Genomic DNA, 144,179 nt, shown 5'->3' with positions numbered 1-144,179 from the left:
TCGCTGCTGCCGCCGCCGCTGCTGCTATCGACGGGGGTGTTAGAAGGAAGGGCGGCGCGGAGCGCTGCGCACACCGCAAGCCCCACGAGCCTGCTCTCTACCTGAGGCGGACCGCGATCCGGGCGCTCGTGGTTCTCGGGCATTTCAATAAACTGCTTAGGCATCCGTGCTGCTGTGGATTTTTTTTTTAATCCTCCTGCTAGAGGCGGTCGAGTGCCTCCCCTTCTCCCGCAGAAGGAGGATTGGCTTGGTGCTGCCGCTGCCTCTGCTACTACCTCCTTCTTATCCGCCTCCTCCTGCCAGGGAGCTGGAGCTCTCCCTGGACCCCTTCGTGCAGGGGGCTCGCTGAAGAAAACGGGCTCTGGGAGGCTATGGGGAGGCTCTCTTCATGTTGATGCCCTAGGTCGATTCTTCTCCTCCTCCCCCTCGAAAGGGTTGCGATTTCCCCCCTCCCCCAAAAATTCCCTTCTACATTCCCAAATGCCTGTAGACTTTTGTGTTTAAAATCCGGCCGAAGAAGGCACGTAAGATCACCTGGAAAGGCAGAAAATTGGCTGGAGAGACCTGTCAGGATTAATACTGTAACTGGCCGGGGTGCGCTGGCAGCGTAGGAAACGGGGAAAAATCCTTTTAAGAATTGATCTGCTAAGCAACGCTCACGGCACGTCTTCATTGGTCATCATGGGGTAAGGATTTCATACTAAATTGTGGAGTTGTAACAAGGAAAATCGAGTATTCGGTTTCTAGGGCTTTTTATCTTTAAGGGGCAGAGCAAAGCATTGTCTGGGAGAGTGCTAGAATTAAAAGCTCAACTTCTGAATGGCAGCTAGATAGCTTGCTTGGTCAGCAGCCCTGAGGCTCGTCTATTCAACAATCTATTCAGATCTGAAGTAGGGAACTCAACATTTTACTGGGTCTTTTAGCCAGGAACCAAAAAACATGTTCCTCAGATTTTTGTCATGAAGGTATGACACACTGTTGATTGGAGAGAGTACTTGTTCTAGGTATAGGAGTTCAAAGGGGTGTCCCTACATACATTGTCTGATGCGGAAAAAGCATCTTTGGTACAACTATGACCTGGATGATTGAGAATGTTCATAGACTCTTAGAGGAGTACTTATCAGAGATGTTGAAGTGTAGAGAACCAGCAGATTGAACTTCCCTGCTTACAAGTTCTTTCTTGACAAATATAACTTACACTTTGTTCCTTGGATTTAGGCTGAGTGCTAGGGAGAAATAGGTAGTATTTTGAAGACATGAACCTTCAGTAAGATTAATGATTTGTCTTCTTTTGTACTTAAGAACTTGCATGCTACAACTCCTAAAGCTGATTGTAGCTAATGACAACTATCGTATGTATCATTTGTTGGCTACTGAACAATTTACACATTGTTTATAATGTTTCAGCAATTGTATTGGTTTGCAGGTTGCCCAGGATGAGGTAGGCCTCATTAGAGAACTGGACACAAAGGAGATAAATGTGTTTCATCTGCTTCTTCTGGGATTCAAATTCTAATGTGTTATTGGATACCTTCTTCTACCAACCAGAAAAGGAATCCAAGGACTGTAGAAGAAAAAAAAATGCAAGAGGTCAACCCTAATTTTTCAACCACGTATAGAGGGAAATGGAGGTGATAATACAGGATAGTCAAGGATCCAACAAAAACTGCTCAGAGAGTGGATGGTAATTTGGTGTAATGATTAAGGCAAGAGGCTAGAAGTCAGGAGACACTGAATTCTAGTTCCGCTTTATGCATGAAAGGCAGCTGGTGACTAGAGACAGTCCATCTCTCTCAACTCAGCCATAGGATTGTTGTGGGGTAAAATAAGAGGAGGAAGGAGTATTATGTATGCTTGCCGCCTTGAGTTACTTATAAAATAATAAAGGTGGGATTAAAATCTAATAAACTACTAAGGAGCTAGAACATAGAAATAAATTTCAGAATTATTATGGGCAGCAGGACTAGCATTTAAAACATCTAATTTTATAGATCTTGGAATTTTCAGCGATAATTCCATTTTTGATGTAATACTCCTGTTCTTCTATCCTACCTGTTTGGTACTTGTTTCAATTCCAAGCGTATGAGCTTATGATTATTGTGACAATGAACATTATTACTAATGATTGCAAGATGTTTCATGGCTCAGTTAAATTATACTTTATGCAAGTGTAGAACTCTCATTTTTTCATCAAATACTGAAGTTGAATGAAAATAGTTTTTGGGCAGTTGCTGCTTATTAACAAGAGATTTATCTCTTCATAATTTTTAATGTGCATTTTTTTTAGCTTGAAAATTCAAGAAATTCTATACTTCAAACATGAAACTGCTATAACCGTATTTCAGGGCCATGATAGTTCACTTAGAACTTAACAACCTTGATTTCAAACACACCAATGTGGTTAGAATAATGCTATTTCACAACATTTGGGATTCAAATGATTCAAAATTACACATTTTGCATACTTCAAATATAAAACAGTTTTTGATATATACAGTGCTGTCCAATATTTCCTACACAGTAAAAGCTCTACAGGTGATCATCTTAGTGCTGGGAGTCTAACTTCAAACATAACCTTTCGCTGGCATTCCATAAAATCTATAACAATGAAGACATTGTTGGGCTGTGCTTAAATCTTGGCTATATCTCTTCCCTAGTTATTTCTCAGCTGAATATCAAAGCTGAAAGAAAAATATTGAGGAGGGACAGAAAAATGAGGGCTTGGCAGGTTCCTTGAATCATCCTTTTTCTCTTAAATCCTTCCCCCCTTTATTGTACACACTACTCTGCTTATACATGAGGAAGGAGCCTCCTCACACTTCTCCTGTCTATTACTTATTTTCATAAGTTGAGGCCCAGGCTTTTAAAACATTAGATGTATCCCCAAGGACCTCTTCAAAATTGTGACAGAATTGAAATTTTAACTAAAGTTTAAAATATATGGGAGTGTATTTAGTGAACTTTAAATCAGACTTCATGCAGTGTTTGCTCTGATATCACCCCCTTCTTTGTTTCAGCCCAATTGATCTGAGTGTTTCTCAACTTTAACTATTTTAAGATGTGTGGACTTCTACTCCTAGAATACCCGGTAAGCATTCTGGGTGTTTATGTCCATACAAGAGGTGGGTTGCAAATCCTGGTGCTACTGGTTTGCTCATGCTCTTGCACACGCTCAGTTCTGTGTGCAACACTTCTGTGCATGCGCAGATGCGTCTAGGCTGGTGGGCGAAACCTCCCGCCACCGCCACTACCAGTTTGCCTGATCCAGGCTGATTCAGGAGTAACCCACCTCTGGTCCATACATCTTAAAATGAATAAGAATAAGAAACACTATTTTATAGAGTGGTTCCTGATATGTCACTCAAAGCTAATTTTGACCTTCCTCTTCAGAAAATTTGCCCACATTGTTAGAAATATACATTTAGAATTATAGGGCTGGAAGGGACTTTGGAGTTCTAGGGAACAGTCCTTATATCATCCTGGTAAAATGTCCAATATTTTCTTGAAAAGCTGTAGTGATCCGAATACCCAAAACTTCAGGAGGCAAGCTATTCCTGTGGGTAATTGTTCTCACTGTCAGGAAATTTCTCCTTAGTTCCAGGTAGGATCTCTCTTTAAAGAGCTTCCATGCATTGCTTTTTGCCCTGCTCTCAGGTGCTTTGGAGAATAAGTCAACTCTATCATCTCTGTGACTCCCCTCAAGTACTGGAAGATGGCTATCATATACTCTCTAATCCTTCTCTTCATTAGGCTACATACTTATTTCCCTTAACTTTCATCTTATAGTTTAGCTCCAGATCTCTTATCATCTTTGTTCTTCTCTACACTCTTCTAGAACCTCAGCACCATTTTTGTATCGTGATGATAATAACTGGGTGCAGTATTCCAAATGTAGCCTCACTAATGCAATATAGAAGGTTACTATCACTTCCTGTGATTTGTTGTGATGCCTCTGTTGATGTAGCCTAGGGCTGCATTGGGTTTTTTTTTTTGGCAACTGCAGCACACTCATACTTAAGTGATGGTCCACCAAGACAACTAGATCCTTCTTGCAGTTATTAATGTTGAGATAGGTACTGTTTATTCTATACTTGTGCATTTAGTTTTTCCTGCCTAAGTGCAGGACCTTACTTTTCTCACCCCTGAACTGCATCTCATTTCTCTAGGCTGTCAAGATCCTTCTGACACTTGAGTCTTTTTCCCAAAGTGTTAGCAATTCCCCACAGCTTGGTGTGGCCTACAAACTTGATGAGCTCCCTTTCTGTCCACTCATCTAGATCATTTATGAAGATGTTGAAGAGCGCTGGACCCAAGATAGAACCTTGAGGTTCCCCAGTGCATGTATATGTAGTTCTATAGAGGGCTACATGTTGAGTGTGCTTGGTCAGCCAATTGCGAAGCCATTTGGTGGTGGTACTGTCTATCCTACTTTATTCCAATAGAATGTGATCTATTTTGTCAAATGCCTTACTGAAACCCACATATTACCATATCCAGAGTATTTCCTTGAACCATTAATTTAGTCACTTTATCAAAGAAGACAGTAAGATTTGTTTTCAATTAATTGTCGTGTTCATTTCTAGGTGTTCACAAATCCCCTGCTTGATAATCTTTTCTAGGATTTTTCAAATATTAATATCAAGCTGATTGTCTTTTAGTTTCCTGGTTCCACTTTTCCCCCCTTTTTTGAAAATTGGAACCATATCAACTCTTTTCCAGTTGCCTGGCACTTCCCCTGTGCTCCAGGAGTTCTGAAACGTTTTGTTCAGTGGTTTTGAGATCACATCTGCCAGCTCTTTCAGTACCCTGGGAAGTAAACCATCTGGTCCTGGCAATTTTAACTCATCTAAAATGGAAAGGAGTTTTCTTACTATCTTTTTGCTTATTTTGGCCTGCTTTCCTGTTTCCCACAGTGCTGTTTTTGATAGGTTGGACTATTTTTTCTTTTTGTGTGAAAATAGATGCAAAGAAGAAATTAAGCAGTTCTGCTTTTTCCTGCTGCCCATCACTACCTTGCCATCTTCTTCCATTAGGAGACTATAAATGTCCTTGATTTTATCCTTATTCCTTATATATTGAAACTTTTTTCCTAAGTTTTGGCATTTGTTGCATGTCTTAGTTCATCCTAAGCCTTAACTTTTCTCATTCCATCCTTGGCAGCTTCGAGCTATTTGCTGATATTCTGTTCTAGTTATGAACCCCTCTTTCCATCTTTTATACTTGTCTTTTTTGTCCCTCAATTTGTCATAGAGCTCTTTATGCAACCATACTGGCTTTGTTTAGGCCAGGATCCCTTTTCTTTCTTTCACTGTGGTATTGTGTTTGATTTTTAATAATTTTGTTTTTCAGAGTTTCTCAAGCATCTTGAGTGATTTGGGGAACTTTCCTAATGTGATTCAGGAAATGTTGAAAAATCCTGAATATCATTTTTTAAAATACTCCCATTCACATTACATTAAGAACAGATTCAGTGCCATTTTAACAACATAATATTGTATTGCAAATTTTAATGAGCCATCTTCTGTTCAACCAGATGACCAGTCTCAGATTTTTATCATAACCCTTTATAAAATGCTCACATTTTAAATTATTTGATTAGCATACTACAAAATAATTTGTTGGCAAGCAATTTTACTCCTTTTACTGAAAAAGAAAATGGACAAGTTTAATCATCATGCTTTCTAGAGAACCCTTTACAGAGTTTCATGTAAGTGTGCTAGACACACATACACTTTCTAATGTTCTTTTTGCAACAAATTATGGTTTACGTTTTGGTTGATTTTCTTTGTATACATGTGTGTCATCTGGCTGGATTCCCATCTGTCATTGGGTTGCTCTAATTTTGACTCAGGTACACATGATAGTCAGCTGCTTCTGACCTCGCTTGTAGCTAAAGTTTCATGTTGTACAGAATACATAGATCAAACATATTATCAAACAGGGAAAAATATACATGATGAATATTTTTTACAGTTAAAATAGAAGATAATAATATGGTCAAATAGAGATAAGGTAGTTTATAATTGGCTAGCTTTTAAAACTAATAATAAAATAAGATTGTGATTATTTGATGAACGTATACAAATGAAGTGAGATCTTCATGTGCTCCCTATTTATCTTCTTGCAGTAGCCCTTCTCCAATTACAACAGTTGGAAATGGCACACTAGTAAACAAAAATATTTTATCATGAGCATCTTGCTTAGATGGTTCTGTTTTATATTAAAATTCTTTGTGCATCTGTAGCAGTTCTTTTTTTTTAAAGAAAGGCAAGTGTCCCTATCATAACTAGCTTAGCCTCTTGCAATAAAAGGACAAAAATATACCTAAAATAATTACATTTCTTTGTGGTAAAATTGTTTTCTTTCCTCCATTCATCGCTGAGAAGTTAATTGGTAAGTTAAATGACAGTGAAATTATAGTTTACATATGTATTCCCAATCTTTATGTAATTTATGCAGAAATAAATCACTTAAAATATTTTTCCTGACATACGGATATCACAAAGAATATAACTATTTTTCTTGTAGATATTTTCAATGATCTGTACATTTATTTACCTTCAATACCATTTCAAAGTAAAGAAATGTAGCATCATGTAGCAAATTTTGTAATTTTATAGAAACTTGAAAAATAAAAAATCATGCATTGCGAAGGTAGAATGTTTTTTTAAAGCAAATATGACACTCCCCCCCTCTTTTGCAACATGTTTCGTATTCTAAATAGGGGAATATAGTTTGTTCCTATTTGTTCCCTTAAAATTCCATAAACATTCTTCCCCCAACTATACTGTGAGATTTTGGCAATTTTGTTGGTGCTATTTCATGGGTAACTTCAGAGTTTTTTCAGGGCTTAGTGGAAAAGATTAAAAATGGAGGGAGGAATATGTTGTCACCCAGCAATCTTTTCCCATTTGTCCTTGAAAAACTCACATAATGGGGTAAAATTAGCTACTGCCATATTTCTAGAAAGCCTCATGCAGCTTTGCAGAGTTCCCAACCCATCAGAACTCTTCTGCCATAAATCTATATCTTTTTCTTCATTTGTCAGAAGCTTCCTCTTTTTATTATTCTGATTGTCTTTATGCTATCAGTTATCCAGCTGGCACACCATGTATGCAGAAGCCTTTGCCAGTAGTATTTTCTTTTACCTGGCTCTCACTTTCAAATTTATTTATTTTCCCATCTCACATACATGTCTCTGGACAACTTCCCACGAGAGGTGGGAAGGTGTTAGGCATGGATCTAACAAACAAATGCACTAGGTGGGCAGAGAGGAAACAACCACAGCCGTGAGAAGGTTGAAAAGATTATCAAATGTAGTGGCAGAAACCTGAGTCTTTCTTGAACCTTAGAGCAGTGATGGTAAACCTATGACATGTGTGTCAAAGCTGACCTGCCACAACATCTTGAGTGACACACCAGTGTTTACGAAGGCTGCGGAAGCCGAGTGGGAATGAGGTATGCTCTCGTACAACCCCTGGAGTTTGTGAAAATTGCCCCCCAAAAGATGTGTTTTTGTATGGCTTGCAAAAGCTATGGAAGAGCATTTTCCAAAGCCTCTTCCACAACAAAGGTCTCAGATGACCTGGAATAGCAGGTGCCTGTTAACAGAAAAAACACCACCTTAAGTGGTGCATGGGAGATCCTGAGAAGCATTGTGCCTCTGGGGCAATTGCGCCATTCCCCAAAGCTTGTGTATGTTGGGAATGACCCAAGGTGACCTTTTTGAGTAATAGTGGTGGCCCTAAGGCTGAAATTAAAACCGGGCCTCTACTTTAGGCCTAGCCTCACTGCTGCCCCCTAATGCCACAGTTCAGTGTGGCCTAAAAGGGGAATTAAATAATTCTCTTTTATTTGATATGTGTGTGTCAGAGAGACAGACAGATAGAAATGGCAGCAGCATCAGGATAGGCATTTTCAGAATTTTTGACACATCAAGGCCTAAAAATGTTCACCATCACTGATCTAGAGTAAGCGTTGGCTTCATGGACCATGTGGCTTGAAGGATGCAGCACAAATGTCCATGAATGGAATTCTGGACATGAGGAAACAGCTACAAGAGCGCTGGAGTTTCTTGAGAAGATTCTTTTTCAAATTCCTGCTCAGCTCTAAAGCTCATTTGGCAATATTGGGACAGTCTTGGCCTGCAGTTAACAGAACTCATAAATTTCTGTGAAGATTAAGTGGGATAAGTCCAGTATACATGATTCTGAAATCATTGAGCAGAGGGAATAATACCCACTCGTTAACCAACAATAATAGGAGAATAGATGTTTGTGAGAGCAGAAAAGCATAATCCAATTTAAGGTGAAAGATACTTTATTTAACAACAAAGTTTAAACAATGATTTTAAATCAGATTTCATTTGCTTCATATAGCAAGCATTTTGGTTCGGAAATAATTGACCGATATAACACTGAAATATAATGAAAATTAGTACCTTTTCTTACTTTGTTTTATTGTGCCTTTGAGTCATTTTGACTGCCTGGACATGTCCCTGCAGTTTTGATTTCAGATTTCAGAAGTGATTTGCCTTTGTCTGTTTCCTAAGGCTGAGAGATAGTAACTAGCCAAAGTTACAAAGATGCCTTTGTACTTAGGATGGCACTAGAATTTACAATCTCCCTGTTTCTAGCCTGATGCCTTAATTACTACGCTACACTGGCTTCTACAGTCCTTATATTATATTTCAAATAAGTATAGTAAACTGCTTTGATTGATACCAAACTCTGATGATGAATTGCTTGTTATCCATTGTTGTGTCCAGTTACATTAGAACAGTGTTTCTTAATCTCTGTATGCTGATTTGGAAATTTTGTGAGTTATCGTATTTTTCAGAGTATAAGATGCACTGGAGTATAAAACACACCAAAATTTTGAAGAGGCAAATTAAAAAAAAAAGTTTTTGCATTCTGTAGCCCTCCCCAAAATGGCCCAATTTTTGCAAAAATGGGCCTGTTTTTTGTCAAAAAAAAAAGGGCATGCTTAGCCTTTAGGAGGCTTATAGAGTGCTCTCCCGAGGCTGGGGGGCAAAAACGAGCAAAAATCGGCTATTTTTTTGCTCATTTTTTCCCTCCCCAACCCCCAGGAGGACCCTGGAAACCTCCTAAAGGCTATGCACGGCCATTTTTGCAAAAGAGGCAGGGTTTCGAGAGGCCCAAAATGCTGTATTCAGTGTATAAGACGCACCCAGATTTTCACCCTCTTTTTTGAAGGAAAAAGGTGCGTCTTATACTCCGAAAAATATGGTAAGTCCATATATTTTAAAGTTGCCAAGTTTGAAAAATAATGACTTAACTTATGCCTTCCCTTCCTGAAATGATTGAATTCATTCCTTAGCTTAAGGAAGAATATCCTAAATCCACATATTTAGCTTTTTCGGAAAGGAAATGTTTCCCAATTCCTTGATTACTTGGTCATTTTTTTTCTTCAACCATATTTATTGATATGCTTCTTTGATATAAAAGGGTCAGAGCTGTACATAACCGTATGCATTGGCCTATAATATAGGTTCATTTATTTGTCCATTTATCTTACCATTCTTAAAGACTGCTAACTTCAATAAGTTTTCTAGCAGTTCACAACATTTTTGTTGAAACAATAAACCAGTGTATAGATCCAAAGTGAATGAAATCCATTAATCTAAATCTTGCTCTGTTCTTTTTTCTTTTAAATAACCACTAGCATTTGCATATTTTCATAGTGGCTGCACATTGAGGTGGTATTTTAAGGGAGTTTTTTTATCACAGTACCTTTTTATTTCATTTCTGACTGTTCCTCTAAAATTTTGCCCCAGTGTTGGACACTTTATAGTTACTCTATTTTAATTGTGGCTATACCCAATAATTAGAGGTATCATCCATTAATATGACTAGCTTACTGCTGATACCTGACTGGGTATTTATGACAAATGAAACAAGGGCAAGTCAATAATGTCTTGCTTCCCTAAACTGGGGCGAAATGCTAATTTATTTCCACCAGTTGCTGCTTGATTGTTAACCAGTGATTGCTAATTTTATGAAGGAAAACTTTTTGATCTGTTTTCTCATGGGCTTTTAAAAATCTGCTGCATGACTGTTGAAAGCTGTTTTAGAATGGATGTTCAGCAGCATTTGGAAAGACTTTATTTATTTATCCTGTTAAAGAACTTCAAAAGTTAGTAAGGAAGAAGACCTTTTGATACAGTAGAAGCCATATACATAAAAATCACTTTCCTTCCACCCTACTATTATATTAAACTGGAAACATATAAAAAATATGTAGAACAAAATGACACTGTGGCACGGGTTGTCTCAGTCTCTTTTTTGTTTGCCACTTGGCAAGGTGGAAGGAAGAGGAAGAAAGGGATTATAATAGAAAATATGGATTGGTGGGATCAAAGAGATTACAGGAACACTTTCGGAAGAATTATCAGTAATTTTTGATGGAACAAACCAAGGCATTTGCATTGCAGTTGTCAAGTATCAAACTTAACTCTGTGATAACAAACAACCTGCCTTAGTTAAAAGTTATTTCACTGGAAATTAAACTGGAAGAAAGAAGCAAAAGATAATTTTAGATAAAACTTCTGTTACGGTGCTTTGTTTTAATTACATTTTAGAAGAAGTGTATTTTATCGCCCATATTTTCTCATCATGGGTAGAGTTTTTCTTACCAAATGAAATATTAGTTTCCCAGTGTCTCCAAATGGTTAGTGTAGGAGTACCTGTTTTGTGCTAACTATAGGAATTCACATACTGTAGAGCATTGTTTCTTAGCCTCAGCAACTTTAAGATGTGTGGAATTCAGCTCCCAGAGTTCCCGAGCTAGAATGCTGGCAGTTGGAGTCCACGCATCTTGAGGTTGCTGCCATTGAGAAATAATAATATAGAGTAAGGTTGTCACACTGGTTTAATTCAGGGAGGCAAAGCATGTAATGTTATTACCATTGCCACCACGAACTAATTTAGTTTGGATGTTTAGTAAATTTGACACTCTTCATTACATAGTATTATAGGTGCCAAGAAAGGCCATGTGCTGATAAAATATATCAGATCGTCTCTGCATGAGAATGATGATTTGCAGACAGAGAAAACAGGATAATTAAAAAAAAGTGTTGTTGAAGCAAGGAGAACATTTTCAATCATATCAAGATTCTATTGTACAACTTACCTGAAATAAACATTTGCATGCACCCTGGCCACAAAGTGGAATGGCTTCTCATTTACTCAAATTTGTTGTGCAACCCAGCCAAGATATCTAGTTGGCAATGGCAATTGCTGGACATTATCACAGTGTTAGTTGCCAGATTCCATGACACTTCACTCCTGATTTAAAATGTATTAGTTCTATTAAGGGCTTCCTTCTTCCCATAATAAATATAGTTCAATTATTAAATGCAACAATGGTGTATTTAGAAGAAGAAAGTTTCTGTCAGGCATCCTTAAAGATACATCTACGCTAGAGTAGCTAATGGTTTATATATGAGGGAATTCTCTCTATATAGGATTCTATCTTATGCTCTCAAATAACAGAGATTTCACTTTTTTTCCTTTATGGAGAGTTCCTGAATATTGAATTCATGGAATTGTGAACAATTAGATAAATGAGCAGGATATGTGTTCCATCTACATATTTGCAATTTAGAAATAAAATGAGGATACGTAGATCAATGTTATGATTCATTGCTTGGACTTGGACTGCTTCGATCTTTATTGGCAATTCAGACAAGTATTTTTCTACCTGTTATTTTCCACAGCTACTTCTAGATTTCTTTTTCTTTCTGGGAAAAGTAGATCAAGAGAGAAATACCATATCCCAAAATTTGGGTTCTCTTATCTATGGAATTAAATCTTTATTTGATTTACTGTATAAGTTTCAAGGTTGATCTAATGTATTGTTTACTATATTGTTTTGCTACTCTTTTATAATTACTAATGCTACTACTATTGTTTAATAAAATGATTTGTACAAGACTGTATTAATCTAGTATGTTCAATTTAAAATTGTGTGAGGATCATTATCTGTATGAGAGCCAGTTTGGTCTAGTGATTGAAATAACAGACTAAAAGCCAAGACACCATGATTTCTAATCCCACTTTAGGCACTAAATCTGCTATGGGCCAATCACTCTGTCAGCCTAGTGAAGAAGTCAGTGACAAACTACTTCTGAAAATCTGGCCCCCAAGCTGCAAGGTGTAGAATAATTCAGGCACTCACCAGGAAGCAACAGTGATTCAAAGACACAAAATATATAGGTGTAATTATCTATACATTAGTTTATAGTTTTTATATCTTATATGTTTAACATTTTTCTTTCTTATACCAATTTCATTTATATGCTTAAAAAATTAAAATTACTATTTTAAAGAGAATGAAGAAAATAGATGCCTTCTATCTATTGGTAGTGCTAAGAACCACCATCTGAAAATACCATGAGTTCATTTAATACATTTTTCCTGCAGTTTGGTTGCAGGGCTTATGTGTGGACAAAGAAATTCAGTACTACTACAGAAACTCCTAGTCTTTGTACTTGGTAAATTAAACATATTGAAAGGTCTCAGTATCTAGCTGCTGGTTTCCTAACAAAGTGTTAATCTTTGGCTTTTAGACCACTTCAAATGAATTGAAGTAGGAATCTAGGACCTTTATTTTGATTCTTAGCTCAAATATTTTCAGCATCAGGAATTGACAATAGTCTATGTTGTGGCTTCAACTTGTACTCTGCTGACAAACAGTATTGAACAATCTTCCCAGCGTATCTAGAATGTTTTGTCTTTGTGCAGACTTAGACAACAATTCCTGATCACAATGAGTACAAAATAATAGTGTATCGTAATATCACATTGGATAATATCACAAGTGGATATTATCCTTGTATCACATGATTGCATGCAACTACACAAACAAATGAATTTGCATTGTGACATATTTTTTGCCACTTCTTTCCTCATCCACCCTGCAGATACTTAAGTATGCCAAGTTAATCTATTTGACTTCCTTTAGCCAAGAGCATAGTGGCTGTGGCGCTATTCCTCTATGGTCTGGATAGACCTCTGCTTTATCAGGAATACAATGGATCTGAAACTTTTATATAGTGCAGGTATATCATTTACCACTTAGCCAGAGACATACAATGCTTTTATCAAATAATTACTATTAAAGCTGTGCATTCTTCCTTTTGGCTCCAAATTATCCCATAAAATAAACTAAGTAATTCTCAAGATTGGTACGCATATCCAAATAGGTTCTGAAATTTTATTGGCTGGTAATCTGTGAATAGGCTAACTTCATTAATTTATTTAGCAGTCCTAAAGGAATAGAAGAAGAGAGAGATATGGCTTTGTTAACAGTAACTGTGAAACTTATCAGAGTAAAAGACTGGTGTAAAATTGAATGAATGAAATTACATAGCTTCCCCCATGACTTCAATTATAGTAATATCTTTTCCTTAACTTAGAATAAAATATTAGTCCAACAGTGTATCTTGCCCCATGTTTGAATCGAGATTCATAATGGTACTAAAGATCTTTTAATTACAAGCCAATTCTGAAGACATGGCCTACTTGAATTAACTCCCTAACTCCAAAGCTCATTTAGATTGACACGATAATCATCTATCCAAAATCATCACAAGTTTCTGTGAATGAAATTCCCAACAGATTAATAAAACCCTGGAGAACTTTAGAACTCTGATGTGATTAATACTGCGTCTCTGTCTTTCAATATGATGTACTAGCATGTAAATATAAAAACATAATTTTTCCTAGTTATAAGACTGTTAGTTTATAATACTGTAATGAATTTACAAAATCTTTTCCAAACTTGCAGTGATATTCTTTGAAAGTGGAGTCCCAAAGGTGCTTTTTTAAGGAGGCAACTGGACTTTCTTGTTTTTCTTTGAAGACATTTCGCTTCTCACCCAAGAAGCTTCTTCAGCTCTGACAGGATAGTGGAGAATGGAAGGATTTATATTCCTTGCAGACAGCTGATCATTTGCATCCTTTTAGACGGTTGTTGAAGCACTTGGAGATTTATCTGTGTCCTCAGAGTGACTTGAGTAGTGCTACTGGTTTCTGTAGTTTGCAACTTTTCTCTGGAAATCCATTCATACTCGCACACCATTCAAAGGATGTTTACCAAATTATACAGTTAAAAGTCTGTAGAGATTCTCAGTCGTCCAGGTCATGGTTGTTGCAAAGGTGCTTTTTCAGGAGGCAACTGAATTTTCTTGTTTTTCTTTTCAAAGAAAGAATTACAACTTCATACATCATGCCAATTCATGATTTGATGAAGAACCACAGTTAATAGGGTTCATAGTGCATTAACTAGTCATTCACAGAAGGGTCCAAAAATATACTTTTGATATTTGAAATGAATTAGGGTGAAAAAATTGAAGGGTTCTTTATCAGACGTCTGTCAGCGGCTTTTAAAAATTCTGCAACTCTCTGGGTGACCCCAAATCTTTAGAACAGGGTTAGGGAGCATAGCAAAGAGAATGTGTTGTATTAACAGATGGGGGAAAAGAATCTTATAATACCAATTCCCCACTATCAACATGATCACTTTTTGTAACCATATTTCACCAATAAAATTGATACTTATCAGAGATACCATTATATTATGTTTAATAATAAAAAGTTAAATAAACCTGTAAATAAGTCATATAATTAGGTGACCTTTAATTTAAAAAACTTGCAATATTGACAGCCCATGTTTAAAGAGGCTGACAGATGTAGGAGGGGAGAGGAGGAGGTGGTATATCAGTAATGCTTCTATATTTAGATACGTCTCCTTTATTTGACTGTACAGCTGGCCACTCAATTTATTTTAATGGACTTGCAGTTCTCTTTCCTCTGAATACTTTTCATGTGCTACACTGAAATCTCAGTCTATACATATAAGTCTTAGGAAGGCAAGTTTATTACTGATGCAAAGTGAAGTCATTAGTAGGATCCAATGGATGAACTATCCCAATGACCCGTGTACAATCATATTACGTCCAAACCAGATCCATCACTTTTACTTTCTGCCCTACAGGGAGCAACCCATCTACAGCACCCGAGCTCATGTCTTCCAAATTGACCCAAATACAAAGAAGAACTGGGTTCCCACCAGCAAGCATGCTGTTACTGTGTCCTATTTCTATGACAGCACAAGAAACGTTTATAGGATCATCAGCTTGGATGGCTCAAAGGTAAGATCCTTGATTGTTTAAGTCAAAATAAACTAGAACTGCATTAACTCTGAAGCATAGATGCCTTCCTTTTAACATAGTTCAAGGTATTTCATTGATATGTGATCCAGAATGATACAACAATTGTTTTAAGTTGGCTTACAAAACCGTACTTTATTAAAAATGCTTTGAACTGTTCTGATAAACCATTGATAGATGTTCAAAAAAGGCATGCCTTGCTTGTTTTTGTATGAGTGGGAATTCAGCATGAAAAGAGAAGAAGCTAAAAACTGCTGTTTGAAATGAGTGTATATCTGCATCCAGTAGTCATATTTTTGTTCACTTAATCCTTAACATAAAATAATTTTCAACAATAGCCAAATGTTTCTGATAGGAACTTGGAAATGTCTTCCAAAAGTGATGTTACACCATATGAAGAGATATAGTTTGTAGCTTCATTGTACAAATATGTTTAAATGTTTAGTTGTAAGAGGTGTTGGCCTCTTACAGGAAAAGAAGGCTTTTATGAAAAAAAAGGCATTTATGAAAAAAATAGCAATTTCCCTGAGCATTTGGGATAGCAAGTACAGTGAACAATGACATTATATTCTACCCATTCATTTCTCCCCATTCAGTGTTCTTGCCTTGTAATATATATAAATAGATTGTACCTATGTAGGTGCACATACAGCTCTCCAAAATTCATCCTTTTTCACTTATGGAATGTAATAAGAACAAATTCAATTTTTCTATCAATTTGAATATTTAAAAATGTTAGCCATGGCTATGATGTACAATTATAATTTTAAAATGGAATCTCTCGTTTCAAATATTTTACAATTATAACAATTTAAAATTTAAAATAACACAAGATAATAGTAATAAAACAAAAAAAACATGTTATATCTGTCAGTAGCCATAAGGGGCGAGTGTAAAGGATATTAACATATCAGTGATTGTTGTTTAACATCCATATTTAGGTTATTTGCCTGTAGTAGAGAATTGGCTTTGGACATGAGCTTCTTAAAAATGAGGATGCTTTTTTTGACTTGCCTAGAAAATTAAGTTGCTGGACTCCCAGCATTGTGTCCTTACAATATACCAGTTCAATGAACAAAATTTTCACTGATGCTTGTTAGTATGGGAAAAACAGTATTTTAAAAATATTGATACTAATATCCAATTTCATTGCTATATATGAGAACTTAAATAATTGGACAAAAATGCAGTATTTCATGCAAGAATTAGTTTGTGCAATTATTATAGCACCACCAACTGGATGACACAAATGTAAAAAGCAAAAAGTATTCCTTCCTTCATTTTCCCAATGAAGCTCCTCATTTGGACAAAAAAAGCTACTTTCATTGTGAAAAATATAAATATCTGACCTACACAAGTTCATTAAGGTTTCAGGGTGTCAGTGATATTTATCCCACTTTAAAAGTCATTCCTTGAAATAAGCTGCATTTTTGAGTTAGAAAGCACTGAAAATCTCCATTTCTGCTGCATAGCCAAGTATGTTTCTAATATTATGGAAGGTGACCTTCGGATTAAGAAACTGATCTGCCTATAGGTGTCAATGTCCCACAACTCTGATCTAATGTCTGACTCATTATTGCCTTAAAATTAGCCTTCTTTAATTGCTGAGTTTTATTTACAGTACATTTTGGACCATTAAATAGATCTTTTATATATATATAAAACCTTCAAACATTTTTCACTTGGAAACAACTGCAGAAAATCTCCACATTTAATGGTTCTGGGTGAAGGCTTTTTAGTCATAAACCTCTTCCCTAAACTGTTGTTAGCCTTGTTAAAGAAAAAAATTGCAACTTCTCCCCTATGGGATAAAAGCCATATAAAGCCAGAGCCTATTAGATATACAAACAGATATACAAAATAAAGCTGTTTTGGGGGGTCAGCATTTGTGGATTTAGATGAAAAAGGCTTAGACCTAATGGTCAAGGGTTATGCAAATAAAGTATCCTTAGTGCCATAATTGTGCTATGTGTTTCTTTTTGTCCCTGGGCAAAAATATGGCCAGAGTTCTCTTAACAACTCATTTGGGTTACTACAGCGCCTTTAAAACTATCTAGAAGCTGTAGATGGAACAACATATTGAATTCAAACTGGCAGCTTAGACAAAATAGTCAGTATATCTGGTTCTGAAAAAAAAAGTCATAAGTTGTTTCTGTCTCATTACACTAATCAAAATGTTGTTCAAGGACAGTTGCTTCCATATGCATGTCTGGTTCTTACCAGAATCATGGCGCTCTGTGTGTGTGTGTGTGTGTGTGTGTGTGTGTGTATTAATCCAGAATATTTTACAGTTAATTCACCTTCGAGGTTAACATTCCTCCCCATCAGAACATGCTATCATCTTACTTATTTTTGAACTATGCTCCAGAAACTTATACTGTATAATAATGAATAAATCAAAATCTGGAATAACAAAATATCGTATCCAGAATTATAAGTGAGTAAGAATTAATCAAGCATCTGCACAGCCCAATTTTCACTTACTGTCCTTTTCCATGCAGTAGCTTTTACCATGGAATTAATCTATTTTCATACAATATCCATTATGTAGGGTAAAAAAATACACTGGAAATCTTTTTCATAGGAGAAGTACAATTCTTCAATTCCAATGCAAACACTATATTTACAGTTTGCAAACATATTTTAGTAAGTTTTTTTTTAATGTTAACATGAAATACTAAATATAGTACACTTTAGAATGATGTTATTATACTGGCAGAAAGATGAAGCCTCTATTGGTATACCTATTTGTTATGTTGGCATTGGATATGCAAGCCTGTCAAACTGGCGACCCGTGGGCCACACCCACCTTGGTTCCATAAAGCCAAAAAACATCCAGCCAGTGATGTGATTGAGTTTGACACCTGTGGAATACAGCAATGTCCTGAAAAAAAATACAAATGAGCATAAGAAGCAGATCAGACCAAAAGTGCAGTACTCAATTATTTTTCACACAGTAGTCAATCATATGTTTTAAATAAAAAGAACTCTCCTCTCTGAAGTATTCAGCTGTTCTTCATGTAGTTATAAATATGTGAAGAAAATAATACCTATCTCTTTATCTTTGTAGTCATCCACTCCCCTACTGTTCACATTTTGAAAGTATTTATAATAGACAAGTCTGTTCTACCAGCATTCTTAGTAGGATCACATGTTTTAAACATTTGGTTCACTTCCTGGATAATGAAAAGGATAAGATGCAACCTCAGACTCTTCTTGTAATAACAACATAATGACAATTGAAAAGAGCTTAGACAATATAGAATCAATTATCTTTGCTGACTGCAGTTGATCCATGTTTCAGCTTGCTAATGGAGCAGAGTATATCTGTGAATATGATCAGTTTTGAATAGGCTTTTTGAATATATTTGTAAAAGATGATTCTTTGGTTGGCAGCAGCCAATTAACATTCCCAAATGGCATTATGATTGTGTTTAATTTATATATATTTTTCTGTGCACAGGCAATAATAAATAGTACCATCACTCCCAACATGACATTCACAAAAACATCACAAAAGTTTGGTCAATGGGCAGATAGCAGAGCAAATACTGTTTATGGCTTGGGATTTTCCTCTGAGCATCATCTCTCAAAGGTAAGTATTTCCACCAGGTATGTGAATGCTTGGAGCTAGGCAGTAACAGGCAGACTTATGCAAAAAGATAAATTTGTATAACACTCTTAGAAAGTTAATGCAATTTACTTTTGAAAATATATTCTCTGCTAAGCAAAGACCTCTTAAGTAAACCTTGAAGTTGCATGATGTCTTCCTCAATTCACATAAACAAAATTTAATTATTGGTTTGGGAATAATAATTCCGAACATTTCTGATATGTGCTTCTTGACTTTTTTTAAAAAAAATATTCTTTCTTGATTGTGTTCCAAAACTGAATTTGATTGCTAAAACAACCATATATAAAATGATCATTGGCTATTAACATCCCAGATTAAATTTAGAATTCTTAAAAGCCTCTGAGCTTTGTGTTTGGATCTAGGCTGTTTTCCTGCATATGTATGTTTTTATGCTTGACATTTCAGAGTTTTGGATAGCCATTTATGATGTTTGTGTAGATGAAAGCACCGTCACATCTTATTAGCATGATGATATTAATTTGGAAAAACTGCCCTTGTGTGTGTGGAATGGATCTTTTTACAAATTTTTGTAAAACCAGTGCCTCGTTTGTTTGTATTACTGTATTCATGGGGTCTGAACCTAATTATTTTAGTTATGTATACCTGCTTTAAGAACTTGCTATATGCAGTTTTCTGCCATGGTTGAAAAGAATGTAAAACTCAAAACTCAATGAAGAGATGAGATTGACTTAATGTTACCCTTCTTCAATTTTCCATGTAAACTTGTTCAGAAACTCTGTAGGCTCTTTTAAGTATGTATCAGATATGGACAGGTATAAATTTATTCCTGAGAAAGAGTACTTAAATATCCAAATAAATATTTGCTTAGTTTCGTTTCAGAAACTCCCATGTACAGAGCAAAATAATGCTAGGGAGAAGATTTTAGCTGTATTTACAAGAGAGATTTTACAGGAAGCACTTACTCAGTTAGAATTCAAACTCATAGCTTACAATTGTAGTATGTTGTACAATTGTAATCCAAGATGTAGAATTCATGGTAGATCAAACTGCTTGTACATTATAAAAGCATTATTAGACTGGCATCTATTTTCCCTAATGAATTTATTTTGTTTCAACTGTTTTTCAGTTAGCTTTTTTATACAGTAATGATCATTTACTGCTGTTTCAGATTCTAACAGCATTTACAGCATTGTACTATATATGAATTTAGGGGAGGCAGTTGCCCTGTTTTTCATTTTATGCTTGTTTATATTTAACTCAATTTGCCACTTTATAGATGTCCTTATAGCTTTGAGAAACCCTTTCAGGATGCTTTGCTGCTTCACATCCTAATTATTTATGAACAACTTAAAAAGCATTAGTCCCAATATTGATTCTAAGTGGATCCAATTATTTCCACACCTCCATTGTGAAAACTAATTCCTTTTACTGATTATTTTAAAATATTTAATCAGATAATGTTGTTGATCCATAAAACCTATAGCCATTTAATGATCTACTCTGATCTCTTTATCCCCTAAATTGGCCCAGGAGCATTTGATGAGAAATTTGGTTGAAAGCTTTTATAAAGCTGACTATAAAGTACTCTCGTTCATATTTTCAAAAAACACTAAAAGATTAGTGATATAGAATTTAAATTTGAACAAGCCAGATTGATTCTTCTTTTGTTTTTTTTAAATAATATTATTCAACAAGTTATTAAGAGCTAATGTTGAACAAGTTGGTCTATGTAATTTAAGCAAAACAGACAAAATTAATTGATTCAACTTTTCTTGTAATCAACTAATTAAAACTTTAGTATTCCCTATTTTCCTGTGTTATTCAGTTGACTGACTATATCTCTCTATTGTTTCCCTCTTTTAAACTATTTAAAGAGTTTTGATTGTTGCTCTTACTATAAATAGAAAGATGTCCCTCCATTCTTTTGACACTCCTTCTCTGTTTTGGTTTTGTACAAATATGTTTTTGAAGTTTTGTGTTCTTTGAAATGAGTAAACATTTTCCTTAATAATATTTGTTATAATCTCTTTGACTAAAATTTATCTTTCTTAACTTTTAATATATAAGAGTTTTAATAGTAATTTGAATGACTGTCAAACATTTTCAGAAGATTGATATGATGCAGGGGTACTCTTGTCTTCCAAGGTCATTACAAAAGTTGATCTTTCTTATATTTTCTTTCAACGATAAATTTTGAAAAAGAGTTGAAATTGAATATGCTTCTTTAAAATTCTTTTTTCTCTTAATTAGTAAATACAATAAATTTATTACAGTGGTGGTCTAAATGTTACTGTATTCAATAAGACCCCATTTTGTATTAGATCCTAAGAGTATTATAAAAATGCATTCACCTTTGGCTCCCTGATTTTATTCTCCATCTCAAACTATTTTGAGAAGTTTATTATTAGCATTTTTGATGAAAACTTACTAATGGGATCCATTATTATTTATTCACATTAATTATGTAGAGGAGTTTGTCTTTTTGAAATTTCTAATTAGTTTGATCTTTATGTCCTCTTTAATTATCCTGCATTTAGGATGGTTTACTATTATTCTAGAGGTTGCATTCAGATTATCAGGTTTCCATTGTATATACTGGAGTACTCAGGATCTCCAAGTTTGGCTTAGTAGCTACTAACATTAGCAGAGAAACCATATGTGACCATAGTGAGCCGAGGTGGCGCAGTGGTTAAATGCAGCACTGCAAGCTACTTCAGCTGACTGCAGTTCTGCAGTTCGGCTGTTCAAATCTCACCGGCTCAGGGTTGACTCAGCCTTCCATCCTTCCGAGGTGGGTAAAATGAGGACCCGGATTGTTGTTGGGGGCAATATGCTGACTCTGTAAACCGCTTAGAGAGGGCTGAAAGCCCTATGAAGCGGTATATAAGTCGAACTGCTATTGCTATTGCTATTGCTATATGCAATGATCTTATTTTTTTCCACATCTTGTTATTTTTTTAAAATCACATCTTGCTGTATTCTTGTGACTTAATTCCATCATGCTGCTTGTTAGAACGGTCAATAATATTTTCATTCTACTAGGGATAATTTTTTTTCTGAACCAGTTATTCCATAGTTCTCTGCTTTCTCCTAGGTATCTGTATAAAACTTTTGTTAGTATCTTGGAGAAGTAGCAGGACAAATCTTAGTTGTGAAATGTTTAGAATCCTCTGTGTGTGTGTGTGTGTGTGTGTGTGTGTGTGTGTGTGTGTGTGTGTAGAGAGAGAGATCAGAGTTGAACAAGAGTCAGTGCTAGCACAGATGATATTCCCTAATTGGGTAATGAAACATCTGAAGTAAACAACCAAGCCTTTACAGAGAATTAAATCAGACAGCACCAAGGACTCCACAACTGTTTATAATGCCTGTTTAAGTGGTCTTTTGGTTCAGCATTCGGTGACAAGTTATAAACATTCAATTTCTATCTCAGTTGCAGAACTCACAATTTAACCAACCTAGGTGCTTTTCAGGCTTTAAATCAAAGCCAGTCTGGAAACGCTAGGAGTCCTTGATAAGAATTCTAGGAGCCATTCAAATTAGAGAACGCTGAATTACCTTTACTAGCAATGTATAGTTTTTATTTGGAAGAAAATTAAATATTTTTGCATATTTTAAAATATGATTGGAAGTAAATTTGGGAACAAATTAATTTAAAAGAGTATATTGATTACGAATAAAGGTAGTCCAAGCTTAGCAACCATTCAAACTTATGATGGACCTTCCCAGAGCTTACAGCCTGTTTTCAAAGTCCATGTGATTGCATTTTGGGCACTTGGCAACAACTAGTTCACAACTATGTTTGTTTTCAGCATCCCCATATGACCATAATTTTGGTGGGTTTTTTTTTTTTTTTTTTTGGCTTGTTTCTGCCTTTTAGTTTGCTTCAAGCAAAAAATTCCTGTTGGGAAAAACGGATTTTCCTAAGGACCACATTGTTCACTTAACAATTGTGGCATATGTTTAACAACCACTGCAAAGAGGTCCTAAAACCAGGCACCAGGATGACCTTGTTGACAACCACTGTGAATTATGAGACTAATTCTGGGTTCAATTATAACCATAAGTTGTGGATTACCTGTAAAAATCTTGTGGCATCTTAAAAAATAATTGATCAGGCATAGCTTAACTGTTATGCTTCTTATGCATGTACTATTAAGGTATCACAAAATGCTACGGCTTACATATACTTTATATTTACTAATTAGGTATTCCCTTCACTACTAAAATATGTTGTAATTTAGTGCACAAATTACTCTGATTGCGCTCACCACAAATTCTTATGGATCCATTTCTGAATGTTGGAAGAATAGCTGCTATACTTTCTGAACATGTCTTGAAATGGTGAAGACATCTAGATTTTCCAGAGAGAGATATGGATGTTAGAGTTGTGATTTGAGGTTAAGCTTTCAATTCCAAAGAAAGTATTATACTTGGGGTTTATTTACATATTTATCTGACTTGCCATGATAAATAGTTCCATAGTTTCATGTAATTCCAAATCATTTAATAGTGCCATAAAGGCAGTCCTTGTTTAACAACTACTCGTTCAGTAACCATTCAGAGTTAGCAATGGTTCTACAAAACAAGATTGACAACTGGTCCTAGTGGTTGCAGTTGTTGCCACATATCCCAGACACATGATTGTGATTAGGCACATGGCAGCTGGCTTGCAATTACAACAATCACAGCATACTGAGTCACATAGTTGCCATTTGCAACCTTCACTGCCGACTTCTGCAGGCAAAGAGAAGAGATTGCAATGGATTGTATGACCCTGAGATTTGCTTAACAAGGGCAAATGGAACTGCTGCAACTCCCATCGTAAATTGATGTGGTCAGGTGGTCTGCTGTGTAACTGCAAGGCTTAGCAATGGAATTGCTGGCCCAAATTTAAGCAAAAACTACGTATAGTTCTAAATAGTTCCACACAGGCCCCTGTAAAGAGTATTTCCTAAAAGTGTAAGGATGATGATAACTGTGTATCCTTTGTTGTGCTGAGCTCTCCTTTCCTCTGGTCCCCCATCTCCAAGTGTAAATAATATATAAGAATTAACAGCCAGAAGTACCTAATTAGGAGTACTGATAGGCATATATTAAACCATGAATTCTGAAAAAATATCTTCGCACCATCCATAATGATTAGAAACAAAGATTCTTTTTCTCCTAAGGAGCCTTTCTCCAAAATAGAAAGGGAAGCCTTGGATTCAACACAAAGGATTGTGATTTATATCCTCTGAGTCCAAAATATACTGTGTACAGAAATGTCAACAACATTCAGAGTGCTGTGCTCAAAATAAATGATCAGAAAGCTGAGTGTTTGAAAATGAATGGTTAATATTGTAAAGATGAAGAAAAATCTTGAACAAGAAAGTGTTCTTATTAATTTCTGGGTCCTGCAGAAATTGCTGAATTAAGACCAACTTAGCTAGTGTGAGATATGTGGAAAGAGGCCCAATGTAGTGGTAGCTTAATCAAATAGGTAATTTTTGGCTACAGAGCAGATTCCAAAATAAATAGAAGTAGTCCTCAATTTATAGCCATTCTTTTAGTGACCATTTGAAGTTACCACAGCACTGAAAGTTTGCACACTTACGATGGTCACATGATCAAAATTTGAGCCACATGATCAAAATGTGACCGCTTGGCAACTGGCATGTATTTATTTATTTTATTTAATTTGTTTGTCAAACATGTACAAGATAGCAGATATAGGTATAAATATAAGCAAAAACAAAGAAAGTTAAGTACAGATCAGTGGGGACAATAAGACAGGGACGGTAGGCATGCTGGTGCGCTTATGCATGCCTCCTTTACGGACATCTTAGGAATGGGGTGAGGTCCACAGTAGACAGATTGAGGCTGAAGCCGTGAGAGTTTGAGGCTGTAACAATGGAGTCGGGTAGAGCATTCCAGGCGCTGGCCACTCTGTTACTGAAGTTGTATTTTCTGCAATTGAATTTGGAGCGGTTTACTTTGTGTTTTTATTGATTGATCACCATGTGATCACCATTTGCAACCTTTCCAACAAGCAAAGTCAAGGGGGGGGGGGGGGCTAATGTGCTTAATGACTACATCATTCATTTAAGGACTGCAGTGATTCATTTAACATCATGTCAAAAAAGGTCATAAAATGGGGCATAACTCACTTAACAACTGCCTTGCTTAACAACAAAAATTTGGTGCTCAACTTAGCAAATTTGGTTGTAACTAGAGGACTACCTGTGTATGTTTGACTCACTTCAGTCTGGTATATCAATCTAAATAAAAACATAAAGCTTTATCATATACATACTGATGACCGAATGGCAACATTTAGTTGAAACCTCTACCTACACATCTTTGTCATCTGAAATGGCCTCTATATTTGCATCAAACAATCAGCACATAAGGGGAGAATTTGTTTTATTCTCTGAGGCCAAAGTATTATACTAAGGATGTTTTACTCAGAAAAAGGGTTACACAATGCATTATGTGTTAGCATAGGGGTGTCAAACTCGCGGCCTGTAGGCTGGATGTGTCACTGGCCACGCCTACCCACATTTTAGCGAAGGGGGAAAAAGTTGCAATACATAACGACAACATGACGTTGCAAGTTTTACACCTCTGTGTTAGCAAATGGTACTTCCTCCCATACATATGTGAGGTGCATTCACTAGCAAACCTATGAGGTGCCCATCTATACATGTGAACTCCTTAAAGTGCCCTTGTAAGAAAACATTCATAGCAAACTGAATTGACTTAAGTGAGAACAAGTGGGAAAGAATCAACTAGGAACCTTTTGCCCCAGTAAATTGTTTCTAGTCACTGACTAGATCTCAAAAATAGTCACCTGTTCTGTCCCCCCTTCTCCGCTCGTTAAACAGACGACAGGCAAACAACTTAAAAGGAACTCTCTTTATCAGTTCTCGGCTCAAACTGGCTGCGAGCCCAAAAATAACATAAATACAGTCTCTGACCAGATAACAGAATACCAAACAAAAACTCTTACAACGCAATGCACTTCTCCAAGTGTATCCTTGAATCAGGGTTACAGAAAACAAAGCACTTCTCCAAGTGTATCTTACATAAACCACGACTGCTGATCAATCAATGTTGAACAAACCAAAGGAACGTTGACTCCTGCAACTAGGGCGTGGCACCATCCGTCCTTTTATCCCCAGAATATGCCCCTAACGAGCCCCAGCTGCATAATTAATCTTGCATCCTGAAAAGACTCACAGAAGACTGCTGCTGAGTCACAACACTGACCTAAGAAGAAGGGATACGTAATAAGATCACCCAGATGGTTTTATCGAAACTATTCCAACCTCCTGCTGAAATTTACACTGCATCTGCCCTTTTCTTTGTCTCTGAAATGCGGTGGGCCAAAATTATATGAGTTGTAGTTTTGCTTTTGATCAAGGCTGCTCAGCAAGCTCCCTTTGCTGGGAGTGCCAGTATACAGTTTTGTTGTTTGCATCCCTCATAAAATTATGTGTATCTTCAAAGCAATTTGGTTGCTTTAGATTTTGGCCCCAACAATATTTATTCAAACGGCTTGATCTGCTCTGGCTAATTTCACAAAAGAACAAAAAGCAGAAGGGAGAAGTGCAAAATATAAACAAAAATGATCTTACTGGATCCAAACATGTTTCGTAAATGAGTTCCTTTCTCAAAAAAAAAAATGCAGAAGAAAATACTAATATCTAAAATGGCTCACTACATACATATAACAGGTTACTGTGAACTGCCCAGAACTCTTTGAAGTCATGTGACACTAAATTAATCAAAATTAAAAATATTACTAAAATGTGTTATTCTTCTTAGGTTTACCCTAACTGATTCTCATTCCTAAAAGATTCTGTCCCAAAGAGAAAATGAAACACAGAAATTATTTTATCTAAGATGTTGGTCTCTTGGAATAGTGGCTAAGAGGAGCTATTGTGATTTATTACTGCCAAAGGGTATTGGTGACTGCTAAGGAAAAACTCGCAAAGGGAAAGATATGTTCCATATCAAAGATAGTTGCTAAATGTCTCCATTTTAGCCTGTTAAAAGTGAGACTATTCAACAGTAAAATCTACTTCGTTTATATATATTTTTTAGTAGAGCTGTCTTATTTTTTCCCCATAGTATTTTATGGCCATAAATCTGAGATGGAATATTTCTTAATCTGGAAAATGTTTCAATGCAGGATATTCCTGTTCTGTTTTCTTATATTGTCTAAATGTTTTCCATTTCTGAAGAGCCCAAATACATTTTAGGATAGGGTACTATATGGCAACTTTTCAGGAAATGTCTCTTAATTGTCTATAGATTTGGTGAAAATAGAAGTTTTGTTTGTGTTTTTCACAATTAGTGCAGTGATCAAGAGGGAGATGACCCTGTGATGGTCTTGCAATGATTATATCTTGTAGGTAACTAACCCTATCACTTTAAATTACTTTAGCAAGCATATCCTTGAGATTTCTAGTCCTCCTATCCCTGTGTTGGCGAACCTATGGCACACATAGTGATACGCAACACCCTCTCTATGGGCACGCAAACTGTCACCTCACTGCTGACACGCATGCATGCATGCCTCCCAGCGGCCAGCTGGTCTTTGGGTCTCTGCCGTGCATGTGCGGGGGGGCGGGGGGTATGGGTGGGACACATGTAGGCTGCGCACGCTTGCATTTTGGGCACTTGGTCTGGAAAAGGTGACCCATCACTGTCCTATACTGTCTATGAAGCAAGGGATTATGTGATAATGTAGAATATTCTTGAGTAATTCTCAATTTATTTTTATTGTAGCCCAAGCTACAATAGACAGCAGGTGACATTTGTGGAGTGATCAATAAACAGTTTTATTTCAGTATAGCTCAAATCAATCAGTCGGCAGAGATGGGTGACTGTCCCCCCTTCCTACCATTCCTGACCACCTTATAGTTTTCTAATTCAAAAGTTTGGGCCAATGAGAATTGTAAGGCAATGGCCAATCACATGTCATCCCCACCTATTTACGCTTTCTAAGCACATACCCTCCCTGTGCAGTTTCTCTCCCCTCTTATCTGTGACTAGCTACAATGGCTACGGAGTTCCAAAGGTGTTTTTTGAAAAAGCAACTGAACTTCGTATTTTCTAATCCAGTTGAAAAAGCACCTTTGGGACAACCATGACCTGGATGACTGAGAATCTCCATAGACAATGGCTATTGAGGCAATGTCTTTCATCTTTCTTTCATTCAACCCTTGCAGCATCACATTTACCCATAACCTTCCCCTGTCATGAACACTGCTGTTTATTACAACCTTTTAGCTCCTTTTAGCTTTTTCTTCTTCTTTGCTTTTTCAAAATTTAGCAACTATCACTGATCTTAGACACCTTATTGTAATAAATATTTTTAAATTTTGGGGTGCAATAAGAAAACCGATTCCAACAAGCAGTTGCATTTAATGTTTGAAAAGTGATCTAGAACATTATTTCTGAATTGTTTATAGATGAGAGGTGTCTTTCTTAAGGAGTGGGTTTTTATCATTTGTGGACAGTGGTCCTTGTTGGGAAGCTAGGATTAAGTAGTCTTTAAATGGTTATTGTTTAACAATCATGATAGTTATTCATAGTCTTATATTGAAATGGGTGATCTGGTTATTATCATATTGGATCACAAATGTTATATTTTGCTGTCCCATTTTTTTCAGCTAATTGAGAAATCTTTGTTATACTACAGTATAGGTCTTATTCCCAAAGAGCAATTATGTATTGATATACCTCCAGCCAATGGTTTTATTATATTGGTTATCATCATTACTGACTTTTTTCATATTTTTGCTAATTTCGGGGGATGATTTTATTGAGAGCCTATATGTTGGAAATTTGATAAATAAATAAATGTAATTATCCAATCTTTGCTTTCAGTTTGCAGAAAAATTTCAGGAATTTAAAGAAGCTGCACGATTAGCTAAGGAAAAATCCCAAGAAAAGATGGAATTAACAAGTACACCATCACAGGTATATTTGTCCTTGTTTTTGATTAAAATGGATATAATTTATTTGGAATGTAGTTTTGATTTACCCATTTGGGACATTCATTTGCATAGTTTCATGCAGGCTGCTTCAGTTCTGTGCCTGTTGCACCAGATACTGTAGATCGGATAAAGAGTTTATAGCTTTTCAAGTTGATATTGCAAAAGTTGAAGCAATTTATACATTGTAGCAAGCCATTCTTTCTAAACATTATGGAAATTAAAAGGATCCTTGAGTGAAAATAGGATGCATATAGAAAAATATTTACTTCATCCTGGATATATATACCCAATATGGGATGCAAAGCCTTCTTTTCTTAGTTTGCTTCCATATCGTGTCCATTGTGTGTATGCATGGGGTGGGGAGAATTTGCTAGAAGACAGACACTAGACAATTCCACTTGTGTGCACATGCTATTAATATATAACATATTAATTTAATGTATTTTGCTGTTCGGGCTTTTTTCCCCAGTTTTGTATGCTGCTCAGAGTCCACTGGAGTTGGGTAGTAAATAAATTCAAATAATCCAATTATAATAATATAAAATACATGGGGATTATATTGTGATTCTGCACCTGCCATCTTCCTGATTTTGACATCCTCCTGTGCTATTTACTTTATACAAATAGTTTCTTCCTGCCTCACCACCTCTTTGTCTGATGTTTATGTTATAGTGGTTTGCCTTCTTCATCTCTTTTTGTCTTCCTTATGACCTTATAAACTAGCAGCTTCTTCTTTCTCCTCTTGTAATTCTTCCTTTTTCAGTATCCTTGTAACCTCTTACCTCTGATTGCTGTCTTCATGTGGATCTTGTTTGGATCATGTGCAAATTGATATTCACATTTCAACATCCTTTGCTGATCTTGAAAAGCCAGGACAGATCAATCTTATGGCTGTTGGCTACATTGGGAACTTGTGGAAAAAATATTATAGAAGAAGGCAACCACTTCCATATACTGTTAAGTGGAGCTGAATTTGGTTCCTTCCATTTAATAAAAAGTGAGAAATAATCACTGGGTTCTAAAGGATTCGAAAGAGGGTGCTTTGCAAAGCAGGCTATTGGAAATAAAGCATTTGCATTGAAGGAATGAAGGAGCTACATTGTCTGCACACCTCATGCAGCTGCTTTGAAAGCTGCCCCTTGTTCTCTATATTTATATCTACATGCTGAGATAACCTTTCCGTTAGGATCTCCTGCAAAATGGCTGAGCACGTTTAGCCTGAGAGAAAGCTGGGGCTGCTTTATTACTTTGTGGAAGAGAGGTTTTGTATAGTCACACTAATCACTTTATTGAGATATTTGCTTGAGTAATCACTGTCTTTCTAAGAACTATAACCCCAAAGATAGGTAAATTAATGCATTAGTCTAGGCAATATGTAAACTGTAAGTGCCCTGAGCTTTAAAGAGTAGCAAATGCCTCAGGCTATTCCTCTTGCTAAAGATCTAAAAATGACCTGACTGAGAAGAACACAGTATGCCAATTGATTGTAATGGTTGGTTGGTTCTATCTATCTATCTATCTATCTATCTATCTATCTATCTATCTATCTATCTATCTATCTATCTATCTATCTATCTATCTATCATCTATCCATCCACCCACCCACCCACCCACCCATCTCGCGCTTACTGTAAAAGGTGTTATCAAGTACTGTTTTTAAATGTCATTATAATCTAACTGTTTATACTTATAGTCTAGCAAGCAATCAGCAATCAGCAATAGTTAGACTTATATACCGCTTCATAGGGCTTTCAGCCCCCTCTAAGCGGTTTACAGAGTCAGCATATCGCCCCCAACAACAATCTGGGTCCTCATTTTACCCACCTCGGAAGGATGGAAGGCTGAGTCAACCTTGAGCCTAGTGGGATTTGAACAGCCAAACTGCTGAACTGCAGTCAGCTGAAGTAGCCTGCAGTGCTGCATTTAACCACTGCGCCACCTCGGCTCTTAATCCCTAATACGTCTCATATAATAGCAGGGATATAGATAGGTAACTGTTGGCTGAGTATGTGGATGCCGTAAATATTTCCATTCCTGTGTATCATATGGATTTTGAGCTGATGAGCTTTTTCACGCAAAAGTCAGTACTGTTTGATTTAAACATTGTCTTGATTGGCCAAATAGTATGTTATGGCCCAGTGGTTAAATGCAGCACTGCAGGCTACTTCAGCTGACTGCAGTTCTGCAGTTCAGCTGTTCAAATCTCACTGGCTCAAGGTTGACTCAGCCTTCCATCCTTCCGAGGTGGGTAAAATGAGGACCCGGATTGTTGGGGGCAATATGCTGACTCTGTAAACCGCTTAGAGAGGGCTGAAAGCCCTATGAAGCGGTATATAAGTCTAACTGCTATTGCTATTGCTACTGTAATTAGACATTTTTCAGCTATTTTTATATTTATCCATACAATAGATATTTTATCACTTTTGACTAAAACAAGAGTAGATTTAAAAAGCATTAAGTTAGTGAAGCACACTTAACGCACACTTAAGTAGATTGTATAAATGGGTCAAACTTTGTATATTCTGAATATCAATAACTCTGTTGGAAAAGGATGAACAATTGGGTATTGGTAGAATTTTCTCTATAAGAGAAATGTTAATTTATACCCAGATATTTGAGATACGTTCATGCTATCCCAAAGTTGAAATTTGGAATATTTATGGCCCAAGTACATTGCTAATTATAAAAATCTGAATGCTGGGTATTTATGTTTTCTTCAGGAAGAAGAAATAAAGGTCCACCCACCCCCCATTATTTAAAGGTTGAAATTCAGTGCATACAGTATGTACTGTAAAGTCAACTGATAATTAGTAAAGTCTGAAATATTGTATATTTTCATTTGAACTCATAATATAAAATGTGTCATTTTCTGATCATGAAAATTATCATTCTAACACAAAGATAGATGAGAGTGTCATTAAATTGAAATAGAAATTTATTTATATTTTAATTAGTTAATTTTAAATTAAGTATAAGAGCTCCTTTAGGGCGGGCTGTCCACTAAAAATCTGCTTCTTCAGATTGAATTTAAAAAGATGCTTCCAAATATTGTAGAATGCAATGTAAGTTCCATCTTGCAGTTCTTCTCCCAGTATTGCAATTTTCCTTTCTGTCCACCATGTGAGCATCCATTCAACTGCTTTAAAAATGAAAAGAACTACTATGCTATATTTACAGACTTCCGAGTACAGTACCGTTTTGGATTCTAATATGAAGACCACTGTGTAGCTTTAAATTCTATACATTAGGAAGAAAAGTAGAAAGTTAGTATAACCTCTAGGCCAACATTTCTCAACCTTGTCCGAGTTGAAGTCCCCCCCCCCCATTTTCAAGTGGCCAAGGTTGAGAAAAACTGTTCTAGCCCAATTCATGAGGACATAAAAATCTATCTATCAATCTAGAACAGGGGTGTCAAATTCAATTTCATTGAGGGCTGCATCAGGATTGTGTTTGACCTTGCGGGGGGAGCGGAGTGGAGATAGCCAGGGTGGGCATGATCAGCTTAATATCACTTGTGTCGGGGGCGCCTGTGGTGGCCCGAGCACTCTGCCAGAGAAAACTGGTAATGAGCTTCATTTTTTTTTTATAGCAATAGCAGTAGACTTATATACCGCTTCATAGGCCTTTCAGGCCTCTCTAAGCGGTTTACAGAGAATCAGCATATTGCCCCCAACAATCTGGGTCCTCATTTTACCCACCTCGGAAGGATGGAAGGCTGAGTCAACCCTGAGCCGGTGAGATTTGAACCGCTGACCTGCTGATCTAGCAGTAGCCTGCAGTGCTGCATTTAACCACTGCGCCACCTTGGCTCTTTTTAGCTGCAATGACTTCCTGCTACCCTCTGCCAGTGAAAACAGAGCTGTGTGCGGCCCTCTCAAGCTCCATTTTCACTGGTAGAGGCACTGCGGGGTAGTCCTTTGCTGTTTCCAGGGCAGCCCATGGGCCGGATCTAGCCCCCAAGCCTTTAGTTTGACACCCCTGATCTAGAACTATTTTGAAAGCACACCATGGAAACAGCAAATGAAAAATTCTAGAAAAGGAAAAGCCCGACACAGCTCCTACTTTTAGCTGAAAATGAAGGTGAATGGATTCATTCATCTCTGAGTTTTAGTTGGGATTTATTTATTAGGTAATTCCATATGCAATAATTCATTTGAACATGAATGCAGGTAGAATGTTGGTAGATTATGCTCTTTTATTTAACATTGTGAGATTTTTCTATTTCTGGGGCAGAAAGATACCTAGAAAACTGTGGCACCTTCAAATTCTTAGGCCCTCAGAATGAGGCACTTGTGCTATGCCAGAAATTCTGCCCTTTTGGGAATATAATATCCGCAACATCACAATACACATAGAAAGAGCATCACAACACTGTCGAAATTTCTGTGACCCTCAGATGCTGCTACATGAAGCAGAACATCTTTTGATATAGTTGATTGAAACAATAGATGAGAGATGATTTGATGTACACACAGACTGCAGCTCTCTAGCTTCCTTTTTTTCTGCTTTAAAGGTTCAATAGGATACTGAACGCTGGTATTTTCTAAGACCTACAATATATTTAATAACTGTAGCATTTTATTTGATATATTGACACTATATTGTATAGACATGAAATATGTAACCATTCCTTTTTTTTAAAGGAATCTGCGGGTGATATTCAATCTCCTCTTACACCGGAGAGCATTAATGGGACAGATGATGAAAGGACAATGCCAGAAGTGACACAAAATTCAGAACCAAGGGCTGAAGCAACCCAGAATGCATTGCCATTTGCGCATAGGTACAGATTCCATTCCCAAATCCTTATTAAGTAATATGTTTGTGTGCTTTTTTGTTGTTGTTGTTCAAATGGCTTCTTTTTTATTTGGTGAATTTAAAGTTCTTGCATGACTGGTGGGCTTACAGCCATGGATACAACTTGTTTCATTTGCTGTTTTTCTACTAAAATGACATGATTTGGTATAGAAAAGAAGTTGATCTCTTCAATGATGAGAACTACAGCAGAAAGAAGAATCATAGCTCTGCCAGTGGGGGTATTTTCCCCTCCTGTCTGCATTTCTTCTCCTCTATGCATCTTGGCCATGGACTAGATTTAAATTAAGGTTCAAATGATTTTGGGGGGAGGGGTATGGGTGTGTGTGAAATACATGAGTAAAAGCACTTTATTTCTACTCTTCACATAGGAAGCAATAATTGAATGCCGGGAATTTTAATATTGTAACGTTAAAAGGGCTTCCTCCGATATTTTATTCAATATCAGGTTCTTAGAATCCAAATAATACTTGCAACACATCATTGCAGTGTGTGGTGTTCTTAGTCCAAGTACCATGCTCTTTTCAAGCATGACCCATTTCTCTTTCTCTGGCTCCAATTCTGGTGCTCCATGAATGTGCACTGACCTTTTAGGTACTTGAGAAAGCTGCTAAACTCTCTTTAAAAATGTACATTTCTTCAAATCTTAAGATGCTTCCAAACAGTTATATCTCTCTTATATATTGATGGTATCAATACCATCCACACTGGGTATGTCAATACATTGCATGCACCTCCTGTTTGGTGGGATGTGGAGAGCAATATGTTGCCTTGGAATGCAGTTTTTAGATATTCTGGTTTGCATAGACTAGTCTGAGAATGCTTGGTGTGAAATTAGTTTTTGGTTGTGCTTTTGGCAGATTGACCAAAATGTGTCTCAGAACTGACAAATGCTGTCCTTATTATTAGAGAAGGTTGCAAGTGGAAAAGATATGATTAAGTTTGGCAACCTAGTCTATACCTTTTCTGTCACACTAAAGAACTCTATGGGTAGTTCTCAAAGTGCAACCATTTGTTTAGCAACTGTTTGAAGTTAGAGTGGCACTTATCACCAGTCCTTGCATTTATTACTATCACAACATCCCCATGGTCATATGCTCAGAATCTGGATGCTTGGCAACTGGTATGTATTTACAATGACTGCAGTGTCCTGTGATGTGTTGGTCATGTGATCTCTCCATTTACAACTTTCCCAGTCAGTTTCCAACAAGCAAAATCAATAAGGGAGGCGAGATTCATTTGCTGGCTGTGTGATTCACTTAACTGCAATGAGTCACTTAACAGCCATGGCAAAAAAGGTCATAAAATTCAAGCAACTCACACTTGAAAGCTGAGCAACAGAAATTTTGGTCCCAATTGTGATTGTAAACTGAGGACAACCTGTATATGGGACCTTGAGTGACCAAGTCGTGACTGAAATCACTATAGGAGCATGCATTGATGACAAAGTGACTAGAAAACAATGCAGGCCAAGTATATGAAGGATATGCAAATCAAATGAAAAGGGAGATTTTATATATAAAATCTGGATATACATGTACTGTATGTGTGTGTGTGTGTTTGTGTGTGTGTGTGTGTATATACAGGTGAAACTTGAAAAATTAGAATATCGTGCAAAAGTTCATTTATTTCAGTAATGCAATTTAAAAGGTGAAACTAATATATGAGATAAGGCTCATTACATGCAAAGCAAGATAGTTCAAGCCGTGATTTGTCATAATTGTGATGATATTATTTCACCTTTTAAGTTGCATTACTGAAATAAATGAACTTTTGCACGATATTCTAATTTTTTGAGTTTCACCTGTATATATAATTTTATTCAATATAAATATAAATATACTAACTGAAAACTAAAATTTGCAATATATATTGCACATTTTAGTTTTAAGTTAGTGCATGGCATAAATATTCTATAGCTTTTTCATGTATGGAATATTGGAAGGAAGTAGGAACATTCATCAGATATAATGTTTCTGGCTATGATGGTGCAGTGGTTAGGGTGCAGTACTGAAGGCCACTACAGCTGACTGTTATCTGCAGTTCAGCGGTTCTAATCTCACCGGCTCAAGGTTAACTCAGCCTTCCATCCTTCCGAGGTAGGTGAAATGAGGACCCAGACTGTGGGGGCGATATGCTGACTCTGTAAACCGCTTAGAGAGGGCTGAAAGCCCTATGAAGCAGTATATAAGTCTAACTGCTATTGCTATTGCTATTCTTCTTTCCCATTTTTTAAAAACAAACTTCAACAATTAATCAGACATTTGAAACATGGTTTTTCAACAATGAGAAATGCAGATAATTTTTATTATAATATTGTATCTTGTTATAATGTTATAATTACGAGTTTAAAATTGCAAATTTTGGAGAAAACAAATGTCTTTTTTATAGAAAACCTGGACATTGTCAGCCATTGTCTTGAAATATTTAATATTTTTGTAAAGAGATTGAGCATAAACTTTGAAAAATATTTTTATAATATATAACACAGCACTAAAACATATTTTAAGTGAATCTAATTGGTTAAATTGCTATGTGCTGCTCTGGTTCCAAAATAGTAAATTTATTCTAAATGGAAAGAAATGTTAAGATTCTATAAATATTTACTATCTTTAAAGTTATGTCCATGCCTGAATACATGCTTTTGTAATGATTACCAGTCCACTGCTGAAATAGACATATACTTTTTTCTGAATATCACCTGAATGAATTTTTCATGGGAGAAAATTGAGAGGGATTTTAAAATTTTGAGGGTTTTTTTTTATTTAAAAAATATCCCTTTCAATTAAAGTCAAAAGTTATTTTCTGTTGTGTATTTTTGTAAGAGTATTACCCTCTAATTGGAAACTGAAGTCTGAGAAGGTTGTCTTCATATCCTTATCAAATAGGTTTAAGTAAGAACTATGTGTCTTATTCTATTCCTTTCTGCATTTTTTCTCTTTTAAAGGCATATATAGCATAAAGGCAGGTTATACATTTTACATATAAAAATAAAAACTATTTAGTGCATACATAACTTGCAAAAAACATTGAACTTAACTGCTTGGAACAGGGTGAGACCACATGTATATTACCCAACCTATCCCTCTTGCTTAAATACATTCTCTTTGATTTCTTGACTCTTGGTTTGAGTTTGAGTTCCATTTGGGAAAAAGCCAGATTGCAGAACCTGTAGTGGAAGTCCTGTTATAATCCCTTACATCTCACCATGATGGCTGAGCTCCTGGGAGGATATTAATGAAATGTCTGCAAAATATCCTGAATTAAAACAGCTACTTTGAGTCTGAAATAACTCTTGCAATATTACTAGGAGTGGCACTGTTGCTTGGAACATGTCTGATAAGGTCACCACTGTTACAAAATTCAAACTTTTGGCACACTACTAGTTTTAATCCAACAACATCGGGAGACCATCAAAGTCTCCATCCCTGTCTAAAAACACAGCATTAGGTATAAGAATTGAGCTGAAGGAAGAAAACTATTGAAGGCCAGTTGTGATTGCAGCTGACATGGCAAATTGCACATGTTGCTTATTACCTTTCATCTAGTTTCTGTGAAAAGCAGAAGCTAAGCTATCTGATGTGGCTTTTTGAAGCTTATAGAGACAGTAGGGATATTGTTTTAAAGAATGTAGCAACCTGAATTGTGCCAACTTTCTGTCCCTTCTAAAGCAATTTTCTTGGGTTTAAGCTGCATGTTACTTTTTAATTTTAAATGGGCATGAGGTATAAACATGAAAAGTTAGTTGGAAGTGTTTTTATAATCATTTATCTCTAGGGTGTAATCCTAATAGATATTTTCCTGACGTTGCTCTTTACATCCCAAAAATTAACAGCACTTTTTAATGGATAAAGTTTGATTACAAAGGTGTGGTTTACAATAAATGCATCCCAGGCTTTGTTCCCTATTCTATTAATAGCTTTTATTTTATTTTTTTCTTCTTATTTGTTTTTTAAAAAAATCTTGCAATATCAAATGATATATTTAGCTTAACATCTAAGAATGGCTTTATATTCTGAGGAAGTGATTAGGTTATCATCATACATGTGACTAACATGTGAATTAGAACCATGTAAAATAACTTGCATGAAAGTAAAGGCTTATTATACCCCTTAAAGATTTAGCCAGTTTATTGTGGCACAACTTTTCTATAGGGTACAATTTGTTTTTTTTTAACAAATGCTTTTGTTTAAATCATCCAACAATGCAAAATTCCAAAATGTTTTGTTATTATTGGTAAAATATGGGTGATAATCAGAATATTTTTGTGGGAAAATACACCAAGCATTATATGAGTGTACATAGTAACTCATCTCTAACAATTTATAAATTTTAAATACATATTTTAAATGTTTAAATAGTGAATTTCCAGTAATACAGTGTTCTTGATTTAAAACTTTGGCAAAAGTTTTAATACAGAGTCCTGGTTTTGAAAAATACCACATACAGACACACGTGCTGTTTGCCTCTGCTTGTAAATTTAGCACACTTTCTTGTACAGAGATGTGTAAAGATTTTGTTTGAATGCCAACCAAGGATTTATACTTCTAAAATATTTTAAATGTATTATTCTTACTGCAAGAAAACTACATCCAGTCAACATTCTGACTGAAAAGTCATTTCTATCCTCGGAATTAATGAGTACATGAAAAGTAGCTTCTTGGAGTTTCTGGAAGTCCTTCGGAAGTTGTTGATGAATTGAAGATGTTGCTGAATGCGTTTTAGTATCACAAATGCATCTGTACATATAAAGATTTTAAAATTATAGCAGTGTACTCTGGATTGGATGTAGCAGAAAACAGCTACAGAAGGAAAGATTCCTTTTATCATCAGGAGGCTTTGATCTATATTTTTTCTATTGGCTGAGCAGGGAAAAGATCATCTTTACTCATTCCCCCTGCATTGTACTTTTCGGTAATTTTCTGACAAGGGATATTTCAGGATCCTGCTGTCAACAAAATAAATCTTCGGACAAAATTGGATGTATTTAGAAAATATATGAAATACAACTAAATTTATAGTGATATAATTATTTGCTTCTTTTTTGTACTCAGTTTTAGTATAATGCCTAGAAAGAAGGCTATTTCAAACAAATAGTTCTGTTTTCAATTCTCTGTACAGCAATCTTTTAATAATGTTCCATATGTATCTGTTACTGTAAGAACAAATTTGCTGCTCTCATTAAAGGCTTTACATAGAATATACCTTTTGTGTAGATTGATTTGCATTTTATCTTTTATTAGTGTATTAAGTTGTAGATCCCTACAGTGGAACAAGACTCCTTTTAATGAAAGATTTAATATTTGGGCTATTAAATTGGGCTGCCGGAATATAGCTTGAATTTATATACAAATATATTTTGCTTAGATTTTTGTGAATATAGTTTAACTTCCCAAACCTTTTGGCAACTGAAGGATTCCTAAATATCATATGCAAAGCTAAAAACCTTCTACATAGGAATTCATGGAATTTTAGTTCAATATATCTGCAACACTGTACTTTACAAAGTTTGGTGGAGTTTAATTTTACCAGCTGCTTTGGCTGAGTGCCAAAGAATTGAGTCCTTTGAACTAAGGTGCTGGAAAAGACTCCTGCGAGTCCCTTGGACTGCAAGGCGATCAAACCAGTCATTCCTAGAGGAGATCAGCCCTGACTGCTCCTTAGAAGGCCAGATCCTGAAGATGAAACTCAAATTCTTTGGCCACCAAATGAGAAGGAAGGACTCACTGGAGAAGAGCCTAATGCTGGGAAAGATTGAGGGCAAAAGAAGGGGACAACAGTGAATGAGGTGGCTGGATGGAGTCACCAAAGCAGTAGGTGTGAGCTTAAATGGACTCCAGAGGATGATAGAAGACAGGAGGGCCTGGAGAAACATTGTCCATGGTGTTGTGATGGGTCAGACAAAGTTTTGCAACTAGCAACAACAACAACAACAGTGTTTAAAAGCGAGAGCTTTGCTATAAAATCTTTTTGGTATCTTCTGTTTCATTTCTCCATCCAACTATATTCCTTTACTTGCGTCCCTTCAAACTCTCTACTCTTGTTTCACTATTGCTTCATTAGCTATGTGGACTTCCAGACAGCATTCATTTTTTGCTTGACCTTTTGTCCCTTTTTCATAACACTATGCAATTTACGCCATATACTTTTCTGTAAACAGATGCAGACACGTTCTCCAAAGTATGAAGTTTCAATCTTTTCATTGCTGTCCTTCAAACTATCTTTTCTCAGAGGAGAGCCAAAAAGTTGGTGGCAACTATGATCTGCAATCAAAGCCATGCTGCTTTTTACAAATTTGACAAATTGTGAAAGATAAAATTCTTTCCCCTGGAATACACCTGTGTCCAGATATTCCATATTTTCTGTCCCCATTCTTAATTCTTCAAATGCAGCTTTTCTAAGGCAAGAATGTGCAATCCAAAACTCTAGGGCCATTCAGAATCCTCACGGGCCTTTTATGGAGCCATTGGAAGTATCTGTAACCATGACTGGTAAAAATTAACAGTACAAGTTCCCCCACTTGGAAATGAAAAATGCATAACAACTGGGGTAAGTCCTGAATAAACTCAAAGAATTCCCCAGAGCCCCATCTGACCAAATGTGTGATGAGGCAACTACCACTTTGGAGCCCTCAGCTTGCTACCCCCAATGTTATGCTATCCTTACTTGTCAAAAGATTCCCCACCCCCTATTTTGGGGCAATATAATTTTTAGTTTCATTACCCTTATCATTACTGGGATAAAAATACTTTTGTGCATTATTTCTTGTAGCCAGATAAATAAGAACTAGATGTAAATAAGCTAAATAGTAAAATAGGAGTACCATAATTTTACTTCTATTAAATTTAAACTATTAAATTAATCAAACTTTAATAATTACTTCATGGAATGTTTAATTCATAAATCAAAGTGACATCTGAAAAACTTAGCTTAACCATAATATAGCTATAAACAGGCCTTGACAGTCTGAAGGAGATGACTGCCTACTTCAAACCCTTCATGCTCATTTTCTACACCTCCTTCTGCGTGGAAATGCCTTGACCTTTTTTTCACACTCTCTTGAACTATTTGTTGAGGTGACGTTCAACAAAGCTCATTACATTCCCTGCATTTCTCTTCTCTGAATCTTCCTGAGAATCCCTGGCTCTTAACTGAGCCCAACCCCTCTGCCTGAACCAGAAAGATGAGACTCTGACAGCAAGAACACTTTTAAGATAGCATCTCTTGCCAGTCTTAACAACTGGATAGTTTTGTAACAGGAGAACCAGTTCCTTAGATAACCAGATCACTAAGCCATTTAGGCTTAAATTGTGCTTGATAAGCAGTTGGCAACCAGTACAGATATTTTAATACAGGCATCTTATGATCTCTGTATAGTTATACTTGTTAGCAATCTAGCTGCATATTTGTACCTATTCCACCTTCCAGATAGTTTTCAAGGGTAGTCCCATGTAGAAGACATTGCAGTAATCAAGACTGGATGATATTCTGTTGTGGATCAACACTACCAAATCAAGAAAGGAATGAAGCACACGTTGCAGAACCATTCCTTGTCAAAGCTAGCACCTGCAAATACAGTGACAACTGAGGGTCAAGGAACAAAGTCACATTATGACCCTGTACTCCCGAAGAGAATGCAGTCTATCCCAAACAAGCTGAGTTCCAATATTCAAATCCACATTCTTCATTATTAGTAGAACTTTTATCCTGAAATCTAGATAACATTATTTCTCATTCACCCTACAATTGACTTAGACAAAGTTCATGTTTTCTGAAATGGGATGAGATACTATCAGCATGTGGATGACACTCCATGAGCCGAGATGGCCTCTTCCATCAGTTTCATGCAATTGTTGAGCATCATGGAGGGACAGGACTGAACCATGTGGTGGATTGTAAATCAATAGCCTAGATATCAGACAATAATTCCATAGCTCCATGTATATCCACATATGCATTTGGCTCCTCTGCATAACACATTTAGAATTAGGTCTATATTACTAATTCTATTAATTCCATATTAATAGTTCTATCAATTTATAATTAGTTCTATGGTTCTTGAATCATCTGGTTGTGACTCATAGCAGAATTAAAAGATAAATAAATACAAATTTTGTTTGTCTTCTAATAAAGCACAAATGCCATTATCACAATATTTTAATATCACTTGTCTGATAAAATATATAGCACCACAGCAACAATATCCTGTTCTATCTATTCACACACTGCTCTTTCATATCAAAATTCCATACATTAAGGAGAGCCATCTTGACATGCTTGTACTATGCTTCAATACATAGGCAAACTTAAGTATTTCTCACTCATTTCTGCATATATACAGGTGAAACTCAAAAAATTAGAATATCGTGCAAAAGTTCATTTATTTCAGTAATGCAACTTAAAAGGTGAAACTAATATATGAGATAAGGCTCATTACATGCAAAGCAAGATAGTTCAAGCCGTGATTTGTCATAATTGTGATGATTATGGCGTACAGTTCATGAAAACCCCAAATCCACCATCAGAAAATTAGAATATTACATGCAATCAATAAAACAAAGATTGTACATAGAACAATATCGGACCTCTGAAAAGTATAAGCATGCATATGTACTCAGTACTTGGTTTGGGCTCATTTTGCAGCAATTATTGCATCAATGCGGTGTGGCATGGAAGCTATCAGCCTATGGCACCGCTGAGATGTTATGGAAGACCAGGATGCTTCAATAGCGGCCTTCAGCTCTTCTGCATTGTTCGGTCTCATGTCTCTCATCTTTCTCTTGGCAATGCCCCATAGATTCTCTATGGGGTTCAGGTCAGGCGAGTTTGCTGGCCAATCAAGCACAGTAATCCAATAGTCATTGAACCAGGTTTTGGTGCTTTTGGCAGTGTGGTCAGCTGCAAAATGAAGTCAGCATCCCCATAAATCTCGTCTGCAGAAGGAAGCATGAAGTGCTCCAAAATCTCCTGGTAGATGGCTGGGTTGACCCTGGTCTTAATGAAGCACAGTGGTCCAAAGTCCTGTTGCTCAGTGGTCCAAAGTCCTCTTTTCTGACGAGAGCAACTTTTGCATCTCATTTGGAAACCAAGGACCCAGAGTATGGAGGAAGAATGGAGAGGCCAATCAAGCACAGTAATCCCACGGTCATTGAACCAGTTTTTGGTGCTTTTGGCAAAAGTTGCTCTCATCAGAAAAGAGGACTTTGGACCACTGTGCTTCATTAAGACCAGGATCAACGCAGAATTCTACCAGTTTCAGCTGTACATGCATTAGGCCTCAATGATCTTCATTATCAAGTAAAATCTGTTTATAAACAGTTGTTAAGATTAGACATTTGTTCACTCAAAATATGCTCTAAATACATTGTGAAAGATATCTTTCTTAGACTTGCTGGCTCTCTATCATAAATAATATAAATCTCCATTCTGTGGTCCATTAAAATATTAGGACCAACTTTAAGATTCCCCAAGACTATCCCAGCAAAATAGATCTAGTAGACTGTAGATATTGGCTTCTTTTAATTTGTTAGACATTTTCTGAGTTATAAAATATGGAAATTTTAGCAAACATTTTTAAAATTTAAATATAAACTTAGTAAGAGAACATGCAAGCATTCCACTTTCTGCAAGAAGAAAGAAAAGTCCCTTTATTATCAAGAGGGAATCATTCAGAATCGGACTTTAAAGAAAATAGAGAACTAGAAAATTGTAAGTAGTAAGAAGTTATGCTTTCAGATAGAGGAGTCTTGGGATTACTGTCCAAAGTTAGGAGTCTGTTGTTACATCTTTTTTTTTTTTTTTTTTATTAATATTTGTAGGCCGCCCTTTTCCCTGAGGGGACTCAGGGCGGCTCACATAAAATCAGGGAGGGGGAATACAGACATTGACATAGTGACATATAATAAAATAGTAAGCAACATACACTCATCATTCGGGAGGGGCGGCTATCCTTATCCCCAGGCCTGACGGGCTAGCCAGTTCTTAAGGGCTGTGTGGAAGGCCTGGACGGTGGAGAGGGTACGAATCTCCACGGGGAGCTCATTCCAAAGGGTCGGGGCTACTACTTAGAAGGCCCTCCTCCTTGTAGTTGCCAGCCGGCACTGGCTGGCCGATGGAATACGGAGGAGGCCTAATCTATGTGATCTTATTGGTCGCAGGGAGGTAATTGGCAGGAGGCGGTCTCTCAAGTATCCGGATCCACTACCATGTAGGGCTTTATGGGTGACTAATAACACCTTGAAGCGCATCCGGAGACCGACAGGCAGCCAGCGCAGCTCGCGGAGGATAGGTGTTATGTGGGTGAACCGAGGTGCACCCACAATCACTCGCGCGGCCGCGTTCTGTACTAGCTGAAGTCGCCGGATGCTCTTCAAGGGCAGCCCCATGTAGAGCACATTGCAGTATTCCAGCCTAGAGGTCACAAGGGCCCGGGTGACTGTTGTGAGAGCCTCCCGATTCAGGTAGGGCCGCAACTGGCGCACCAGGCGAACCTGGGCGAATGCCCCCCTGGTCACAGCCGTCAAGTGGTGGTCAAACGATAGCTGTGGGTCCAGGAGGACTCCCAAGTTGCGAACCCTCTCTGAGGGGTATAGAATTTGACCCCCCAGCCTGAGAGATGGAATATTGGTGGAATCTTTGGGAGGGAAACACAACAGCCACTCGGTCTTTTCTGGGTTGAGCACAAGCTTGTTAACCCTCATCCAGTCCATAACGGCTTCAAGGCCTCGGTTCATCACGTCTGCCGCTTCATTGAGTTGGCACGGGGCGGACAGATACAGTTGAGTATCGTCCGCATATTGATGGTATCTGATCCCGTGCCTGCGGATGATCTCTCCCAGCGGTTTCATGTAGATGTTGAATAGTAGGGGGGATAAGACCGAGCCCTGAGGCACCCCATAAGTTAGGGGCCTAGGGGACGATCTCTGCCCCCCCACTAACACCGACTGCGACCTGTCCGAGAGGTAGGAGGAGAACCACCGCAACACGGTGCCTCCCACTCCCACCTCCCGCAGTCGTCGCAGAAGGATACCATGGTCGATGGTATCGAAAGCCGCTGAGAGGTCAAGGAGGACCAGGATGGAGGAATGTCCTCCATCTCTGGCCCTCCAGAGATCATCGGTCAATGCGACCAAAGCGGTTTCAGTGCTGTAACCGGGTCTGAAGCCTGACTGGAAGGGGTCGAGATAGTTTGCTTCCTCCAAGGACCGTTGGAGCTGGAAGGCCACCACCTTCTCAACAACCTTCCCAAGGAAGGGAAGGTTGGAGACTGGGCGATAGTTATTAAGAACAGCTGGATCCAGAGATGGCTTCTTTAGGAGGGGTCTCACCACCGCCGCTTTCAGAGCGGCGGGGAAGTTCCCCTCCCGAAGAGAGGCGGTCACAACCGCCTGGATCCAGCCTCGTGTCACCTCACTGCTGTTAGTAACCAGCCATGAGGGACACGGGTCCAGTACGCAGGTGGAGGCACTTACAGCCCTCATGGCCTTGTCCACATCCCCGGGGGTAACATCCTGAAACTCAACCCAGAGATGTTCCACCTGATCCTCTTGTGCCTCGGCTGGAACTGCGGGGATGGAGTCCAAGTCCGACCGAAACCGAGCAATTTTGTCCGCTAAGAATTGGGCATAATCCTCAGCTCTGCCCTGCAAGGGTTCCCCCGCTTCCCTTTTATTTAATAGGGAGCGGGTTATCCTAAACAGGGCGGCTGGGCGGGACTCAGCGGACGCAACCAAGGTGGCTATGTGAGATCTTTTCGCTGCCCTAAGTGCCCTGGTGTATTCCTTGGTGCAGGTGGTTACCATTGCTCGGTTCGATTCGGACTTATCGGACCTCCATCGGTGCTCTAGGCATCTCCTCCGGCGCTTCATCTCCCGGAGTTCCTCGGTGAACCAAGGAGGTCTCCGGGATCCGCCGCCTCGGAGGGGCCGTAGTGGCGCAATCCGGTCGAGGGCCTATGATGCCGCCGAATGCCAAGCGGCAACCAGAGTCTCTACCGGACTGTGGGTGAAAGTATCAGGAATGACCCCAAGCTCTGTCTGGAACCTTAACGGTTCCATAAGTCGCCTGGGGCGGAACCACCTGGTCGGTTCCTCCTCCCTACAGTGGGGGTTTGGTCTCCGGAAGTCGAGCCTCAGTAGGCAGTGGTCTGACCACGACAGGGGTATGATGTCGTTACCCCTCAGACCAAGGTCACAAATCCACTGCTCCGAGAGGAATACGAGGTCAAGCGTGTGACCTGCCGAATGGGTTGGGCCCCGAATTACTTGGGTCAAGCCCATGGCTGTCATGGAAGCCATGAACTCCTGCGCCCCATCAGAGTTTTCACCGAGCGAAGGCAAATTAAAGTCCCCCAGGACCATCAACCTAGGGAACTCAATTGCCAGCTCGGCTACCGACTCGAGGAGCGAGGGGAGGGCTGCTGCAACGCTGTTGGGAGGCAGGTACGTTAACAGCAGACCCACTTGACCCTTGAGGTCCAACTTTATCAGCAGAGACTCACACCCGACAAGCTCCGGAGCAGGGACCCTACGAGGAGCTAACGACTCCCGGATAACAACGGCCACACCCCCACCCCTTCCCTGGGCTCTCGGCTGGTGCAGCACCTGAAATCCTTCTGGGCACAGTTCTACAAGGGGGACTCCTCCCTCTGGGCCCAGCCAGGTTTCAGTAATACATGCCAGGTCTGCCCTCTCGTCTAAAATTAAGTCCCGGACGAGAGGAGCTTTATGTACCACAGACCTGGCATTTAGCGACAGCAGCCTGAGTCCAGGGTCCTGACTACTTCCGCCATCTGGTCTCGGAGTGGGACTCATAGGGCCGGAAGGAGGGATCTCTGTGATGTAGCGAACCCTCCTTCCCTGGTAATGGCCTGCCCTAAAGTCCCCGCCATATCTGCCCCTCCCTGTTACGACCGTAATACCCCGACCCTCTCCCGTGTCTCTAGTCCCCTCAACCACCCCCATGGCCCCCGCTTCTCCCGGCAGGTCCTCCGAATCAGGCATACTCATTCACTCACCCAAACAGTCCCCACAGAAAAGTTAAAACACATAAAATACAATGATAATGAATAATAAAAGTGGGATCATTCACTCAACCACATACAATCCCATACACTCATCATACCAGATAAAAATTGCGCGGATGAGCAGTTGTGCGAATTGGTGAAGGCAAGATCTTAAAAATTGGCCTTCTCGTTAACAAGTCTAGTGGGAGTCCAATAAGAAGCTGTATAAGGTCCAGAAAAGTATATGGCCAGAAAGAAGTACCAATAGTGGCCACTGGAGGGAGTCCAAGTTCTTGGCACACTGCCTCTCTGATGTAATAGTGCTTGATGATAATAAGGGTATTTGATGGTCCAAGAAAAAAATAAAAAATACCCGTAATGGCCACTAGAGGGAGTCCAAGTTCCCAGCCAACACAGCACTCCTGAGGCAGTGATGATTGCAATGGTGGCAGCTGATGGTAATGGCTGCCGCAGGGAGCCCGTAATTGAGTTCTTACAGCTTTGCTTTTGAGCCAAGCAGGCAGATGGTCAAGCCGTTCAAAGTCCTGCAGGAACAGCGGCGAGATCGCAGTAAAACGCCGCTTCAAAGTGCAGGGGGGGAAATCAGCGAAGCTATAGTGGAGACAGGAAACCAGTTCCTCTGCCTCCCGGTCCCAGTCCCAGTCCAGTCCAAACATCTCTCCTGGACCTCCCACCCCCTCTTCGGGGCATAAACCAGCCCCACGATATTGTTCAGTCAGTGAGGGGGTTCGGCACCCCTCCAAACAGCGGGGCCAAAGCCTCCGCCTCTCGCACAGAGCCGTCGCCGCCGCTTCCCAGCTGTTTAAAAAGGCCGATGTAGAAAGCCACGCCAGGGGGGATATCGTTGTTCCGGAGCTGTTTCTGGAGCCGCTCAAAGGCGGCCCCCTCCCCAAACAACCACCACCCTGGGAAGGCTGAAGGCTTTTATAACATTGGGAAAGAAAGGAGATGAAGAACTAATGGGAAGCATCTGGAAGGATTATAGATGGACCTTTCAAGAAAAAAAAAGTGTGAATGTGGTAGATTGACTCTCTGGAACCTAAAATAGTTTAGAATAAGAATAAGAAGCTGGGACCAAAAATGGTGCTCTAGAGAAGAAACAGCAGTTGTAAAATAGAACAAAGGAAAACCTATTCATTCCCTGATTAGGTATCTGTAAATTAACTTAAAGCAATTATCACTATTTAGTAATAGTAGGGGATGCAGTGGCTCAGTGGCTAAGACGTCGATCAGAAAGGTCGGCAGTCCGGCGGTTCAAATCCCTAATGCCGCATAATGGAGTGAGCTCCCATTACCTGTCCCAGCTTCTGCCAACCTAGCAGTTCAAAAGCACGTAAAAATGCAAGTAGAAAAAAAGGGACCACTTTGGTGGGAAGGTAACAGTGTTCCATGTGCCTTTGGTGTTTAGTCATGCCAGCCACATGACCACGGAGATGTCTTTGAACAGCGCTGGCTCTTCAGCTTTGAAATGGAGCTGAGCACCACCCCCTAGAATCAGGAAGGACATATGTGCGAGGGGAACCTTTACCTTTACCTAAGTAATAGTTTAGTTTGAGAAAAAGAGTTTTAACCTAGATACAGTTCAGGTACGATATAATGTACTTACTTACAGACTAGTTCAATGGGCAAAATCAAGGTCCATAGGTTTGAAGCTTCAAAAAATAAACTAATCAGAACCTTTACACTTTAATTACATACCTAATGTGACAGACCCCTTTTTTTCCTAGCATCCTTCTTCCAAATTGTAATACAGGTGAAGCAATCTTACAAGATTATAAGCTTTGCTGTACAAATAGTGCAAAGAAATGAATGAGCAGAATATAAGGATCTACAGGCCAAATTAATTTTTCCATACACCATTTCTGTCACAGGATTGACCCATAGAAATTGACTTCTTCTTGTTATAGTTTTGGTCAATAAAGGATTTCATCTAACCCTTTTAGTAAAAGAGAGAAAGTATAGACTTAAGAGTTCTGCCACACATCAGAAACATTAAGTTCCTTGACTCCTGAACTGGAACCGGCTGGAAATGAAACTAACTTAAGAAGTTACTGTCTGAATTTCAATCTATTTCTTACTCTGGCAATGATGCCAGCAGATATTCTGCCTAAATGATGGTTTACCACATTCCTTGATTGGTGGTTTTTTTTTTTACCCATTCTTCCTGCCTGAGAAAGCAAGAGTGTGATTTCCATAGATAGATTTTCTGTTTGGTCCTGCTATATTGGCTGTCCTTAACTGGAATGGGATAACTCGTCACACTGGCTCACCATGGCCAGCTTGCCGTAGAAAAATTTGCCGCAGGCAACTCACCACGGGCCAGCTCATTGCGGGAGGTGAGGGAAAACTCCTCCTCCTCCTCATGTTCCTCCCTCCCTCCCTTTGTGAAGCAGCTTATTCCTCCCCCACACTTCTTGAACTTTGTGGAAGAAACTTCCTGTGCACCTAAAAATGTGTGATTCTCTCCCAAGTGATATTTTTTCTTGTCGGGGGGAAGTCCTTCTTCCCCTCCCCAATTTGTCATCCCCAATTTTTGTCTGAGCTGAGAGGAGGAAGTTGTTCACCTTGCCTTCATTACATTACATAAGACTCAGAGGTGGTATTCAACAGGTTCTGACCAGTTCTGGAGAATGAGTAGAGGAAATTTTGAGTAGTTTGGAGAACCAGTATAAATACCACCTCTGACTGGCCCCGCCCCCATCTATTCTCTGCAGTAGAATAGATTGATTTTGCAGTAACCTTCCCCTGGAGTGGGGTGGGAATAGAGATTTTACAGTATCCTTCCCCTGCCACGCCCACCAAGCCATGCCACCCCTCACCAAGCCAACCCCACAGAACCGGTAGTAAAAAAATCTGAATCCCACCACTGATTAGACTGATGTAAATAATAAAATGAATTGTTCCAGGGCGAGTTCTCCCATAGTGAGGCAGCTGGGTGAGGTGGTGGCAGCAAACCAGTAGCAGAAAGTTCTTCTAGACCAATCCTTAACACCTTTTGGCACATGTACCATACGACAGATGGGAAATATAATAAATTATATATATACTTTCTTTCCATCAGTTGGACTTGTCAGGCAGTCTCCGAGAATTGGAGATGTTTAAATGGATGGCAAAAAATATATATTCATATATGTTGCTCACATTCCACCATCTAGGCCAGGGGTCCCCAACCAATGTTTCCTCTAATTTTTTTTCAGTGTGGGCAGAAAAGTATAGTGTTTTGAGTAGCACATTTTCATGCCTGAGCACCTGAATTTTTTTCACAGATGTCACCCAAGACAACAATGAAATCAGTGTTATATCAAATCAAACTAATAAAATTTTAAAATGAATAAAATTGTAAACGGATAAATTTAGAAATATTTGTTCAAAAGCAAACTCACCATAATTATCTTTTCAAATTCATTTTGGATTAAATAAAAAAGAGCTTTGAAATGAATATATAAATGGCACTTAATACTGGTAATATTAAAATAGTAAATGTTGATATATTTCATTTTAATGAATTTCACTTGATATACTTCATTTTAATGTATTATATGCAATTTGCTATTTTAAATGAGTAAAATGATTAAAATCCCCATGCATAAAGTCTCATTCACATCTAACAGTTTTCTTCCCTCATTAATTTGAAAACTCAAGGATTTATTGCCTGTCTGTTCAACAATGCTTGCTGATTGTTTAAAAAATTGTGGCAATTTGTTCCTCTCTATACAGGTGGTTTCAGTAACCTACTACTATTGAACTCTGGGAGACAATTCTGCATATAACTAGTGATAATAACTAGTGACCCAAAATATCCAACAAAATTGCACAGATAACTGACAGATAGGAAGTTTAATTAGCTTAAAAGCAAAAATATTCTCAATGGCTTTGAAAATCCCAATGAGTTATCAAATATCACGTGATGTCACTTGACCGGCTGGAGACTCAAAGATAGCTGAGATTGCAGCCAGGAGAGGTAGAACAAGGAAGATTTTCTTTGAAAGAGAGAGATGCATGAGGAAACAGACTCTGCTTTAGGTGGGAGTTTAGGATCGTTGCTGCTTCACCCTGGATTTGCCAATGCGAGCCTCAGGTGGGTAGCCTCGAGAGAAACGGTGGCAGTGAGCCTCCTGCCTTCGCTTTCTACCTCATTGCGGAGAGGTAGAAAGTAAAGGCAGGAGGCTCACTGCTGCCGTTTCTCTCGAGCGTGGGTTGCTCTCTGCGGGGCAACCCATGCTCAGCTTAGTTGGTTCGTTCTTGGTTCGCGATCAGCCCCCACCCTCACCCCTTGTGGGCTTTTATGTGTTAATCGAGGCACGGATGCTGGAGAGGAAGGGAAGCCAACTGCTTTCACACAATATGTTTATCTCAGAGGCTCAATTAATCACGTGGGCCAGAAAGACATGGGACTTTCTTTCAGTGAATTTCGGCCAATCACTCCCTCTTCCCCACCCAATGAGGCCAATTTAGCCTTCTTAAACTTGTGCGAAGGCAGCTGTGGGCAATGTTCCCTCTAAATAGTTGCTCTAGGAAGCCTGAGCCACCTCAAGTCCTCAACCCAGTCACTTTGCTGCCCTGCTGCACCTCAAGACTCCTGTTTAGCTGGAGGAGGTTTCAATTGCGATTGTGCGGCCGCTCTGCAGACTGCAGTCGTCTGGCAAACGACACTGTGCGGCAGTTGGAAACTGCTGCGTGGTGTTTACTTTCCACGTGCGCGGCCACACACCTGCGCAGCTTAGAGGGAACATTGCCCCCAACCCCTAGACCACGGCCCACTCAAAATTGGCCGCAGAAGCAGTGGATGAGTGCACACGGGCAGCTCCACTTGTGCAAGTAGTGAGTGAGTATATGCGTGCACCACATGCACAGAACCAGCTCCCTTACCCCACACTTCTCCACAAAACCAAAAAGGTAGAGAGCCGCTGATCTAGGTGATACACACAATGTAGTGAGAGAATTTCATAATTCACAGATTTTTTTGATAGGCAACTATGGGGGATATAGGTGACAATTTAGAAAGGAAATAACATTTTTAAGGACAGTTTGGCTTAGTAAAGGCACCCGGTTAAAAACTGGGAAACTGAGTTCTAATTCTTTCTTAGGCAGGAAAGCCAGTTTGGGGCCTGTCACACTCTGTTAGCCCAACCCACCTCACAGTGTTGTGGGGAAAATAGGAGAAGGAAGAAGTATGTTTGTGTTTGTCACTTCAAGTTTTTTATTCATGTAATAAGTTTGGGATACATACACATATACATACATATAAAAGCTTATTGCAGTCATTAATCAGCACAATGTGACAATTCAAAACATATGTTCCATAACAAAATGGAGAAATAGGCCAATTGTTTTATTTGCTAGATTTGTAGTTTTATTTTTAAAATGGTTTTGAAGTGTTTATTTCTGTGTCTACTACTGCCATGAACATTTATTTTCTCTAGATTTTTTCACTGATTTTTTTCTTAAAATTTTCCATTGCTTTTATACTATTTTCCCCTTGACTAATAAAATAATTTCAATCAATCAAGAAATATATATTGAATCTTATGACACCTCTGAGAGTAAATAATCTACACCTGAATTGTAGGGGACACAATAGAATCTCAACCAGTTACAGACATGAGGCCAATTAGCTTATTCAGGATAATGCTTCTTGAACACATCAAAACTTCTACTTGTTTCTTATAAGTTTCTAAAAATCATTGAATAGTGGGAGCTTTTCGGTAGTGATAAAAGTATTGTTAACATTTGTATGCCTCACTTATGGTGCCTAATAATGGTATACAGGTAGTCTTTTCTGAAAGACTACTTATTCACCGGCTGCTTAAAATTGCAATGTAGCTGAATAGCAATAGCACTTAGACTTATATACCACTTCACATGCTTTACAGCAGTGTTTCTCAACCTTGGTGACTTTAAGTCCTGTGGACTTCAACTCCCAGAATTCCCCAGCAGCTATTCCCCAGCAGCTATGCTGGCTGGGGAATTCTGGGAGTTGAAGTCCACAGGACTTAAAGTCACCATGGTTGAGATACACTGCTTTACAGCCTTTTCTAGTTTATAGTGTCAGCATATTTCCCCCAACAATCTGGGTCCTCATTTTATCAACCTTGGAAAGATGGAAGGCTGAGTCAATCTTGAGCCTGGTGAGATTAGATCTGCCAAATTGCAGGCAGCCGGCAGTCAGTAGAAGTAGCCTGCAGTACTGCTTTCTAACCACTGCGCCACCAGGGCTCAGAATGAAGGATGCTTACAGATAGTCCTCAGAGTTGTCAGAGTCAGAGTATCCCAATAGTTCCATGATCACAATTTGGGTGCTTGGCAACCAGATTGCAATTATGATGTTGCACTGTCCTACAGTTACATGATTGCCATTTGCAACCTTCGCTTCCAACTTCCAACAAGCAAAACTAATGGAGAAAATGGCAGGAGGTTGTAAGCAATGTTGTTTAGTGAAGAGTTCTGGTCCCAATTATTGTCAGTAACTTCACAAATTGGATTACTTACTGGATATGAAAATATCTAGATCCTCATTCCATTATCAGGAGAACGAACAATAAGTCAACTATAAACACATACACACACACACACGAACACACGATACAAAGCAAAAAGTTATTGCAATACCAGAGAATAGCTCTGACTTGAACTGTAGCCCTGGTTTCCGCTTCAGACACAATTCCAGTATTTCCAACAGGCAGAAGAACTTTATTTTTAGCCAACATACTGTAGATGGATGCATTGAAATAGATTCCCAATACAAATCATTGTTACTAGGCCTATGAAACAGCTTCTCAATGTCTTGTCTCTTTACTTGAACTATGAGACAAGGAATATGTTCCGAACAATAAATATATTTGATTCAAAAAAATGAGTTTTCCCATTGCAGTGTAGAAAGCAAAGCCTAGAACTGTGATGGCGAACCTATGGCACGTGTGTCAGAGGTGTCACCCAGAGCGCTCTCTGTGGGCATGCACGCAGTCACCAGCTCTCTTCCAGGTTCCATCAATCACATGCACATCAGCCAGCTGGTTCGGTGCCCATGCGCACCGGCCAGCTGCTCTCTTTTAGGTTCTGGCACATGCATTCACGCTAGTCAGTGCAAATGTGCATGACGGAACCCAGAAGAGCAGCTGGCCAGCGAGCGCATGCACACTGGCCGGCTGCTATCTTCTGGGTTCTGGTGCTCCAGCGTGCGCACGCTCCACTTTCAGCACTTGGTGCTGAAAAGATTAACCATCACTGGCCTACAGCAACAGATGTAGTAAAGCACTGACATGAACATATGATGCAAATACAGCCATATGATATACAAAGATGCATTTATGAACTTTCTATTTGAAAATGTCTGCATAAATGTCCATCTCTTTTTCTGAATATTGGAATATTCAGAATATACACTATATTGCCAAAAGTATTCGCTCACCCATCCAAATAATCAGAATCAGGTGTTCCAATCACTTCCATGGCCACAGGTGTATAAAATCAAGTACCTAGGCATGCAGACTGTTTTTACAAACATTTGAGAAAGAATGGGTTGCTCTCAGGAGCTCAGTGAATTCCAGCATGGAACTGTGACAGGATGTCACCTGTGCAACAAATCCAGTTGTGAAATTTCCTTGCTCCTAAATATTCCACAATCAACTGTCAGCTGTATTATAAGAACATGGAAGTGTTTGGGAACTACAACAACTCAGCCATGAAGTGGTAGGCCACGTAAACTCGTCCAACATCAGTGTGTGACCTCACATGCGCTTCTGGAAGAATGGTCAAAAATTCCCATCAACGCACTCCTAAACCTTGTGGACAGCCTTCCCAGAAGAGTTGAAGCTCTTATAGCTGCAAAGGGTGGACTGACGTCATATTGAACCCTATGGATTAGGAATGGGATGTCACTTACAGTAAGTTCATATGCGAATAAAGGCAGGTGAGCAAAATACTTTTGGCAATATAGTGTATGTTTCAAAGAGGTAAACACTTTATAACTTTAACTCTGGGTCTAAAAAAATGTCCAGACTGTTAGGTAAGCTCCCCGTTGGGAGAGCGAGTGCGTTCAGAAGAGCGTTGTGAGAGTTGTGTTGGAGAACACACAAACCAGCATACAGAGACACTGCAGTTTATATAGGCTTTTACTTTCGTGGAAAAAGAGGTATCAGAGTCCATCAAACAGTCCAAGTCATACACGGATAAGACAGTCAGTCATCAATGTCTTTCAGTTAAGGGATAATCCAAATAACATAGTCCATAATCATACAAACAGTCTGGTACTCAAAGTTTGCTAGCAGTTGCAAAACTTACAATAGCTCACGGCACTTTCTAACAGCCAGCTTCCAAAACACTCAGATCAGATCAGCCCAGCATCTAACAAACAGAGAGCTAACAGTCATTCTGGCTCCCTCTTATGGCCGATTGAGGAAAACAGCAACCAATCACATTTTACAGTATGATTTAAAGAAACAGGTATAGCATTGTTACATGATTTATATATTGCCAATCCAACCGTTAGATTATATTCCTAACACATACCACCAAACTACCTGTTCAGTCTGAAAAACAGTAGGATGTATTATATTATATTATATTGTATACTGTAGTCATCCATTAAAAAATAGGATAGACCACATCCGAGGGATGCTCATTAATGTGACCACTCTAATTTTGTCCTTAGTTCGGCAATCAGCAAGCACTGGGAAGCAGAACTTGCTACACTAAAGGGCAACAATGCCAAGCTGACAGCAGCTCTCCTTGAGTCCACTGCCAACGTGAAACAATGGAAACAGCAGCTTGCTGCGTATCAAGAGGAAGCAGAACGTCTACATAAACGAGTGAGTTGACACCACTTGAATAGTAAAACTGTGATAAGCTATGCCTTGAGGAAAGGTGTGGCTAAAATGTTATTATAGACAGTTATCCATTCCTGTAACAATTAATAACATCCATCCATATGATGTTTTATTTGCCCTTCTTGAAATTAAAGACCGAGGAAAGTTCAAGTTCATCCAGGTGTTCTGTTTCCATAATGATCCCCATTATTGAAATAAATGCTTGAGTAATATAATTATTATGTACTAATTATCCCAGCATTTTAATATTATTAAAATATTATTTAATATTAATATTATTATGAGAAGCACAGTAGGTACAGTAAATACATGCCTAACTAATAGTTAATCATTTTGCAGGGCAACTACCATGTTGTGTTAGTTGCCCTACAACATGATTAACTGATGACTGGACAAACAAGCCGGGCAGCATAAAGCGTGCCTTCCAAACACTCTTTAGTTACAGAGCCAAGCTATGCCTGCTGATGATTGTCTGTGAATGGGTAATTCAGTCATACACTCATGAAATTGTGGCATTGGAAGATCCATAAGATTAATTTGTTCCAAGTTCTTGTAGTTGTTTGAAAAGCCAAATAAATGATCCTCTTCTTAAAAGTCTCCAAAATCACAACCTCTGTACGTAAACTGTTCCACTACTATATAGAGTCTATATAGACAGTATTATAGACAATACTGTCAGAGAAAGATTCCTTATAATTAAACAAAATCAAGATAGCTGCAACTTTTGGCTATGGCATCCAGCCCTGGCTTCTGTAGTGATGGAAAATCTTCCCCTTGCTTCACTTTTATGTTTCTGAAGATGGATATCATGTCTTCCTTGAATCTTCTTTCTCCAGACTGAATCTTCCAAGTTTCTTCAGCCTCTCTTCATAGGGCATGTTCACAAGTACCTGCATCCTCTTTGTTGCCCTGGCTCTGTTTCAATTTTTCAGCATCTTTCTGGAAATGGATTTACTGCGCCTCTACATACAGCTTTGGAAAAGAATACCCGGTCCAGGAATTCATTTCCCAGTAGATGTTTGTATCTCATAGAATAACATCTAATTAAGATGAGTTCTAATAGGACAGAAGGGCTATGTGGTACCTCCTGATGACCAATGAAATTTTTAAAAAGTTCAGTCAAAGCCACCAAACCTTTGTCTGATCCTGCTTTAATTAAACACTGAATTCATGAAAAACAGGATATCTTGGATCAAGTCCTGAAGGTTCTAATCCCCCCCCCTCAATTCCAATGCAGTCCTAGGCCGCATCAGTAGATCACATCAAGTGTTAGTACCATTTTATATTGCCTTGATAAGGGCACCTTTGGAATACTGTGGCCAGTTTCGGTTACCACAATACAAAAAAAGATATTAAGGCTCTAGAAATAATGCAGAAAAGAGCAAGAAAGTTAATTAAGGGACTGCAGGCTAAACCATACAATGAATGTTTGTAGGAACTGGCAATGTCTAGTTTATCATAGAGAAAGACCAGGGGTGGCAAGATAGCAGTCTTCCAAAATTTGAGGAACTGTCACAGAGATGAGGTAGTTAATCCATGCACATGAGGGCAAAACGAGAAGTAACTGATGGAAGCTAAACAAAGTTAGATCCAACCTACAATTAAGAAGAAATTTCCTGTCAGTGAGAACAATTTATCAGTGGATGGGGTGGATTGCTGCTGGTTTTACTACCGATTTGCGAGCATGCACATGCTGTTCAATGTAAATTGTTCTTTGCGTATGCGCAGAACAATTTACAGTGAACTGCGCACGCGCAGTCACTAAAAACCAAAATGGCAGCAGCCCAGCATGGGAACCAGTTTGGGGGCGTGGCAGGCCTGGGTCACTGCCGGTTCTGCGACCCAGGCCTGAATTCCACTACCGGTTCAGCCGAATCAGGCCGAACCAGGAGCAATCCACCTCTGCTTTGAACAGTACTAAAAGAACTGTTGTAAGTCAAGGGCTACCTGCATAGGTTCTCCTACTTGAACAGAACACCTCCAAGGTCCCTTCCACCTCCTGTTATTCTGTATTCTGTGTGCTGTATCCTTTTTGCTGGAGTGAAATTAACTATTTTTTTGCCATTTTCCCCACAAACTCCACATAGTAGCAACTACTTTGCTCTCCAAAGTTACTGTTTTCTATCCTACAGTTAAAAAAGGGCTCCTGATCACTGCAACAAGTCATAACTGCCAGGTGTCACTACTGTGATTAAAAAATTGAGTGTGGCAAATTTTATTTAAAACAGAAACAATGGAAATCCAAGCACAGATCGCTCATTTAATTGGACGCGTAATTTGTCTCTAACAAAGAGGTGGATCTCTTATCCCTAAGGATTATGTTCTTCAGTGTTTTCTATTGCGATAAAGTGTAGTGGCTTCCTAAGAATATTTATTGGGAATATTTTCTATTTACTTGTAAGGAACAGCAAGTAGTTCATTTAGATGCCTGGGGGTTTTGCATTCTTAATTATGCTGCTATTGCCATTTGGTTTTAGGTAGTTCTAAGAACCAAGATGAAGAAAGGCAAAACAAATAAAAATGTACCTATTCGTTTATGTATGCCTAGCAATAGCACAATTTTTGCACCTGAAACTGGTTAACTTATAGAATGCATCCAGGATCCATGACTCTCATGGAATAATACCAAATGTCATGAAACATTTCCTATGGTCAGGTCCTGATGTTTGACTGTACTATACAGTTCAACCTGGGCTACTTTCAAGGCAGATACATCTCTGATGATCTCCCTGAATTTTAAAGAACATTACAAGTACATTAGAAGTTTTGCCGTTGTTGAAAGGTTTGAGGAATCTGGTAAGTGTAATAAATGTATCTGAAATATGACCCACCATGTCATGTATTGTCTAGTGATTTTGTTATAAATACCGTATCACATATCACAGTAATTTCCCTCCCCTCTTATCCAATAGACATTGATGCTTTGGTCGAGATATTTCAGAAGGGGGACATTTTTCATATATTCTTCTAATTAACTGTATTATTATTATAATAATAATTATATGTATTGTTTTTACAGGTGACTGAGCTGGAGTGTGTGAGTAGTCAAGCAAATGCAGTCCAAACTCATAAAACAGAATTAAATCAGACAATACAAGAATTAGAAGCAACACTGAAGAAAAAGGAAGAGGTACTTTGTTATGTTTACTGATTCATGTAGCTACTTTAGAAAATATTTTAAGAATATAATAAAATTAAATGTTTAGGTTGGTGTGACTAGAATTAATACATGATCTATTGCAGTGTTTCTCAACCTTGGTGACTTTAAGTCCTGTGGACTTCAACTCCCAGAATTCCCCAGCCAGCAGAGCTGGGAGTTGAAGTCCACAGGACTTAAAGTCACCAAGGTTGAGAAACATTGATCTATTGAGTTCAGAATGTAAGGTAAATTTGCACAAAAGTATGAACCACAGCAGAAGGGGGAATATTCAGCCTGCATTACTTTTTCCTTAGCCCAGTCCCCTTCCCACCTAACAACAATTTTGGTCTAGCCCAGTGGTTCACAACATGTGGGTCGGGACCCCTTTGGGGATCGAATGACCGTTTCACAGGGGTTGCCTAAGACCATCGGAAAACACATATTTTCGATGGTCTTAGGAACCGAGACACCAATTTTATGGTTGGGGGTCACCACAACATGAGGAACTGTATTAACGGGTCGCGGCATTGGGAAGGTTGAGAACCACTGTCTAGCCAAAAACAAAAAACAAAACGGAAGAGTTTTTAAGCTATAATATTTCTAAAGCCATTGCTTCATCCCCAAACCTGAACGAACACACAAGCAAATGTCCTTACTTCGGTTAGTTTTAAGAGGCATCCTTTGATATTAACAGAAGCTTCTTAAAATTATCTTGCAAGACAGGAGGGCAATTTTAAGAGGGAATTCTTTTCTATGAGTTTTGTGAGCCATGCAACCCCCACTCCCACTCCCTAGTCTCTTTCATGTAGGCATTACCCACTTTTGAGTTTAAAGTTTTGCAGGGAAGAGAAAGGGAGGATAAAAATAAGCATAGGTAATATAGATTAGGCTTCAAACTCAATCAGGGCTGCAGATATCCCTTAATACAGGGCTGTCAAACTTGTGGTCTGTGGGGCGGATGCATCATGTGCTGTCCACGCCCAGTTTAGCGAAGGAGGAAAAAGTCCTGATATGTCACATGACGACATTGTGACAATGCAAGTTTGACACTCCTGCCTTAATAGATTTCTGTAGAAGTTTCTTATTCCATTAACTACACTAGTGCTTACTCTGATGCATAATTGAAGCATACACCAAATGAGGTATTAATTCTGTATACAGTATCTGAGATTAAATTTCTTTACAAGTCTACTCAAAAGTATTATTATTATTGCAGCTCCTTATGTTTACTTTGTCAGTTTGGCTTTATATTGTTTTGCTTTTATAATATAGTTTTACTTTTTTTAAATTATATTTTTCAAACTGATTGCATACTAAGAGAATTTCTGCTATTAGCATAAAAATACAGTATCCTTGAATTGGTACTTAAAAATCAGAACATTTTTAGACATGTGTTTTCAAGTAAAATTATACCAAGTAAATTAGTTTTAATGAAGGCACTTTAATCAGGAAGAAGAAAATGACCTAAAAGATAGATTTTATAATACCTATAGACGATACTGCAGATATAGCTATAGCTATAGTTTAATTATACATTAATACATGAGAAAAGTGTGTGTGTGTGTGTGTGTGTGTGTGTAAGAGAGAGAAGGGGGAAAGAGAGAATGAATTAAGAAAATATTGTATTGCACAGAATAGAATGGCTAATTAGAAGACAGCCTGCAGTACTATCATTATATGGACATTAGGACAATTGAATTTGCTCCTGTACTTGAGTGGATTTCCAGTCCTACAGCAGGTTATTTCCTCTTGTTGTCCTCCCCCCTCTTCCCCCTCCTCTGGTGCATCTTTTAAATGTACTCTGTATAATCTAGTAACTTTCCAGGACAGTTTTGAGGTCATGTAACAAAATTCAAGGGCGAGATTACTATAATTCTGCTGGTAACTGCTATCCTATGAGCAGGACAAAATAAAATAAGATGCAACCCATTGGCTCATATAATATGCTTAAGTCAGACCTTAATTCAGATTGACAAAACACTGTTGAGTTTATATAATTTAACAAAATAAAAGAGTTGAAAGGGACCTTGGATGTCTTCTAGTCGAACCCCCTGCTCAGGAAGGAAGCCCTATACCATTTGAGAGAAATACCATAGTACAGCAGTGATGTGCAGTGAGGATTATGGCTGGTGAGGCACTGACACAGTGGTGGGTTTCAAATTTTTTTAGACTTGTGGGCTTCAACTCCCAGAATTCCACAGCCAGGCATGCTCAGTTCCGATTTAAAGCGACAGCATTTGTTTTTCTCCTTTGCGAAAAAGTTTCCTTCATTCTTTTTCTTCTCCCTCCCCCTCCTTCCTCCCTCTCTCCCTCCCTCCCCACTCTCTCAAACAGACACACGCACACAGAGAAGTTGGATTGGACTATCTCTCCTACCCCCTTCCCCCTCTCACTCTCTCTCTCTCAAACAAACACAAACACAGAAGTTTTTGTTTTATCCAGGTGTGTGTGTGTGTGTTTGTGTGTGTGTGTGTGTGTGTGTGTGTGTGTGTTTGAAAAGGCAACGTGGCTCTGCCTTCAATCAAACTACACTTGGGGAGGGAGGTACACTTGAGGATGAAGTTCAAATTCCTCCCCCTCCCTCTGACCCACACGTACCTTTTCCAGCTGTTTCAGAGAGGATTTCAACTCTGCTCTTGCCTGTCATCATGAAAAGAAAAAAAAAGGTAAAAGGAAAAAGGCAAGAGCTGAGGTCAGGCTGAGCTAGTTGCTGCCAGAGTCACCGTGGATGACTCTGCTTAACTGTTTTAAAAAAAACCTCTAAAAAAGCGCCATCTACAGGAGGAGGCAGGAGAACGATGTGCCTCACCTTCGTGAGGAATTTTTAGACTTTTAACCCTTGCTTAACTCTGCTCGAGTGATCATAAAATGCCTAAAGTCAGACTAGGTGAGGCACGTTGTTCTCCTGCCTCCTCCTGTAGAGGGCGCTTTTTAGAGGTTTTTTTTAAACAGTTAAGCAGAGTCATCCACGGTGACTCTGGCAGCAACTAGCTCAGCCTGACCTCAGCTCTTGCCTTTTTCCTTTTACAGTTTTTTTTCTTTTCATGATGACAGTGGTGAGGCTCTGCCTCCCCTGCCTCCCCTGACTGCACGTCCCTGTAGTACAGTATTCTTTAACATGATGGTACAATATGATGAAATAATAGAACAGTTCTCCAAATACACCCAAATTATAAACTGCTAGTTCAGTATATTGTGTGTCCCTGATTAGTGTAATGTCCAGAATATTTGTAATTATTGGAAAAAGGTACATGTCAGAGGTGGGTTTCTACTGGTTCTTACCGGTTTGGGCAAACCGGTAGTGGTTATTTGGCCTGGGTCGCACAACTGGCAGCAATCCAGGCTGGCCACATCCCCGAACCGGTTCCCCGGTCTCCATTGCTGACATGTTTTTTATTAGCTTTTCATGGTCTTCACGCATACGCAAAACAATTTACAGTGAACTGCACATGCGCAAGCAACATACGTCTGGCACGTGCGAAGCGAACTGGTGCCGTTAGGAACCCACCCCTGGTGTATGTATCTTTTTTTAAACATTGCTTGAATGAAATTAAGCTTCATGACTGAATTGGGTTCATACATAGGAGCAGAATAGCAGAAGCTTTTAGTATTGTTTGTTGGAAAGTCTGTTAAACAAGTACAGCTTGCAGGCATGCCTGAGCATGTAATCCTAAACTGTTTGATCAGAGTGCTCTGTTGCTAAATACTTGACTTTCAGGTAATTCACAATGCCTTGCACCGCTCCATTAGAACACATCTTTATTTCCAAATGCAACAGAATCAACATTATCCTTGAAACTATAGGGGTGTGCAAACAAATTGTAACCCATTTCTTAAATGGCTTTTATATGCTAGTCTTCAATGCCTGAAAAGCTGCTTTATTAGGATTCAAGGTAGTCTCTCTTGAGACTGAGATATCTGGAATGACCTCTATACTCTGAGGAGGTGCATTGGCAGGAAGTTCAAAGAAAAGCTTTGCTGCCTCTAGCAGAGCTTGCTCACTTCCCCAAAGAATAAATGGGATTGCCTTTTTATATCACTCCCCAGGCCTTGGCAGTGTATTATATTTTCTATAGCAGTAATTGACACTGTATGTTTCAAAGACGAGTTCACGATAGAAGTAGCACTGAAATAAAATGTTTTCAGGGAAGTTTCGGCTAGCTACTTAGCTGGAAGGTTTTTTACTGCATTTCAGAGTTTTGTGAATGTGAACTTTGATTTTATGAAATCCCATTTAATTTTTTGAAACCTTTTAGTTTATATCTTCAGAAGTCTCTTTTGTCAGTGTTCTAACTACTGGTGATCATTCATGCTGGACTCTCTAGTGATTATCATTCATTTTAACATTTGCTTAACAATATTGCATTATGGAGAGAGCTCTTCGCTAGACATTCTGCAGAACACAAAATAAAACACCAGAAAAATTATTCTGCCATTCCTTTATACTAAGTATATGCCATGCCAGTCAGGGGCTGCACTAGGTTTTGCAAGCAACATTAAGAATAACAGTTTAAAAGTGGCTGGGGCCACTATATGAGATTTGATGGAACTTTGCTTTTTTTTTAAATTAAAGTAATTGCCATAAGCCATTTAGTTCATTAAAAGCTTTCTCAATACAGAGATGTTTAAAACAAACAAACATTTTGAACCTCCGTCTCTCTTGATTGTTCTGGAGATAATTAGAAGGATTCTGGAGGCAATACAGCAATGGTTGTAGTTTTTATGCCACTAATTTAAGCTTTTCTCTATCATTCAGAGTTGTATAATTTGGATTATAGTTCCTCAGTTAGTATTTTTTTTTAACTTTTGTATCATTAAATTGATTTTGCTCTGCTTTCTAGTAACATGAAATTACTTCTTTGTTCTTGTAATGGGCAGGATAATAATTTGAAGAACAGGAGGAAGAGTTCCAACCAAGACAATGTTCAGATAAAAGAAATCTGAGTCTAGGGTAGAAATGCGATTTGAGAAAGCATCTCAGATGGCAGTCTCCCTAGTTTCCAGAGAGATATAGGAAAAGAGGGGAAGCATATTCAAACTTGCAAGATTATGCTATTTTTTATATATACTAAGAGCAGTATTAGCAGCCATGACTTTGGTTTTCTAATCTGCTCTACTTTGGAAAGTTTATGTTGTATCTGTCATTGGCAAAATGCACTGAAGATTGGCAATTGAATTTACTAATTCATCCAGCAACACATTCATCTACTTGTGCAAGTTTTTCCACCATTTTTATATAATGTACAATCATTTCATAAGTTTCCCTATCAGAAATTCAACCTTGGTCTTTACTAAATTAATTTTTAGATCCATACTCTTTGAATCATACATTCTATCTAACATTGCAAATGTTACAAATTGCAAGTTGGGAAAGAGGGGTTGAGAAATTTTAAGACATAAAATGCTAATAGGAAAGTAATAAGTATATGTGACCCAGAAAAGTGAAAGTGGGTATATGTGAGAAGGTGCTCCTATCTGCTTGTAATATGGTGGTGAAAGTAGAGTAAGTCAGGAGAAACATAAAAGTAAGGTGAATGCTATGGAAATGAGCAGATAATGAATGAATGTCTATTTAATATAGTAAATTCTCATTTTTAAAGAGTATATTGCAGTAGTATAATGATTTAGAAAGTAGAAGTCAGGGATCTGTGGTTGACCGCTGGAAAGCTGACTCCAGGTCTTAGTCTTTCAATTACCAGTCCCTCTTTATCCAGCAATCAATATAGGTGAATTGTCCAAGGCTAAAGTTTGTATCTGTGTTTTCATCAGTTTGGGTAATATGCTATTTTATTCTTCTTAGGAAATTGAAAAATTGAGAGAAGAAATTGACAATGCCAGAGAGCTTCAGGCGCAAAGAGACTCTTTAACTCAGAAATTACAAGTAAGTAACAGTGGTGGGAGATCTGTTAATGTCTAATTTATATAATATAAATCACCCATAGGTTACTAGATGATAAATTTTAAGGCCCCATATATAAAATCTGTGCTCCCTAGTTTAAACTCAAGGCTTTTTCTTATGTTTCCAAGTTAATGGATACTATTTCCCTCTTACACTGGCAGCTTGAATTACTTGCTCTTTAGTAAGGAGAATGAGAAGATAAAGGCAGGGGATGACCAAGAGTATTTGTGAGCATATGGTTAAGAGAATGGAAAGGGTAACCCCAGGCATCATTTGATGCTGACAAGGAGATGGATTGTTCTCTTTTGGTTCAGCAGCTCCATTAAGACATAATTGCAAAACGGTTTTGATCCATGTTTCTCATAAGAACTAAAGGCTTAATATTCCTTGTGTGAAAAGTTTTATGTAAACGTTAATAATAGCTGATCTGTTCAGAGGAAACTAAAGAGATACCAAAGACTTTTTATGCCGAACACAAGTTTATGAAGTCACCATATTATGTCTAATAATAAGTCCATGAAATTGAACTTAACTTGAGGGAGATTGACCTTTCATTCATGCTGATTAAAAATTACATGCTTCAGTTTATGATGAAACGCTGGTGTTATGACTCCAAAACTTACTTTTTCATGGCAGACAACTCAGATATTACAGGAAGCTAACATTAATTTTTACTCATAGCAATTATCCTGTATATTGATACTGTCATATGCCAGAGTTTTGTTTGCAAATTCTTATATATGACATTCCTTAATGATTTGTAGACATATAGTTTATATCTCTTTGGCTAAAGATTTTGCTATTTATTCTCACAATTGATGTTTTACAATTACCTGGACAAGCTATTTAGGTAATGAGTGAAGAATTTATGCCCAATTATGAATAACATGCATATTGCTTAGTCAGATGTTGTAGTTACTTATTTATTTGACATGAAATAAGTATCAGTTTGTTATCTTGAAAAAAATCAATGACAAAATTTACAGATGTGAGAAGAAAGGTTTTGCAGAACTATATTTGTTTTGGAAATCAGTTAGTGGGGAATGATTAAAATATATATTTGCTAACTTTTTAAAGAATAGAATACACTAAATCTTATTGAGGAAGCAGTTCATACACATTTAGCATATATTGATTTCTTAATTTTATCAGAAACACTGATAAAGATGGATCCCCTTCAAACCATGTTTTCTATGATATAATATCCATGTTGCTCTATATCAGCAGATATGTGGATATGTGCCTTGCTCAGTAGTAGTGACACCATCCATTAACTATATATGGACTCCGTGACATTGGTGTAGGCACTAGGATTCCCTTCACTTTTGTTGCTACCCAGTTTTGGTGGTACTATAATATGTCACCAAAGTTAAGTAGGAATCTTCATAAAATTATTATTAACCAGGACACTAAGTACTTAGAATCTTCAGAATGGAATCAAATAATTACAAAATTGAGTGTTTTGTTTATGTGCATTTATGAATCAGATCTGAATAATAAACATATACGAACAGATATATACACACAATCTTCAGTTAAAAAAAAAATTTTTTTTTGCTCACCAATGGTTTAGTTCTAGATCACCTGGAAGTAATCAGATTGCCATTGCCAGAGGCAAAATATTTACTTATGTTCATAATTTATTATTTTATATTCTGGCAATTGCCCATTCCTTTTTGACAAATGAAGGAGAATATACGTGTCCCAGAATAATATTGCAGGATCCAATCTGGGTTGGTCACGGAGACCAGATATTTAATCTTGTGAGCTTTCGGACTCGTGCTGAAGCCCATCTTCGGCAAACTTCTCTCTAACAGTGTGTGTGCTTCAAATTATTTTGTATGTGGTATTCTGTGTATTCTCTCTACTAGAGAAGAGTTCCCTGAAGATGGAGTCCCGTAACAAAGCTAAACATGGGTCTCAGTCCAAAAACAGATGTGACCTTCTGCAATTTGCTTACTTATAGACAGATAAATACAATGTTGTGATAATTACCCTGCAAGGAAAGTTCCATCCTGGACCACATTGTAGCATGCCTTATACAATGATATTTCCGTGTAACATTAAGAATAGCATTTAAAAATCAGTATTTTATTTACTTTGCATATTACATTTTTTTAAAGGAAGTGGAAGTTCGAAATAAAGATCTAGAAGGCCAACTATCCGATCTTGAACAGCGTTTGGAGAAAAGTCAGAATGAACAAGAAGTTTTTCGCAATAACTTGAAAACACTTTTAGAAATTCTCGATGGCAAAATTTTTGAACTTACAGAACTACGAGATAATCTGGCCAAGCTAATAGAATGCAGCTAAAGAATACAGGATCTCAGTGCCAAACTTCTTAAAGATGCACTGTCTCTCTTCATACAGGACTTTGTTGGGCTCTGCATCAAAGTTGCACAAAATTAGAAAAATGCTCCTTCAGAAGGGCCTGTTTTAAATTTTCAACAATATACAATATACAGTATTTCAATGTAAAATTTCAGAATTGAGCTTGTAGTTAGTTGAAAAAAAATAATAACTTGAAGTACAAATTACCTCCTTGTATATAATTGGCCATAGATAACTCGAGGGTATTAACAGTAACTGAATGCAATCCTTTTCTAATTATTAGCCAATGAAATAATAAGAAGTGCTTCAAATGACATCCCTCTTAGTGTTCCACACAATGTAGGCGATCAGTTTTATTTTCTTTGTTAAGGCAACAGTATGCTGTGTTTTGTGCAAGAACTTTGTGATGACAGCCCTCTCTTTCGTTGTAATCTGAATAATTTCTCAGGATATTTTGTACTGTTGAAAAAAACAGTCCATTACCAATTAATTCTTGCCAGGAGTGAGAGAGAGTTGCATCTTTAATTCAGACCTAATGAATTAATGCTTGTATAGAGTTCTTCCCTTTTTTTTTATACTGGAAGATACTGTCTTTATTTACAATGTTCACTCTGGTGTTCTATAATATTGTCTAGTGTATGGTTTACTTTTTTCCTATTGGGAATTCATGTATGTAGAAATTATGTATTTCATTTTGTTATGCATTTTGAAGCCTATCTATGAAGACAAGCAAGTCCCTGAAAGGAATTTTAAATTTTGCTATGTTCAAATAAGGTTCAGTCTATACTTATGGAATATCACATGGAGTTAACTTTTCTTATCAAAATATGTTTTAGTAATTTATTTAGCAAGAATTCTGAAACTGGAAATATAGGTATTGCTAGGGCATTGACCTTGCTCAGGCAATTAAGGGGAGGGAAAAGCATTGTATTAGCATAGATTTTTTTTCCTGCTGTATGTTCATGAAACATCTTTATTAGAAAAATGTGCCAGGCGATGTTCTGAATTTCAAAACAAACCTGAATTCAGTTATCCTCAGTGAACCTCTTTTTAAGTTGTATTGATGTAATTTACAAAGGTTTTTTTTGCCAAATACGATATATATATATATAAATTTTAAAGGAAAAAAGAAAAGCAAACTGAGAGTCAATCTATGTTTCATGAATGGAATAAGCTAGCCTTGCTGTAGATTGTCTAATATTGCAAAAGATTTTTAAAAATTGAACAAAAAAAAATCAGACAACAATGCACTGATCTTTTTATTTACACCAAATTAATTTGGATGTTAAATATAAAATACAGCTTAAATATAAACTCTATATTTTTTTTCCACTTAAGGACTGCTATTCAAAACTAGATAATATAAATCGGGTTTTTTATGTGTGTACTGTATGTATATACTGTATAATACAGGCACTCTAATTTGTATTTAAAATGAGATAAATATTTGGCTTAATTTATAAACTGACATTTTCTTTATCTGTAATTTAACAAGTGTCTCCTGAAATATCAGGATTATTGTTAATTAAACACTAAATTATGATGTATTATACTATATGTACTGTACACATCATTTGTTTTGTCCATGTTTTAGAGTATTTTATCATTTATTTTATTTATTATTGGGAAAATATTTGTTCATTGCATTCATAGACAAAAGCTTTCTATGGTGATTTTTAAAAACTTAATAGCTAAGTGTTGATGATGTGTAACCTTATTGGTCAGGACAGTAGTGATTACCTGATTTTAATTTACCTGAAGAAGTTTGCACCTCATTCTCTTGCTAGATGAGTGTCACTCAGAAACATCTTCAGCAAAGTATAAAATTGGTGTAATTCTTGGACGAATGAAATACCATAAGTTCTTGCTCGGTATTCTTAATTATAGCAAGTTAGAGCAGAAATTTGATGGCAAAAAATGTAATATTGTTTTTAATAAGATCAAAAATTTTAATACAAGGACATTTACATGTGGGAAAAAAGTTTACAAAGTTATTTCCACTTCAATGCTGTGTATATGTGTTGTACAAGAAAACTTATTTGTATATGTACACACACATATGTATATACAGTATATAAAAAATTAAATGTGCACATTTAGAATATTTTCCTATTGAAATTAAAATTAGTAATCAAAAATCAATATTTGGGAATTTCTTTTCTCATGTATATTTAGATGCTTGACTTTGGGTTCTTTTGTTTGTAAAATAAAATCCAAGAGGGCTGTACCACTGAATCCCCAAAAGTCATCTAACATGTATATGGGATAAGATAAATATAAGTGCACATATAAATTAATTATATTAAAAATATTTTAATGTTCGTTTACATTAGATGGGTGTTAGAAATTATATGTTAACAATTACACTCAGTTGTTCTTAATGAAATGGCTTTCCTGCACTTGCATATATGCCAGAAAATACTTTTGATTGTCATAGACTAAGAAAAGCAAACAAGAATTTACATCGAAGAACAATCACATTGTGTATAACTTGTTATATGACAATTATGGAGTCTTGTTAAAAATTCTTTTAAAACCCAACAAAATACAGTTTTTATTTTGAAATACAATTGCTGTTCTGGAGAATGTACTTTTATTATTTTTTCTTTCTTGAACTCTTTTTAAGAATTATAAACTGTTCATTGGATGGCAGCATTTACCTTAATTCTTCAGGTGCTACTGGATTTTGAATTAGAGTGTCATGTTGTGAAATTATGACTTTGACATAAAAAGGTTTTATAAGTATATCCCTGTCTGGAAGTTGGTTATTGGGGCCTCTTTCTCATAACTCTACTCCAGAATTTTTAATAATTTCATTCTTCCATATAGAATTTCTTGATCCCAGGCCACAAAATTCATCAAATGAAATTGATAGGCACCAGTTTCATGATTGAACAATGTGGGCTTATTCAGAATCAAGTGGCTTTTGTTGTCTAATGACTATTTTAATATAAGCAAGTTGGAAGCTAGACAAATAAAGCATCTGTTTGATTGGTCCTGTTTGAAAGACATTCAGATGTAGACTATAGATAATAATGATCAATAATATGATGGTACCTTTGGGAAGTCGGTGCCAATTGCATGAACAGAAGACCTCATTTCACTTACAAAAGAAACTACAATCCAGGAGAACCCACCCAATCATCTGTACTGGAGCAATTTTTTTAGGGAAGGGTACAACAAAAAGCTTCTTCTTTCACAACAAATGGAGATTCTCCCCATAAAAAACTCTCTTCCACTTTTAAAATTATTGTTTTTAAAACTGCTGCACAAAGCAAATAGAAAGTATTTAAATTAGACTGTGGCTAGGTCCACATATTACATGAAGAGCTGTTTGCATAATCAGCTAGACCTAGTAGGATTATAGATCACTGACCATTTTGCAAGGCCATCTGCTATCAGCCCACCAAAAGACAACTTCCACCCAACTTTATAACCTATACGTTTTTTTTCCCCTGAATAGGGCCACCTAAGTGATGCTGCCCAGTTCACATATTGTACTTCAAATCCATTGTAGGCAAATCGCTCCACACCAACTGGTTACTGAGTGCTATGACAGGAATTGTCGTCACTGATTTTCCCAGACATTTTTTCCCCCACTGGTGAAATAATGAAACAGTGAATCAGTTCCTATGATTTTACAAGTTTGTTGGTGGAACAGTAGAACAGTGGGCCCTCTCGTGTGTTTCTTAGCAGATGAAATTGAAATGAATTTTGTCACTTCCCTTTATTGGCTAGAGCCAGGAAAAGGGTAGAAGTGTGGTGTTCATGGTTTTCATGGGTTCGGGAGGGATAAAGAAATGGAATTTATTAGTCAAGATCTACTGTAAATGTAAACGAAATCCAAAGAACAGGCTGTCACTGGGACCAAACTGGAAGAATTGAATCTAGAAAAGTATTTCTTACACTGATTTTATTTCCTCTGAGTTTACGTGCAGAACCCAAGAATTTTAAGGTTGAAGTGTTGAAAAAGTCCCAGGTTGTTACCTAATTTGATAAGATTTCAGTTTAACATTACATGAACTGCCAACAGATTTGGACCTGCAAAGGGGTATTGGAATATATGAAGAACTGTGATGGTCCAGTTGTTAGAATGCAGAATTGCAAGCAAACTCTGTTCACAGCCAGGAATTCGATCCCGATCAGCTCAAGGTTTTGAAGTCGGTAAAACGAGGACCCAAATTGTTGGGGGCAATATGCTGACACTGTAAACTGCTCAGAGAGTGCTGTAAAGCATTATGGAGTGGTATATAAGCCTAAGTGCTATTGCAAATTACTCCCCCCCCCCTGCTCCCAGCAATGTGATAACATCTACCCATGACAGAAACTGTATTCAAATAAATATATTTTATTTAAGGAAATGAAGGAGCAACTTTTAAGCACCAAAACTTGAAGTATGTTGTTACATTGCATGTTTAAGAGACAGTCATTCAGGACTTTCGGTACAGGTTTGAATTTTGAAGCCATGATAGTAGAAAACATGAAGTACAAAGCAATACAACAAAATTACTGAAAGACTACATTAAAGAAAAATAAGCAAACAGAAATAAACTTTAAAATTTCAAAATATTGCTAAGAATGCTCAATTAGTTTATGGTATGTATCTTGTTTAATACTTTAGAATACTTTTAGAACTGAGCATTATAAAGGTATTGCAAAGGTTTGCAGGAGTATGCTGTTTAAAGAAATGTTCATTAATAGTGTCCATTAAATAGAGCTGTGTTAAGTACTGCAGTAATGTGATTTGAATTTTATTTTGACTAAATTGATGAATATTTTTTATTTTACTTTCAAAATGAAATGTACTATGAATATTTTCTAGTACTTACCTATGCAATTTTGTTGGCAGCCTTTTGCATTTCAGTAAAATATTAACACAGCTGTGATATTGGCAACTCAAAACAATTGATAATTAAATAGAAAAACACAAATATAAGAAGTAAAATGTATTATTGGGAAACCCATCTTGACATCACTGGTACTTTTAATTAGGGATAAGCAAAGGCCATAGATGACATTAGATAAGGAATTCCACATACTCAATTTAACAACATTCACCCATCTGTTGTTTGACTATAAAGGGATTTTCCCTGGAAGAAAGTATAGTAGGAAGATATTTTAAATCAAGAAAATAGAATGATAAGATAGGGAGAAATGTATGAGACAATTTTATCTGGAAATCCTTGTGGATATTTTTACATTTAAAAAAAACCTGGAATAACCCAATCCTTGTTCTCAAAATGCCCTCTTTAGGTTTACTTTCAAGAACACATGATGCATGATATCTGGAAGTTGTCTCATAACAAGTGGACTTTTAATTTTTTCTTTGAAAAAATTCCCTGCTTATTGAAGAAGGCTCTTCAAACTGAGCAAGTTGGGACACACTTGCTAGATTTATTCACCTAATCAGCCTATTCAGAAATGAAACCATCCTGGAGGGACATATGAAGTTCACCTAACAAAGATGCTCAGACTGAAGAAACTACTTAAATAAGCAGCAAAACGTTTCAAACAGAAAGAAAAATCCACTTCCCATGACTCAACTTCCACACTTTACTTGGATGACTGAGAATTTTCACCTATGATGTATAATGGTAATTCCTAAAGCATGACTATAGGCCTGTGAAGGTGAACCTATGGCACACGTGTCAGACGTGGCACGCAGCGCCCTCTCTGTGGGTACGCAAACCGTCGTCCCAGTTCACCTCTGCCACATATGCCACGTGCCTCCACCAGCCAGCTGGTCTTTGGGTCTCTGGTGTACATGTGCAGAGGTGTGGAGTGTGGGGGGGCATGCACACGGTGCATGCATGGGGGCATGTACGTAGCATTTTGGGGGTTCGGATGTGCGCAAACACACACTTTGGGCACTGGGTCCGGAAAAGGTTAATTCTCACTGCTTTAGGTAAACAAGATTTTATTATTCTTTCTGCAAAGTTTTTGCAAAATTCTAAAGTTTGGGGGGGGGGGGGAACCACACCCAAACTAGCACCTCAGGAACAAAGACTATCTTAGCTGCCTCTCTATTTTATTATCATTTTACCTATATTGAAAGCATGGCACTCACACATATAACCTAAAATAGGCTAGCTGAGACTGATGTTGGGGCAAGTATTTGTGCATGCTTGACTCAGTGTGGAAAGTGATATATGTTTTCTTTACCAATAAAGGAAGGAAATGAGAGACAAATTAGAATGGGAAAATAATCTTCTGCTTCTAAAGTGATATGAGAGGCAATGTATAAATTTTACAGAATAAAATCCTGGGTATTAAAATTTGCAGTTGATATGACAAATGAATAAATGAGCAATACCCAATCAACACAAAATTGCTTGTCTCACTACCATAGTTTTACAGTGGAAAATAAACAATATTAAGGACACATTCATAAAGTGGACTGCCTTCATGATTCTGAACTCACATGAAAGCTTGCATCAATATAATGCAATTAAGTACTAGTTTTCATTATCCTGCTTCCTATGGGTTATACAGTCCCCAAATGACAGCAGGGATATAAAAGGACTAAAACAATAAAGGAGTCAGAAGAAAATTCCAAATTTAGGAAGTGCATACTCTCTCAAGAGAGATGAGAGTAGCATATATTTTCTGAAACTACTAAATTACTCAAAGAGCCTGTTCATTCAATTACAATGCTGTAGTTCATATATACTGTATTCAGAGATCAGGCTTCCTTTTGAACAGATTATAGTGGGATATTCTAAATGAATTTAGTATCCAATCACTGTTTCTATCTATTAGCATACTGACCCAAGAAATGAAGGAAGGTATAGAAATGAAAGTTTGGGGCAGTGACCAAATGGCTTATCAGAGACTGCTAAATTCACAAATAACAAACTAATGTTATTTATTTAAATAAAATACATGTCTAAAGTAGATTTGGTGGCTTTTTGTTCTCCATTGGAAGATGATAGCCTCAGTTGACAACACAGGAAATAGTGTTTTCTGATGTTTTTCCTTATAAAAAACTCAAGTCTAGTTTTAGTTCCTCTAGTTTTAATGTTTATCCTGTCAAAATGGGAGGATATTATGATACAAACTTTCAGCAATTGTGGCCAAGATCCTGAAATTGGTCTAGGTCAAATAAACTGTCCAACAGACTATCAAATGAATTAGAGCAAATAAGAAAACTCCTTGTAGACACATACTAACTTAATAAATTATATACTAAATTGTAAGGTAGTGCACTATTATCAAACTAGAAGTTGGAACATTACTTCTTCAAAAATATATGGTGAAGTATTGGAGATTCGTTACTGCCAGTTATAACAACGTAGTTGTCCGATGATGACTGCCCTTGTTGAGTCTCAGTATGAAGCAAACAGGTCAAACTCAATTTTATTTCCTCTCTTTGATTCAAGAAGGTAGAACCAGTTTGCCACCAAGTCTATTTCCTTTACACTTAAGTGTTGGAAAGTGCATTGTTTTCTCACTTTAGATACAAGACCAAGGTAAAGAATTTTCTGAAATAGGCCTTTGGCTTTTTTCTTGTAATCAGTGTGTGAAAATTGAAAAATAAATTTCTGGCCCAAGGCCATTCTATAAGCCATTCTATATTTTTAAGGGCCCAATAAAAATGGGCTTTTATTTGCTTCTATTTTTGAAGCGCTATTTAGGAGTCCCACATAATTGTCTTAAACAACACATAGGGTTGTGCAAAATATTAGGAAATAATTATACAAAAGTTATATGTGGAATGTCTATATAGCTCCAATCCATGAATTATGTAAGATTTTCTTCAGCAATTGACATGTTTGTTTCATTCAAAACATGAACTACATTTATAGGATAAAAACTCGTGCTTTTTTTCCAGCTATTAATGTAATAACTGAAAAAAATGTGTATTTTTCTGCCGAAGCTTGGCCAATCAAAGAATAGTTTTTACTTCTAAATACATGAAAATTTGACTGCCTAGGACTCTATCAAAGGGTTAGTTTGTGTCAATTATCATTAGATTGACAAAGAAGCCTACATTCAATCCAAATATTTCTTCCCATATGTACTTCTAGGAAAACTGCTGTTGATTGATTGGTGTCGTTACTGATAAAAATAAGGTGCTTTTAACTGCTGCAAGACGTTTCCCTAGTATGACTTTGGAATGTTAAACATTCTGCTTCATCGTTTGAGATCATTATGACTACCTTCAGTACCAGGATTATAAAGCATAATAATTAAAATAAATCATGCTCACAAATCCATATGGTTTAAGTCAGTGTTTTTCAACCACTGTGCTGCGGCACACTAGTGTGCCATGACATAGTGTAAGGTGTGCCGTGGGAAAAACACTTTATATATAGTCAATATAGGCACAGAGTTAAATTTTTTTAACATTTTCTAATGGTAGTGTGCCTCGTGATTTTTTTCATGAAAAAAGTGTGCCTTTGCACAAAAAAGGTTGAAAAACACTGGTTTAAGTTATAATTAACTCTTTAAAGGCAGTGTAAATAAAATAAAGTAAAATATTGACAATTATGGAAGTTTCCTCTTCCCTATAGGGCAGCATTACAAAAATGAACCAATACTATGAAAAGCAATAACTGCCTAAAATGAAGCTGAAGAGCTTCTTGGGGTGAAATATATATTTTTCTTATATCCCTGCAAGATGCAAGTTAGTGTCATTAAACTTCTTTCTATGATTATAATTTTTAAGATATAAATTGCAGACTTTTGAAGAGTGCTGTAAGGAAAAGACTGAAATTAGAAACCAAGGTATATATGCTAAATTACAGAATATGTAAATAATCATAAAACCCCAAGCAATTAATAAGAACATAATTCTTTTAACCATTGTATAGAAGATAAAGCAATTTTGTGAGTACTATTGTTCCCCTTCATCTCAAATAAATTTTCAAATGGAAATATTTAAATGACTTGGGCCTCTTATCTTATATTTTCCAAATCATATTACTTAATACTTGGCATTTACCCTCCCTTATTAATGTCAGCTTTATTTGTACATATGCAGATTTTACTGATATATGAGTTATGGATTAAAAAACTAACTGAAATTTGTTATTCATTAGCAGTAGAAATAGAGTTGCATGGCAGCATGCAACAATAAAATACCGGAATTCATCATTCAAACAATATTTACTAAGATTTTTTCTTAAATGCTTTTCTACATACTTTATAATTTATTTTGAGAAATGTGTAGACTTGAACACTGTGACTTCTTAGCCTGCCACAATTTTTATATACAATGGGCTTTAAGCAATAAACTTAAGAATTACTTTTAGTCAGAAAACTTGACTATGATAACAGCACGTGGTGTTGATCAATAAACTACTGCTACTGTATTCTTAACTGACAACTGAACCTGTCTTCTCATCCTAACAGATTATGAACAATTGTACTCTAAAGGGAAAACTATTGTACAGCAGCCAGTGTATATGTTCCTACAAACAAGCCATTTTTATAGACTCACGCCATTTTCATATTCTTGCAATAATTAAACTATTATATTTTAAAAAAAAACACTCATGCAGTTTTCAAGGCAAAAATCTTAACTATAAAAGCCTGAGAGCTTCATATACTTCTCCCATAAATTTGAAATCTGTGGATGCAAAATAATGCAAAGATTTCTGTATCTTTGCACAGAATGTCTGGTAATAGATTAGTAAGGACCCAGTGAAATTTGAAACTTCTGCTGCAAATGATTACACAAAGTTTAGCATGATCCACATATCACCTTCACTGTAGAAGTTCATGTTTTGTGCCATGGGAATATATTCAAATGCAGTATATTTATTGTGGACACAACTAACCATCAGCGCAGTATGGACATTATGGGGTTTTCCAAACTTTTAACAGTTACATTTTGCAATTATGACTTATTGCCACAGAACCCTGTATTATCTGGGATTACAACTATGAATAACATATTACAGTATGTTCAATTTTCCAATGAAACAAATATCTGATGCTAATATAACCAATATTATTTTTCTGTCAAACTGTTTAGTGTTCCTATGTTAATTGAACTCATACTATTTTAAGCTTTCCTTCAGAGGATAATATTTTAGATTATATAAGGCAATAAGCATCTGAAGAAATACACCTGCCAAGTACAGAATAGTAGGCATCACTTTAAAATAGCCAATATTGTCATTAATAAGACCAGGGAATTTGAAGAACCAGTTGTATTGAGCTAAGATTCATAACGTATTTAAACGTTTTATGTTTTTTTCCAACTATTTGTTAAAAGAAAAAAGGACAATCTCTTGTTCAAAAAAGTAAGTAAAGTTACTATACGCATTCCTACCAATATGCAACCTTATAAAATATTCTTGGAACAGGACAACAAATTAGTATAGTAAATAATTTTAATGTGATTTTTGCTAAGATAAAGGGATCTTATCCTTTTCCAAGCATAAAGTACACTTTAACAGAAGGAGCTGGCCAAACTCAAAATTCTCCTGAATTGAGTTTTGATCACTTTTAACAGGACAAGACAAGCCTTGATGCAGGAATACTGTTTAGTATTCTGACAGTACAAAATGAGCTGCCTGCAGCTATTACTCATGCTGTTTAGGAATACATTTCTTTAAGTATTCACTGTATTGAAGGCTTGGTCTCCTTTAGACGATTATCCTGGGGTTAAAAATAAATTATTTACAATAAAGTAGGGTATTACATAATTCAAATATATTTGTAACAATGAATGGGAATAATGAAAATGGAAGGGGGATGAAAATGGTTATAATTTTACAACTTAGAAGTAAAATCTCATTTCAATTTTGCATTCTCCTTAAATAAAAGTTTCTTAGAGTAATCAAAGAACAGTCAAACAAATAGATAAAAATAATTTTAAGTGTTCTCATTATAAAATATTGCTTCTATAAATAAAATGTATAACTTTATTATAACTCAGCCCTGCAATTAAAAAGTTACTGTAAGAGAACAAACAAACACTAATTTAAAAATATAAGGTGTTTACAGTATCCATGGCCTTCTAAGAGTTTTGCTATATATTGTTTTATAATGCATTAGGACTGTAACAAATTTTTAAATACATGAATTTCATTCTTAAGAGTATTTTCCATTAAACATTTCTCACTTTCAAACTAATTTGTAGTTTGAATTATTAGTAGTTAAAATGCATTTTCCTTTCAAATCTATCTCCTATGTGAAATGAATTCCCGTTGGTGTAACAAGAAATTTATGTCAATGTAGCAGTACTTTTTCTTAAACACTGATATCTTCAATGGAGTCAGACTTCATACTTGTTCTAGTAAATTATGCTGGGAAGAAGCTTGGCTGCAAAAGCTGCTGACATGTTTCACACATACTGTATGTAAAAAGTAAGTGAAGAATCAGAAAATATTTTGAAAGGTTCTTCTCAGAATTATGCAAAATGTGCACTTAAATAATGCAGCTTTTGGTCCAACTGAAATCTTCTACTATGAATTTAAAAAATGTATTCATACACATATCAAATATTTTCTCAGAGTAAAATTCTCCTAAAGTGATGATCAAACTGTTGATTATGAATGTTCAGAAGTGAAAGAAATATCTTATTCATTGGAATCCTCAGACCTGTTAAAATAAAAACAGAGAAATTTGAAAAACTGCTTGAAAACTAGTCTTCGAGCTACATTAAAATTGGCTACCATTGAAAGCATTTATTCTTTCTTCCTATCTTAATTAATCAGCTTTGTTTTGGGGATATCTTATCACAATTATTTTTTAAAAAAATGTGCTAATGAAAAAGGCTTGCATCAGAATTAAAGACACACAACTGAACAATGTTCCCACCTGGAACATTGGCTTCTAATAAAAAATATAGTTAAAATGTTTTACAGAAAGAGAAATGGGAGCAAAATATATAGCATATAAGATTTCAGGACTGCCAATTTCAAATAAAATCCAAATTGTACTTCAGTCTCATTTCTTAAGCATAGAGAAACAGTAAATAGGGCCCCATGGATAGTTATCTTCACAACAAAGAAATGCAGGATGATTGAGAACCTCTGAAAAATAAGATGCCGAAAAGACGATTGCAAACCATTCTAATGAGCAAAACGCAGTCACTTTAGGAAACTATTATGGATGCATAGGGAGCTTTCAGCTGAAGCAATGTCACCTCATAAGTCATTGGAAGCATGCCTTCTCTGTCATTGTGCTTCCATTATGGAACTTCCCCCTCTTGTAAATTTGGATTACCTTGACATTGCTGGCTTTCTGGAAAAAGATGAAGACACATGGGGTAGCCCAGGATATGTGTTTGCTATGAAAGTAACACAATTTGGGCCTCAATTTGGTTTTTTAAGTTAATTTTAATTGCGTACAAGTGTTTTATCTCTATTTGCCAGCCAAAGATCCATTAGTTAGATTGGGATTTGTATAAATTTATTTAACGATTAAAATAAGACTCTGAAAATATATGTTGGAGGAGCATGGACCAGAGCCAGCTGGAGATGAGACTACGACCTGATTGAGCCATGTGATGGACTTGTGACCTGAGGGGCAAGAACTTGGGGTTTTGATTTGGGTGGGGAAAACTCTGGGTCCTTCAGAGTTGGGTTGTCAACAGCTGTGCCAATATGACATTCCTAATAAATTTGTACTTTGATTGCTTTGGGTCTGTTACTTGGAACCCTGACAGATGTTCCTTGTGAGGAGGGATAGGGTGACCATCTCCCAAGCAGCCTCACAGACCTCCTTTGAGCTTGTCTCCGCTCTATTCTCCATGCCTTCGGATCAAATGGGGGAAGGTGTTCCTCATCAGAGGGAATCTGCTGCGTCTCATCGCCACTGCCTGTCCACAGCCAATCCTTCCCTGTGTTTGAGAGGGCAGGCAACTCCCCGTCCAGTTGACCACCTCTTCCAATCCCTTAGGGATCTGGGATAGCATTGTCCTCAGTCCCTTGCCCCTCCAAACATTCCAGGGGAGACATGCCATCCCCACTGGACAGTTCCAATTTCAATTCCTCCTCCTCCTCCGAACCAGGATCTGATGGGGTCATGACACATCATCACTTGATGCTAAGGGGCAAAATTTAGGCATAACAGTATAGTGCTGGAATTAAGGCATTCAATATTAGACTAGACCAGCGATGGCGAACGGTCGTGTGCGGGCGTGCCGCACCCATAAAGCAATGCACGACCCCCAGCACGCATGCGCGCATAACCAGTGCAACCCCTTATTTTTTGCATGCTTTTTTGCCCTCGCCAGGCTCCAAAGGCTGTATAGGAGCCTTGGAAGGGCAAAAGCAGTCCCCCTGCCCCCCAGGAGGCTTCAGGGAAGTTCCTGAAGCCTCCAGAGGGCCTCTGGGGGGGACTGTTTTCACCCTCCCCTGACTCCTATAAAGCCTCTGGAGCCTGGGGAGGGCGAAAAATGGCCTTAAAAAAAGGCTAAAGTCAGCTGGTCAGCACCTGAATGTGTGCTGGCCAGCTGACAGGGCAATGCCTCGTGTGCCCTGACAAATGGCTCGGCGTGCCACCTGTGCCATAGGTTCATCATCCTGGGATTAGATAGATCCACATTTAACTATGGAGCTCACTGGATGACGCTGAGCACATTCAACTCTTGACCCAATCTATTTTTTGTCAGGCTGAAAGGAGGTGAGATTGTTCTGAAATATCAAGAGAAATGATACAGTACAAATGTAATAATAAATGATAAAGTAACAGACCATCAATTTTGTCAACATATGAAAATGGGTACTGAAAAAGAAAGCACTTGTAATGCAGTTATTTTTGCAAGTGCACAACTCTTTGTTTTAAATCCTTCTAACAGAATATTGGCAAAAGACTAAAAATAGCAATCTTAGAATAGTTGTTTGGAATAAGATTATTATAAGAAGTCAATGATCATTGGCAGTAGACAGGCATAGGAGGCACAGGAAGAAGCCACAACTGAATAGCAATATATCAGCTCCACATGTCAAAATCTTCAGGTCAAATTTGTGGCATCTCTAGTTAAATGGATTTGATGTATCAGAATGACCATTGGCTTACCTGAAGGGTCCTTTTCTGTGCGCTGCGGAAGAGTCCAAGCATGGGTTAAAATCTGTCCTTCTGCCTAATGGACTGGATTGAATTTCTGGCCACACCTCCTAGTCTCCTTTAATATTCAGTTTTTCAATTAAGGCATGGTCTGTGTAAGACGAATCTGGAGTAGAAATCCATCGAGATCACAGAGTAGAAAGTCCGTTCTGATGAAAGAAGGCACCCCAGCACACAGAGAAGGCATCTCTTGCAGCACACAGAAAAGGACCCTTCAGGTAAACCAATGATCATTTTTTTGTGCGCTGCTTGGAGAGTCCAAGCATGGGACATACCCAAGCAAAATATGTCCAAGGGCGGGAAAAAGGAGCAACCCAACCCTACTGAGGCATAGAGACAACTGACTGTAAGACTCTTCTTCCAAAGGCAGTGTCCGCAGATGCAAACTTGTCCAATTTGTAGTGTATGATAAACAATGATGGGGACACCCAGATAGCCACCTTTCAGATTTCCTCTATTGAGGCCTGAGTGGCCCAGGCCGCTGTGGTGGCTGCATTGCACGTTGAGTGTGCTGTCACATGAGAAGGAGTTGGTCTCTCCTGTTGCTCTTAGGCAAGAGAAATGCACCCCTTGATCCATCTTCCAATGGTGGACAAGGTAACCTTGCGGCCCATGGACGACGGATGAAAGGCAACGAACAGGGCCTCAAGAGCGACAAAATGGGGCTATATGTTTGATGTACCTCTGTCCTACGAACATCAAGGGACTGCCAATGATGCTCCCTGGGATAATTTGGATGCAGAGAAAAGTCTGGAAGAACTACCTCCTGTGCCCGGTGGAAATACGAGTTGACCTTCAGTAAGAAGGATGGGTCGAGATGCAGAACAGCCCTGTCTGGATGTATGGTGCACAAATCATCCTGAACCGACAGGGCCACTAGCTCCGAAATCCTGCGTGCTGACGTAATAGCAACAAGGAAGGCAGTCTTAAGAGTCAGATGTCATAAAGAAGACTGACGGATTGGTTTAAATGGCACATTGGTAAGAGCTGTGAGCACCGTGGGTAGATCCCAGGAGGGATAACGGTGCATACCTGGGGCTCAGACTGGAGGCCCCATGCAAGAAACTATGCACTTCCGGGTGTCTGCTGAGTGACCGGCCCCTACCGGATGAGAGCACGGTAGATAAAGCTGCTAATTGGTGCCTCAGCGTATTAGGGGCCAGGCCCTTATCAAGGCCCTCTTGGAGGAAATCCAATATCTATGGCAGCGAAGCGGTAGCAGACTGAATCTGCTGCTCCATGCACCAGCGAGCAAAAGCAATCCAGGTGGCGTCATAGAGTATTGTAGTGGAAGGTTGTCTGGTGGCTTGATTAGTCCTGATGACCTTATCGGAGAACTTGGCCCTCCTCAGGCAGCCCCCCTCAAGTGCCAGACAATTAGACTGAACCACTGGGGCTCCTTGGCTGAGAGAGACCACTGGGGCTCCTTGGCTGAGAGAGACCGACTCTTGTGGAATTCTCCAGGGTCATGCGATCGAGAGCCAAGTCCGTCTGGGCCAGTGCGGTGGAACCACGAGAACCTCTGCCTGCTCTTCCAGTATCTTCCTGATCACTCTGGGAATGAGAGCCAATGGAGGGAAAGCATAAAGTAAGCTGGCTGGCCAGGGGCAACATAGAGCGTCGATTCCTTCTGTTCAGGGGCACTGAAACCTGGTGAAGAAGCGAGGTAACTGGGCATTCTCCTGAGTGGCAAACAGGTTGAACAGGGGAGTGCCGAACCTCTGTGACAGCTGCTGAAAAAGCCGAGGATGTAACCTCCACTCCGAATGATCCAGGGTGGTCCGGCTCAGCCAATCTGCCTGACATTGTTCACCCCAGAGATGTGCTCCGCCCGCAGGGATTGCAGGTGTCGTTCCGCCCAATGCCCGATCACCTCCGCCTCTGCCATGAAGGGTCTTGGCCTGGTTCCCCCTTGTCGGTTTATGTGCGCCTTTGTCGCAATGTTGTCGGTAAGGATAAGGATATGGTGGCCCTGAATGTCCTTCTGGAGTAGTCGAAACGCAGTCGCACTGCCCTCAGCTCCAACCAATTGATGTTGTGCAAAAGATCGTGTGCTGACCACTGTCCCTGCGCAACCTGGTTGTAAAGGTGGGCCCCCCAGCCGAAGAGACTGGCATCAGTTGTGATAGTCAGCCTGGCCAGTCCTTTGAAGTAGGTCCCCTTTGCCAGGACCAGAGACTGCCATCACTTGAGGGAGCGAACCACCTTGGGGGGAAGCTGCACCCTGGCTGGTGAGTTGCTGGTTTTGGCCCTCTTCATTGGAAGAAGGAACCACCACAGATCTTTTGAGTGAAGCAGTGCCCAAAGTACAATTGAGAGGCACAAAATCATTTTGCCCAGTAACAGCGACAAGGTGAGAATGCACAAGCTGGGCGAGAGGCGTACACATTGGGCTAGTTCTTGGAGGCCGGTGATGCGGTCTGGAGACAGGAATACCTGGCACAAGGCTGTGTCTATCACGGCCTCCAGGTGCACAAGTCTGATGACAGGAGTGAGATGGCTCTTCTCTAGGTTGATGGTAAACCCATAGCTCTGCAGTCTGCATGGTGATACGAAGGTTGTGCACTGCTTGTGCTGCTGACGACAACTGGATCAATATGTCATTGCATTTTGAATTTTTTGTAGACCAGATGTTCGTTCAACTTTTTCAAATCTAAGATTGTTTTCCACCTCCCCGAGCTCTTGGGAACCATAAAAAGAATGGAATTGAACCCCCTGTGCTCCTACTGGGGGGAACTGGTTCTAGGGCCCTGATTTCCCTTAGATGACAAATCTCGGCCTCCATGAGACCCCATTTGGTGGCACCCTTGGGAGTCGGGCAACGAATGAAGTGGCGTAGAGCGGGAGAGAGAAATTTTAAGATGAGGCCTAAGAGCACTGTCTGAAGGACCCACGCATACGAGGTGATCTCCCATCGGGTGGCAAAGAGTTTCAGTCATCCCATTATGGGAGGGTTGGGATGGTGGTCACTTATTTCACCAGAAGGGCCTGTTTCCAGACACCACGCGAAAGGGCCGACGGGAAAAAGACTGGTGGCGGGTTCTATCCCAAAATGTCTGCCTATCCTACGTGCGATCTGACCCCTGCAGGTAAGAGCGCTGAAAGGAGGAAGTACTAGGATGGGGATCGACCGTGTGCCTACGGAAATAGGAGGATAACCTGTGGTCTGATTTTCAGGACATGGAAGGCATCACCTTCCACTTATCCTTGTTCTCAATTAGCACAGAATCTAGGGCCTCCCCAAATAGCTTGTCCCTCTTGAAGGGAATGGAAGCTTGGATCTCATGTCTGTGTTTCAATGCAGAGCCAAAGGAGCCGGCGAGATGAGATGTTGGAAGCCATAGCACGCGAAGCGAACTTCGCCACATTAAGAGTGGCATTCGCCGAATATTCCACAGCGGCCAGGATCTTATTAACATCATGACGCAATCTAGCATCCCCTGCAGGTAGCCTAGTGAGCAGCTGGCGAAGCTAAGTTATGGTAGCTCTGTTAAAGAAAGAGGCTGAGGTGGCCGCCTTAATGGCCCACGCTGCGGCTTGATGAGTTTTATGACAAGCATGTTCAGTCCTCTTGTTCTCAGCCTTAAGGCCCTCCAATAATTCGGGTGGCAGCACCGAAGATGAGGTAAGGGCAGCTACCAGAGGGTCGATAGAGAGAAGCTTAAGAAGCTCTTCCATGGTAGGATCCACTGAATAGAGGCACTTATCATTACTACCAGGAGTGGCTAAGGTCCCTGGTTGCACCCATTGGCGCTGGACTACATCCTTAAATAGTTTGGGAGAGGGAACAATCTCCTGTGCCGGAACCTGTTCATCGAATAACTCCTTGCTATGGTCTGCTGGATCCGCAGAAGGCTGGTCTGAGGCAGCTGCCACCTCCATGTGGGTGGATACCTTTGCCTTAAAAAGAATAGACTTAAATAGCGTGGGTTTAAACAACCCAGCAAAGGCTGGCTTGTCAGGGATCATGTTCTCGTCGTCGAACAACTCTTGATCCCCAACATCCTCCTCATCCCAAACCGACTTTGCACTGGTGTGGCCAGAATTTCTGGTGTGGCAAGAAGTTCAATCCAGTCCATTTGGGCAGAAGGACAGAATTTAACCCATGCTTGGACTCTCCAAGCAGCACACAGGAAAACTGGAGAAAAATATCCTTGAGTTGCTTTCTATTGGAATCCAGCATCATTAGCATTTTTGACCCAGATGCAGAGCCATTTAATATGCTTAACTACTGCAGACAGAGCTATGGATGAGACCAACATTTGCATCTAGAAACTGCTCATTTAATATAAAAATTATTCTGCAGTAAATTTTACACCGAAAAAATACAGTTATTGTATTTTTACTAGGCTATATTATTAAATGAAAGCTCTCTTAACTGAAAAACACATTTTAAAGACCTCAGACATGGCCTTCATTTTATTAAATTTACCAGTAATTAGCTACTAGCATGCCAATTCATTTATTAATTTGATAAGGGCATCTTTGTCAAATTGGTAACAACCATGACAGCAAGTTGAATGTAAAACTAACACAGCAAATGTTTGAATTCAGTTTATAATCCAGAAATCAGATTAAGACTTAATGCCCTAAATTGAACCTTCTACTATGTGAACCTGATAAAGTTATATTGTAACTCAGAAAAACATATGCCTTTTAATAAAATTTGTACATCTGAAAATTCATCACCAAACATTTTTGGCTGACATAGGCCACATGGCTTTTCTCTTATGTTTAATATGTTTATAAATTCTAATAGAAGATAATATATGTAGCTCAGAGTTGAATTATGGAAACGTTGCTTTTTATTTGCTTGCAGATGTGTTTTCACCCAACTAAGTAATGTGTCAGGTGACAAGGAAGCATTAGCTGGAAGGGACCAAAGATAACTTTTTTTCCACAGTGGCCCCTGCTCAATGGAACATCCTTCCTTTGGAGATTAGAATGGCCTACCTCCTGTTAGCCTTTCATAAAGCCCTAAAAATCTTTTTTATAGCTATACGTGCAAGTTTTGTGGAGATGTGGTTTTCTTCTTGGTAAATTTGCTGCTTTAATTCAAAAAATTAATAGCTTATGGCAATTGCATTATTGGTTATAAGAGCATTTTAATTCCAATAACTTAAGAAAATAAAAAATAAGAAAATGTAAACAAGAAAATGCTTACATTGTCTGTAAGTCTTAAGGCACTCTAATATTTTCTCTCCTATGGAGGAAAACTGATATTAGTTCCTGTAAAGGCTGCATCACCTAAGAGGCTTCTACTATATACTTATGGTAAAATTACCCTTAATTCTCCCAGTCTGTGCATGGTAGATTCTCTTCCTCATCTTCAGACTCTGGTGATGCCTCTTTAATCCGTCGTAGTGCTTCATGGATGCTGCGAGTTAAAGGATCATCATCAGGTAAAATTGTGAATGATTCTTTCATAATGTCCTTTTGAACCTTCTTCAGTTTCACGCCTTTTCTTATCTGTGCCAGGATGTTATTGCTGTCATCTTCATCGGGAAATGGGGGTAGATTTCTCTGTTCAACCTTCCTCAGGTGGAAGCTGCCACGTTTCAGGGAAGCCAAAACTTCATCCATTGGTGAACTCACTATAGAAAATAGTAAGACTTACTAAATATAAATTTACATACTACAAGTTTTAATTTTATCTTGTGTGCAGTATTCAGATTCAAAGTGAGAAAGGTGCTTGATAAAAGTGTGCAGGAATCAGATCCAAAATGAGAAAGGTGCTTCAAATCTAGTATGGACGCACTTGCCTTTTTTGGATCTCCTTAAAGCCACATATCTTCTTGTTTGCACAATAGCGGCAAAATGGTCCTAGGAAAATCTATGTTTAAATTAAGGGACTGACAATATCCCAGGTCACCTAAATGACCTACATAAATGGGATAAATAATTCAAATTATAGCACATTAAATAGTTTCAGGCAAGCAATAACTTTGCCTTCATTGAAGGAAAAAATAGATCTTAAACAAAATTTGCTTATTTCTTCTTTGGATGCATATTTTTGTTAATTTTCCTATTATAAATAAAACAAAGGAAATTGTTTAGACTATAGAGGGAAGGGAAGATATTTTTCAAAAATTATAAATCTCTACTAATCATTTATTGAATACAGTATATGTCTACTTTTTGAGGTTGCAATTTTTTAAAATCTTGAAAGAAGTATCCTTCATTAACTTGCCCCTGAGAGGGAGACAACAATGGAGATATATTTAAATAATAGATAGATATAAACCTGATGTTTTTGGATGATTGGTGGAAACAATACTAATATTGGAATCATGTTGTTATTAAGAAAAAGATTCACATGGTAGTAATCCAGCATTCCCAATCGATTAAGAATGTATTATTAATCTTCCCCCACCCTCCCATAAAAATTAAAGTTATATTACAAATGCTTTTGAAAGATCCTTTGTTTCAAATATATGGGCCTAGGCAGATATTGTTCATGGAATACAATCTCAAAGTTTTATTTAGTGTGACAAGCTAATGATTTGAAATCTGGCTATTATTTTTGATTATTAGCCAAGCAATAGTAAACAAACACTGGTTTTACTTTTTACGTAACTTCATTCAAAATAAATAAAAAATTACCTCTTCTTCTTTGCAATCCTTCTATATCACCAGTTTTCTTCAATTTTTTCTTGGCACTGACTAATTCACTGCTATCAAAAAAATGAGCTGATGGTGCAATAGTGAGCAACGGAGCTGGCTTCTCTGCATTGCTTTGTTTAACAGGACTGGTGCTTTTTTCAGAACACTGAGTAGATTCTTCCTTGGTGGGCAGAGGTGGTGGTGGTGGTGGTGGTGGTGGTAGAGGAGGAGGAAATGGTGCCTCACTAATTGTTTTGGAATGAAATTCATTACTAATGACAGCTGGAAGAGAATCAGTTTGAGAAAATTCAGATGTAACACTACTGGGAGATAGAAAAATATCTTCAAATTGTCCTAAACTTGTAGACTCCTGTTTTTGTAAAGGCTGGATTACTTTTTCTTGCTCCATATTATCTGTCTGTGTAGTTACTGGTGAAGATGGTGGATGTTCTAGACAAGATGTTGAAGTGGCTGTACTTTTTCTTCTTGCATGAGTCAGCCGAAGTCTAGTTGATTTAAGAATTACTTGCCCAGGATAGCGCTAAGAAAGAAAAAAGAAAGAAAGAAAGAAAGAAAGAAAGAAAGAAAGAAAGAAAGAAAGAAAGAAAGAAGAAAGAAAGAAAGAGAATTTAAATTGTAGAATTTTACACTTCTGTAGCCCAATATGCAAACTTCATTTTAAAAAAGTTACAGTAAGGAGTGATTTACATATTTCAGTGCCAGAAACTTTAAAATAAAATGAAATAGGAAAGCAGAAAAACAATATTAAAATCACATTTTCCATGAGGTGGAAAGTTTAGAATGTGGTCACAATAATTTATTTTCATCTGAAGAAGAAAATTTGTTAAAGATAAATTTTCTATTTCTGCACAATTGATGTAAATTGCATTATATGAAGAACCTTTTAATTCCTCCATATTTTTTCAACCACCTTAGTGATATAGACACTGATTACTGGTAACCCCAACAGTCAGCAAGAACCATATCAAAAATCATCACATAGAAGATAAAAAAGATAACAAATATGTGAAACTAAGCTTTAAAACTTCCTATTTTAAAATTCATTTTAAAAAAAATCAGTTTTTTTTAAACAAAATTTTCAGTCATTTATAAATCATAACAGCATCTGAAAGGCTACATAATGCACTTAACTAAATTGAAAAATCCATTATAGAAGATTCAAGTGTAATTATTTTTTGTAGCTGAGTTGAAAAAAAATTATTTTAAGAATATTCCAATCTTCTATTAATAATCTATTCTAATTAATTTCCTGTGGTGTATAATTTAACAACCTATCCACACATCATGTGTATAGATGATAGGAAGGCTCTGGCAAATTGGGGTAACTGCTCAAATTGTTATTTAATAATATCTTTAATAATTTATTATTTAAACTATTATATGAAAATTCAAGTGGTCAATCTTTTCCAATTACCTGTTTAAATGTTCGAAGTCTGTCCAATGTTTTCTGTCGTTCTTGACTAACCCATGAGTTTTTTCTTTCTACCTCATCTTGCAACCGCTCTCTTTTCTGATGATAAAAACAAAATGGTAAAATATAAGAGGAACAGAAATTTGGGAGAAAATATCCTTACATTATTACTTTCTCCTCCAGAGGACAATATGGTGTAATCCTTAATAAACTACATGTACATTGAGGGAAGTAAGTAGTGGGGTACTCCAAGATTCTGTCTTCGGTCCAGTATTCTTCAGTATCTTCACAAACAATTTGGATAAAGGGATAGAAGGGGAACTCATCAAATTTGCAGATGATACCAAGTTGGCAGGAATAGGCAACAGTCCAGAAGATAGATTCAAGATCCAGAAGGATCTTGACAACTTGAACATTGTGCCCTATCTAATAAAATCAAATTCAGTGGTGAAGTTGCTTTTATTAAAAACAAAGAAAAACAAATGTACAGCTATACAATAGGTGGAACTTGGCTCAACAGCAGTAACTGCGTGAGAGATTTTGGGAGTCCTAGTGAACAATCACTTAAATATGAGCCAGCAGTGTGCTGCAACCAATGCAATCCTTGCCTACATTAACTAAGGGATAGAATTAATATCACATGAAGTATTGTAATGCCTTGGTGAGACCACATTTGGAATATTGCATCCAGTTTTGGTCACCACAATATAAAAAAAGATGATGTGACTCTGAAAAAAGTGCAGAGAGCAACAAAGATGGTTTATATATATATATGCATATATCTATATATCTATGTATATAAAAATAAACATGCTTTAACATTTCAGAATGTAAAAGTGTTATATCATCATCATCATCATCATCATCTTAGCCATTGTTTATCCACTGCAGGATGAAGGCCTCTTCCATATGTTTCCAACCAATATGGTCCTGAGCTTTCTTTCGCCAATTGGGCCAGCAAAACTTTCTGATGACTTCGATTCATCTTATTTTAGGTCTCTTTCCTGGACACTTTTTACCAAGTGGGATCCATTCTATGACTGCCTTGGTTCACCTGTCATCAGTTCTTCTTGCTATATGACTAGCCCAATGCAATTCAATATATATTCTTTCTTTGGTGCAGTGAATTTATTAAACATAACCTGGCTCTTTTTCATTAATTCAATATTTTTATTAATAAGTTGCTGCTATCTCATTGTGTCAAAAATTCTACAAAAGTAGTCATTTTAATCTTTTATACTAAAAAATCTTCAGAGAATATTGCTGTATCTTTAACCAAGTTAAAAATGAACATTCATGTAATAAACTGATAAGCTGGAATAGATCCACAAAAGGTAATGGGATTCTTTAAAAAATGATTAGCTTTTAAAATGTCACATGATTATGGGATATTTTTTTTGTTCATTCTTTTCTCTTAATATATAGTTAGGCACTAAAACTCTACAGATTATTTAGATTCCAATAACTGAGAACTTTACACTATTGAGTGCTGTCTGGGCTATTTCACTTATTTCCTTCTGTGGTCATTTCTAAAATAATCTTGCAAATAGCTTAATTCCACAGCCAGGTTCCTTTTCCTCCTTAATATTTTTTGCAGTAATAAGTGCATTGCTTAGTAATAGAAAGTAGTTTCATAACGTAACATTTATAAATGGAAATACTAGTTGATGTTAGTAATGGAAATGTATAGACTTGGGATTAATATTCAAACCAATTTAATTAAGGTAGAGCTGTTAAGTTACTGAAACAAAACATACAAACAATAAAATAACATCCATCCCAGACAGGGTGTGTGTGTGTGTGTGTGTATGTAACACACACACACCTATAAAATTCTGTAAAAAGGACACTAACAATTGCATTAATACCAATTGTGGAAGTAGCAAAAGTACAAATATAAGAAGATTTTTCTTTTAAGAATCTTAAATCAGCAAAGACAATTAGGGCTGAAATATTTAAAGTAAAATTTGAATAACTCACAAACTTTGCAGCATTTTCTGACTCTCCCTCAGTCTGAGAATGTTGTGAGAATTTTTCATTATGTTTTGTAATGCAGATTTCCTACAAAGAAAGAACATTTTTCCATTTAAATATGACTTTATGTATCAATCTTGTCTTTAATCGAGGAACTCTGATTCATAGCAGAAGCTCTGCCACAGAAAATTTATTTATATTCTTTCAGTGTTAAGGTATAATATGTGAATCTATAATTGACCATGGATACAAAGACCTTTCATACTTGCAAGACAATGAGTAACATTCTGGTTGATACACTGATTCCTTTGCAATAGAATGAACAGAAACAGGGGAGTAGGAAGTGGGGTAGGGGTGCAGGAGTCTGATCAAAGTAAGTTTATAAACTAGTACATAGCAGCTAGTTTGCCACAGAATCCCACCCCCCATAGGATTTACACTATGGCGTAAATATTATTTAAGAGAATGAGCATAGTACAAACTGAATAAAACAAAGATTTTTTTTCTAATGACATGATATGTGTGTGTGTGTATGTGACTTGACACTTTTGAGTAGTTTTCAAGCATCATCTCTCTCTCTCTTCTTCTGTTATTTCTATAAACATAACAGTAAATAAATCATGCTTAACCCAATTGAGAAAAAATTATTATTTCTTTAGTATCCAACCAAAATTAAAATATAGAGTCATATTATGTAATTGAAATTAAAGTATAATTTAATTCAGCCCCAAACCGGTTGTATAAACCCATTTTGGATGCATTATTTATTTCTCAGGAATTTCAAAACTAATTATTTTTCTGGAACTATATCACTAATCTCTGACTAACATAACACTAATTTAAGAGCTATCTTGCACTCTTCAGTCCTACAATGGTACTTATAGCAAGGAAACAAAAGGAAGATATGTGTGCAAATGAATACTATAATTTGTGCAGATTAGCATTAAGGAAATATTAAATATATGGCTGACAAAAATATATAACAAGAAGTCATTTTGATTTTGATCATTAGGCTTTTCAAGTTTATATACAGTATATTTGAACTGAGCAACTATTTGAAAGTGAATGAAGATGGCACAGAAATGGCCTAATGCAATCTGCCTTAGCATTAGGATTGGCTGCTGCATTTCAAATAAATAAAAACGTCTGTCTTTTAAGTCAACATCTCGTGATCTTAGCTCTGCTAAATTATTGCTCCTGTAAAATCTGTTTGCTGAAAAATGGAAAAATGAACAAAAGCATTACCTTTTTATTTTTGAGGTAGGCTTTTTTGGCAGAAATGCGACCACGCCTTGCTTCTAGTTGACGGACTTTCTGTTGTAATTTCTGCAACTCTTCTCTTTGCAAATGTATGGATGCTGCCATATCTTCTTTTTCAAGCATGGCTTCCATACTTTCATAAGTATCATAATATACTACTTCATCTCTTTTTTCTGTCACAAAATTCCAACGTTTAATAATTTTACACGTATATTCAGTTAAGCAAAACCATACTACAAAATGTATGCAACATTATAAAAACTTTTTTTAAAAAAATATAATTGTAAGATTAGAACATCTATCTCTGCCTTTGCCCTAGGAGAGAAACAACCACAAAATCATTTACAAACTAGATTACAGAGAAGAAGTTTCCCCAGACTTTTTAATTGGTTTTTAATTTATATTGTTTTCAATTCTGAATTATTGCCTTGCTGCCATCTAGTTTATGCTGTTTTCATTTGCATTTTAATTGATTGTATTGTTCATATCTTTATTCCAATTGAATCACTTAGTGAGTCTTATGTAAACCACTCTGACTGTTTCAGCTACTGGGCAGTGTAGTGTAGTGTAGTGTAGTGTAGTGCAGTGTAATACATATAAATATAAAAGGGAGTTCAGTGAAAACAAAGCCGAGGTGGCGCAGTGGTTAAATGCAGCACTGGAGGCTACTTCAGCTGACTGCACTTCTGCAGTTCGGCTGTTCAAATCTCACCGGCTCAAGATTGACTCAGCCTTCCATCCTTCCGAGGTGGGTAAAATGAGGACCCGAATTGTTGGGGGCAATATGCTGACTCTGTAAACCGCTTAGAGAGGGCTGAAAGCCCTTTGAAGCGGTATATGTCTAACTGCTATTGCTATTGCTATTGCTAAAGCTATGTTCGTATATGGTGATTGTGGTTAGCAAGTAAGTTACCAGTGTGGAAAAATTCATCAAATGAACATTCACAATTTATTTTTTTCTTAAATTGCAAGCATAAATTCACTTTATCATCAGAGACCAGCATCAACATCTTGACACTAACTGAGTCTACTCTGGACATCTCAATAAAATAAAAAAAGCCAGAAGTAAAAACAATTAAGATTACAATCATATATATTGAATAAATTCCATTAACAAGTTACACAGATAATCCCCAAATTACGAGCGTTCCCTTAGCGAACATTCGAACTTATGCAATAAGTGCCCCCTAGCATTTGTGAACAAGGCCCAAAACTACGAGACTTGAAGCAGCACAGCAGTTGTTCACCCTTACGAACAACTGCAGAGGCTCTGCAACATATGTCCTGCACAAAATGGCCCTTCTGAGTGGCGGACAAACTACAGAGGGGCGCAAGCAGCTGAGAGGAGACTGCTTGCTAGATCTTCACAAGTTAAGTGACCCGGCATGGCAGGTTTGGGGGGGGGGAACCAATTGTAGGGAGCACAAGGTATTTAAGTGGGTCAGGGAGGCCTTGGGTGGTGTTAGGCAGGTGGCATATTCCTTCACTAGGCATCACCCACCCTGAAATACCTCATGCACACTTAACAAGCTTCGCATTCTATTAGCAAATGTGTAGAAGAAAGGAGGGAGTGAGCCTATTCAAGGTACGAGATTCACTCCCATAAATCCTTAGGTTACAAATGGGATGGACAGGCTTCATTACATTCATAACTTGAGGACTACCTGTACATTGGACTGTTCTGTACAACAGTTTCAATAACTGAACTAGGAAATAATTAAATGGGTAAAGAACAATATGCATTGCTTTTTTCCTTCATTCTCCACCCCTTCTTATAGAAAATTGTTTGATCAGCAAACAAGGGTCGGGGTGGTGGTGGAGAAAAAAACCCAAACAATCTTTGTAGGCAATCTCTATTGTGTCTGACCATCCTCCCCTCTGCCCCATGCCTCACAGGGTGGAGAGATTTCAGAAAAAGGGTTTACAAGAGGGTAAGGAGACACACAATGGGAAATACACCAGCTATTTGCCTAATGTACTCAAGGCTACCACCTCCATCACATTCTTTTCTATGTGTATTCCCTATTATATGCCTGCAGACTCTCTTGTAATTTCTTCCTCTCCAATATCTTTGATCTCTAAAGGAAATAATACAAGTAAGGCACGGGACAATGCCTACAGGTAGTCCTTGATTTATGACTACAATTGAATGCAAAATTTCCATTGCTAAGCAAGGCAGTTTTTATGTGAGTTTTGCCCCATTTTATGTTCTTGATTGCCACAGTTATGTGAATCACTGCAGTTGGTAAATTGGTAACATAGCTGTTAAGTATATCTGGCTTCCCCATTTTACTTGTCAGAAGATTACAAAAAGTGATCACATAAACTGGGCCACTGCAACTCTCATAAATACATGCCAGTTACCAAACATCCGAATTTTGATGGGGATGCTGCAACAATTATAAATGTAAAAATGTTCATAAATCACTTTTTTCAGTGCTGTTTTAACTTAAACTAAACAAACGGTTTTAAGTCAAGGACTATATGTAATGGTGATTCTGTGTCTGGGAGACTTTATGAAGACCATAAATGTTGGCCTTGTCCATGAAATTATTTTTTTAGCACTGTCATAACTTGAAACAGTCATGGAATGAGGCAATCAATGAAGAAAGACTTCCTATATACCAGTCAATGGTACTGCTAAATATATAGATATAAAACAAATATATGTCACCTGAAATAAGTCTTTTAATGCTTTCAAGTTGTGCTGTCAAAAATAGTTCTTCACACTTCAGAATTTCAAACTGCACTTCATACAATTGAAGTTGCAGATCATAGTAATCAGCTTCAAGTTCATCCAAATGAGCTATAGCTTCTGTGCCCCCTTGCAAGCTCTGCATCTGATTTTTTTTAGAAAAATTAATAATTACATCAAAAAGAGCATAAATCTTAATCTTACCATAAAATAACTGCAAAATATTCCATCATTGAGCAGGACACATTAAGGAATTAGAAATATAAAAGCAAATATTATTCAAAACCCTATTATTCAAAACCCTATTATTCAAAACCCTATTATTCATAATAACTGCTCAATTTTATATGCATTATCAAAGGTCAATTTTTATTTGTGTAGAAAGAAAATCTTTAGATAAATTTTAAAAATTTAACATAATAAAATATCTTACTGTGCTTGAAAATAGTTGAATTGCCCAATAAAATTTTATAGGCGAAAAAGAGACCCACTCTTCTACACATATTCATGCACCCAATACATACCGTATATTGGATAAATACAGCAGAGGGAATTTTAATAGACTGAAATAAAGTACTGCTTTGGTATAATCTTTTTTTCTAAAGTAGTTTTCTTTGCCATATATTCAAAGTAGTTACATTTGTCCTCACGTATGTTGTTAAAATGCAAATTCAGCAAACATGATGCCACACAAAACTGATTTTTTATCATAGTAAATTCAAGCAACATTGCAGTTAAAACAGAAACCCAGTTTCAAAATGTCATCTTTTCAGAATCTACTAGGAAACAATACTTTGAGGCCCTAGAACACACCCCAGCCCAAACATAAAATTGAAAGTTTAAACTTAAGTCCAAGCATAACATTGAAGACATTCAAATATATCTAATATATTTGTAATTCTCTAAAGCAGGACTCCCCAACCCCCCAGCATCATACTACAGGGCGGTGGCCTTTTTACAGCCAGGCTGCATGAGTTATGGGCAGTCATGCACATGCATGCAATGCATAGATCAACTAGTCAAGCTTTGTGTGCATACGCATGTACACCGGCCCATCACTCATGCAGCCTGGTTACCCCCCCCCCCCCACAAAGCTGGGTCACCAAGTTGCAAAGGTTGGGAACCAACCATATCTAAAGCATGCTCAATGATATAGGATTTCAGGTTGTCATAATGACAATGGCTGGCAGCAGAACTGCAAGGTAGGATCTCATCTTCCTCCCAGAAAGTTTTCATTTTAATACCACAGATAAATGCCTACCTTTTATATATTTCATATATTTGTGCCTAAGTACTTAAAAAAAAAAGCAAGCCTTGTTTAAATTGAAATGTTGCCAGCAAAAAATACCTGAATGACACTGTTGTGAATCAAATAAGAAATTCAGTCTAATAACCTTCTCTTACATAATAGCTCTTAATTAATTTCTAGTCTCTTTTCAAAGCAAATTGTAATCACTAGCCTTGACAGTCCCTGTCAATTATTCTGAAATTTAGCACTACAAAATAATTTTCAAGTTTCCTTTTTGGTTGCATACTCATCAGTTATTACCTCTTCTTTTAATGCATGTTTCTTCTGTTCTAAACATATTTCTTTTGCTCTCATCAATTGCAAAGTATCTTTAGACACTGCATACTGAAGTTTTTCCATTCGTTCCACTGCTGCTGCCCAAGCTGCCTTACCAAACTTTTTCTGGTCTGCTCGCATACGATCATATACAGCTGTAAATAAAATTTAATAGCAGGCTTATCAAACTTGGAAATAGTTTCATTATAAGTCCTATTTAAGTAAATCAACTTCCTCTTTATGCAAATAAAATGTTAAAATCTTTAAAGCAGTAGTTATTTTAATAAAAAAATGGGATATTTTTGAAATGTGGTATTTTTATTCTTATTTAATGTATTCTATAGATCGATGCTATTTCATGGCCAAATTATTGATATTATTTAAAGCAACTAGAGAAAACAGCTGAAACTAATTTGTGGAAAATTAAAAGGGAAATTGTAGAAAATAATTGTTTTTTTTAATTATAGTTTTAGTATAATAAAAAGTTATCAATAGGAAAGAAAGTATCCATAGTTTTTAATTAAGAACCAATAGCTTATTAATTTATGTTGGTATTGAATTTGTAAAGGAAGAAATCTGAAGGGAAAAAGAAAATTGTAAGACAGTGATTTCAAAAATTAAAATCAATATAAAGTTATTTCCCAAATTTCAATTCCTTGTGTTCAAAGTGGAATATACCCCACTTAACAGAATGGTGCTAATAATCATATTATATGACACTTTTCCCCACAAAATATCACAGACTGAATAAGCACCTTCAATCAAACCACACCAATTGGTGATTTGAGTAGAGAGTGTTACATAGAACACTAATGATAATTTGAGAAACTGCAAGGTTGCAAGATTGTTGAACATGTAAAAAAATTTTAGACAACAGATAGCTTTAGCAGCAAATGTAAAATAGCTTATTCATTACCTTTTTGTGCTTTTGCTGTTATTTCAAAGTACTTTACTGTAAGGTCCTGTATGGATAATACAGCCATATGAGCCTTCCGTTGCCAGTCTGAATCTTCTTTTTGAAGACTTTCAATTCTTCTAGGTCCTAGGTAATCATTTTCTATGGAAATCTGAAAAAAAATCAACTCACTATATCTATCATGAAATAAACAGCAAGGGATAAGTAGTAAACATATAATCTTGCAACAATTATATAAGGATAATTCTTTAAAATATGAACTTTCCTGAACAGCAAAAAAAATGTTTGAGAAAATGAAGTAATGGAAATTGGACAAACTTGTTTAAAAATCATTTAGTCCCCCTTTATAATTTTGCTCATTTGCTTATCAAACCTTAAATAGGCATTTTTTTCATGTCCTTTTTCCTATTATTGCAAAGGGAAATGATGGAAACAAGACACTATAATCCAGGGAATAAAAAAAACTAGAGATGTAAAGGCAAAGTAAACAAAGTAAACACATAGAGATATCTGGAAAAAAAAATCTCAACCATCGTCCCTCTAGTTCAGTGATGGCTAACCTTTTCCAAACCAAGTGCCCAAAGCGCAAGCGTGCACGCAAATGCACACGTGTGAACCCCGCACATGTACCCCTCCGCGCATGTGCAGCAGAGACCCGAGAACCAGCTGGCCGATGGAAGGCGCTTGTGCTTGCATGGCACAGCTGAGCTTGGGCGACAGCTCACATGCCCACAGAGAGGGTACTGTGTGCCATCTCTGGCTCACATGCCATAGGTTCGCCATCATGGCTCTAGTTACTAAATTTTTAAAACACATCTGCCTATTCTTTAAAAGTCTTGCAAATGGAGCAAGCTCCAGGAAACTTGTAGGCATTTAGAAAGAGCATGCATTCTGGATAGGGGCAGGCAAAGGATTTCTATGTTCCAGCAAGACAATAATGCTGGAATATGAAAACAAGAACAGAACAAACAGGGAAAGGAATTCTCTTCGTAGAAAAGTATTTAAAACACTATATTGTACAGCATTTTTGAAAAGCTTGAAAAGGGTGTGGTGACATCCTTTCCTCGCCCCATGTCCTAATCTGCACTGGAAAGGAAACTGAAGAAAACTTTACAGATGACATTAAATTAGAAATTAGTCTCTGTCCAAATATCTACTTCAAGTTTTCCAGGCAGCTAATGTTTTCTGAGCACTTTTACTTGACAAGAATAAACAGTTCCTGTCCCTTACCTTTTGGCAAGTAGTTTGCAGATTATCCACCATAGCTAAGCATTGGGGCATGGGATTTATATTTCATCTCATGGTCATTCATTTTTTCCTTAGTATCTCTTTTCTATCATTGGAAGAGATCTGATAACATGTTAATAGAATAAGACAGCCAATAGCTGCACTTGCAGGTCCTAAACAATCAAAATTCCTGTAATATGTTACAATTTATTGGAAGAATATATTTGGAAGTAAAAGTGGAACTGTTGGCACAATGATAAATAGTTAAGCAAAGAGAATTTTACTTATCTATTTATCATTATGCCATCAGTGCAATTTTTCTTCACAGACTACGAATACAGTAGGCATCCCTAAGGAAATCTAACACATCTATCCAGCTGAAATACTGAGTCGAAAGCTGGGGAACACAGGCGATGGCATGTCCATACAACTTTGGCAGACTCAGTCTAATGAGGTAGGAGACGGAGTTAATCTATTCCTGGATTCTCTCATCAGGAAAATATACATATAAAGAACAGGTGCTTAATCCTTTTTCTTTAACAGGTTCCCAGTACAATATTAACCATACCAATGCTTATATAAATATGAAAAGAATATTCTTATAGATAACATGCTATTTATATTTAAATAAAAAGTATATTTCAATAGATCTTTCTTCTTATCCTCAAATGATTCAGTGTAATGGAGGTTTGTTACAAAAATGTTTAGTTATGGACATAGAAATAACTGGATGGTTTAGAAGACAGCAGTTATACAAATGAGTTGTAAAGTCAGCAGTGTAGGTCATAACAAATGCCATTTGGCATTTTTTCCCCATTGTTCTGTTGCAACTTAAAACTGAGCATCTAACTGGTAACTCTAATATAAACCTAGAATTTCAAATTTGTTCAAAAAAAAACCCAGCAGTTTTTTTATTTTATTGATCTGTAAAAATTTCGCATCTTGTAAGCACTTAACTGTGAAAGGCTCAAAACCCAGAGAGTATCTGATCCACACAAAATTTCAGTGACTGAGTAAGATATTCCTTACTAAAACCAATAGTTCAATACTTTAGAAAGTTAGGCCAAATACATTTGTATTCAATGTCCATGATCAAACATCTTTTCTCATAGCCAAGACTTTATTTGCCTTCTTCACAAATAATTTAATCAAGAAAAGAAATCAAAAGGGACTATAAAGCTTAAAAAGGATGAAAAGTCATTCTTGTACTTCTAATTTTGATCCGATCTTGGACACAAATTTTTACAGCTTCAGAAAGTGTGGCAAACATTCAAAGATGTTCAAAATATCACATGGGATGAAATATTATTGGACTTGCTATGATATCCAATAATATTTTACAGTGTATATTGCTGATTTTGTACCTTTATTTGCTGTCTTCTGAGCATAGCAAGTTCCCTCATATCTCGGAATGGCTGCAGTAAATATTGATAGAGTTCTGTGGTGGCTTCAGCAAGGCTACCATATGCATCATCTTCCATTTGATATAATTCCAGCAACTCCACCATGCTTTCTGTATTCTTGTGTTTTTCCAGAAGCTGTGCAAAAATAAAAGAAAATATTAAAGTATTATTAAATTTAAAATATAAAAGCATTATCAAACCTTATGAAATCAGGCATAAGAGTTCATACATTTGGTTACAAATATTCATCCTATTATCTCAGTGTATGATATTGATCTCTTGATCCCACTCTATATTTTTGTTAAATTATAAAACTAAAAATAGCTAAGATATTTGATCTCTCCCCCCCTTTTTTTATTTGAATACCATGGTACCAAGTATTAACTAGTGGTTACATTTATTTATTTATTTACTTATATTGCTGTTCCAATCCAGCAGAACTGTGGCCTTTTAAAGATAATACATTTCATGGAATTCAGGAATTGGTCAGTCTCACCACCCAGAACAGTAAAAAATGCAAACCAGCATCCATTCTTAGACGGTTCACCTAAGATTTATTTTTATCCCATTGCACAGACATCCATGAAAGGGGGAGGGATGAAATGAGCATCATGATGTGTTGGTTCAAAAGTCACAACTTATGTACTTGTGTCAGATTTTGGATGAAGTTTGCATTATGATGTCATTGTGGGTATTCTTATTCTGACACTATCTTGGCTTGTTGCAGATATTGCTGACACATAGATAGCTGTGCACAGGCATCTGTGCATAGAAACATACACATGCACAGAACACTCAAAGATACCATGCAAGAAGAAAGCCTGGATGAGGTTTAGTAAGCATGTAAGAATCTTCCTTTTCCAGTAATAAATGAACCCATTTTAATATACGTAGTAAGCAGGAGAGAGAGAAGGTCCTCTATGTTAGTCCTTATTATACTTACTTTATATTATTTATATTTATATTATGTTTTAATTGGAGGACAAGAAGAAACTTAAAACTATTTAAAATTAAAACCTGGATAATATTCTATATAGGTTGTCAGCTAACGATGGCAATTGATAACACTTGTCTGTTGCTGAATAACATGGTTGTAACGCACAATGTCGTATGACTGTATCAATTTACAACGGCAGTTCCAGCAGTTGCAGTTGTTAAGTGAATTCCATACAGCATTAAGCACAACATCATGTGATTGCAGTTTGCAACTTCTTGCTGGATTCCCCACTGACTATGCTTGTTGGAAGCCAATGTTGAACTTGCAAATTATGATCACATGTCCTGCAACCATCATAATTGTGAGCCAGTTGTCAACAGCTCAAATCATGATATGACTCAGGAATACTGCAACTGTAACTTTGATGATTTGTCTTAAGTCTCCTTGTTCAATACCACTGTAACTTCAAATAGTTGCTGAATTAAAGATAGTTAACCTAGGACTACTTGTAATTACCAATAGTTAGTTGGTGCCTTATGTAGCAAGCACTTTACGACTGACTGTTAAATAAAATTTATAACCAAAACCTATTCAGGCTATGGATAACAGCTCTTTATCATAGTTCCTTCATAGTGTATTTCTTTTCTTTTAATCCACTGATTCAACAATACTTACTAAAGCAAATAAGATTTTAAATCCTAAACAGGAAATAGCTAATTAATCGGATTAACTATGCTAATAATGTAACATAATCAATATAAAACTAGAATATACACTAAACAGTTTAGTTTTTCCTATAACATGAAAGTATATGAAAGTATATTTAAGATTTATAATTAATTCCTGTTATTAACAATAAAGAATCAAAATATAGGTAAATCCAAAACTCATGACACAACTGAGCCCAAATTTTTTGTTGCTAAGTAAGACAGTTGTTAATTTTGTCCCATTTTACAACTTTTCTTGCCACAGTTATTAAGTGAATCATTGCAGTTGTTAAGTTAGTAACATGGTTGTTAAGTGAATCTGGTTTCCTCATTGACTTTGCTTGCCAGATTGACCCCAGAACATAGCAACTATCATAAATATGAGTAAATTGCCAAGTGTTTGAATTTTGATCATATGACCATGGAAATGCTGCAATGGTTTTAAGTGTGAAAACGGTTACAAGTCATTTTTTTCAGTGCCATGGTAACTTCAAATAGTCACTAAATGAATTGTTGTAAGTTAAGGACTACCTGTACCTAAACACCCACTATTTTACACAAATTGATAGAAAAATGTCTATATGGTATGCACCAATGTTCAAGATATACTCACAGAGGAAATCACTATTCTGGACGAGCAGTTAAAAAGAGGCAGATTATAGATGTAAGGCAGCTATAGCCACATCCATTTAAAAAAGCAGCCTTCAGATCTAATGGAAATGAAATGCAAGCTCTGCAATTTTTGGAAGCCTGACTTGACTGTGGGACTGCTCAAATATATAAACCTGCCTTTCCTTTCTAAATGAAGTTCCTTAACATTTGCTTGTTTAAAGAATTTACATGGCCATCCAACTCAAACACTGCAACCTCTGGATGACATACAATACAGTCTCTCCCCATCCCCACCTCAAAGCAAGATAAAGAATTTCAGCCTTTGTGAAGACCAACAGGCTCAGGGCCAGATGTATTTTGGGCGGGGATAGGTAGAAACTGTTCCAGATGACTGGTGTCACAGTGGAAAAGGCATATGATCCTTTATGAGTAGCTTTGTGATCTAAGACTAATTCTTAACTCAAATCTTTTATCAGAAACACGAGAATGCTGGTTGTAAAACATCATTTTATAAGTACAAATATTCTCTCACAATCTGAAATCTAAACACTGCAATAAAGCACAATCTTCAGATAAAAGCTGAATTAATACTATAGGACTGCAACAATAATAATTCTGAGGATTTTACGATAAAAAAATTGAACATGAGTCGGAAACACAAGCAAGATTTAGTTTAAATACTAAGAAACACCTAAAGCAGCAAAGTGGGAAAACTCTTGAATCCTTTATTAAGTATTATATTTTAGTCCACTCTAAGGAGCTTAGAATGAAATCCATATCCCTGTATTTTCCCTTTACAGATAGTCTTCGTTTAGCTACCACAAATAGGACTGGCAGCTCAGTTGTGAAGTGGTCATTAAGTGAAATTGCATTTGTGCTTATGATCTTTCTTCAGCTTTGCTTTGTTTTACAGGCCTGCAAAGTTCATAAATGCAATATTGCAAACTTAATTTTTCATAATCATAACTGTGACTGGTCACTAAACAAGACAGTTGATAAATAAGGATTACTTTTATAAGCCCATGAGAAAAAGGTTAAAAACACAAGAGTGTCTGTTATGCCTACTTCTTGGTCAGATAATGTTTTGGCCATTATTGAAGATAAAGCTGTCTCTTTACTTTCTATTTTCCCTTCTCTATTTTATTCTGACAATAGCATTAATATATAACACCCTGTTTATTCTCTACCTTTCTATAACAATAATATGTATGTATAATTTATTTAGATTTAGAAAATATATATAGTCACCTGCTAGTTCTCAGCAACTCTAGGCAGCTTACAAATAATAAAAGCACAGTATAGAAAAAGAAAATAAAAAACAATAAAATAAAAAACAATAACCTTCCACCCGGCCCCAGCGATAACACCACAATTGATCCAGTGATTCAGTCATTAAACAAATTGGTTACTAAGTGAAAATACATGACCATGATTGTGTTTACAAGTTTATTTCAGATTTGCTTTATAGAATCAGAGGGATATGACCACACATAGTCAGGTAAGTCATAACAGCAGAATACACACTGAAAGAAATGGGCTAGAGCTGGCTTTTTGTTTAGGAAGCTTCTTAAGAAGCAAACAGAAGCCTTTAGGCTGAAATGAATTAGGGTTTTTCGGGAAATCTAAGACAACTGAACTGAGCTTGCCCTTAGCACTTTAACTGCAAACTGTCTCTTTCCAAGACAGTTGCTAATAGGTAATCAAGGACTACTTGTATTCAGCCAGTTTTACTGCAGAACAGCTTTATGGGCACAAAAGTGACTGGGAAATATCTAGCAAACTAGGACATGGAATATATATGAATACTTTATAAAGAGGAAAATGTGTGATTTGGTAATTTGGACCACAGAACTATTTTTATTCTTTTAATTATGGGTTCAAACTATAAGTTTTGTAATGAATATATATATTCCCAGAGCTCTAGGGAATACACACTATACAAATGTAGACAAATCATTTGTCGGCTGTGACCAGGGGGGCATTTGCCCAGGTTCACCTGGTGCACCAGTTGCGTCCCTACCTGAACCGGGAGGCACTCGCAACAGTCACTCATGCCCTCGTGACCTCAAGACTGGACTACTGCAATGCGCTCTACATGGGGCAGCCCTTGAAGAGTATTCAGAGACTTCAACTTGTCCAGAATGCAGCCGCGCGAGCGATTGTGGGTGCACCTCGGTACACCCATGTTACACCTATCCTCCGCGAGCTGCACTGGCTACCGATCGGGCTCCGGATACACTTCAAAGTGCTAGTCGTAACTTATAAAGCCCTTCATGGTATTGGACCTGGGTACTTGAGAGACTGCCTGCTGCCAATTACCTCCGAAAGATCCATTAGATCACACAGGGTCGGCCTCCTCCAGGTTCTGTCTACCAGCCAATGCCATCTGGCTACCACCCGGGGGTGGTAAAAGCCGTCAAAACCTGGCTGTGCCAGCAGGCCTGGGGTTGATGAGTTCCCTTCCCCTCTAGACCTGTGTGGCTGTGTGACTCTTGGCTATTTTAACTACTTGTATTGTACTCTGTGTTCCCTTTCCCCCCTTGAGTTGTTCGCCGCCCTGAGTCCCTCCCGGAATAGGGCGGCATATAAATAAAACAAATCTCAATCTCAACCTCAAATTACAAAAACTTAAGAAAAATAAGATACTGCTAGAAGATAATAAATCACTTTCCTGTCTTCAACTCTCTCAGAAAGCTCTTATTTACATCTCTAAGCCTAAAATATTTTCTTTTTTTTTTATGGATAGCTGGTCACATTACAAAACAAAGCATTTTTTTATTTTAAAAGTAATGTTGATTGGGAGTTATAAACCCAAACATATATGGCTTGATATATATTCTGCATCAAGCTGGTTTTGCCTGTATGTGTGTATGTGTCCTGTCTGCAACAAAGCAACTTATCTACCCATGTCAACTCTGTAAGCAAGTCTCTGAAATTAAATATCTGAAAGGTCAAGGTTCATTAGCAAACTGGCATGAAGATTTGCCTCGTCTTACTCCCAGCAGATACAGACATAGATTCTGTATCTTGACACTAGTCCACACCTCAATGTCTAAATCTGAAAACAATGAAAATCTGAAAAATTCAGAAATGGATAACTTGCAAGATACACTTTGGAGCAAAAACTTCAATGTAACTAGTACTTGAAACACAGATTAGATAGGTACATGTTACAAATAGATGTTTTCAGATTTCAGAAGGTACATTTGAAACATCCACCAAAATAAATTTTAGATTCTCCATGATTGACCTGAAGTAGCTCAATAAAATAAAATAAAATAAAATAAAATACTAATATTCCAATGAAGTATAAGAAACAGAAAGAAAATTGTCGTATTATAAAACTTCTAATTGCAGAGAAATATGGGAATTAAGATAGAGCTTAATCTTCATGTTTGTGAGATGGAAACAATGGTAGAAATAAGTCTGCAACCAAATGCAATTTAAAAAGTCTAATGAAGAAGTACATGTACCGTTGGGCAACCCTAAATTTAAGCCTTATATATCTCTGCTGTCAAAATTGTGCTGGCACTCAGTTTCCTTTGAGATGTTGGCTATCATCTTTAAATCCTACATCCTATGGGACCAAAGTAAAGTAGCCCTCAACTTACAACTGTTCATTTAATGACTATTCAAAGTTACAATAGCACTGAAAGAAGTGATTTAAGACCATTTTTCACACTTATGACCATTGCAGCATCCCCATCATCACATCATCAAAATTCAGACACTTGGCAACTGACTCATATTTATGACGGTTGCAGCGTCCTGTGGTCATGTGAATACATTTTGTGACTGTCTGACAAGCAAAGTCAGTGGGGAAAACCAGATTCATTTAACCATTGTGTTATTAACTTAACTACAGCAATTCACTTAACAACTCTGGCAAGAAAGGTCGTAAATTGGGGCAAAATTCATTTAACAAATGTCTCACATAGCAACATAAATTTTAGGCACAACTGTAGTCGTAAGTCAAGGACTACCTATATCAGTTAGACCTCCTCTCCCTAAAGGTATCTGCCTGTCTCAACAGAACAGGTAGGGTAGGCATGTTTCAGGTTCATTTTCTTAAACATCATCCCTTGTGGGTCCTGGAAGCTTCGCCTTTGCAGTCCCCAGAAGACCTCCCCTGGAGATTGAATTCTTTTTAAACTTCCAGAAAGCACTCAAGACCTGGCTCTTCCCCCAGACATTGAGATTGGATAGGGTCATAATGGGAGGAGAAAGTGTTGTGGTGTCAGGTTTTTCTGTTTTTCCTAGTTTTGTATTGTTCTGGTTTTAGCATTATGCTGTTTTACAGTTTGTTTTTTAATATGGATGGCTATACTAATGTTTTAAATAAATAGTTTTAGTGCCAAGTCACAAGACCAAAACTACAGAAAATAATTCTAAGAGCAACTTTTTTCCCGGGTTTGTAGGGCTCTCGATACCAAAAATTCATTCCTGCTTTAATTTTCTTTTATGTAAGTGAAAAGAATTCTATGTGCTCTCACAAACTTTCAATATATCAATAAATAACGTTAAAAGTAGGAAGATAGGAAATTTCTGACTCAATTTCTTACGAAAGAGGAGAATGCCTAGGTTTTGATAATGTATGCTTTTTTCCATTTTAATGTTTGCATGGGCAATTTAATATGCTCTATTTTATGTACTTTTATATTACAATTTTGCTCTATATAAGATAAAATAGTAAATTGCCTTTTGTTCTCATTTATTATCCTTCAAAATACAGGATAATAGACTATTATAGGATAGACTATTCCTGATATGGAAGTTTTTTGGTGATTATTCAGTAAATCATATCAATCTCAAAACATTTTGGTGAGTTTTAAATTGTCTGGAAGATATAATAAATTGACATCAATCTTATATGATGATGATGTCATCCATTCAGTTACAACTGAATCTTGGCAAACCATATGATTAGTAAGCTGAAGGTTTACTTCCTTCTTAAATATAAATTCTCTTGCCTGCAATAGACTAGAATGAAAGAATGCCACGCCCCGGATAGAGTTAGCCAATCAGAGTATTACAGAGAGAACAATCAGTTATAATCCATTTTAATATAGTTTTAATTAAAGCCTTGGGAAAGAAAGGAGAAAGAATATAAACACTTCCTCCCTAGCAGTGCCCATGTCTTTTCATACATATAAATTAGACATATTTAATTTTACAAATTTTACAGGTTTTCTTCACCGCCACAGTAAAGATCTAAACCAGAGGTAGTCAACCTTTTTACACCTACCGCCCACTTTTGTATCTCAGTTAGTAGTAAAATTTTCTAACCGCCCACCGGTTCCACAGTAATGGTGATTTGTAAAGTAGGGAAGTAACTTTACTTTATAAAATTTCTAAAGCAGAGTTACAGCAAACCCTACCGCCTACCATGAAAGCTGGAACGTCCACTAGTGGGCGTTAGGGACCAGGTTGACTATCACTGATCTAAATCTTTCAAGCAAATCAGAAAACATGACAACCTCTAAATAATGTAATAAAATTATGAAGTTCCACAGCAATAAAAATTAAGTCATATAAAATGGAAAGCTGCCATATAAACAATAAAGATCTAAATTAGCCCTGCAAATCTGAGGGAGAGAATGAGAACATGAAGGCCATAAAATTAGTCATTCTACATTAATGACAATTATAAACATTAGAGAAAAATATTAAGACTTATCAAACAAACCACTGTCAATTCTTATACATACACCCTGTTATGGAATATTGCAATGACCATTGTAAAATTGGTAAAAAAGATGAAAAAAGATAAATGAAAAAAATGATATTTTATGCTATTTTTTATTTATTTATTTATTTTTATTTATTATCAAAATTTATACGCCACCCAATCCCAAAGGACTCAGGGCGGCTTACAAAAAAGAGGAAAAAAAAGAGAAGAAAAAAAAAAAGACAGTTTAAAATCACAACACCACATACATTCATTCTAATCGGGGCTGGACCTCAACAATGAGGTCAACAGCCCCAGGCCTGCCGGAACAGCCAGGTTTTTACAGCTTTCCTGAAGGCCATGAGAGTGGGTATGGTCCGGATCTCTGGGGGTAGCTGATTCCAAAGAGTCGGAGTAGCCACAGAGAAGGGTCTCCTCCGGGGGCTCGCCAGCTGACACTGTCTGGCTGACGGCATCTGAAGGAGGCCCAATCAGTGGGATCTTATTGGCCGCTGGGAGGTATGTGGCAGTAGGTGGTCTCGAAGGTATGCTGGCCCTAAGCCATGTAGGTAAAGGTAATAACCAACATCTTGAATTGCATCCGGAGACCAATTGGTATCCGGTGCAGCTCCCGGAGGACAGGTGTAACGTGGGTGTACCTCGGTGCACACAATATCGCTCGCACGGCCACATTCTGGACTAGCTGGTCTCCGAATGCTTTTCAAGAGTAGCCCCATGTAGAGCGCGTTGCAATAATCCAGCCTTGAGGTGACAATGCTGTGAGTAACCGTTTGAAGTGCCTCCCGATCCAAATAGGGCCGCAATTGGTGCACCAGACGAATCTGGGCAAAGGCCTCCCTGGTCACAGCCAATAGATGATGTTCCAGTTTCAGCTGCGAATCCAGGAGGACCCTCACTGAGGGGCGTAAATTTTCACCCCCCAGGGTTAAGGATGGACTTCAGGGGCAGCATCCAAAGCCACTCAGTCTTATTGGGATTGAGCACAAGTTTGTTCACCCCCATCCAGATCCTAACAGCCTCCAGGTATTGGCACATCACGTCCGCCGCTACACTGAGCTGGCACGGGGCAGAAAGATACAGTTGAGTATCATCTGCATATTGGTGGTACTTTACCCCATGCTGTCGCATGATCTCACCCAGCGGCTTAATGTAGATGTTAAATAGGAGGGGGAACAAGACCGAACCCTGTGACACACCACATTTGAGGAGCCCAGGGGTCGACCTTTGCCCCCCGACCAACACCGACTGCAACCTGTCAGAAAGGTAAGAGAACCACCATAAACCAGTGCCTCTCACTCCCACCTCTCCTAGACGTCGCAGAAGGATACCATGGTCGATGGTATCGAAGGCCGCTGAGAGGTCAAGAAGCACCAGTATAGAGGAATGTCCTCTATCCCTGGCCCGCCAGAGATCATTGGTCAGGGTGACCAAAGCGGTTTCCGTGCTGTACCCAGGCCTGAAACTGGACTGAAAGGAGTCTAGATAATCCGTTTCATTCAAGGTCCGTCGGAGTTGAAGCGCCACCACCTTCTCAACAACCTTCCCCAAAAAAGGAAGGTTGGAGACAGGACTATAGTTTTTCAAAGTAGCTGGGTCCAGGGAAGGCTTCTTGAGGAGGGGTCTTACCACTGCTTCCTTTAATGGTTGCGGGAAAGACCCCTCCTGCAAAGATGCGTTAGTAATCGTCTGGAGTCAGCCTCGTGTCACCTCTCTGCTGGTCGAAACCAGCCAGGAGGGGCACGGGTCCAATAAACAGGTGGAGGCACTCATCACTCCCATGCCTTGTCCACTTCCTCAGGGGTGACAAATTCGAACTCATCCCAGAAAATCCGATTAAGACTAAGCCTTGGCATCTCGGCTGGTACTGCCCAAGTGGAGTCCAGGTCTGTCCGAATCTGAGTGATTTTATCTGACAGAAACTGAACAAACTCCTCAGCTCTTCCCTGCAGAGGTTTCCCCGCCTCTCATCTTTCAGGAGGAAGCGGGTCACCCTAAACAGGGCGGCTGGGCGAGATTCCGCGGACGCAATAAGAGCGGAAAAATGCATACATTTGCCGCCTGTATCACCACTAGGTAAGTCCTGATAAAGGCTCTTAATGGTGATCAGTCAGATTCAGAGTTACTAGCCCTCCAACGTCGCTCTAGGCATCTCTTTTGGCGCTTCATCTCCCGGAGTTCCTCAGTAAACCAAGATGCCCTCCTGGATCCACTGCCGCGGAGAGGCCACAAAGGCGCAATCCGATCCAGTGCTTCAGCTGCCGCAACGTTCCAGGCAGCGACCAAAGACTCGGTCGGATTGTGGACAAGGGAGTCAGGTATCTCTCCAAGCTCCCTCTGAAATCCCTCCGGGTCCATCAGGCGCCTGGGGCGGAACCACTTAATCGGCTCCACCTCCCTGAAATGGGGGAGTAGTGTCCTGAAGTCAAGCCTCAGCAAGGAGTGATCTGACCATGACAAGGGCGAGGTCTCTATTCCCCTTAACTCGAGATCACGTCTCTACTGCCCCGAGAGAAATACAAGGTCAAGCATGTGTCCTGCTCTATGAGTTGGACCCTGAACTACCTGGATCAAGTCCATGGTTGTCATGGAGGCCATGAACTCCTGTGCCCCATCTGAGTGTTCACCAAGAGACGGCAGATTAAAGTCCCCCATAAAGTACCATTAGTCTGGGGAACTCCACCGCCAACCTGGCTACTGCCTCTAGCAGCACAGGCAGGGCTGTCATGACGCAGCTGGGAGGTAGGTACGTCAACAGCAAGCCCAACTGAACCCATAGGTCCAACTTCAAGAGGAGAGACTCACACCCCACAATCTCTGGGGCAGGGATCCTGCGAGGAACTAACGACCTTCAGACGATAACTGCTACTCCCCCACCCCTTTTTCTGGTGTCGTGGTTGGTGGAGCACCTGGAACCCATCTGGGCACATTTCTGAGAGGGGGACTCCTCCCTCTTGGTCCAGCCAGGTTTCGGTTATACATGCCAGGTCTTCCTCCTCGTTTAATATTAAATCCCAGACGAGGGGAGCTTTGTTCACAACCGACCTGGCATTTAGCAGCAACAACCTGAGACCAGGGCCCTGAACTCCTCTGCCACCAGGTCCTTGAGTTGAGCCTGAGGGGCCGGAACAAGGAATCGCTGTAATGTAGCGAGTCCTTCTTTCCCGGTAATGGCTAGCCCTACAGCTCCCGTCATATCTGCCCCTCCCAGTCGTAACCGAAATGCTCCAACATCCCCCCATTCCCGTAGACCCCCTCTCCTCCCCCATGGCCCCCATTCTTCCCGGCAGGCCACACGTACCATTCACTCCAGGACGGGAGGCGAGTCTGGGCCCCCATCAACTTCTGCTTCTGCACTCAGTGGAGGGGATTCCAGGTCGCACTCCCGATCCTATCATACTCACCAATGAAACACTCTCTTCAGACACACCCCACAATAGTTATTAAAATACAATAATACAATAATTAAATTAAAAGTGGGCACATTCTCTCTCATTCATATACTCATACACCCAACAAACCAGCTAAAAATGCAGTTCCTAAATCCGCAGGGAAGGCGCTCAGCGCGAGTCCGAGGCGGCTGGAGCCGGTAGTAGTTTGGGGGGGGGTTCCTCGTTGTTCTCCCCTGTGGGGCCTGGAAGTAGTGTAGGAAGTCTGAGGCGGCTGGGGCAGCTGGGGGGGCAGGCTCCCTGTCCTCTTCGTCCTTGTCCTCTCTCTGCAGAGACTGCCCAGGTTGATGACTCCCCGTGGGATTCCGGTCGGTGTGTTAAAGGCTGGGAGAAGCTTCTCCCCAAGTTCTAGAGCTTTGCTCTTGAAGACCTCTTCACCCATCAGGTAATACGAAGACAGAAGTCCCCCAACGTAGCGGATGTTCACTTCAAATAAGGAAGCTTCGCCATTCACATTCAAGTGAAAGCTCTTCTCCACCCAATCTTTGGCTTCCTGGAATTCTTCCTGCAGCTCCATGACGTAGAGGGTATCCAAAGCATCCACCACGGTGGCTCCCCGGAGGCCTCCAAACATGTTCCTGATGTGTCCATTTCTTGTGAGAGGTCTCCGTTCGTTTTTTCCCCAGAGCGAACTGCTTGTAGTTATCCCAAGCAAATTTCATCATCTCCTTGATCTTCAGCCGCCGGACGCGGGTGTCGGGCTCCTTGGTGCCGCCTCTGCTGCCACCCAGCAGCGGATGGTGGAGGCACTGCTGGAACGCCGCGTAGTTGAAGAGGAACGGGGCCCGCGTCTGCTGCAAGGGGGGAGCCGAGGCGCCCTGCTTGGTGGGTGGGAGGCGCGGCGGCTGGGTCCGTCAGGAGGCCGGTTCAGAGTGCGCGATGGCAGGCGGGTCAGGCGGGTCGCAGAGGTGGCGCGAGAGCAGCGGCGACGGGGCGGCTGGGTTGGCGTTGGGGGGCAAGTGGCGGACCAGGCCAGGTCCCGGCAGAGGGCTGCAGGGGGCTTCCAGCTCGGCTCCGGCGTGGCAGGAAGGGGCGCTTGATGCGGGAGGAGTTCGGCAGATTCAAATAAAGTGCACAATTATATCCAAATAGCTTGTCAAAATATATTGATAATATGTTGTAAACTATAGAATCCAACAATTGATATGTCAGATTTTTCCAATGAATAAGTTTAAATTATTCAAAGAACAGAACAGAAATACTTTATACAGTTGGTATAAATAAAATTGGACACACAAGGAAATTGTCTCCAGTGAATAAGCTCTCAGTGTACATGTCAAATAACAGAGTAATAATCATCATAATAAAAAGAGGTAGTAGGGAAGACGAGAAGGATAATAATAATAATAATAATAATAACAACAACAACAACACCATACTAAATGAGTAAATATACTTAAGGCAGTACTGTGGGAACAAGGTGTTTTGTAGAGTAATGGCACAAGGGGGAAAACTGTTTCAATATCTTGTTGTTCTGGCATGCAGTGCCCTGCAGTGGCATCCAAAGGGAGGAGATATAACAGTTTATGCCCAGGATGTGAAGGGTCTGTAGATTTTTCCTCAGCCCTCCTTCTGACCAATTCTTTCCACAATCCTAACTACCTGTTGAAGTCTGTACCTGTCCTGTTTGGATGCTGTACCAAACCAGACAATTATAGAAGTACCAATGACAGGCTCAATAATTCCTCTGTAGAACTGTATCAACAGCTCCTGGAGCAGTCTGAACTTTCTGAGTTGATGCAGGAAGAACATTCTTTGTTATGCCTTTTTTAATGATGGCTCTAATGATAGGTGTCTGTTTCAAATCCTGAAAGATTATAGAACTCCAAAACTTGAAACATTAGCAGAACTTATTGTTTGCCATTATTCCCTAAATTATGAACTATTACTATACCATCATTATCTAATATGAGAGGCAGTTTCTCTATAAGATTTAATGAATAGTCTTTTCCCTTCTATTGCCTAAAATCCTTTACTGAAATGCCAAGAAATGAAGCAGAGATTTTCTGCATGCAAATCTTCTTCCATTTATCTGGGTAATGATCCTACCCAATTAACAAGAACAATATGAGTTTTGTCATTTGAAGATGCCAGGTCTTCAAACAACAGAAAACATTTCTATTTTTTCTATCTTAATTCACTCTGAAATACATGACATAACAAAATAAATCTGAAACAGCCTTTATTTTGTTAATTTAATTAAAACTACTATTACTTCTATTATATATACAATATTCATGGATGAGAGAAGAGAACCTGGAATTGATGGTCCTAATATGAGACGGGATATATGAAATGTAAGAGGGAACTATTGATAGAAGAGCTGAATTCACATTAACTGAGACACAGCTAGTTAATCAATGCTTCAACATAGTGAAAAGGAAGTTGCTCTCACATCTTGGGATAGACCAACTACTTATTACAAGATTTGGAAGCCAATCCCTGAAACTGGAACATCACTGCCACCCTCTCCACTACAGAGCACAACAGCTAATCAGGCATAAGATACTGAACAAACTAGCTAGAGACCAATTACCAAGGCTCAGTAAGAAGTACCATCAGATGGACTTACTGGGAGGAGCCTACTGGTGGGGGCAGCAAAAAATCAGCTGCCTCCGAATTCCTGGCTACGTACCTGTTTAGAGGATCTTCCATCTGACGTCTTATCAGGTTTTCTTATCCTTCAGGCAAGAAGGAAAGAAGAAACTGTTTTGCTGGCAAATGCTCTTCGATTTTTGCAGCTTTTGTGCTTGCAAGGAAAGGGGGGCTAGCCCAAGGCAGAACGGCTGTCCGTGCTGGGAACTTCAAACTGCCTTGTGCAGGACAAAGTAGGTCTCTCCCACTCTGCTCTAAGTTTTGTTTGATTTATTCTTATCACGAGCTGAATCCGTTTACTGTGGACAATAATTGCTTATCAACATTTTAGCTTCTTTTCTTTTTCTCCTCCGAAAAATTATTTACTCAGAGGCTTCTAAAATGGCGCCGAGCAGGCTGGTTTCTCCGGTAATAACGAACACTTTTTGCTAAATCCTCACAAAAATTCAAAACAAAAGAGATTGCTTATCATTTGTTTTGGTTTCACAATAGAAGAATTTTACTCCTTCATTAACCTTGCTTATTTGGAAGTTAAATGGTGATGAATCTGCTGAATGGTCTTGTTACAATGTTTACTCACTGAAAGTTTTGCCAAGCCTTAAACTTCAAAATAAAAGCCTCTTTACTTAAAGCTGCATATTCAGGCAATAGAGTTTCATTAACTGCAGGCAGATAAATTTTGAAATGGCCTCAAAACCAAATATTAACTTGAAGTCGTCACCCTCTACTTCCAGGGGCACATCTTCAGTGCCTGGCACAAAGCTGCAGCCTCCGCTTCCTACACCCCCTGCTGGGGATGTGTTAACGAAAGAATTTTTCCTGAGTAATCTAAGCGAGGCTCTTAATGCACAGACAATTAAAATGGAAGATAAGTTTAGAGATAATAGAGAGGTGGTAAAGCAGGAGAGAAAAGAGGAAATAAAAGAAATGAAAGAAGAAATTAAAAGTGAAATAAAAGGACTTAAACAGGAGTTGTATGAGAAATTTGATGCTAAGGTTGATAAAATTAGAGACGACATGCTGAGTCTTGTAACTGTATTAACAGAACATATTTCTGGAGTGGAAGATACTCTAGAGCACTGTTCCCTCTAAGGTGCGCGCCTGCGCGGCCGCGCACATAAAAAGAAATCCCCGCGCAGAGGTTTCTAACTGCCGCGCAGAGATTTCTACCAAAGCAAACGTGGGGAAGTCCTTTGCAGGCGGCTAGAACTGGCCGCCCGAAAAGGACCTCCCCAGACTTGTTTTGATGAGCCGCCAGTCCTCTTGCTTCTTCTCCTTCACCAGCAAAGCTCCCGCTGGCTTCCCGGCCCATGGCTTTGGCGTCTCTCCCTCCATGCGGAGCACCTGAGCTGGCTCCCGCGTTATCCCTCCCCCTTCCTCCTCTGCAGTGCTTTTGAGGCCGCGGGAGCTAGTAGGAAAGCGGCCGAGCCCTCCGCCGCTTTCCTACTAGCTCCCGCGGCCTCAAAAGCACGGCAGAGGAGGAAGGGGGAGGGATAACGCGGGAGCCAGCTCAGGTGCTCCGCGTGGAGGGAGAGATGCCAAAGCCATGGGCCGGGAAGCCAGCGGGAGCTTTGCTGGTGAAGGAGAAGAAGCAAGAGGACTGGCGGCTTTGAAATGCAACCCCTGCCTTGGTCCCGCCGGCCGCGGATTTGATTCGGCGTAAGTGGGGGCCGAACACATGCTGAGCCGACTTTGCGCAGTGAGGCGGAGTAATTCAACCCCCCCCCCCAAAGAACGTGTGTGTGTGTGTGTGTGTGTGTGTGTGTGAGAGAGAGAGAGAGAGAGAGAGAGAGAGAGAATTGGATCAAAATTTTAGATTTAGATTTTAGATTTTAATAGCATTTATAGGCCGCCCTTTTCCCTGAGGGGACTCAGGGCGGCTTACAATAACAAGGAAGGGGAGTGAAGACAAAACATAAAAAGAAATGTGCAATAACTGAAAAATACTAAAAACACAACATTCTCTCAGCATTCGGGAGGGGCGGAAGAGTTTATCCCCAGGCCTGACGGGCTAGCCAGATCTTGAGGGCTGTACGGAAGGCCTGGACTGTGGTCAGGGTACGAATCTCCACGGGGAGATTGTTCCATAGCGTCGGAGCAGCAACTGAGAAGGCTCTCCTCCGGGTAGTCGCCAGTCGGCACTGACTGGCGGATGGAATACGGAGGAGGCCCGCTCTATGCGATCTGATGGGACGCAGGGAGGTTATTGGCAGAAGGCGGTCTCTCAAATAGTCAGATCCACTACCATGGAGCGCTTTATGGGTGGTAAGTAAGACCTTGAATTGCACCCGGAGATCCACAGGCAGCCAGCGCAGCTCGCGGAGGATAGGTGTTATGTGGGCGAACCGAGGTGCGCCCACAATCACTCGCGCGGCCGCGTTCTGTACTAGCTGAAGTCTCCGGGTGCTCTTCAAGGGCAGCCCCATGTAGAGCACGTTGCAGTATTCCAGCTTAGAGATCACAAGGGCTCGAGTGACTGTCGTGAGAGCCTCCCGATTCAGGTAGGGCCGCAACTGGCGCACCAGGCGAACCTGGGCAAATGCCCCCCTGGTCACAGCCGATAGATGGTGATCAAAACTCAGCTGTGGATCCAGGAGGACTCCCAAGTTGCGGACCCTATCTGAGGGGTATAAATTTTGTCCCCCCAGCCTGATTGATGGTACGGTGGTCAAATTATTGGGAGGAAAACACAACAGCCACTCGGTCTTGTCTGGGTTGAGCACCAGTTTGTTTGCTCTCATCCAGTCTTTAACAGCTTCCAGACCCTGTTCCATCACGTCCACCGCTTCATTGAGTTGGCACGGGGCGGACAGATACAGTTGAGTATCGTCCGCATATTGGTGATACTTTATCCCGTGCCTCCGAATGATCTCGCCCAGCGGTTTCATGTATATGTTAAATAGGAGGGGGGACAAGACCGACCCCTGTGGCACCCCACATGTTAGGGGCCTCGGGGACGATCTCTGCCCACCCACCAACACCGACTGCGACCTGTCCGAGAGGTAGGAGGAGAACCACTGCAAAACAGTGCCGCCCACTCCCACCTCCCGCAGTCGTCGCAGAAGGATACCATGGTCGATGGTATCGAAAGCCGCTGAGAGGTCAAGGAGAACCAGGATGGACGCAAAGCCTCCATCCCTAGCTCTCCAGAGATCATCAGTCAATGCGACCAAAGCAGTTTCTGTGCTGTAACCTGGTCGGAAGCCGGACTGGAAGGGGTCAAGATAGTTTGCTTCCTCCAAGGTACGCTGAAGCTGGAGGGCCACCACTTTCTCAACAACCTTCCCCACATAGGGAAGGTTGGAGACTGGACGGTAGTTATTAAGAATAGCTGGATCCAGAGACGGTTTCTTCAGAAGGGGTCTCACCACCGCTGCCTTAAGCTCGGTGGGAAAATGCCCCTCCCGAAGAGATGCCACAGCAACCGCTTGGATCCAGCCTCGTGTCACCTCACTGCTGTTGGCAACCAGCCAGGAGGGACACGGGTCCAGTACACAAGTGGAGGTACTCACAGCTCGCATAGCCTTGTCCACATCCCCAGAGGCAACTTCCTGAAACTCAACCCAGAGATGGTTTGCCAAGTCTTTCCCCTGTGTCTCAGCTGGCTCTGCAAGAGTGGAGTCCAGGTCCGCTCGAAACCGGGCAACTTTGTCCGCCAAGAACTGAACATACTCCTCAGCCTTACCCTGTAAGGGGTCCCCCGTCTCCCTCCTATTTAGGAGGGAGCGGGTTATCCTAAACAGGGCGGCTGGGCGGGACTCGGCGGACGCTACCAAGGAGGCAATGTATGTTCTTTTTGCCGATCTTAGAGCGCGAGTATACTCCTTGGTGCATGCTGTTACAAGTGCCCGGTTCAATTCGGACCTGTCTAATCTCCACAGGTGCTCTAGGCGTCTCCTCCGGCGCTTTATCTCCCGGAGCTCCTCGGTGAACCAAGGAGGCCTCCGGGGGCCGCTGACCCGGAGGGGCCGTAGTGGCGCAATCCGGTTTAGAGACCCCGAAGCTGCCGAGTGCCAGGCAGCGACAAGGGTCTCAACCGAACTGTGGGCGAGAGTATCTGGAATAACCCCAAGCTCCGTCTGGAACCTAATGGGGTCCATCAGTCGCTTGGGGCGGAACCACCTGGTGGCCAAAGGAGTGGAGGGAGGGAGGGAAGGAAGGAAGGAAGCCCTCCCCCTGTGAAAAAAACTGAAGATGGAGCAGTGAATGAATAAACCATAAAAGCAACAAACAGTTAATGCGTAAGTAAGCTGAGGACGAAGTTCTCAACTAAGGAAGAAATATTAGAAAGAAATATAAAAAGCTCAATATGCCAAAACACTTATTTTAGTCTTCATTTAATTACTTGTATTGTAGTCTGATGTAACATCTTTTTAAAGTTAACGTTAGAAAAGATAGGGTACAAAACTTAAATAATAAAAAAATGTACATTCATTTTGAAAAATAAATGCAATACTTGATTAATTTCATATCTTTATTTAAAATAGTTTTGGCATGGCATATGATTTTATTGACTCAGTTGGAAATGATGTGGATGTTGTATCTGACTCTGAGGTATATATATTCTTAAGTAACATAACATATAGCATATTGTCCAAACTTGCTAGACTATTTAATTGATCTTACTACTTTAAAGGGGGAGAGTTTCATGATAAATTATTTTATTACATTTATGTTGCATTTATATATTATATTTATTACATTTATATTTCACATTATATATTTGTATTGTTATTTTAGTGTTTATTGTCAATTTTGATAGATATTATATTGATATATCAATACTGATTTTACTCATACTAAATAACAATTACTGCTATTATTTATCAGCATCAAATATTTACAGTTTTTAATATTGAGTTAGTCGTATTTTAGAATAATAGGATTATCTTTTAATAGGATAATTGGCAAAATCTAATTCACATGTGATGGGTTGCATTCCAAAGAATGTGAGAGGACAGGTTGCCTGCAAAATGCCAGGACCCAGGACCCTGTTGGTGCCATGTCTCTCTCTAGCCAGTCTAACAATGTAAAAGCTGAGCAGAAAGCCTTTTTTTTTTCAGGGTGAGCGGAAAAGTATAGTGTTTGAGTGGCACTTTTCATGTCTGGCATTCATCGGGCTGAAACCTCGCTCGCAATTGGCGCTTGACGCTTGGAATGTTGCGCAAATGTCCAGCAGACGCGACAGCAGTTCAAACTGTGGCTCTCTTAGGTGCTCAGGCATGAAACTGTGCCGCTCACACACTGTACTTTTCCGCTCACACTGAAAAAAAATTAGAGGGAACATTGCTCTAGAGGTTCTTAATGATGCCAATGCTAACTTGACAGTGAAAACAGAGGTGGTGGAACAAAAAGTGGAAAATGCTGAAAAAGAAATTATTATGATACAGTACCGACAAATGGAGTTCGCATTAAGAGTAAGGGGGCTGCGTGAGGAGAAACAGGAGAACCTGAAACAGATCCTATCGGAAGCTTTTGACCGCCTGATGGGAAGACCAGGGACCAATCAAGACTGGCAAATTGATAAAGCTTACCGCGTTAACTCCTGGCTGGCAAAGCAGAAGCAGCTTCCTCGAGACATCGTTATATACTTTACTACAAGAGAGTTTAGAAATATGGTACTGCAAGCATCTTATAACACTAAGCTTCAAATTGGCGGCCAAGACCTGGTTGTTTTGAAAGAGATACCACCTCAAATGTTAAGAGCCAGGAGAGACTACGCTTTTTTGGTCGAAGAACTCAGAAATCGTCAGATACAGTATAGATGGGATGCACCATTTGGCATCATATTTACATTTGATAAGCAAAGGTACCGCCTCAACTCTGTATGGAAAGCCCAAGATTTTTATTATAATATATTGAAGGCCGGACACCCTGCACCATCTGGATCTAGAGAAAGACCACAAGAAGGACAGGATAGACAGCAAACTACACAACCACCAGATAAGATGGAGCATCTCTCTTCTTTAGAAGTGCAAGGTGCTATGGAACCAAGACCTAGCCGCATGACTACTAGACGTATGGAGAAACAAGCTAAAAAGCAACAGCATCAACAATCATCGGCCATCGATCAAGGATCTACAACAACAAATCTGGAAGCAATGGGAGGAGCTAGACCTAAGGTTAAACAGGCCGTGCAGGAAGCTCTAAAAATGCTTCAACCAACCAAAGATGACAACTAAGATTTTAACATGGAACGTCAACGGACTGAACTCTCCACAGAAGAGGAAGAAAATATTTCATTATCTCAAACAGTTTAAGAACGATGTAATTTGTTTGCAAGAAACTCATATCAAGTCAACTGATCAAAAATATTTGATCAACTCAAAACTTGGTCAACATTTTGCAGCTTCTGCTATGGAAAAGAAGAATGGCATAGTTGTATACTTAAGAAAAGATATGAAAGCTGAATTAATAGAAGCAGATCCCTTCGGAAGATATATTGCTTTAGACTTAATCTTAGAAGGGAAAAAGACATTACTTTTGGGAATTTATGCTCCCAATCAACAGCAAGATAGATTCTATAGAAATCTTCATGCTAAATTAGTACAGTGGGACTATAGTTCCTGTATACTATTGGGTGACTGGAATGGAGTGATAGACACTAAGAGAGATAAGAAGATTTCCCGCCTAAATACCAAGATGCGAGCAAAGTTACCCAAATCTTTCTTTGACATTATGGATGATTTTGAATTGAGAGATATTTGGCGAGAAAGAAATGCAGAGGAATCTGACTTCACTTTTTTCTCGGACAGGCATCAATCCCTCTCAAGGATTGATTTTATTCTAACCACTAATGATTTGCTTTCTAGGGTCAAGAAAACAAAGATTGCAGCTAGGATCCTTTCGGACCATAACCCAGTTTGGATGGAGTTGGGAAGGGTAGTGCAGGCAAGAAGGTCTTGGAGATTGAATGAAAACTTATTTAGATATGAAAAGTATATTAATGATTGTAAAAAATTACTATCTGAATATTTTGTTTTGAATATGAATAAGGGTACATCTATGGAATTTGTATGGGACGCAAGCAAAGCGTATATGAGAGGAGTTTTGATGAATATAAATAAAACACATAGAAATAAGCAAGGGTTAAAACGAACAGAACTGGAAGAGGAAATTAAGAGAAAAGAGCTCGAGTTAACAATGAACCCAGACGATACAAAGGTTAAGGAAGCTATTAACATATTAAAATCTCAATTTGACATGTTGATCTCTGACCAGGTGGCTACTAATCTATTATATGCAAAACACAATACTTTTTGTAATGCAAACAAACCTGGCAGATGGTTAGCTTATCAGATTAGGAAAAAAAGGAAAACTCGAAATATATCTAAACTGATTTACAGAGGGAAGGAGGTGTTTCAACAGGAAGAGATTCAAAAGGCTTTCGGGGAATTTTTTACAGAACTGTATAAAGGGGATAAAATTAATGGTTTAGACATAGACAAATATTTAGACAAAGAGAAAATACCTTCAGTTAGAGAAGAACACAGGCAAAAATTGAATCAACCAATAACCTCGGGGGAAATCCTGCAGGTAATTAAGCAATTAAAGTCAGGGAAAGCACCAGGTACAGATGGCTTGACAGCGGTTTACTATAAAAACTTACAGTTAGAAATGGTAGAACCTCTTAGAAAATTATTTAATATGATTCAAACGGAAGGTAAAGTCCCTCCATCTTGGAAGACAGCGTTTATATCTTTGATACCCAAAGAAGATCAAGATACTACTCAACCCAAAAATTATAGACCTATTTCATTACTGAATGTAGATTATAAAATTTTCACTAAAATATTAGCAAATAGGTTAATGTTGGTCACTCAACAATTGATACATACGGACCAAACAGGTTTTATACAAGGGAGACAGATGAAAAGTAATGTTAGATTAATTATTAATGCATTAGAATATTTGGGAAAGAACAACCAGATCCCTGCTGCGTTTATATTTTTGGATGCTGAGAAGGCCTTTGATCGAGTTAACTGGCAATTTCTGTTGAAGATATTGCAAAAAATGCAGATAGGAGATAATTTTTTACAGTCAATTAAAGCAATATACCAACAGCAAACAGCACAAATCATAGTCAATGGAAGTTTAACAGACTCTTTTCAAATTGGAAAAGGTACAAGACAGGGCTGTCCTTTGTCCCCATTATTGTTTATTATAACTTTGGAAGTATTGTTGAATAAAATACGGGGCTTGGATGGTTTAAAAGGGATCAAGATTAGGCAGCAAGAATATAGAGTCCGCGCTTTTGCGGATGATTTGGTCATAATATTGGAACAACCGCAGGAATCCAGTATGGTTTTAATGAATATGATTAATCAATATGGTCAAGTGTCGGGCTTTAAAATAAACTTAGGAAAAACCAAAATATTAGCTATAAATATGAATATTAAACAAAAGGAAGAATTAGGATTGATGCTAGGATGTGAGGTAGTTAAAAAAGTCAAATATCTTGGAGTTAACATTTTAACTTCAAATGGGAAATTATATAAGCATAATTATGAACCACTTTGGCATAGCATACAGACAGAGATGAAAAAATGGGAGAAATTGCACTTATCTTTGCTGGGTAGGATAGCGGCAGTGAAAATGAACATTTTACCAAAATTTTTATTTCTCTTCCAAATGTTACCTATACTTAAAAAAGATGCGAACCTTTTAGAATGGCAGAAGGGTATCAACAAATTTGTGTGGGCAGGAAAGAAGCCGAGGGTAAAGATGAAATAATGCAAGATGTACGTGAGAGAGGAGGATTGAAACTACCTAATTTAAAACTATATTATGATGCAGTGGCATTATCTGTAATTAGTGATTGGATTCACTTAACCAATGATAGAATATTGAACATTGAGGGACACGATCTGGTATTTGGTTGGCATGCTTACCTGTTATTCAACAAAAAATTGGATAAGAACTTTAAAAGTCATATTTTAAGAAATGCTTTATTGCGGGTCTGGAAGAAATACCAATATAAATTAAATGACAAGTTACCCATGTGGGCAATTCCTAGACACGCAATTGAAAATATGAATACAGCACAAAAACAGGACAGAATTACCTACAGACAGCTTCTTACCTCGGAAAGGGGGGTATTACAATTAAAATCCTTAGAGGTATTAAAAGAGGAGAAGGTAGTTCAAACATGGTTCCAGTATGGGCAATTACAGGCTAGGTGGAAAATAGATCAAAAAATTGGTTTTATTCAAGTTGAGGATAATCTGTTTAAACAAATAAGAGATCAAAGCTTAATGCATATAAAGAGGATATATAATGTATTAATACAGATGGATTCGGAAACAGAATTAGTTAAAGATTGTATGATAAAATGGGCTCAAAATATTGAGGAACCAATAATGTTGGATACATGGGAAAGAATCTGGGTAAGAAATGTGAAATTTACACAAGCTCAAAATCTGAGAGAAAACTTTTACAAGATGTTCTATAGATGGCATTTAGATCCTAAAAAGTTGGCTTCTATGTATCCGAATGTACAGCCCAAATGCTGGAGGTGTGGTTCTCTCGATGCTACATATTATCATATATGGTGGACCTGCCAAAAGGTTAAGGCATTTTGGATAAAAATATGGTGGGTCATGCAAAATGTTTTTAAAAGAAGGATAAAGTTTAGTCCTCAGTTATTTTTACTAGGTATATGTACTGACTTTACAGTGGTAGAGACCAATTTGACTCTGCACCTGATAACTGCAGCAAGACTGTTGGTGGCGCAATATTGGAAGAAGGAAGACTTGCCTACAATCCAAGAATGGACATTGAAAGTAACAAACTTAGCTGAAATGGCTAAAATATCGGCATATCTCAAAGATCATTCAAATGAGAGATATAAACGAGACTGGAAAAAATGGATTGACTATATACAAAATAAATACGGGACTAAGAAATTCCAGTTAGCCTATGCTTAAGATCAGAAATGATTTAAACTGTTAAAAGTCAGTTCAGTAAGAAGAAGCTAAGGTCAATCTAGAATGTTATTAATTTCTTTATTTCTTTTTTCTCAATAGATTTTAGACTGTGTTAGTTAAAAATCCATACTGTGTACGGGTTCTGGGAAGTCGGGGGGGGGGAAGGAGGAGGGGGGGTGGGGGGGTGGAGGGAGGGAGGGGTACACACAACAAAAAAAAATTGTACTTCAATGTCTTAATGATTGACAAATGATGACATATTTGTGTTTTTTTTTAAAGAAAAATAAAAAAGTTCTGTTCTAGTAAGAAGTACCATCAGATGAGTCACTGACAAAAGGGCGAATGACAAAACCGCGCCCGACTAAACCGCGCCCGACTAAACTGCGTCGCTGACGTCATCAACAGGGCGACAACAGCACGGAGAAAGAAGCACGCTGTAAACCCTAAACCTAAACTTAACCCCTAACTCTAAACCTAACCCTAAACCTAATCCTAAACCTAACCCTTAACCTAATCCTAAACCTAACCCTTAACCTAACCCTAACCCTAACCCTAACCCTTACCTTAAGTTAAATCGGCTTTCTTTTGACGTGCTATTTAAAGCGCCCTTCTTTCTCCATGCTGGCTGTTGTCGCCGCATTGATGATGTCAGCAACGCGGTTTAGTCGGGCACGGTTTTGTAGTTCGCCCTTTTGTCGGGTCACACCATCAGATAACATGCTAGAAGATGCCAACAGAGTTCTCAAAACAATCCCTACTACCCAGTGGTGGGTTGCAGGCGGTACGGGTGTACCGGAGCCTGCCCAGAGCACAAGGTACCGTTCCGGTACGGTGCTCCGGAGGGCTCACCCACCCGCCCAAGCTCACCTGTCCTTTAAGCCGTTGGTGCTTCCGCGCACGCGCATGGCGCTACAGTGCTTGTGCAACACTCCACTGAGCAGCTGGAGTGTTGCGGAGGCTTGTGGAGGCATTACAGGCAGGTACAACGCATGTGCACGTCGTGCGCATCCGGAACCCACCACTGCTACTACCACAATAACTCAAACCAATGAACTGGTATAGGTTATAGCCACTGCAATCCTGTGTATGTTTGGCCACACAATCAAGAACGCCAATACAGGTAGTCCTTGACCTACAACAGCTCATTTAGTGACTGTTTGAAGTTACAATGGCACTGAAAAAAGTGACTTACAGCTATTTTCCACACTTACGACCATTGCAACATCCCCATGGTAATGTAAATTACATTCGGATCCTTGTCAACCAGTTCATATTTATGACAATTGCAGTGTCCTGGGATCATGGGATCATCTTTTGCGACCTTCTGACAAGCAAAGTCAATGGGGAAGCCAGTTTCACTTAACAACATTGTTACTAATTTTACAACTGCAGTGATACATTTAATAAATATAGCAAGAAAAGTTGTAAAATGGGACAAAACTCTCTTAACAAATTTCTCACTTAGTTTCTGGGCTCAATTGTAAGTCAAGGACCACCTGTGCATGCCTCCCCAGAAAATGAGGTTAGCAACAACTACTGGCTAAAGACACTAACAGTAGTGTACATGCCTAGCAGCACAGATGAACGAGCTGCTAGCAGCAGGCTCCCACCCATCCTTTCTAACTCAAGGAAAGACATCCCAAAGGTACTTTTCAAAAGGCAACTGGACTTTCTTGGGTTTTTTTCTGAAAAATATTTCACTTCTCATCCAAGAAGCTTCTTCGGTTCTGACTGAATGGTGGAATGGAATTTATGGATGAGAAGTGAAACTTTTCAACAAAAAAAGAACCACACAACATGGGATGTTCTATCAGGCATTATAGCCACTAAGCTACATGACCATATGGAGCATTGGGCTAATACATAAGCACAGCTCAAAAAGGCATTGGGAATAACACCAGAGGCTCAAAATACCAGCTCATAGACACACCAGTTGCCCAAGATTGAAGGGCTAGACAGATCAATCTGAGCACAGCCTGAACTGTCTACAGAAATCCTACAATTCAATGCCACACACATGGAACTGCAAAGGCCTGGGTCTATACAAAGTCAACAGGACACTAAAGGCCTTCCTCAAGAACTCAATGGGACTGTGGAAGACAACACTGGAAGTCAACTCAAGACAACTCACATAAGTAGCCATAAGTAGCATATACAAAAGTGATGCACTGTGTCCACTGCTGTTCTGCATAGGCTTGAACACCCTCAGCCAGATATCCACAAGGATTTGATACAAGTTCAAGAGTGGAACTACCATCAATCACCTCCCATACATGGATGGCATCAAGTTGTATGCTAGGAGTGAACGAGACATTGATTCATTGGTCTACCCGAGAGGGATTTACAGTTAGGACACTGGGAAATCATTCGGACTAGAGAAGTGTGGCCAGATGGTGTTCAAAAGAGAGAAAGGGGAAATAGTTAAGATTGATATGTTGGAATTATCAGTGGGCAACAAAGCAGACAAACAGACTGGTTATAAATACATTGGTATCCCAGTCGCATGTGAACGATGATGAGAATGCAAAGAGGATAGCAACATTCAAGTATCACTAGATCTTAAAGAGTCAGCTCAATGGGAAGAACAAGATCCATGCCATCAATAGGTATGCCCTGCCCATCATCAGATAGCATGGTGATATAGTGAGCTGTCTAAAAAAGGACACTGAAGCTACTGATGTGAGGATCTAGAAGCTCCTCACGATGTACAGAGGTTTCCACCCAGGATGGATAAAAATTGATTTTTTTAAAAATTAAAAAATCAGATTTTTAAATTTTAAATTGGATTTTTAAAAATTGAATTTATTTTAATAAAATGCTTTTGGAGTAAACATCTATCTAAAGATAGTTTTCTATTTAAGATACATGAATAATTTAGTTTATTCACCATGAAATGGAGCTTAGTTATATAGCATGAGGCTGTATATTCTGCAATACTTTCATTTTTGATAAACTCATTAATAGCAATAGCAATAGCAGTTAGATTTATATACCGCTTCATAGGGCTTTCAGCCTTCTCTAAGCGGTTTACAGAGTCAGCATATTGCCCCCCCAGTCTGGGTTCTCATTTTACCCACCTCGGAAAGATGGAAGGCTGAGTCAACCTTGAGCCGGTGAGATTAGAACCGCTGAACTGCAGATAACAGTCAGTTGAAGTGGCCTGCAGTACTGCACCCTAACCACTGCGCCACCTCGATGCAAGCTCTGCAAGCTAAATAGTAAACCTTCATTTTGTTTGCAAATAATAATATTAAAGATTCTAACTACCAGCAAGAATGAGTCCTTAAGAGCCAAGGTGGCGCAGTGGTTAAATGCAGCACTGCAGGCTACTGCTAGATCAGCAGGTCAGCGGTTCAAATCTCACCGGCTCAGGGTTGACTCAGCCTTCCATCCTTCCGAGGTGGGTAAAATGAGGACCCAGATTGTTGGGGGCAATATGCTGACTCTCTGTAAACCGCTTAGAGAGGCCTGAAAGGCCTATGAAGCGGTATATAAGTCTACTGCTATTGCTTACATTTAAAGAGTGCCTGTCAATTCAGATCCATCATGGCAATGCCCGTTAGCAGGCATCCACTCATCAGCTGCCCCCCACGTCCCTCACTTGTTGTGTCCCTGGCACATCACCAGCCGTTGAATGGGATTGTCAGTGAGTCAACAGCGGGTCAGAGGAGGAGCTGCTGTAGGACAGAGATGACAGTTGCTCTTTAAAAATTATGATTTAAATCAAGCCTTTTCACTAGTGATTTAAATCATGATTTAAAACAACTTGATTTACCTCCTGTTTCCACCCAATACCCAGAGATTGTACACTAGCCAGAAAGAGGATGGTGAATGTCAAAGCCACTGTCCTAGATGAAACCAGAGCCCCCAGGAATCAGTAAGATGGCACCCAAAGATGAGCTGCTAAGAAAATGTCTGAGGCAGTAGCAGATATGAGAGGAAGATCAAGCTATGTCATGGCAAAACAAGACCTGGCATGGGATGTATCTTCAAGAGATAGCTGAGGTAGCAAACATTGAGAAACCATATTAGTGGCTGGAAATGGCTAGACCCATGATGGCGAACCTATGGCACACGTGCCACGCGGAGGCATTTTTCAGGGCATGCGAGACATTGCCCTGTCAGCTGGCCAGCTGACTTTGATCTCCTTTTGAGGCCATTTTTCGCCCTCCGGAGGCTTCCCTGAAGCCTCCAGAGCGCAAAAAACTGGCCTTACGGGCAAACCGGAAGTTTGGGACTGTTGCTCGTACGATTGGTTTTTGCCCTCCGGAGCCTTCAGGAAAGCCTCCTGAAGGCTCTGGAGGGCTAAAACCGGCCCTACAAGCAACCAGGAAGTGGTTTGCTTGTAGGGTTGTTTTTTGCCCTCCGGAGCCTTCATGGAAGCTTCCTGAAGTCTCCGAAGGGCCTCCGGGGAGGCAGGACAGACTGTTTTTGCCCTCCGCAGGCTCCTATAAAGCCGCTGGAGCCTGCCGAGGGCAAAAAAAGCCTGCCAAAAATGGGGGGAGAGAAAATGCTGGTCGTGCGTGCATGCACACTGTTGTCGTGCACATAGCATTATGGGTGCGGCATGCCCACGTACGACCCCCCCCTGCTTTTGACACGCGAGCCAAAAAAGGTTTGCTATCATTGGGTTAGACTAAAAGACTATAGAATGAATGGGATTAAAATTAAAAGAGATGATTTAATATGTAACTGAAGTAATTGGTGAAGTGAATATTGTAAAGATCTGTATGAAAATGACACCTTAAGGAATGAAAATGAAATAAATGCTATAATGGTTAGTATCCAATTATAATGATGGAAGCCATAAATGCAGTGAGAATATTGGAAAATAGTAAAGTTCCCAATATATTAGTATAACAACAAAAATGTTAAATATAGATCTAATGATTATGGGGTGTTTAATGTATGTATGGCATGTTTGTGCAAGTCTGTGTGAGCTCGGCCTGAAAAATGGAAGAACTATGGTAATTAATAAGAGTAAACAATGTTATAAGTGTGCCTGGAAAGGAGTTTGGCAAAATTCTGATAGGGGACAATAGCCCTAACTTGGGAAGTAAACAACAGTTGTATGCAAGGTGAAATATGTGCAGACCAGATCTTTTCTTTTTAGTAGCACTGATTAATATGAGTAGCTCACTGATTAATGTAAATTGACTTAAAGAAAGCATTGACTGTGAATATGAAATTGAAAGGAGATAGCTGAATCGGAAAAGAACATTACATGTAAACAGTAACACGCTCCACATGGGGGCTGCCCTTGAAAAGCATCCGGAAGCTTTAGTTGGTGCAAAATTCAGCGGCCTGCATGGTTTTGTGCAGACCCCGGTGTGCACATGTATCACCTCTCCTGCGGGAACTGCATTGGTTGCCAATTTGCTTCCGGGTGCAATTCAAAGCGCTGGTTGTCACCTTTAAAGCCCTTCATGCCTTGGGACCTGGTTATCTGAGGGACCGTCTCTTCTCGGTCACATCTACCTGACACACTAGAACAGGGAGGCAAGGAATGTTGCTAGTCCCATCCCCTAGGAAGATACACCTGGTGGTACCCAGAAGGGCCTTTCCCATGGTGGCTCCCTCTCTCTGTAACATCATTCCCCTAGAGATTAGAATGGCCCCACACTAATACTCTTCTGTAAGGCACTGAAGACCTGGTTCTGCCAGCAGGCCTGGGGAAACCAGAGCGGAATGGAGCCCATTAAATGGGTATGTGATCTGCTGTCAGTGGGGCGGGGGTGGTTGGGAGGTAATTGTTATATTGTACTATATTAATTTATTTGATTCTTTTTGTTAGTTTATTATTTAAAATGTGGTTTTATATTCTGTAAGCCACTTTGAGTCCCCATGGGCAAATAGGCAGCAATATAAATTCAATAAACAAACTAACAAATATGGTATAAATAAATCATAAATGCAAATAAACTGAATGCTTAGTGAATGATTCAAAACTGTGCCCGGAGCATGACAAGGATGCGTGGTATCATGTTGATTAATACAAACATTGACAAACATGTTAAAAAATGCTTTTGGTGGTCAACAGAGGTTATATTGGCTGGGGGTATGAATGTGGATGCTTTATCCACTTTATATGCAAATTACGTGTTGCTGGCTAATAACTTAATGTTTTGCAACAAATATTAATAATGACACAACCATGATGTGAAAATTAATGTATCAAAGGCGAAGGTAGCGTTTGACCAAAAAATGGTCACACACACACACACACACACAGACACACAGTAAGGGATACAAAAAGGAAGTTTTAAAATATGTAAATGCTAATGGATAAGTAGTGATACCATGGGGCTGTTACAAGGAATGAACATTTGTCAAATATAATGAAAATATCTATCTATCTATCTACTATAATATTGGAAGCAAGAAACAATTGTTTCAGAAGAATCAGGAAAATAATGACAATGGATTACTTACAAAGGTTACAAAGATAGAAAAAAAGAAATAGTATCAATAATGAAATGTACTTTTGCCTATTTTGTTATGTGGGAGTGAGAATTGAAGCGTAAAAGTTAAATGGAGTCAAAATCAGTTATTAAGAAGTATAGGCAGAAAAGCAAGAAGAGATAGGATCAAGATAAAATGGGTGCTGAGTAAATGTGAACTATATAGAAAAGATGAGTGAGCAGAACAAAAGTGATATATTAATGTGGCTTGATTATATGGAGGGAATGCATGAGGACTGCATCTTAAATAAAAATATAAAGGAAGAGTGATGGACTGACAAAAAGGAAAAATCCTAATGAGACTCTTAAAAAACAGTTTAACAGTTTGAAAAATTAAATGCAATATATGAATGAATGACAAAACCGGGAAGTTTCCAAGGATGGAAAAAGTATGGACAATAATTGTGAATGGCACCTATATAAAACAAGATTTAGTTACAATATATTTTTTTAGTCCTGTTTCTTTTACCATTTTTATTCCTTTTCTATACTTAATCTAACTTTTTTTATCCTGAAAGGGACTAGCATAACAAGTATATATAAAGATCCATTATACATAAATTATTAAATTTAAACTTTTCTTTAAAAAAATCATACTATTAGATTTGTATCCTACCTTTTCTCCAGGAGCACAAGACAGCCTTATTTCTTTTCACTTTAACTCCACAGCAATTACCCCTTTAAGTAGGCTAGGCCAGTGATGGTGAATCTTTTCTTTATGGCGTGCCAAAATTGCGTGCACGTCCTATCGCATGCACATGCGTCCTATTGCATGCACATGCCCACTCAATCTCCTCGCCCACCTGCGCATGTGCACACAACCCACCCACCCATGCACGTGCGACCTCTTGCCAGGCTCTGGAGGCTTTCCTGAAGCCTGGGGAAGGCGAAAACGGCCTCCCCCGGGCCCCAAAGGCTCTCTGGAAGCCGGAAAGGGATTGTTCTCGAACTTCCGATTGGGCTGTTGGGGCTGTTTTTCGCCCTCCCCAGTCTCCGGAGGCTTTCCTGAAACCTGAGGAGGGAGAAAAACCAGTTGGCCGGCATGTCCATGCGCGCCAGAGCTGATGGCTGGCATGCAACCAAATATGGCTCTATGTGCCACCTGTGGCACACGTGCCATAGGTTCTCCATCACGGGGTTAGGCTGAGGGACGGTAACTGGCAGAGTTAGCCATTGAATTTCTATAGTTGAGTTTGAGATTAGAAAATAATACAGGTACGGTAGTTCTCAATTTAGGACCGGAATCTACATCGTAAGTGATATAGTTAAGTAAATCATGCCTGTTTTTTAACTTTTTTGCTACAGTCTTAAGTGAATTTAGCCCCCTCCAAGTAACCTTCCCCCCCCACTAACCTTCACTAGAGGTGATCACGTGACTCTGCTCTGGGACACTGCAACTATTGCAATTTCATGCCAATTGCCAAGAACCCAAATGTTGATCATGTGATACTGGGGACACTGTGACAGTTATAAATGCAAGGACAGGTCATAAATGACTTTTCTCAGTACCATAAATCTGAAGGTCATTAAACAAATGGTTAAAAGTCAAGGATTACCCATAGCATGTACCATTATGAAAGAGATAAATTTTGTATGGTAAGATTTAACATTTCACTTCACCAAACTTTTTATATTATCTTTTTATATTATCTTATCTTAAAGTAATTTAGGGTACCAATGTTCTTCTACTTTCAATTTTATGTATTAATATTAAATATTAAGACTATAATTTTGGCATAGAAGCAATTTTACAATTCCAACCATTATATTTGCAAAATTAGTGCAGAAAGATATAAAGTTTTACATTTAATATAAAATTCTAATAGTGTCTGAACTTGAGTTACATGTTGCACAGCTCAACAGGAATGTGTGACTAAATAAAACATTGTCCAAGCTAATTCTAAACAAAAGAAATTTATCAGTGCATATGGCCTTTCTTATTTCATCCAAAGAGATGAGTCATTCAACTGACCATCAGGATAAATCTTAATAAAAGGGCATATTAATATATGCTAGGAAATTTTATAACCATATCAATTATTAATATTCTCTTTAGAGCCTCAGTGGTGCAATGGTTAGAGTGCAGTACTGTGGGCTACTTCTGCTGACTGCCTGCAATTTGGCAGTTCAAATTCCACCAGGCTCAAGGTTGACTCAGCCTCCCATCCTTCTGAGGTGGGTAAAATGAGGACCCAGTTTGTTGCGGGCAATATGCTGACTCTGTGAACTGCTTAGAGGGAGCTGTAAAGAACTGTAAAACACTGTAAAGCGGTATATAAGTCTAAGTGCTATTGCTAAAACTGAAACATTTTTTGTGTAGATTTTTAATTAGAGAACTGTTAAGAATACACTATCTTCACTCAATGACTCTTAACTGCCTTAAAGTCACTTTCAAAGCAAAGGTAAGGCAAAAGAAAATGAGTGAAATACAGTGCATGAACTGAGTTGTCTCACATTTCAGGAGACAATTGAATCCCAATCTGAAGTGTAGAAAACTACTATATTCATATTACACATTAATATTAAATGTCTGTCATCTGTTTCTTCATTATCATGGAATAATTTAGCCAAGTGAGCTATGAGGTTCTTATTTCAATTGATAAGACAGTGGAAACCTGAGAGAAAAAAAGTAAGTTAATCTTTCTTAAATATGCACCTTTTAATTAAATATGAGTCAGTTACATAGAAGGTACTAACAGATATACTGACATCAGACAATGCATTTAATTAGCATATACAGTATATATACAGATTGTTACCAGTCAACATAATACTGGCACAGCCAATAGCTCTAGAATCATATCCATATAAAACTGAAGCTAGTTTAACAAAATGTATTTTATGTCTCAGTTTCATATGAGAAACATTTTAATTTCTAAGATACTTAAAATACTTGGTAAGTAATTAAATATACTGCATGTATAATCACTTCATTTTCTAAAATAAATATATCCTGATTAGAATAGTTACCAACATTTATATACAGTATGACAAAAATCATATACAGACTAAAGAGCTTGGATAAACCCTTACAAAGTGCTTTAAAAAAAACTTATGGCCTCAGAACCCTCTATTTCACACTATTCAATGATTATTATGTTTTTATCCAGTGTTTATTACTTTATTAGTCACTCAACATGACAAACATTTCTAAATACTCCTTCCTCCTATTTTCATCACCACCATCCTGGGGTGAGTTGGGCAGAGACAGGGACCAGCCCTAAGTCACTCAGCCAGTTTTCATACCTAAGGCAGAACTAGAACTCTCAGTTCCTGGTTTCTATGCCACACCTTAACCATTACACCAAACTGGCTTTCCATTCTTCTTCTAGAATAAAATGTTATTCTCCTCTGAGGAAAAAGCTAAAGCAATAAAGCTTTTTCTTGGATATTGCTACTGCTACTAGGGCCCTTTGCAGCTTTTATTTTATATACCTACAATGAATTATAAGCAAAATAAAAAAAGAATACTGGTCTAAATTTCCCTTCTATTGAAATCTCAGCTTTGATTGTTATTACAACTGACATCCTGCTTCTGGGCTAAATTCCTAATATTACATATATGCCAACTTCAAAATCAAATTTAGCAGAAGACAAATACCATTTATTTACTTGCTTGTTAGATTTATAGTTCCCCAGTCACTGGGAACTCGAAAAAGTCAACATGGCAGCCATAATGAAGTTGGTATTATTGTTTCATCTTGTTTTGTTTTACTAATCTTGTTGTGAGCAAACAGGGTTATTACATATAAGATGATAACTCACGTAAGCCAGGTAAATAAATAAAAATGATCACATGATTGAAGCCCCTCCCCTCTTGTGCAGGTATCAAAATACTGCCATCTTTTTTTCTTAAAAACTCTTCTGGTTGTGCTTCCTCCAATCAATATACATTATCCTAATTTCCCCTATAACAATAATTCTGTGAGGTAAATTGAGTGAATAAGTGACCTATAAAGACCCGAGCAGCTTCACTAAGGGTGGATTTGAAACCAGGCCTTCCCAGTGCAGCCCAACATATCAACCATGTTTATGGTTGTGGTTAATGTTTGTACCTGTGAGTCACCTAGAGTCGGAGGGACTAGAAATTTAATAAATAAATAAATAAATAAAAATTTCATAATAATTAGGTATACAGGTTGAATCAAGAATTTGCATCTTGGAAGATTTTCTAAGAAATACTCCAGCAAACGTTCAGATTTACCAACTAATAAGTATTTTTTTCCCTAAACAATTTGGAATTACAGTATGTTAAGAGGAAAAAAGAAAGAAAACAATTGAAAAACAAACCTTAGGAAATTTATTCTAAGATTGTACATTGCAGAATGTATTAATTAGCTTGATGAGGGTCTCCCCTCCACCTTTTATGTAGACTGGGGGCATTGCTCACCTCCTGAATGCGCTTACGGGCCCTTTGCAAAACCTCCTCATAGCCCTTCTGCCGAAGCTCGCTCAGACTCTCGTAATATTCCTCCGGGTCATCGGTTTCGGTAAAGAGTACCTGCGAGAGGATCTTCCAGCCGCAAGTATCGAGGCAGTGGCCCAGGTATACCTGCAGCTGGTAACACAGCTCATCCATCTCTTCCTCCGAGAGCTCTGGAATCCCAAAGAGCACCGTCCACATCCCCGACGGTTCCTCGGGAAGGACGGGCAAACAGGGCTCCAGCTCGGAGTTCACCGAGCTCAGCTGTTGATGGACGGCCCGCAGATCCTGGAAAGAGAAGAGGCCGGCCCAGCTACATTCCTCTCCAGATAGCGCTTCCACCTCGGCGGAGGCCGCGGTGGGCGACTCGGTCGCTTGAGGCCCGGCGGGAGAAGGGAGGAGAAAGGCGGCAGCGACGGCACCTCCCGAATGCTCGTCCTTGCCCAGCTCCAGCTCCTCCAGATCTTCGGCCGCGCAGGCCGCTGGGCTGAGCGGCGCCTTCGGAGCGGGCTGAGGCCTCCGGGCCAGGCTGCTCTTCGTCCTCGCCGGGCTCCTCTGCGACGCCTCAACCGCTCGGCTGCCCGGGCTTCGCGGAAGCGACTCGGCCCGGGCAGGCGATGCCGGCGAGCTCCTGGCTTGGATGGGCTCCGCGGCGCGTCGGGCCGGGGATTTTCGTATAGTGGGGCTGCCGGCCGTTTTACAGGAGGCGCTTAGCTGTTCGGGCGCCCCGGGGCCCACCGCGCCAGTGCGGCGGAACTCCCGGGAGCCGCTGCGCTGCCTCTGCGCCGTCCGGTTATGGCAGGTGATGGCGAACTTGCTCTCGATCTCATTCCAGGCCACGATAAAGGCAAACTTCTGCTTCTCCCGCTCGTGGAAGGCGTGAGGCCTCACGGCCACCCAGTCCGCCTCCAAGGTCTCTTCCAAGGCGAAGGTGCTCATGGTGGACCGACACCGCGACGCCCCCCCCGCCTCCCTTTTCTCTCACGGACGTCGCGAATCAAGAACTGGGGTGGGGGGGGGGGAGAGAAGTCTCTGTTCCGGTCAAGATTGCCGGGTCCCCAGTCACCGCCCAGCCTGAGCCATGTTAACGGCCGGCATCGGAAACCCAAGCGGACGGAAACCCAAGCAGGAAAGATGCCAGGCTAGTCAGGACCCGGAGACCCGTGGTGGAAAGGCGCCAGAGACCCGCCGGTGGCTCCAACGGCCGCCGCTGATGCTGCCGCCGCTGCTGCAGCGCGCGCGCGCGCCTTCCGCGCGCTCTGCTTTGTTGTCAGAAGTCTGGCGGCCGCAGAGTCTCCCGCACAGGTACTTGCAGTCGGTCACGTGGAGACGCCGGATCTGTTTACAAGCCACCGCGAAGCCGCTGTCCCGCCTCTTGCGCTGTCCGCCCTGCCCGCCTCTTCCCTCGAGCTGGGGGAGGTCTCATCCTCCACTCCGCCGGACAGGGAGGACGGCGGTTCGCTCCTCTCCTTTTGTCGGCCTTGTTCCTCCCCGATATTTCAGGACCGCCCGCCTTGTTCCCCTCCTCTTTCTCCTCCAAATGATCCGGATCAAAGCGCTCCTGGGCGGATGATTGGGAAAAACGGGATCCTGCCAGAAAGGCGCCTTGAACCCAAGACCGGTCCCGAAAAGAGCAGCTTTAGGGTCTCAGTTGAGGGGTTGGTGAGACCCTTTCATGGAGAGTGGCTGCTGAAGTTCGTGGCGGGTTTCTGCGGTGAGATGGCGGGCGTCGAGCTCAGCTGCGTTTGCAAACTTCTCTCTTGCCTTTGAAGTGAGTCCCTCACGTTTCCGCTGGTTGTTGCGGAAAGAAGATGCGTATCAAAGACGTCTACGAGCCCTAAGAGGAAAACCTGTATCAGTCGTAGCGACTTCAGATTGTCGAAAAATACAAACCTGATCCGTGGGAGTCAGTCTTAATTTTGAACCAGCCTTACCTTACCAAAGTCTTTTTAAAGAAACTATTTCCCCAAGGTACGATACCAGGTTTTTATATTTTTCTAAATTTCATTACTCGGTATATACATACATAAACATATATACATATATACACATATATATATACATACATACATACATACATACATACATACATACATATATATATATACACACACACACACACACACACATATCTCACATCTAAATATATCACATTCTGAATACTTAATTCCAATTCCTTTTCATAGAATTTAATTCCATTAAATTTTATTAATTCTTTTCTATTGACTGTTAATAATTAAAATTAAAATAATCATAAAATAATAGTTAATAACAGTTCTAAAGGGAAGGAAATGACTAAATATGTTTTGCCTAATCATTATATGATATTCTTCCTAGGCAGCTGCCTATTTATGAACCTGAAAAATTTAGATTAAAGGAGTCCAGGTTGACAGGTTGAAATGTGAATAAGAGTATTTGAAGCTAACATTCCTGACATGGGTCAATAATTATCAGGGATCATGATGGTTCCAATTAGGATAAAAGCTAGTGCACATACTGTATATGCCTGTCCCTCAAAGTAACAAATTGATAAGATACAGATTCTGTCACAGTGCAGATTTTTTTTCCACTTTAATACTTTATTATGAAATAATACATTCAAATCGGGGTTGTCGGACTTTAATGCACCAAAACAACAACAATAAAATCCTAATAGTAGAGTTTTTCCAAGACTATTTCAAAAGTTTACAACTCAAATGAACCTAAATATAGTTCTTGAAACATAAAGGTCATTAGTATCTCTACAATTAAAACAACTGATTGTAAAATAATGGACTCTAGTGGATTGTGTGCCATGTGTTTGGAAGTTGTGGTGTTGCCTTGGTAGTTTTAGAAATATGAATTATTTAAAAAATATCCAAAATCAAATGTTTTCTAGCCGATTCTCATTGGCTAGTTAATATTTAAATTTATTTTTTCAAGCTCCAAAAATGGAGCTAGTGGAATTAGTGGCAAGTATTATGTGGCAAAATGGGTTTGAATAACGAACGGAAGATTCCCTTCTGTTGAGATAGCAAGTTACATTCTGAGTTGGGAATATTTTCTATTGAAGGTTGACTAGGGCCTATGTATCTGTAATTAGTAAATGAAATATGAATCACTACGTCCTCTCTTTGTCATTCTCTTCATTTATGCATTTGTATTCTGTTTTCTATTAGCTGAATATTTCATAATTTACATATTTTAAAGCAATTTTCACTAAAGGTAATTTTAAAGGAGAGTAGCACAAAATGAAACATAACTATTAAATGCATAGTGGAGTGTTTCTCAATCTCAGAAACTTTAAGATTGAGTTTTGGGAGTTGAAGTCTTAAAGTTTCTGAGATTGAGAAATACTGGTTCAGTGAATACATCAAGCTGTACTTATAATAAAGAAGAAAATAGAAAAACCTTGAAGTTGTGAGCTCCTTAGAGTAAAATTGAATAGTGCAGTTTATATAATTTGTCATATAAACTTTAATAGAACAGACATACAATATCTATCCTCAAAAAGCAATGGAAAACAAATACTTTAACTTTGTAACTACAACTAGATGTTAAACTCCAAAACAGTAAATAAGGAACTGTGGGAGAAACCACAAGCCACATAACAGATCAATCTTCTTTAATAGCTGCTGGCTTGTTTTTCAAACATATACATCTCATTCTTATTACAAATGATCAGTGGTGGTAAAATAGGTACATTTTTTAATATTTAAATTTTGTTGCTTTGCCTTGTTGATCTTTGATTTTAATAGAATTCTAAAAACTATAGTTTGAATTATGCCTTGCCTGACATATTGTGTTTTCCATTGCAAAAGGATCTTGATGTATTTTAGAAAAGTAAACAAGGCAGGCTAATGGTAGACCATTATTCATATTTTATTAAATCTCACACAGTTATTGACTCTCACAGGTGGTGACTCCATAGAACTATAGGGTTATTTGCTTGATGATACATTTGGATCAAGATGACAGCTTAACATGGTATAGGGAAATGACTAAATGGATTTAATGTGTGTTTTTTACTGTATGCTTTCAGAGCAATAATTTAATTATTCCTTTAATTTAAAATGTATGATGCCTAAAGAATTTTAAGATCACCTATAAAAATCCATGACATATATGTTGAATGTGTCAAACATTTAATATTTCTTCATTTCTGCATTTTTATACTCTAATATAGTAATGGAATACTTATTTTTAGAAGTTAACCTGTTTCCATCCTTCTTTTTTAAAAAAAAACTAATTCAATAACTTGTTTTGAAACATCAAACATTTGCATTCTTTTTCATATGAACTGCCACATAAATGATGTTTGAATTGCCATTCTTTTTTGTGACTTACAGTTGCTTGGTCGCAGGGAGCTCTGTACATCAATTTGCCACCAAAACTCACATTCTTAGCAGGATGTAACCCAGGTGCATGTTATAGAATTTCTACATTGTGGTTTAGTTTCTTTGTCTTCAAACTGGTTTTACAAAATTTTCATTTCATACTGTTTATATGTAGCCTTTTAAAATTGGTTTCTTTTATAAATTGTCAAATCTATAAAATTAGTTTTAGATGCGGTCTACACAACTATACTCATAGAAGTTGTTTCCTTGAATTGTGCAGAACTCCTTTGTATAAGGATTTATAGGCTTTCAGTGGAATCTTCTATTTGAAAATTATCTTAATAGTGCTTGATAAGCTTGCTGCCAAGTAAATAGGTATACTTACTTAGTAGTTAGCTCTGAAGATACTAGGAATTAATTTGGAGTAGGAACAGGATGTTTCTATTTATTTGGAAGATAAAGAGTTATTCAAACAACAGCTTCCACATCTCATGTAGGATTCCTCTGAGTCTGGAAAGCTGCATGCAACTTGATGTCCGTGATCCTTCTTCTAATTTGTTTTCCTACATTTCTGATTAATTGCTGTGGCAACTCCTGCTAGTTTTATTATTAGAAAATCTTCTTCCTTTGTATCCTAGAGATCATAGTGTTAGTGCCAAAATGACAGATGTTGCTGGGCCTTATTGTAGGAAATCCTGCAGGACCTATAAGTCATGAGAGGAAGCAAGTTGCTTTAGTGTTCTGTCTTCAATAATCTTGGCTCTGTCCAGATCACTTGGGAAACAAGGAGACAGCTATAGATTCTTACGTATTTAGGTATGCTGTATGGGATTCATCACCATTTACAGGGTTTTGGTAACAAATTGATGTACAGAGCTCCCTGCAATCAAGCAACTCTAAGTCGCAAACAAGAATGGCAATTCAAACATCATTTTATATGGCAGCTCATATGAAGAAGAATGCAAATTTTTGATATTGCAAAACAGGTTATTGAATTAGGTTTTTTTTAAAGAAGGGAGGAAACAAGTTGACTTCTAAAAATACTCCCATTACTATCTTATAGTATAAAAATGCAGAAATGAAGCAATATTAAACGTTTGACACATTCAACATAATATGCCATAGATTTTTATAGACGACCTTAAAATTCTTTAGGCATCATACATTTTCGCATTAAATCTATTAAGTCATTTTCCTATACCATGTTAAGGTGTCATCTTGATCCAAATGTATCATCAAGCGTATGTATATATGTATGTATGTATGTATGTATGTATGTATGTATGTATGTCTTGGAGGTTATCTGTCCAGTAAAAAATGGAAAGTGGTTATCCAGCTGTAAATGACTCTTGTAAAAACAGGCCACAAATTCAAAATTAACTATTGTTTAGTTTCTTAATAAAAGGTAAAAAAGAAACTTTGTGCTGTGTCTTGTTTCAAATCCTATGAAAATGCAGAAGCACCTTTTTATTTTTATGTATGTCTAAAATGGCTGGGTTGCACATCTACATACAAGTGTGCATTTCAGTGCATATCTATATCTATGTGTGCATATGCATTTTGCAACTCACTATCACATGTGGGCTACAGAACTGAAAACAGAACTCATCTGTTTTAAGATGAGTGACCTCTCTGTGTTTGGTTGTAATAGAGCAATATGGCTACATCTCTGGAATTAATCCCACCAGTTTACTTCTCTTAAAGCTACGGTATGTTTGCTCATTTTAATCAAGAACATTTGACAACTAAATCATACAAAGATCTTCATGTTTAATGTTCTGTTTCATCTCTGGGAGCTGACACAAAATATGCCAGCATAAATTTGCTCAATTGAAACAGCAACCAAGCATTTTCTCTAGTGTGGCTGGGTCTGAGAAAAAAAGGCAAGTTTTACTGATGACCAGTGTAGTAGCTGATTGTCAGAATCAAGAAGCTCTTGTCCACCTCATAAATCAACCCCAGTGCTCACTCCTACCGTTCAGGTATTGGGGAGAATATTTTTTCAGTCATATTATTTATTACCTAGTGTATGAGTGGCCTATCCATGACAGCTGACCAGAGAGGAGGAGACTGCATCACAAAGCCATCAGAGGAGCTGAGTGGATCCAGATCCTTGACCTCTTTTTGCCCACCAATACCAAATGGAGCTGGCCATAGAATAGAGGAGAATCACCACAAAACAGTACTTCCAGTCTCCTGAATCAGTCCAGAAGAATACTACTGAAAGCCCTGAAAGATCCAGGATACCCAGTTGCACCACCACATCCTTTCAGAGATCAGTAGCAAGCATGGCCAATGCCATCTCAGTGTTGTTTTATGGCTTGAACCCAGATTGAAAAAAATCCAGATAATCTGCTTCATTCAGGGCCTTCTGAAGCTGTTTGCCAACTACCCTCTCCACAGTCTTTTCCAAAAAGGGATGGTTTGACACAGGACAAAAGTTATTACCATGGCTGAGACCATTGGATAGCCTCTTGAGTAAGGGTGCATCATGGTCTCATTCAAGGTAAGTGGCACCATCCCTTCCTACAAAGAAGTATTAACAACCACTTGGTTCCAGCCACATGGCATCTCCCACAATGTCTTAACCAACCAGCAGGGTCCAGAACACAGATGACTTAGCTGTCAGCTGCAAGGACCTTGTCCACATCCTCAGGATCAACTATCTGAAACTTCTGCATAACAGGGCTCAGACTGTCTCATTAAGTTGGCTGTTATTGCCTATGAGTTGGGATTAAAACAAAGGTAATGTCATGCAGAGATGTTCCTCAAGAACTATTAGGTTCAAATTGAAATTGGGAAGACGTGAATATGCTCAAAATATAATGGGGGAAGGGAATAACAAAAAGGCAAGGTTGCTATAACTGAGATAGGCAACCACAAGATGGCAGCAAAGAATTAAATGTGTTATCAGGATATTGCCAAGTCCTACAGCAAATGACCCTACAAGGTCATTTTTCTGGCAACAACTAAGTCAAATCCTCCCCTAAATGTTCAGGGAACCTCTTAAGTAAAAAAAGTGTGGCACAAGTGGATAAAAGGTACAAGTGACAGTAAACTATTTTGAAATGTAGCCATTGTCTTCAAGAGTGTCCAGATAACAATAGTAGCAACAAATAGGAACACTATAATTAGCTGCCTTGTATAAAGGATTCCAAACGTATTTGCTACTGGCCCAGCTGAAACGGAATCATTTTTCTAGCTATTAACATTGATACCAGAACATTTTATACCAGAAGTTACCAAATTCTGGACCTCAGATACACTGTACATTGAATTATTTGGAAGTTCCTCTGGCTAGTTAATGTAATTAAGTAATTCTTAGGACAAAAACTTTTTGAAGATATAATTATATTGGATTGATAAGATGTATTAGTGTCCTACTACTATTTATTTTTCTTTTTACAAGGTATGAAAAATTATCTTCTATGATGGTAGCTTTATAGGAAAACTGGTTTTGGTTTCTTGTAGACAAGCTGTATTCAAGAATTTTTTGCCTTCCAGTGATTTAGCACAAAGAGCTTTTGTTCTATTTTTGGAAAAGGTTGCCACAATGTGAACGTTCAAGTGACTGTATTACATTTTATGAAATTGTGCAACAGTAATATAAAACATATCTTTAATTTGAAGCACTTAAATTAAAACGCTATATTTTGTTCTGGGTTGACAAGTTTGTCCAAGGATTATCTTTCTGTCCAAGATTTCTGTCCATTCTGAATTTTATATATTTACTGACTATCCAACAGTAATTATTAATACATACAAGAACAAATCTGAGATCACTTGATCTTGAAAACTTTGACAACGGTCAAAATTTGATAATGGTCAGATGTACAAGCTTGATTCAAAAGAAATGCATATTTCCTAAGAGTTATGTTTACCTGAGATTAAAAAAAAATAAGACCATTCGCTGGCCCCCAAAAACATTTGTTAGCTGTCTCCATCGTTTAAAATCTGTTGGTAAGTACTAGAAGCAATTTGCATCCAGTACTACAATGTAACAGTCCTCTAAATTTGAGTTCCTTATGTAGCATATTATAACTTGTTCGCTATAGTAATATAGTATTATGCATAAGTATGCATGTTATTGAATGTTTATATCAGTGATGGCTAACCTTTTTCTAAAGGTGTGCCAAAAGTTTGTGCATGTGCGCTATTGCATGCCCACCCCTGTGCATGCATGAGCAACCCACATGTGCAGGGGGTTCCCCCCCCCCCGAGGCTCCGGAGGCTTTCCTGAAGCCTGGCGAGGGTGAAAACAGCCTCCCCCGGCCCTCCGGAAGGTCAAAAATCAACGTGCACCAGAGGGCTGCTGTGCTGGCAAATATGGTTCCGCATGCCACACGCGTGTCATAGATCTGCCATCACGGGTCTATATTATTTCCTTACACATATGCAAGTATGCATTTCAACTCATTCTTACTTTTCTTTATCTGGGTTTTTTCCTCCAACTTATCTTTTTTTCTTCTTCACATATGCAGTTTTCTTTTAATTGAATGATTTTAGGGTTGATGGAACATTTTATAAATAATGACAATTATGTATTTAGTTACAAAATAGGTTTCTTAACGTTCAGTCTTTGCCTCTAGTAAATTTCTTACATAAGTGTTTCCACGAACATAAAAAACCCTAACTTTTAGCCTAATAAAGATACTGCTCTGATTTGGGAGGGTTTTTTCTCTTATGGCTATTTGGCATATTAACTTTTTATATAATAATTTAATACGTTTTTTTTAAAAAAATGCATATATCATGTCATAAATTGTATGTCCAAAATTTTAGACACATATTTAAATGTGATGTTTGATACTTTATATCATTAATTTTTTTCCAAGAGGCCACATGAGAAACTGGAACTGTTTTGGAGGGCTGCCGCCCCACCCCCCCACCAGCCCCGCCCTCGTTTGCTGCTGCCGCCCATGCCACAGGCTAGACAATGTGGCCCGTGGGCCATAAAATGCCCAAGGTCTACACTATATTATTAGACTTATATAAAATAAGAAAATATTATATACATGCTTTATACTAGTTTACTAGCCCTGTGCTAATTAAAAGATATTTCATTACCAAACAATAAGATAGATCGTGACCCAACAAAAGCGCAAACGTCATAAGCGCGCCAACACCGCGGCGCTAAAACCACGATGTCAAAAGTGCGCCGA

The 144,179-nt window shown here is 38.6% G+C and overlaps 2 protein-coding genes across 3 annotated transcripts in view; one reads left to right on the top strand and one right to left on the bottom strand.

Moving 5' to 3' along the window:
* The window catches only part of HOMER1 (homer scaffold protein 1), a 70,933-nt gene extending 1,531 nt beyond the window's left edge, over nucleotides 1-69,402 (top strand). Inside the window, exons 1-9 of the mRNA XM_032214657.1 lie at nucleotides 1-686; nucleotides 15,019-15,175; nucleotides 18,657-18,788; nucleotides 28,665-28,757; nucleotides 33,418-33,557; nucleotides 55,264-55,420; nucleotides 58,458-58,568; nucleotides 64,378-64,458; nucleotides 66,600-69,402. The exon at nucleotides 1-686 is cut by the window's left edge and continues 1,531 nt beyond it. Of these exons, the coding sequence (XP_032070548.1) occupies nucleotides 682-686; nucleotides 15,019-15,175; nucleotides 18,657-18,788; nucleotides 28,665-28,757; nucleotides 33,418-33,557; nucleotides 55,264-55,420; nucleotides 58,458-58,568; nucleotides 64,378-64,458; nucleotides 66,600-66,788 (1,065 nt within the window). The 5' untranslated portion in view covers nucleotides 1-681 and the 3' untranslated portion in view covers nucleotides 66,789-69,402. The remainder of the gene's footprint in view (nucleotides 687-15,018; nucleotides 15,176-18,656; nucleotides 18,789-28,664; nucleotides 28,758-33,417; nucleotides 33,558-55,263; nucleotides 55,421-58,457; nucleotides 58,569-64,377; nucleotides 64,459-66,599) is intronic.
* Nucleotides 69,403-76,410: 7,008 nt separating this feature from the next.
* Nucleotides 76,411-136,009, bottom strand: JMY (junction mediating and regulatory protein, p53 cofactor). 2 transcript variants are annotated; one of them, XM_032212557.1, is made up of 12 exons: nucleotides 134,669-136,009; nucleotides 99,867-100,040; nucleotides 97,276-97,426; nucleotides 96,345-96,514; nucleotides 94,775-94,940; nucleotides 92,086-92,273; nucleotides 90,847-90,927; nucleotides 88,870-88,965; nucleotides 87,435-87,975; nucleotides 86,116-86,425; nucleotides 85,996-86,034; nucleotides 76,411-78,359 (listed from the first exon to the last, which is right to left on the bottom strand). In XM_032212557.1, exons 1-10 carry the CDS (start codon nucleotides 135,638-135,640, stop codon nucleotides 86,118-86,120), a joined length of 2,847 nt encoding a protein of 948 aa, XP_032068448.1. In that variant the 5' UTR covers nucleotides 135,641-136,009; the 3' UTR covers nucleotides 76,411-78,359; nucleotides 85,996-86,034; nucleotides 86,116-86,117. The 2 variants fall into 2 exon arrangements, with proteins under 2 accessions (XP_032068448.1, XP_032068447.1); XM_032212556.1 differs by lacking the exon at nucleotides 85,996-86,034 and having other exon boundaries at nucleotides 134,669-136,008.
* Nucleotides 136,010-144,179: the final 8,170 nt, after the last annotated feature.

Source organism: Thamnophis elegans, chromosome 3, assembly GCF_009769535.1.
Source record: "Thamnophis elegans isolate rThaEle1 chromosome 3, rThaEle1.pri, whole genome shotgun sequence".
In the NCBI taxonomy this organism is placed as follows: Eukaryota; Metazoa; Chordata; class Lepidosauria; order Squamata; family Colubridae; genus Thamnophis; species Thamnophis elegans.
Note: the sequence above shows the minus strand (reverse complement) of the source record. Positions and strands in the feature narration are given on the sequence as shown.

Coding starts and splice junctions, on each gene's coding strand:
- JMY (XM_032212557.1), bottom strand. CDS start 135,640: ATGAGCACCTTCGCCTTGGAAGAGACCTTGGAGGCGGACTGGGTGGCC. Junction 97,427..99,866: donor TCAGAAGACAGCAAATAAAG/GTACAAAATCAG, acceptor ATTTTTTTTCAG/ATTTCCATAGAAAATGATTA. Junction 88,966..90,846: donor CAGAAAATGCTGCAAAGTTT/GTGAGTTATTCA, acceptor TTTTATCATCAG/AAAAGAGAGCGGTTGCAAGA.